This window comes from Hemicordylus capensis, chromosome 5, assembly GCF_027244095.1.
Source record: "Hemicordylus capensis ecotype Gifberg chromosome 5, rHemCap1.1.pri, whole genome shotgun sequence".
In the NCBI taxonomy this organism is placed as follows: Eukaryota; Metazoa; Chordata; class Lepidosauria; order Squamata; family Cordylidae; genus Hemicordylus; species Hemicordylus capensis.
Genome location: NC_069661.1, coordinates 169,441,057 through 169,585,235, shown reverse-complemented (window position 1 = coordinate 169,585,235; position 144,179 = coordinate 169,441,057). Strand labels below are relative to the sequence as shown.

Below are 144,179 nucleotides of genomic sequence, written 5' to 3'. Positions count from 1 at the left end.
TCTGCCCACTGATCACGGCAAAGTGTAGGTTCATGGAGCGTCATTTCAAAAGCCAGCTCATATTGTGCAGAAGTTAAGATGGGCACTTTAAATTGCAACTTCCATTCTTTTAGAGCATGAGTGAAAATGTAAAGCATCGTAAACGCCCAGAGACGTAAGTTTGGGCGGGGTATAAATTTGATAAACAAACAAACAAATAAATAAACTCTCATCTTAAACCTTCAGTTGTGTGTGTGTGTGTGTGTGTGTGTGTGTGTATTTGAGAGAGAGAGGAGGGGGAGAGCAAGAGCATATTGTAGATACTGTAGATACAAAGAGCTATAAAGTGACAATTTTACCACACTTTCTATCAGACATGTACAACAGAATGATGTGCTTCAACACCCTCCTTTCCATTTGTGAGAGCAATATAGATTATCAAGCTACCTTGGGGTGCCAGTTGGCTTTGACATGTGCATGGCATCTGAAAAGTGTAAGAAATGTAACCCACAAGACAACAGAAGTGACTCAGACATCTCTAAAGCCTGTGGGTGTATAGCAGGAGTATAAAATCCTGCCTAATTGGTGCATCCCCTGTCCCATAATGCCACCTCTTCCATATCTCTGCATAGATATATTCAGATTAATAGCCTGTTCTATCCAGAAAGCACTGGGTGGTGGTGCTGACATTTTGTGATGTGGAGTTGAATATGGGTATCATTTGGCCAAAGAAACCAGTGAGCCCTTGGCTTATCTGAGATTTAAGCCTAGAACTCCCAAAGTCTCATATCCAGAGAGAAAAAAGTTAACATACAGTTCTTCCAGTGATAACATTGCTGACCTCTAAGACCTTTCAAATACATATTTTCAGGGGAGTGTTTGAACCCCTTATTTTACCATATTTGAACCCCTTTTTAAAAAAAAATCCTTGTTTTATCTCTTTAAAAAAATTATTGTTTTCAGGAAAGAAACAATGCAATTCTGATGTGAATGTAAAGGAAACTTCTCCTTAAAGATTTAGAAAGGAACATTGGTCTTATCTGTGAAGGGTTCTTTTTCCCTGTAACTGGAGCTCATCAGTATGGGATCAATCACTGAGCATGTTCAAGACAGGCTGTAAATTATTCAGCTGTAGTTCCTCTCACTAGAGGGAGCCATCCCCAGTTTTGGGACTGAAGCGAAGAGTGGTGAAGCAAGTTGAGGCTCTGCTAAAAAATATCAACTAAACAACCAAAAGTCTCCAGAGAACAAGAAAAGGAAGGGGCCATAAAAAATGGAAGGTAAGAGACAGAAGAGGGAAAGGATACTATAACCCTGAAATCTGCCTCCTCCCAAAAATGACCTAGCGCTCTCAACTATATACAGCCTAGATCTCCCGAGAAGAAACATCCAGGAGGGCTTAATGAGTTCCAGTTACAGGGAAAAAGAACCCTTCACAGGTAAGACCAATGTTTCTTTTCCCCTATGCTGGACCTCATCAGTGTGGGATGTGCCCAAGCAGTAACCCTGAAGATCCAGGGAGGGGAGGATATTTCAGACCACCTGCTGCAAGAACCTATGGCCGAAGGCTGCCTGGGAAGATGCAGAGGAAGGGATCTTATAATGGTGGATAAAGGGAGTGGTAGAGCTCCACATCGCCGCCCTGCAAATCTCTGCCAGCAGAGCTTGGGTAGAAAATTCTGCAGAAGCCGCCATGCTACAGGTGGAGTGAGCCATAATCCCTGATGGAGGAGTCAAATTCTGATATTCATATGCAATTCTAATGCAAGCTCTAATCCAGGCCACTAAAGAAGATTTTGATATCTTCTGACGTAGATTATGCGCTGAAAAAAATACAAAAAGGGTGTCAGAATTTCTCATGTTCTTAGTGCGTCGGACATAGAAATGCAAGGCATGCTGGACATCCAGCTTGTACCAGAGCTTCTCTTTAGGATGAGAAGGAATGGGACAGAAGGATGGTAAGACGACCTCCTGGAAGTGATGGAAAACTGAATTTACTTTTGGCAAGAAGGTAGGATCCAGGCATAGAATAGCCTCATCAGGCTGTAAGATACACAGTTCCTTCTGGACCCTAGCTCCGACACCCTACGAGCTGACTAGATAGGCACCCCAAAAAAGGGTTTTAGAAGATAAAATCCTCAAAGGAATGGAACTCAAGGGATCTCGAAGGAAACAAGATATCTGAGGGTGCCAAGATTGCGTCCCTGGATCGGAGATGTCCAAAACCAAAGCCAAAGCAGAGACCTGTCTTTTCAGTGTATACCATTTCAGACATAAATCCAGACTAGATCGGAGGAAAGCCAGGACCTCGGAGACCCTCACCAAGATGAGGTTAATGCCCTTCCTACGGGCCCATATGGAGAAAGCTATCCAGGTGGCTTGATAGATGCCTTGAGTAGCTGGACGTCGGGAGGCCAGGATGGTGTCCAAAACCTGGCTGGAATAACCCTCATTACTCAAATTGTGGTGCTCAATCTCCACACGCAGAGTTGGAGCCAGCTGGCATCCAGATGGACAATGGGCCCTTGAGATAGACGGTCCGGGTGAAGAGGTAGATACTAAGGTGGTGAGACCGAGAAGTTGATCAGGTCTGTGAACCACGCCCCTCGTGGTGAACCACACCCTTCATGGCCAGTGAGGAGCGATGAGAATGATCTCCGCTCTTTCTAGGTGCAGTTTTCTGACTACCTTTGGAAGAATCGGTGTCGGGGGGGAATGCAAAAAGCACCCCCAAGAGCCATGTTGCTGTGAGGGCATCTGTGGCTTCCGCCTGTTGGGATAGGAACCTTAACACGAACCTTGGCACTTGAGCATTGAGGAGAGACATGAACAGGTCTACTAGTGATGTGCCCAGATGCTTGGAAATCATGCTGAAACACCTGGGGATGTAACTTTCATTCCAAGGGGTTGACCGACCGACGACTTAGCCAATCCACTTGCGTGTTGTCCACTCTGCTTAGATGTTCTGCAGGTACGGAATGGAAATGTCCTTCGGCCCAGGCAAAGAGGAGGTTGGATTCCTTCATCAGGCCCTTGGAGTGCATGCTCCTTTGGTGATTGATGTGGGCTTTTGTGGTAGTATTGTCTTTCCAGATGAGGACATGTTTGTCCAGGTGGTTGATGTTCCACTTCTGTTCTGATGCCGACCAGAGACCCTGTGCTGGGTGACACTCGCAGACCGCTCCCCAGCCCATGAAGCTGGCATCCATGGTGATCAGAATCCTCTGTGATTTTGGAAATGGTAGGCCTTCATCTAGAGCTAGAGCCAGAGAGAGCCAAATTAGGAGGGAATTCTTGACCCGGCTGGAGAGTGGCACTGGAATGTGAGACACTGTCATAATGGCATCGTGGTATGGAAGCAGAAGCCATTGAAGGGACAGAAATGCCACCTGGCCCAGGGGGTACATTCCATGACTACGATAATCAAGCCCAGGATCTGGGCTAGCAACATCAGGTCCGCTGGCGTGGCATGAAGTAGAGGTGAGATGGTGGACATTATCTGAAGAGGTGAGATGGTGGACATGAGATGGTGCTGAAGAGATTGAGATGGGTAGAAGTGACTCTTGTCCCGATTCACAATGAATCCACGGTCTCTCAGACACTCCAGCGTGAGCTGAACATGTTCCTGGGCTATGGAGAAGGATGAGGCCCTGATGAGGAGATCATCTAAGTATGGATAAATACATACCCTCTGAAGGTGGAGGTGTGCTGTGAGAGCTGCCATGACCTTCATGAATACCTATGGGTCTGAAGCAAGGCCGAATGGGAGAGCCCCGTATTGGTAATGGTTGTTGTAGTAGCAGAAGCGGGGGAGTTTCCTGTGTTCCGGGAGGATAGGGATATGGAGATATGCTTCTGAAAGGTGCACTGATGCAAGAAGGTCGGGAAGAACCGCCTGCTTGATGGACCGAAGGGACTCCATCCGGAATTTCGGCTTCTTGATGAATCTGTTGAGGCATCTGTTTAGGTCCACCCTCCAGGATCCATCCTTTGGCACCTGGAAAAGTAGCGAGTAAATTCCTGAACATCTTTGTGTCCAAGGAGTGGGTTCAAGCTCTCGAGTCTGGAGAAGGTGTTGAATTGCCTCAGTCATCAGACAATGTTTTCCTATCTGCCAAGAGCATGGGGTAACATAGAAAAATGTGAGGGGAAAGAGAGGGGTCTAGAGAATAACCTTTGTTCACCATGTCCAATACCCATTGATCCTAGGTCGTGGACATCCAAGTGAGGGAGAACTGTTGAAGTCTGTCCCCATGGGCAAATAGTCTTTGTCATTTGTTGTATTGGGTAGCAGTGCTCCTGGCTCTATTGCTGTCATGGCTCAGACTTCTGACTCTTTTGAGTCAGAGCAGGAACGGGAGGATTTGCCTGCTAGTGAGGGCTCAGAGGCACAGCAACAGGAGTTGGCAGAGAGACCAGACTCTGGAGCTGAGGATTCACAACAGCTGCCAGACATGATTTCTGATGGGGAGGAGCCTGAGATTTCCCTGTCTTGAGAAGACGGCTCAAGAAGGAGGCTCAGTGGAGGTCATGCAGGTGCAGGAGATCACTAGAGAGGAAGCTGAAGTGCTGACTCAGAGAAGCCTGATTGGCTGCTGGTTCTCTTGAGACATATATATTTGGCAGTCTCTCAATTGCTCAGGTGCTGTTTGCAACTTTCTCTGGTTCGCAAACAATGTGCTATTGAATTCCAAAACTTTGTCCGAGTTCCAGTTTGCCTTGTTTATGCGTTCCTGCTTTGTTCTGTTAATTCCTTGCTTCTGCTGTCCTTCGCTATTTTCATTCCTTGCTCTGTGTTTTCCTTTCACTTATTACTCAGTTATTGTTAGAGGGGGGTACCTAGTTGGCAGTTATTGTTAGAGCGGGGTAACTAGTTCAGTTCAGGGGACTTAATTCATTTACTGTTTTTATTTGTGAGCCTTTTGTTTTTCACTCGTGCAGTTCCGCTGCTGCTTTCTGTTAACTCACCGGGGAATGCTGAAAGGGGTTGTAAATCCTGTTGGGTTAGCTGAGCTAACAGATTTACGACAATTGCCCTGTGGTCTAAAAGAGCCTCTGTCCTGTGGTGTCCACTGGTACCTGCCGGTGCCTCTAAATGTATTTTGTCTGGTGTCTCCAGAACGAAACGAAGGCTGGTTGTGAAATTGTCTTTGGTTGCGAAAGGAACTACCCGGGTTCTGAAAACATCTGCAGTAATCCTTCCTGGTGGTCAGCATCGCTTTCTTTTTATCCTTGGTGTCAACCAGAACTGGATCTAGAGAGGAGCCAAAGAGATTAGAGCCCGAGTTTGGTAAGGCTGTTAGCGCAACCTTAGATTTATTATAAACCTGCCATCCCTTAAGCCACAGCGATCTACATAACACTATCCCTGAGGCCAAGGCTCTCAAAGCCTGTTGTACACAATCAAGACTGGAGTCCACCATGAAGGCAGCAGCCTTAGCGAGCTTATTAATGCCCTGCCTCAATTTTTAGTTTCCCAGGGAAACCAAAGGTGCCAACTGCTTAGCCCATAAAATGGAGGCTCTAGCAAATATAGAATTAGCTGTGGCCACCCTGATCACTGTGGAAGAGGCCTTGTGGGCCTTTTTTTAGCAAGAGTTTGCACTTTTTGTCCTCAGTAGATCTTAGTTGTTCTTGACTCTCAATTTTCAGGAGAGTCCCAGACACCATCTGCACAATGGGTGGATCCACCATGGGGAGTGGCAAGCAAAGAGGTTACCTCAGGAGATAGGGTATAGTGTTTCCTAGGACAGAAGCCAATAGGCCTGCAGGATGCAGGGTTTTGCCATTCAGCCAGCATCACCTGCTTGAATAGAAATGGAAAAGGCACAGAAGTCGAAGGACCCGAAGAGGAAGGAAAAACATCCTGATTTAACTCTGAGGGAGGTACCACATCAGCTGGTGATACATCATTAATTGCCCACTTAGCTTTGGACAATAGTAAATCAAAGTCAAAGATGTAAAGAGATACACTGAAATGGGTCCCATGGGAGTGGTTTCCTCCTCTAAGAGCTCACCCTCTTCTTTATCTGAATTCTTATGCAATGGTATATGAGACTCTGGGTCTGACTCAGAAACAGACTTAGTGAGGGGAGGGGAATGGGAAGGAAGGGAGGGATTAGGTGATGGTTGGGGGGGCAGGAAGGAGCAGGCTGACTAGGTGGTAACACAGGGCCCATAGGAGCGGCTGGTTGGAGGGGGGGAACCCCTGGGTTCCCTAGGGAATTTGGAGGGCCTCAGCCCAGAATCCGAGTCTGATGAAGACATAGGCAGCTGCCTCTTGTGTCTCAGCCTAGGTGGCTGGGGAGCAAAATGCCTACGCTACAACAAGGGAACCGCCTCCCTCCTTGGATTAGAGTCTGGGAAAGACGGAGAGAAGCGTTTATTGGGTCTCTTAGGACAGCCAGAAGCCTCAGGAGGAGGTCGGGAGGGCTGAAGGGAGCTGGCTGATGGACTAGAGGCAAGCACTCCCTTGTAAAGAAGTCTTTTAACCACAAGGCCACATCAGGAGGAAAGGGCGGGGAATCAGCCCCATCAAAGAGGGAGAGACATTATCGGAAGGCCACCTGGCCTGAGTAGACTGACCAGTCTGTGTAACGCTATCCTGAGCAGCTTCTCCCTGCTCCTCCAAGCCCTCAGACTCTCCACCCCATGCTGGTCGGCTAGGTTGTTGTTGGTGACTGCGCAGACCAGCCGGAACCCCCTCAACCACAACCACCGGGGACATGCTAATGGACGCCATAGAATCACCCACCAGGTGCTGGTCATCCTTCCCCTTCTTCGTCCTTTGCTCCTTTGTGTGATGCTTAGAACGTTTACATACGGCTTGAATAAGCAGCTGTTCGCTAAGCTGCACAGACTCCGAAAGCTTCTTTGCCTTTTAAAGCTTGCTTGCATTCCCCTCCTTAAAGTGTTTGCTCCACTTAGAGACGACGGGAGCCACCACCGGAGCGGGAAAGGCTGTCCCAGAGCTGCCAATGTGGAAAGCACGGGCTGCATTGTTTCTTTAGGTTGTTCAGGGGCAATAGAAAGAGATCCTCCAAGCAGCTCTATAGCGTGGGCAATCTTCATAACAAAGCAAACATGCCCAGCAAAGCCCAGACCAAAAACAAACCAAACTCTAAAACCGAAAGTAAAAAACCAATCAGCCAAATTGAGTAACTGAAATACAGTTTTGAAGGTTGCAAGAGATTAAAAACAATGGTCTATAGGCAGATTCCTTTCCACCCTTTCACACTAGGCAAAAAGAGCAGGAAAGCAGAAGTTTTTAGAAGCTTAAAGCCAAATTCTAGCAGAGCCAAACTCTCAGCGTGCGAGCCTCAAGCAGACAGGACCTGAACTGGGGATGGCACCCTCTAGCGAGAGGAACTACAGCTGAATAATTTCCGGCCTGTCTCAAGCATGCTCAGTGATTGATCCCACACTGATGAGCTCCAGTACAGGGGGGGAAGGCCTTGCCATTCATATTCTCAACAGAATTGTGGTTTGTCTGAAGAAGAGTTTCAAAGAACTTTGTCTTTCATGTTCTTGCATTTCTTTTAGTTAACAGCATACATGTTTTTATTTACATAGATCTTTATATTGTTTTGAAAGCCCCGAGTGAATTCTCTGTTATGTAAGGCATGCATCTCTCTCAGTCAAATATAACAGCTTTTCATTGAAAGTTCAAATTTGCATTCCTCCTAGACAAAATGTGAAAATGATTCCAGACTTATTGACTCACTGAAGAAGAAATACAAAATTGATCAAAATTGTTTTTAAATCTAGACAGCTTCTCAGCACGACAGGTATTGCAAAATTGACAAACAAAGGTTTAAAAAAATTGTGTTGTAAGGATTAGTTTTTTCACTGGGTTGTCATTATAAGGTTCTCGCTACAGCAATTTTTCATGTTGTGATGGAATCAGCTCAAAGAAGGATAATTGCTATCAGCTGTAGAGATCATCATGAAATACAAAGTTATGCAGACATACTTTTGATAAGCTTGCTCAGAGCAGAATCAGGCCTTTATCTGCACAAAGTCCCAATGGAATATGACACATTAATATTTGTCAGCATAAACCTATTTGCCATGGAGTTCACAGCAAAGTCATAGCCGCAGCAAGCGAAAGTGGTATAGCTGTCCAAGAGGTGAATCTTTATGTCTCTTTACAACAGATTAGTACTGTGAGTGACTCCAAAATTGAAACGAAAAGCACTCCTTCTCTGATCTTGTCCTCCCCCCATTCCCTTAAAAAAATAATGCTCAGCTTTTGTATGATGCTTTCCAGTATTGATCTTATGTATTATCTCATTATCATCCTTACAAAAATCCTGAAAGGTTGTCTCCTCACCCAGGGTGTTCATGGCAGATTTTAATAAGGGACTTCCTGATTTCTAGATCAGTCTTTTGATGTATCAAGATGTAGCCATAGGCTTAAGTTTACTAATGAGTAGCAGCCATACAAGGCTGTGATTTAGACTGGAACCACAGCACAGTGCAGAGGTAGGGGGTATTTAACCTTTTACCTCCATGTAATTTCCAGCTGAAAAAAATGCCCCTTTACCACTATTATATAACCCCCCAAGTGACATTCTAGCAAATGACATGATCAGAGTTTAAAAGCCATTTTAGAAGGGTGATTTTTCGCCCCTCTGAAGACATTCAGTACCCCCAACTTCTGTGCTGTGGTCTCAATCTGAACTGCAGCAGCCCTACGCAGCTGCTATACATGAATAAACTTAAACCTGTAGCTGTATGCTATTTCCCATTTAATAATGCCACGTGTAGCTTGATCCTCAGCCACTATGATACATCATGCTACACCAGCTCTCTTTACTAAAAAATACATTGTCAGCTGCTCAGCGTTGCAAGAGCTGTTCTAAGCTTATTGAGAAGATGGGAAATAATAAATACTACCTTCTGTTTCCATCTACCAGAGCATATCTTCCTCCTGTGTAGCTGAGGTCAAGAAGAGTCAAAGGCAGGGCTGGGGAAGTCAAGATGCCCTGTAGCCAGCAAAACCAGGTCTCCCCTAGTTGCTCAGTCTAGAGAGCAACCTTACGTAGAGACTTTTCTGTCTGATCAGAGTTTCTCACCTGATCCATTCTGGCATATTAGTGCAAAGAGACTTCTTTTGCTGGTATGGTTGGTCTTAATGTTCTCTCCTTTGGTTCAGGCAGTACTGAACTGCTGCCTGACATCCCACATTTCAAAACTGGTCTTGAGACCATCACTTTGAAGCTTCTCACAGTACAAACTGATTACCAGGTACAGCAGGAATTGGGGTGCAGTGCCAGTCAACCACACTGGCTGCTCAAAAATCTATCCATAGTTCTGGTTCATATTATTAGTTGATTGCTGGAACTTCTGCTTCATGACAGCTGCATGTCCGCTTCATGCCAGCTGCATATCAGGCTGACCAAAGAGACTGCCTTGGTTGGCCTAATGGATAATCTCCAATTAGGAATTGACAGAAGGAGTATAACACTGTTGATCCTTTTGGATCTCTCAGTGGCTTTCGATACCCTCAACCTTGGTATCCTTCTGGACCCTTAGGGGGTGTGGGTGTAGGAGGCACTGTTTTACAGTGGTTCCACTCATACCTCTCAGGCAGATTTCAGAGGGTTGGAGACTGCTGTTATACAAAGCGAGAGCTTTTATATGGTGGTCCTCATGGTTCCATTTTGTCTCCAATGCTCTTTAATATCTACATGAAACCACTGGGAGAGATCATCAGGGGTTTTGGTGCCGAGTGGTAGCAGTTACCTGATGACACACAGATCTATTTCTCTATGTCAGCTTCATCAGGTAATGGCATAACTTCCCTAAATGCCTGCCTGGAGGTGGTAATGGGCTGGATTAGGGTTAACAAACTGAAGATGAATCCAAACAAGATGGAGGTGCTCACTGTAGTGAGCCTCAATTCAGGAGATGGGCTAGATCTACCAGTTCTAGATGGGGTTACACTCCCCCAGAAGGAACAGGTTCACAGTTTGGGAATACTTCTGGAGCCAACTGTCCCTCTGATATCTCAGGTGGAGGCAGTGACCAGGAGTGCTTTTTATCAGCTTCGACTGATATGCCAGCTGCACCCTTTCCTGGATGAGCATGATCTTAAGACAGTGGTGCACATGCTGGTCACCTCCAGGATTAACTACTGCAATGCCCTTGTGGGGCTGCCTTTGTATGGAAACTGCAATTGGTGCAGAATGCTGCCATCAGGTTGGTCTCTGGGTTGTCCTGAAGAAACCATATCACTCAACTTTTGAAAGAACTACACTGGCTGCCAATAGGTTTCCGGGCAAAATACAAAGTGCTGGTTATCACCTATAAAGCCCTTAACAGCTTGGGCTCAAGGTATTTAAGATAATGCCTTCTTTGTTATGAACCCTGCCACCTATTAAGATTATCAGGGGAGGTTTGTCTGAGGGTGCCATGGGCTCATTTATTGGCTCAAAGGCGAGCTCAAAGGCAAGCCTTCTCTGTAGTTGCCCTGGGGCTGTGGAACACACACCCTTCTAAGATTAGAGCTGCTCCATCCATTAATCAGAACAGTGTCTGGGAACATAGAAGACTGTAAGCTTCAATAATAGTTATTTTTTCCCCCTCCTCCAGGGCCACTTGAAAGAGGCAGTGCATTTGGCTCTACTATATGCGTGTGACTCGAACCAGTCCAGTTCAATGGTTCACTCACATACTGAATCGGAGGTGGTTCAGTCTTCAATTGGACCGGGTCAAACAGATTTGGCAGTCTGAGGGGGCTATGCTTGTAAAGGGGAATCCCGCTCACCACTCCCCTCCCACGGCACCGAACTGGTTTGGACCTCATCTGAACTTGTTTGGTGCCAAACCAGTGCTTGAACCTCGGTTCGTGCACACCCTTACCATGTGAACATGACAGAAATACTTCACTACTGAAGTTACTGAAGTAGGCAAATGAATGCAGTTTGAGAAGACAGAGGCAAATGCACCACTTGTTTGCATTTTGCATATTGTCCTGTTTTCTCTGGCTTCCTCAATTTCAGCAGTAACCTTGGGGTTCTCAAGCTGGACTAATATGTTTTCTTCAGGCCTTTCATTTCTCCAGATCCTTGAATGGAGATTCAGTCTACCTGAGCACTTGTTCATTTGCACTTTTTTATTTATTAAAGAAGAAATAATTCTCCCTTAACTATAGGAAACAACTCGGAAACCATTGAAAGCAATGCTGGCAGCCTCACGGAGCCCTTTTAGCATGGTGAAAAGTTTCTAAAGTAAATTGACGGTCACTTGCTACATGATAAACTGCAATCTGGATGCACATGAATGAAGTAACCTCAGAATTGCATCACTGTGGGCTGACTGTATTTAATGCATAACAAAGAAAGAAGAAACAGGAAATAGCCAGCTGGGTTGAATGAGTGAAAACATTTTTTATTTTCAACTGAGCAGAGGAGTAAGAAATTCTGTCACAAAGTTAAAATGGGTGACTTCATTCACAAAGTGCTTTAGTATATCTAGAAGTGTGCCACTTTTAGTTAAATAGTTCACATACCTCCATTTTGTCTGGTGAAGAAAACAAAAACTAAGTTTGTCTACAAACATAGCGACAGATAGCTATAGCATCTATTAAACTGCTGAATGACAATGGTGGAAATCCTTACATAGCAGTTGTCTTGTATAGGTCAAAATCCTTTGAAAAAGGTACAATCAAAAATGAAACTTGGTTTCAGAACCAATTCACATGGCACGTAAAAAAGGTTGTAATCAACTGACAAGGTTTTCTTTTGTTAGCAAGCTTCCATGGTCAAGTGGCAATAAGAAAACACTGCCCATAGTAGCTAATCTGCAAGAGCCCATTTTGTTAAACTGACCATTGCTGAGCAATCTTGGTAACTTAATCAGTCCTTATAGCATTTGAGATAATTAGTTATTTATGTTAATTAACATCTATGTCAGGTTGAACAGCAGATAAATGTATTTGGTTTTGGTGATTATTAAAAAGCTGTTCTCTTTACGATGCCCAGAGGGAGCTCTTCGGCATCAGATTAAAAGTGAAAAGCTCTTGTTTTGTCGTGCCAATACACACATTTTAACAAGGACGTTTTGGCATTACATACCTGAGGTTCAGACACAAATCACACATATAGAACCAGGAAGGCTCCATATGCTTTGAAAGAAATGGACTAGCTTTGTCCTCACCACTGAAGTTAATTTCTAACCTTTATTAATATCAACTCTCCCCTAAAGCAGCTTCTCCAGACTCACTGCAGAGGTGGGGAGACAAGCTTAGCAGTTCCCTCATTGCTCTTTGCAGCCTTTGTGAACAGTTCTTTAGACCAGGCCTGCTCAACTTTGGCTAGGGTTGCCATAATCCAGCTTTCCAAATCTGGGCACCATATTATATGAATTGGCTTGAAAGTAATTTTTGAGCAGAATAGTGACTGCACATTTTGCTCCATAACTCTGCTTCTACAAGGGCTAGAGCTTAGCTTTAAAAAAAGAAAAGAAATCTGAAATCTGGGTGAAACTGGGTGGGCTAAGCAATCTGGGTGAGATGCTTAAAATCCTGGAGAAACCCAGAATTTCAGGGGGCATGGCAACTCTAACTTTGTCCCTCCTGCAGATGTTGGCCTACAGTTCCCGTTATTCCTGGCTATTGGCCACTATGGCTGGGGACTATGAGAGCTGAAGTCCAAAAACAGCTGGGGTGGAGCCAAGTTGAACAGGCCTGATCTAGTCAGTGGCATCTGAATGCCTCTGTGGGCCTGAGGCAGGGTGCCAAATGCCACTGCCCTTACAGGTACCCTCCTTCCCATCCCCCCCTCCTTAAAAGCAGGGAGCAGGAGAACATCTTGCCACCTCATTGCTGCCCCAATAATCCACTGCCTGAAGTGACTGCCTCACCTCACCTCACCTCACTTCATGAAAGGGTGACCCCTGTCTCTAGGCTTAAGCAAACTGTTATGCATCCAACGAACACTTTTGTGGCCAGCTTTGGAAACCATGGTTTTGAAACCAGCTTGGGCAAGTTGGTATAGCCACCCATCAGTAGATAAGACAAAGATGGCAGTGAGGCAAACCTTTGACATTATTACCTCCACTTACTGCGGCTTCAGCAGCTAAGACTAGATCCCTCATCCCCTCAGAGAGACCATGAGAATCCAGGGCCCTGTGAGGAGGAGAAGTCAGCCAGTGAGGCAAGTTGTCGCCATCAACATTTACCTTGACCTGCTGCAGCTACTATATCAGCTGGGCTGAGTGCCTCCCTTTTGTAGCAGACCATTTAAAACTACTTAAGGACAAACTATTCATGTCTAATAAGTGTGGGAGAGAAGGGAATTCCTGGTGAAGATTTTTTTGTTCACTCAGGTCTTTTAAATTTTGATCTGATTTTAACTGATTGTTTTAAAAATGTCTTTTAAATTGTTTTGTATTGTATTTTGTGCCCCACCCCTTTTTTTGGTCTGTTATGATTTAATTAATGATTTATGATTTAGCTACTTTCTCTTTTAATATGTAATTAACCTTATATTTTATGCTGGTCCATGACCGTAATAAAGAATGAATCATTGATTTAATTTTGTGTGTGTGTTTGTTTCACGTTTTAATGCTGTGTTCTAAGCTGCCCAGAGAACAATTTGTTATGGGGTGGCTAACAAATAAAGTTGTTTAATTTATTATTATTATTATTATTATTATTATTATTATTAATAATAATAAAAATATTTATACCCTGCCCCTCCAGTGCAATACTGCTCGGGGCGACTTACAACAATAACATAGACACAGATACAAGTAATAAAATTATATTTTAAATAATAATAATAATTAGTATTATTATTATGAATGTTATTATCTCTTAGGTGGGTATTTATGGTCTCAAAACAAAAAGGGAGGCGAACCCATATAGAAAACATTTGTGAGGTGTTGTGAGGTGGCCTTATTTTGGGATAAGGAGAATAAAAAGAACAATAAATCATAAGCAACAGATAGAATTCATTCTTTTTAGTTTGTCCTTTGTTTCTAATATATTATTAAAATTATGACACTTTTGGGACAGAGATGGATACCAGTTCCTGTCAGTTTCCTTGAACCCAAAGAGTAGAGCAGGATATAAATATAACAATCTTTTTGTTAGTGTTGTGCGCCAAAGTCATTTTTGCACTCTGTGTATGTTCATCAAGCATACACTAGAGTTAAGAGGACTTTAGCAGCACTGCCACCTAGTGGCTCACTTGTTCTTTGTACAGGAATCACAGATCAGACTGGCAGAAAGGCGAAACAAAACTAGAACCAGGACTTTATTTTTAAAAATTAAGCTTTATTGAATGGAATACAAGGTAAATTATACTTTAAGCAATCTTAGTATGCTAAATCATACCTGGCAATAATAATAATAATAATAATAATAATAATAATAATAAGAAGAAGAAGAAGAAGAAGAAGAAGAAGAAGAAGAAGAAGTCAAGAACTGAGCAGAAAAATGGAGAAATAAGCCACTGCATGGTCAATATTTGCACAATATAAGTGGAAAATCAGACATCACCAAGACCTGGCAATGGCTTAAGAATGGCAACTTGAAGAAAGAAACAGAGGGTTTAATACTGGCTGCATAAGAACAGGCACTAAGAACAAATGCAATAAGAGCCAAAGTCGAAAAATCCACCACAAACAGCAAGTGCCGCCTTTGTAAAGAAGCAGATGAAACAGTGGACCACCTGATCAGCTGTTGTAAGAAGATCGCACAGACTGACTACAAACAAAGGCATGACAAGGTAGCAGGGATGATACACTGGAACATCTGCAAAAAATACAAGCTACCTGTAGCCAAGAATTGGTGGGACCATAAAATTGAAAAAGTTGAAGAAAATGAAGATGTCAAAATATTATGGGACTTCCGACTACAAACAGACAAACATCTGTCACACAATACACCAGATACAACTGTAGTCGAGAAGAAAGAAAAACAAGTCTAAATAATCGACATAGCAATAGCAGGGGATAGCAGAATAGAAGAAAAAGAAATAGAAAAAATCACCAAATACAAAGATCTACAAATTGAAATTGAAAGGCTGTGGCAGAAAAAGACCCAAATAATCCCAGTGGTAATTGGCGCCCTGGGTGCAGTTCCAAAAGACCTTGAAGAGCACCTCAACACCATAGGGGCCACAGAAATCACCATCAGCCAGTTACAAAAAGCAGCTTTACTGGGAACAGCCTATATTCTGCGACGATATCTATAACAACTGACAATAAAATTCTGGCATCCCAGGTCCTTGGGAAGGACTCGATGTCTGGATAAAACAAACCAGTCAATAACGCCTGTCTGACTGTGTAAACAAGAAATAATAATAATAATAATAATTCGATTTCTATACCGCCCTTCCAAAAATGGCTCAGGGCGGTTTACAAAGAGAGATAACAAACAAATAAGATGGCTCCCTGTCCCCAAAGGGCTCACATTCTAAAAATAAACATAAGACACACACCAGCAACAGTAACTGGAAGTGACTATGTGTTGAATGCATGTTCAATCAATATTACAACTGGCAACAAGCTAAAACATTCTTAATATTCCAGGAGGGAAGGGGGGGTCGGGGGGGGGGAGGAAGGAACAGCATTGCTGGGAAGGTGAGGTAAAAGGAAATGATTCATGCAAGCTGAATCACCGGAGAGAGAGAGGGAGAAAAGTTCAGATGGAGATGAGGAAAACCAAGTAGGCAGTTGAAGGCATGTTTACCAGTCTTTGGTGTAATGTCAGGTGTGTGGCTGAGGCTTGTGAGTGCTGGGAGTGGACTTGAAGGTGGTTGGCATGTCTCAGAGACATAGCTTGCAGCTCCGGAGTAAAGATGGAGATGTCAGCTATGCCCCAACACTCTCACTCACTCACTCACTCTCTCTCTCTCTCTCTCTGCAGAAAGAGTTGCTGAAAGTGTTGGTGGACTCCTGCTCAGGGCCATCCCAAGTGGGGTGCGGGGCTGGGGGCGAATCAGCATGTGCGGGGCCTCCTCAACATTTCATATCATTATAGAATCATACTGATTGATGACATACAGTGTAAATAGTGTGAGTGAGGTTTTTGGACATGTCCAACCAGCTTGGACATATAATGCATTTCTAAAGAAATAAAAATAAAGAGCACAGCACATGCTTCACAGTTCTCAGACCTTCTGGGTTGCAAATCAACTTAAGCTTAGTGCATTTATAAATAAAGAAATAAATAAGTAAATATTATAGATTGTTTGTTCCAGAAGTTTTTGTAATTCTCTGCCATGATGGATAGATTTTGAAACAAACCACTTATAGGACTTTTGCGATGAGTTTTTTAAAAACAACGACAACCCAACAACTTGTCCAGTCCACTTCAATTTAAATATTCATATTCCTCCCACCCTGCCCTACATCTCTGCTCAATACCAAAGCCCTATGCCAAGTCATTCCAGGACAGGTGATCTAAAGGCTGTGGCAGAAAAAGAAGCGTTTTACTCTTTTTTTTTAAATGAAGGCAGATTCTTCTATATGGGGGTGGAATGATGGTCTAAAGCAAGGGCTTCAGTTCCAGACATTTTTGTAATTTTCTGCCATGAAGCAAGCCACTTATAGGATGTTTTGGTTGGTTTTTTTTTTAAATTTTATGGGGGGGGGAATTAAAAACCAACTATTTGTCTAATTCACTTCAATTTAAAGATACATATTCCTCCCACCCTGCCCTACATCTCTGCTCAATACCAAAGCCCTGTGGCAAGCCAATCCCTAAATATTCAAGCAGTGGGAAATAACCAAAAAATGGAAATCACATTATACCTCCTTTACTAAGGCTGGGCTGGGCAGAGGTTCTGCAGAGAACTCCAGTGCTGGACACTCCATGCCTGCCTGCTGCCTGCCTGCTTGCTTCCTTCCTGAGCTTTAGGCTTCAGGGAGGCCTGCATGGAGGCCTCCCTGGAACCCCTGCCCAAATGCCAAACAGCTGAGAAGTGGGATAGGCAGAACTCTAGCAGTTTCCCTGGGAGCCTTTCAAGCTGCACACAGACACAAAAGATTGACTGTGGGGAAAGATCAGTGGCTGGCACTGGGGGAGAGAGGAAGCCAGGCTGCACTGGTATGCAAAGAGTGGGGCCTGTGCCAATGTGGGGCTTGGGGCAATTGCCCTGGTCGCCCCATCCTAAGGACGGCCCTGCTCTTGCTTATGCGTGGTTGAAGGTTGAGCAAGGAAAACTGCTGAATTGAAGCCTGAAATCCCCCTTCTCTTATAGTCATTTGACCCTCTGATATGGATATGGGGTTTCTTGAGCCAAAGTAACATCTGGCCTGAGTCACCATACATGTTAATGTCTCAAGTCATAAACATGGATCTTCATGACAATACAAACTATTATTCTAAAGGAAGGCTCACAGATTATACGCATGGGTTTCATGTGAAAAACCCTTTATCAGGAGGCAACTGTTTTCTGGGATATTAACAACATGCCTAAAGAATGCTGTGTTGTGTGAATCACAGCTTTTACAGGCTTTGGGGTGACTTCTAATCAGAGGAGGTGTAAAATACTGGGGTGGAGGAATGGGAAGGATGAAGAGGGCAATGGCGGGTGGATTCCAGGAGACAACAAGTCTAAGACTAGCTAGCCTATGGTGTTATAAATAAAATATAACAAAGGATATCCCAATAATATATGTGAAGCAAACAGGATTTGGTCTGTCAATACAAGTCATTGATAGGCATACATCAAAAGGAGCATACGGGCAATATACTATTACATCAACATGATACATTTCCTTTAGGGAAGCCAGCAATAAAACTACAGTTCTAATAAAGGCACCTTTGGTTGTTACTTTCTCTAAGTTTGGCAGTTCACTGAGAGTTCAGCACATCTTTGCCCTGAATTCTCTGACTGGGTGAGCTGAAATGGCTGCAATGGATGCAGGCCTATTTTCTAGCTTGGCCAGTTTTGGACCTGACCCACAGGCCACCATGCATAACATTAGCTGTGCTGAAAATGATCTTTTAGAAAAATGAAAATAGAAATTCATTTCTCTCAACAAAAATTAATAGAATTGGACATAAGAAAGTCCAGTGGTACTACAGTATCTGCAATGAAAATTGAACCTGGTGGATTACCATGGCATCCTTAAACAATTTTTTCTGTAGTGCAAGTGCCATGATTGTTTTCAGAGTTTCAGATGCCTTCAAAATGAAGATGGAGATAAACAACATAAAAGGTTAGGGAGGCAACTGGGTCTTTCCACTGTTTATATCTCCTTAGGGAGGCTAGTGTCTTATTTTTCAAGCCATGCCACTAGACAAAAGGCTTAAGGAACAAAAAGAAGAGCTGGGTAAATGACATTTCTTTAGTCATTACAATCTCTCTACTTTTCTCTCTCCCCATCTATGCTTTGGCTCTAACGAGGGGAAAGAGAAAGAGAGAAAATGTAGTATTGCTTTGATGGTTTTGGACTTGCAAAACAAAATCTTAATTGTGAGACATCAAAAATTGCTAGTTTAGTCTGAATGCATTTGGAGGAATTGTTTCTGCCATTCATACATGATGATTGCCTAACTTACCTCACAGGGTTGTTGTGAAAAGAACCTTAAGTATGTAGTACACCACTCTGGGCTCCTTGGAGTGGGATATAAATGTAGTAGTAATAATAATAATAATTATTATTATTATAGAACCAGTCACACCCCATGGTCTGCACATACGTATGACTGCTGCAGGCTACCACAACCATGCAGAGACTAAGCAGAGAAGGTTCGTGCCATTTCCTTCGTGTGGGGGCCATCAGTCCTTGTATGTTTCAAGGCTAGTGATGTCAGTGCAGATGCAAAGGTGGCTTGATTTTTTTTTCCCTACCCCAAAATGGTTTAAAAACAAACAAACAAAAAAACCCAAACATAGAGAATGCCTTCATGTACATGAAGTCTGCAGAAGGCTCTGTGCATGACCAGGCTAGGATATTCTTAGCGAAGGCAAAGTGTAAAACAAAACAAACCCTTCCCCTTTGTTCTTAATCACAGTATAGCAGCCTGCTAACTGGAAAAAGAGGCATCTTTTAAAAGTTGCAATTCTCTTTTATTTAGTTGCAATTCCCTTTTATTTAGTACCAAGAGAAAAACTGCCCTTTTCCAACCCCGCACAGTGTCCCTCCCCAGTGGCTGGTGCTGTGGGGTGGGGGAGGGAGGCAGGGAGGGAGGGGAGATCTCACCTTCACATTCCTCTGGATATGTAAAGCACTGTGATAACTGATCACTGAAAAGCAGAATATAAATATTCTTAACAACCATTTCCCCTTGTAACTGGGTGAAGCATATATTGCTTACAAGTGAGAATCTGTGAACATTTCACAGATGAAGGGTGTGGATGGAGCTGGGGTAGGTGGGTGGAATTGGCCTTAGAGGACATGCATTCTCCAAGGTAGTTTCCATAATCCCAATTTTTCAAAATGTGAAGGGACACTTCCCATTTGTGAAAAACATCCTATGGGAAGAGACTAGAGTGGTTAAAGGAGCCCAGTTCCCTCACTCTTTTCATCCAGTTGTAGCCAGCTGCTGAGGACCGCCTTTGGACATAACACCAAACCAGATGCAAACATGCCAGAGGTTTAATTTTGTGGTTGTCCAAATGTGTGAAACTGTGATTTTGTTACCTAACCTTGGGTTGGTTTTCGATCCCAAACTGAATTTGAATCCTCAGTTTGTAGTGAGTTTCACTGCTGAAACCTCAGGCTTTAAGGCGACAACGTGAATTCGTCTGAATTCTGCCACCACCCAAACCTGGGTTTTGTACGCAAGCTCGTACCACTATCATTGAAAGGTCATTTCAGAGCAGCCCAGAAATTCATCAGCTCTAGGGCAGACACATTTCTTGCTGGCCAGCTTTCAGAGCTGACACCCACACCCAGCCATCGCCTTTCTCCTCCTGCTACTGCTTGGCAACAGATATGCCACGTCCTCCCCGCCCCCCCCGCCAGTTCCCACATTTAAAGGGAAAGAAAAACATTGGCAGATACCTACTGAGTATTTTGGAACTTGGGTGTTCCCTGGCAGGAAAGGAATGTGAGACCGAGACAGTGACAGCGGGAGGGGTTCTCCAGAGATCCATCACTGTGTTGCTGTATGAAAAAAGACATGGAGCCCTCGTAGCACAAAATCATTGAGTATTTTACCCAGCACTGACATCTTTATTGCCTCCAGACTCCCTGTCCTCCCCTCAGTAGAATGTGTTCACTCACACTGGTGTATTTCAATGCGGGTTGCTCTCCTCCCCACCAATGTTCCTCCCGCTTTCTATGGTGCTTGTGCTATGCACTATGTGACTCCAGTCCGCTAGACTCAACAAATGTGCCACCTGGCCATTGTACCACTGCACCAAGGTGATAATGTGTGATGTCGCCATGATCCAGGGGATCAGTATGATGTGCCAATACACCCTGAGACAACACACATCTTTGACGGCTGGGCCATTGATATTTTGGGGAGCACATAGAGTGGCCACAGCAAGGATGTTTTCTGTGGATTTTATTTGGGGGAGCAGGTTTGAATAAATGCAAGTCACTGCCTGCCCCTTCTATGCAGGAGCTGCTCCTTCAGATGCTGTGAGGATTGGAGTCAGTCCACCAAGGGGTGGTTGGGAGGAGGGGATGGTCAAGTGGTGAGGGGGGTGATCTGTTTGTTCAGCAGTGTCCTTCAAGGAGCCATTGCTTTACATTACCCTTTCTGTGGCCATAAGGTTACATATTAGAACCTAAAATTGTGGATAGGATGGGGTAAGGATGGAGGGGCAAGCCCAGAACCAGGCCTTGATTCCAGAAAAGAGCAAATGTGTGCTTCCCATGTGGCTCCTCACATGGCTTCTTGATTTCCCTACTCAGCTTGCATGGCCAAGCTTGTCCCCGCAGAAGATCCCCCATGAACCTTTGAGCACTGTCCACACTGAGTGTCTTTGGTACTATCTCCTGCCCTGCAGCTGCTTGTTCAAACAATGCCCATATTCCACAGGCCCAGCACAGTTGATAATTTTAAAAGAACTTGAGGACTAGTCTCCACACCACACCTGCTGTGTATGTATACAAGAGGTTGCTTACCATACCCCTCCCACGCAGTGTTGGCCAAGTGTGAACTTGACAGACACCACCATCCATTCCCACTCATGAGAAGAGAACAAGCTTATGACCTATGCCCTGCTCCTCAAACCCACTGCTTTGGAACCTGCATGCAGAACCATGCAGAACCACCATCTTTCAACCTCACCATCCACAAGTGTCACTGCCACCAGTACTGCCACCAAGAGCAGCCAGACTGGAGATGGGGGCAAGAAGGTCCGGGCCAAGCAGTGAACAGATGCAGAAACAGGGATGTCCATGGACCTCTGAACATCCGAAAGTATGCACTCACAACTGCAGAATCAGTTCAAGAATGAGTCAACATTCAGTTGGTATCCCAGCAGATAGCATCTCAATTTTACCTGACCTTTAACTGCCTGCCATGTGCGTGGGCAACTGGGGATGGGGGAAAAGTGTACACAAGCTGCCAAGTGATGCCCCTACTGTAATGGCATTTAAATGCAGAGATGCCCCGAGTCCTTTGAGGGAAAGACCCCTACTTGGTATGGAGAAGAGGTCACCTGCTTTGTGGAGTGTCTCAAGAGAAAAGGGCTTGGAAGGGGTGGCTTAGGAACCACATGAGGAATGCCCCATTACTAGGGACCATGGACAACCAATGTCCTTGGGCTGATGCCCAGGGCACAACTCATCAGATATTGCAAACCACATAAGAATTGCCCCTTTGTCTTTAATCCTGGGTGCACACAAACACAGATAACTCCCCCTGGGCAAAGTTGGAGGTCAAATGGCCTCACCATTCTCAGCCTTTCTGGGCAGGTAGCAGTTGTAAGATGCATCGGCACCCACAAAGTTACATCACAACAGACCCAGGCTTGTGGAGCAGCTGAGCAGACATACCATGGCAAACACACCATCTGTCATAATGGGGCACTGCTCCTTCTTGTGCCTGGCAAGCCAAAGAGCAAATGCCTCCTTGCCCCAACTTCCTGGGTTCCTGGGCCACCTCCCCCAGGACCCCATAGGTGATCAAAAGTGTCCATCACCACCCGGGGGAGTCAAGTATTTTGCTTCTGTGTCACCATGTACTTTGACAGTTCTTGCAAGGGCAGTGCTCAGATTGGGGCAAGGAAAGGGTTAATATGAATTCGTGCTGCAAAAAGCGGGGACGTGGTACTGAAAAGGCATGATTGTGCTAGGCATTCCCCCTTTACGTCATTCCCAATGGCTGAAGACTTACTAGTTTGCCGATGCCTTAGACACAGCGTCGTGATACAAGCAGAGCAGAGTTTGCTGGGATGTAGTCTGGGAGGCCAAGAAAATGTAGGGGTCACTCTAGCCAGAAGCCAGGGACTATGAAACCACAGTTAGACAGTTTTCTGTGGGACAATTCCTGGTTTCAAGGATTAACCGAAGGTTCATCTAACACTGTCTTTCACACTATGTCTGGAGGCAACCACTGTGTGCCTGCCTCCTGCCAGGGTTTCCTAGCCAGAGAGTATTCATGTAGGGATGTGCGAACCAGTTCAATATCAAACGGGTTTGGTTCGATGGCTTGATGTCAAGCCAAACACCCCCTAATTGGGGGGATTGGCTTGATGTCGAACCAACCCCACCAACTTGTTTGGGGGGTTCAAAGATTTTGGGGGGCTGGGCCACGCAGGGGCCCATTGCGCATGTGCTGTGGCCTCCAAAATGGCCACCATGATGGGGAAAGGCACAGAAAGAGCTGAAGACCACCTGAACTGGTTGCTAAGGCATAATGGAGGCCAGCGGGGGGACGGGGAACTTCCAGGGACACCCCCCACCATGGCCTCTGAGAAGCTCTCTGGAGAGGTTAAGTAAAAAAATTAAATTTAAAAAAATTCAGAACCCCGCCCTCAAGCTAAACCAAACCAGGAGGGGGTTTGCAGGGGCAAAACCGAACTGGTCCAGTTTGGTTCAGACTGGAATCGAACCAGGCCAGCCAGTTTTGTGCATACCTCTAAATTCATTTACAGGTCTTTCTGCCTCCTCCTTGGCTTTAAAGGCTTGAGAGGAAGAGGGGATCCGGTTTTGCAAATGTAGGGGGTCTCTACCATTCATAGAGATCTACTCCTATCATGCCGTCACTGCTTTTCATGCTCCATACTCATCCACACAGAGCATACCTACTTTACTAATATTGGGAGTGATTGCTGAAGCAGGTGAAACCCTTATGAAATGTTTATGGGAAGACAAGAGATTGATGAGTGAGATGTGTGCAAGCAATATGAAAGGGAATAAATTTCCCTTCCATTCTTATAAGATATAAGCATTGCCACGCTGGGGCAGACCAATAATGCATCTAGCTCAGCTTTCTCTTTTTGACAGTGGCCAACTAAATGCTCTGGGAATTGCTGAAAAATCCATAAATAGGACAAGATGGGCATTGTATGTTCCCAGCATCAAAATGACAGGTAGAACATCGTTGTTATGCTTTCCATGTAGCAGATTCATTGTATTCTGTCTGAAGGTGACAATAATTTCTGCCTTGAGGTAAAGACTACAAAGAGGAAATCAGGCATCAACAATGCACCTCCTGCTGAATCTGCTGGGACTGACGTCTCCCACACCAGCCGTGCAGCAGCCCTGAAACACCTGGGAATGATTGTCATTCCCCCCTGTACAGAATATATTTTATATTTTAAATCTACATCCAGCCATAGCCATTTGTTATGTTGTTATCATGCAGCTGCTGGAAGAGCCTGTGTACACAAAGCACTGTGGCAGCTAATGCTAGATGGCAAACAACATATAAGCCTCCCCTGTGGGAAGTGTGGCATTTGAGGGACAAATGACATGTTATATTAAATGCAATGCTTTGAACTTAATTTTTTTTTAACCCATAAATAGCAGCTGTGATGGAGTACAGGTGAAACTCATAAAATTAGAATATCGTGCAAAAGTTCATTAATTTCAGTAATGCAAATTAAAAGGTGAAACTGATATATGAGACAGACGCATTACATGCAAAGTGAGATAAGTCAAGCCTTAATTTGTTATAATTGTGATGATCATGGCGTACAGCTCATGAAAACCCCAAATCCACAATCTCAGAAAATTAGAATATTACATGGAACCAAGAAGACAAGGATTGTAGAATAGAACAATATCGGACCTCTGAAAAGTATAAGCATGCATATGTATTCAGTACTTGGTTTGGGCCCCTTTTGCAGCAATTACTGCCTCAATGCGGCGTGGCATGGATGCTATCAGCCTGTGGCACTGATGAGGTGTTATGGAAGACCAGGATGCTTCATTAGCGGCAATGCAGCTCTTCCGCATTGTTTGGTCTCATGTCTCTCATCCTTCTCTTGGCAATGCCCCATAGATTCTCTATGGGGTCAGGTCAGGCAAGTTTGCTGGCCAATCAAGCACAGTACACTGTATACTTTTCAGAGGTCCAATATTGTTCTATTCTACAATCCTTGTCTTATTGGTTCCATGTAATATTCTAATTTTCTGGGATTGTGGATTTGTGGTTTTCATGAGCTGTATGCCATGATCATCACAATTATAACAAATTAAGGCTTGACTTATCTCACTTTGCATGTAATGCGTCTGTCTCATATATCAGTTTCACCTTTTAATTTGCATTACTGAAATTAATGGACTTTTGCACGATATTCTAATTTTCCGAGTTTCACCTGTAGATCAATACTGAGACTGAACATGAGTCAGCATTGTGACACAGCTACAAAAATGGCAGATGTGATTTGAGGCTGCATTAATAGAATAATCATTTCCAGGTCATGAGAAGTAGCTCCACTTTATTTTGCACTAGTCAGACCTCGTCTGGAGTATTATGTCCAGTTTGGAGTGCCACACCTTAAGAAGAATGTAGACAAACTGGAAATGGATTCAGAGAAGGTATCACACTCCAAGAGGGGAGGAGGTGTGTTCCTGGCCCCTTTTGACTCCAAAATCCGGGGGTGAGAACAGCCAAGGTCAGCCTCAGAGTAAGCCAGGGGAGGAGGTTACTTCATCATCCTAGTCCTCCTCCACGCTTGCTATCGCCAGCCAGTTGCCTTTCGAGGGGAACTCCAGTTCCCATGCTCAAGACTGCCTTGGCTTTAAATGCCCCAGTACAGAGCTGACAGAGCTTAATGCCTAGTCCAAGCTCCTCCCCCTCTCTGTCTCATTTCCTGCTTATCCCAACATGGTGGCTACTGGAGCTGTTCCTTGCAGCTCTCTCTGCCTTGCCTGCTCAACCCCACCAGGACCCAACAGCCTGGAACCATCTTATCCCCACTCCCTTCGGGGAAGACAGAAGCCCCCAAAGAGGGGTGCCATGCTTCCTGCATGCCCTGCCATACTTCAGAGAGCAGCGGAGGCAACAAGGTAACACAGCATCCTGGAAGGAGGGTAATGAAGATAGTGGGGCTGGAAAACCAGCCCTGTGAAGAAAGGTTGAGGGACCTGGAGATTAGCCTAGAGATGAGATGAGATGAGATGAGCTGGGACATGATAGCACCCTTCAACCAAAGTCCTCTTCAACCAATATAGAAGATGACAAAAACTTGTTCTCTGCTGCCCCAGATGGCAGGACTACTAAATCTAATGGGTTTAAGTTACAAGCGGGTAGATTTCAGCTTAATATTTGGAGAAACTTCTTAACACTAAGAACAGATTGATTGAGCCTATTAGTGGATGGGAGTGGGCCCTCATTCACTGGGATCTTCAAGCAGAGGCTGGACAACCATCTGTTGGGGATGCTCTAGCTTCATTTTCCTTCTATTGAGCAGCAGGCTGGAACAGATGACCTACAAGGCTCCCTACAACTCTGAGTTTCTGTGTTTCTATGACTGCAGCATGTGAAGAATGAATATTCAACAGTTTCCTCTCATCGTGCAGTTCTGATGGAAATGCCCTCTCTAAAAGCTAGTATTTGCTTCAGGAAGGCATGAAAGCCAAGGGCAGCTTCAGGGGACTATAAGGGGGAAGAGTTACATCCTGATCCTGATTACTCCCCAGCTGCTACTCCAAGTTTGTTCAAAAAACCCCAAATGCAGAGCCAATCTACATGTTTAACATAACACAATTTGGCTTTGAGATAGAAAAGGTGCTTGACAACTGCTGAAAGGAAGGCCAGAGTGGCTGCAAGAGGGAGAGAAGGGGGTGGCAAAATTGGTCTCAGTAAGAAAGTCAAAGCAGAGGAAATTGAAAGAGACAGAGACTATGCCTGTGTATTGTTGCTGCTGATAGATATTTAATCCAGAGAAAGATTCAGGACAGGAGCTGAAGCCTAACTGGGAGGAAAATATAAATCCCTACCCTGAACCAGAGTCATCTCAGATTGGAGATCTGTGTGGATGGCTGATCCTCCACACATTAAGGCAAGCTGCGGCTGGTATTAGACCACAGCCAGAGGATTCCATGCCTACAGTTATAGGAAAGTTTATGTGTGAATTGCAGGAGGGCTGCATGTTATGTGCAACAACCAAGTATATAAAGCATCTGGCACTGTGGCAATGTATACAACTGCAGGCCAACTTCAGCTGGAGGAAGCCTCTATAGACATCAATAAGGTTATCTTCCTTCCTATGCTGAACTGCCCATTCATGGGTTTTGTACATGAAGGAGGGGAAAGATCATGCTGTTAATTTTATTATTTGCTTATGGTGGTGACGAATGTTTCAGTGAGATTTTCTATTTCTATATTTTTGGGTTTCAAGTCTTAATAGGTCTCCATTGTTCATTCACTATTGTGTTTTAATTAGATGACTACTATGAAAGAGACTTTTCTATATCAATAATATGACTTTAATTTTGGAAGAGGTTTTTCTACGTATTAACTAAATTTCAGATGAGGCAGCTGAAAAATGAAGAGTTTCTAGAAAAAATAGATTATTATGTAATTCAATGTGGAGATATAATACTAATTAAACTTTTAAGCAAATTAGCTAAAATTAACTCTGGAGATTAGAAATTAATCATATTGAAATGGCTATGGCCATCACCATAAGACTTTCCAACCACCTGAGGCCAAATACAGCATACTGTTGTTAGATTTCAACAGAAATCTAATTTGTTAACCCATTCTCCGCTGGAGAGCACATCGGGTCAAGCCTTGGGTAGTCATGAATTTGACATAAATTTGGAAATGTTTTCAGTACATGTTCCATGTTCCAAACATTTTCAATACATGTTCTAAATAACATGTCCCAGGCATGATCCAGCCAAAATCTGGCTCTTCTGGGTTCCAGGGATTTCAAAGGAAGAGAATTCTTAATGTTCTAAGTAAATTCAATGATATTTAAAAGTACTTAACTTTGTATCATGCTCTGTGTTACTTAAGTATATAGAAATGCAATATGAATAGACATACAAACCTGCCCTATATTGCCTGATGAGGACATTATCTGACTCAGTAATGTTTACTTTGACTGACAACAGCCCTCTAATTTGCATATGAGCCTTACCCTACCCTACTGGGTACAGCCACAGAGCTGGGCACCTAGAGAAGCAGTGGGGAAATCCCCACAATGTGCTGCAGTCCTTGTGCCGTGCATTGTGGGATTTCTGGAGGCCATACTGCGTTTCCCCACCTCCAGATGGCCATACTGCTCAAAGCAGTGCAGCTTGTGTGGGCATGTGAGCAGTGATTGGCCAGATCACCGGAGGGGAAGGTAGGTGCAATCCTGCTTTCCCCCCCCAGCCCTCCCTGGCCCAGGTAACCAGGTCATGTGAACAACCTTATTATCTACTATATTCAAAATGAAGAGCCTGTTCTTACAACCAGAGATTCCTGGATAGGAGAGGGTTAACTCAGAAATCTGTTGTCTTCTGAGGTACTGGGAGTCCTCTCGACCCAACAGTTTTGAACCTAAGTACCCTATATCCACTACACAGATTAATAGTGAGGTAGGATAAAAACGGAGCCCATCCCACCTGTTGTTTTGGTTGTCTGTGCAGTCACGCTATTTTAAACTGTTCCCAGGCAGCCAGAGGCCATGTTTATCATAGTGTCCTGTGGCTTGCAGGGCCAGGCAGAGTGGACCTGCTGCAGTACTGAGGACTGCCTCTCTGCTGCTCATGCAATGCATTGTGAGATAATTGGAGGACCCAGCTCCTCAGTATCAGCAGTGCAGCCCACCATTGCAGAGTTTGTGTGGGTGTGCAAGCTACAGAGCCAAAAGGAGGCTCTGGTTGAGAACAGATTCAGTGGCTTCTAACTGGAAGTGCACTGAATATTTTCAAGATGTGAAAACTAGCAGAAACTGGCAGTTTTAGTGGGATAGAGGTTGTTCCTGAAAAACACTTAGATTGTGCAAATATTTTTTATCCTGTCTGATACCATTGTATTGCCTGCTTGCTTTCACTTCAGCACCATTCATTTTTCCTGACTGATTTTTCTTGATTCTTCCTGAATTTTTCACACAGGTGATCCTATCTAATGGCAAGACATCACAACATTGCATAGCTAATCAGGTTCAGTTATGTGATTACATCACTGAAGGTAAGTGAGGGAAATTACAAGTGAGGGCAAGTGAAGTAAATATAGATGAATAATCAATCACTTTTGGAAGGAATGATGAAAAATTACTGAAAAGAGGAGGCTTTGTTGGGCACTGCCAAAAAATATTTATGAAAATCTCTGGATTTTGTTTCAGTTCACCTCAACTTCTAGCATTTGTAGTCACAACAGAATGCATTGATTTAGTGTTATTTAGAAAATATAGTTAATAATGTCAATGATAACTCTGACTCATATGGAACCAAAAGGCAGTTCCATGGCTTTTACCCCTTTTAAGCCTGAAGTGGCTTATTAGGAAAAGTTCCATTCTCAGATAAATGTGCAATCTCTTTGATTCAGAATACTTCCACAGCATGCCACTAGAGTTCAAATTATCTTTGGAGTTGTTCTAGTTCTTTGTACTACCCATAACGGGTAAATAGGATAACATTCCAATTTCCACATATTTCAGGGTTAAGGAGGACAAAAATAAATTCAGTGAGTGTCATCAGGCCCTCAGAAGATTTGAAAAGCTTCCAAATATAATTGAACATTTAAAATATTTTGACAGCCGTGTTCTTTCCGAATTCACACTAAGAGAAAATCTGTCTGCTGTTCCTCTAATAAAAGCAATGGTACAAAAAACATAAGACAAAGACAGATGTGTTTGTAGGCAAAAGGCGAACAAACACACAGTGCTAAAAGTTTTGACCTATAAGCTGATGACGCTGATGACACTGATGTCAGCACCTTGGAAGTATGGGGTTGCAGCCTTACTCTGGAGCAAGCACTCCTGTACCAGACTGTGGATGCTATCTAAAATGTTAAGAACAGTGTCCCCTGTAACCGAGATTCCTAGATATTGTTGACAACGACTCCTATAGTAGTTGCAATGACCCTTGACTGGGGATTATGGGAGTCAATAACATCTGTGAATTCCTGTTTCTGGGAACACTGTTTAGGCAAGTAGCCAATTCCTCCAATACCACTTTCACCAATACTTCTCACATTTTAAGTGCTATTGATAATGCTGACTTCAGTGTATGTGTAACTATGTAGCTGTGTAAGTCAGTCCACTCTCCCTAATTGTAGTTACTGTAGTTTACTGTAGTTAAGCTGGTATCTGATGCAAGTAAAATAGAGTACATCTGTGCAGCTGAAACCAGTGGATAACGGTGCAGAGGCGCAGTGTGCAAAGCACCCCCCCCGACACACACAGTGCTTAGTAATTCCGAGTCCCGCTGTGCATGCGAGGGGGCTTTTTTTTGCTGATTCCCCCCTCCCCATGGAAGCACAACCCTCAGGGACCTATTTTCAGGTTGTACAGAGCACTTCCAGGGAAGCGGGATTGTAAAAATAGCCGCCGCCACCTCACACACAGCAGGACTCTGGATTACTAAATACTGAGGAGGTACTTTGCATGCTGACTCTCTGCAACATAACTGGGGATGACAATGTAAGTAGCCCCTCTCACCCCATTCCCATTCACTTGCTATGAAAAGATATTGCTGATGTAAAACTGCAATGGCTGTTTTATCTCATGGAGACACTTGAGACCCTGGTGCATGGGGCATCAGTGGGATTCCCTCACTTGTACTTCTTCCCTCATGCCTCTTCTTGCCTCTCAGATTTCTCCACTCAGTGGCTTCCCTAAATGCTGACACTGTAACATGAGAGGCTACCTCTGTCCCAGCACAGAGGGCAGGGAAGGGCTACAGGGCAAGCCAGGGAGACAATGTGCTTGCTTTGGTCAGCTGTTGCTGTGCAGAGGAACATAGGCTCAAGCTGTTCAACAGCAACAAGGATGAATGGACTCAGTAACGGGCAACGCGAGGGAATGTATCTTTGTAAAAGCAGTAATTTGCTGTAAATTATATGAGACAGAGATTTTATAAGACAATGTACTGGTGCGAGCTTAGGTAAATATTAGGCCTGTACATGTTCAGAAAATTCGGATTTGGATTGGACCTGAGCTGACTTTGATAATTTTGGATTCAGATTCTGAATCCAAAAGGCTCTGGGAATGTTGTATATCAGCTCAGATTCAGAATTCAAACAACTTCTGACTTAAATTAGGATTTCCCCTCATAATGATCAGTGGAGAAATCAAACAAAATCACCAGCAATCACCAGTTGGTCCTAGACCCTTGCATGTGGGGAAGGAGGTCATGGCCACTACAGTGAATTTAAAGAGAATTGGTCAATTACTTGATTTTTGCTGAATTTTTCATTTTTTGTTTTTAAAAAAGAGCTAAAAATGGTGAAATCTGGTTTGTTTCAAGCCATAATTTTACAAAAACTTCTGAAACTGAAGTTTAGACCATCATTCCAGCAGCATGTGAAGGAATCTGCCCTTTGCCTTCACCAAAAGGAGTAACAGCATGCCCCCTTTGCCCCCTTTTATATTCCTGGAATAGATGAGCATACAGTTATGAAATCTGGCACACATGAAGCCCACATTGGCAGGACTCTATGTGTATTTTTTCCCCCAAAGCTATGGGTCACTCCTCTGATTTTTGGTGGATTTATTGTGGGGATGGAATGGCTAAAAATGGCAAAATCTGGCTTGTTTCCAGACAGGACTTTACAAAAAGTTCTGGCTCTGAAGCCCCTCCTTGGACTATCATTCATTCAACTACCATGTGGAGAAAATGGACATTCCTTTGATTTTATATTATTTTTTTTCTCCATTACAGGAACAGGCAGACCTCTTATAAGGGAATAAAAGTACTTGACACCTTTTAATCCCTTAATGGCTAAAAGGGAAAGTGAGATATTCTTTCTAACCACAAAAACAGAAACATTCAAAGTACATTCACCTTTACTGACTGTGTGCTTCTGCAACGGGGAAGACAAAAATTAATATAAAATCAAAGGAACATCCTTTCCCCTCCACATGGTGGTTGAATGATGGTATTAGGGAGGGCTTCAGATCCAGAACGTTTTGTAAAGTTCTGGCTTGAAACAAACCAGTTTTAGCCCTTATTCCTATTTTAAGTTTCCCCAACCCCCCCCCCCAAATCAGAGGATTTATCTGTAGCCTTGGGGGGGCGGGATAATAGAGAGTGCTGCCAATGTGCACTTCATTTATGCCAGATTTCATAACTATATGCCCCTCCATTCAGGATATATAAAAGGAGGGTAAAAGCAGCATGCTGTTACTCCTTTCATGAAATCAAAGGGCAGATTCCTCCACATGCTGGTGGGATGAGGGTCCAAGGAGGGTCTTCAGTTTCAGAAGTTTTTGTAATGTTCTGGCATGAAACAAGCCATATTTCACCATTTTATGTCAATTTTTTTTTTTTACAAAAAATTCAAAAATTCACTAAAAGGCAGGGAATTGACCAATTTCTCTTCAAATCCACTATTAGGGGCCCTGACCAATTTCCTCACATGTGTGACAAGTTTCAAGGTTATAGGACCAACCAGTAATCTAAAAAAACAAACAAACCCCAATTCACCTCTCTGGGGGGAAATGGTGCAATTTTGTAAATTCTGAAATTTTGAAGAATTTCAGAAATTAATTTTGATATTTCAGAATTAATTCCAATTTTACCAATCCATTAAAAAAGGACTTGGATTTTACTGAGTTTTACCAATTTGGGACAATTTTGAATAAAATCTGAATTTTTACATCCCAATTTGCACAGGCCTAGTAAATATACACTTCATCCTTATAAAACAAAGCAAGATCAAATCTTGGATAACAACAGTAAGACATTTATTTGAGAGAGTATCAGTGCTGAGCCACTGGATCCAGAGCCAGGCTTTGTAGACTTTCCTGTTTATTGGGCCCAATAGCTGATCAGTGTGGTAACACTGGCCCAGGACCTGGAAATCATTATTGCCCGGAAAGGTACAGCAGTCTGGCTCACCATAGAGGGCACCCATGCAGAGGCCAAAGGTTCCCAGTTCTAATCCCAGGAGCTTTTGACAGAGACAAACTTAATCTGCTTTTGACTTCCCACTTTGTAAATATGGTCTCAACTTCAGTAATGGGAAGTTTGCAATTATTCACATTTCAATTGCTGGACTACTAGAAAATACGGAGAGTTCTAAAAGTGACAAATGAATGATTGCAAGTAGCCATGTTGATCTATTAGGGGGGAAATCCAAAAGTAGCAGAAGGGCAATACCTTTATTAAGATCAACTAAAATGTCACAAAATAATCAACTAATTCAGAGGAATTAGAAAGTTCCTTCATTATGAGAATTGAGGCCTCGAGCTGCCTCCGTGGAATAGTAGTGTATTAAAAAGCCTCTTTCTGAAGGAGAATACGATGAACATCTTCTAAAACAAAAGAAGACCCACCATGTCTATACATAATAAAGAATCGTATATCATCTGCAGAGTGTTGCTTATCCATATAATGAGCCACAAGAGGAGCCTCTACAACCTTATGAAGAACTAGTAGACATTAGGCCTGTTACATTAACGGGCACTAGAAGAGTTGTGTAGGAACGTTTGCAGGTTTAACGGGTACTACGTGCGCACGCAGCCAGACTTTAACCCCCCTCCCTCCCCAAAAGCAAGCGGATCAGGGACCCACAGTGCCTCCTCCCACCACCCGGTTCCCCCTCTCACCCACTCACAGGGCGCCTAGGTGGAGGGAAGATGCTCCTACTTTTTTTCCTTCTTCTTCCTTTTTTTCTTTTTTGCACCTCTGCTAGTTGTTTGGCCCCACCAGCCACTTGGAAGCCAATCACGCAGGGCGCGTGTCTATTTGCTGCCACAAAGGCTAATTAGATCCAATCACCACTGTCTCCTGGCTCTGACCGAGAAAGCCTCTCCCCCCACTCCCTCAACCCCTGGGGCGGCTCCACCAGTAGGTAGGCAGGCAAGCAGGCGGGCTGAACTCCAGGCCCGGCCACAGGGTGCAGCCTCTAGCCGAGGCCCTCCCGAGGCGAGCAGGGGGGTCACGGGGAGAGGGCTGGCCTCCTGCCTCCCTGCCTGGGCACGCATCTTCTGGATGGAGGATTTCCCGCTGTGCTGCAGGCCCATGAGCAGGATGCAGGGCTGCTTGGAGGAGTCGCCGCCCCCGGAGCCCAGCCCGACGCCGATGCCTCTGCTCCCGCCTCCGGGGGCCCTGCTCCCGCCACCTCCCCCTCCATCCAGTTCAGCCCTGCGGTGGAGGTGGCGCTGGCGGGGGTCCTCCTCATCCTCGGTGTCCTCGTCTTCGTCTTCTCTGTCCTCTGCCATCATCGTCACCCACCCCCACACACGGGCCACCGCCGCCGCTGCTCTCCATCCGTGCATAGTTTCCGTTGCAGCATCCGCGCACACCACGCATGAGCAGAACACCTGCCAGAGACACGGACGCAGGTACCTTAGGGTTTTATTATATAGGATAGAAGCGGGAGCAGTGTTCTGCAATACGGACCTTGGCACTCCTATCTGATTTTCCAATATACCAAAGGTTGCAAGGGCACTGAATAACATAAATTATAGCCTTGGAGCTGCAATTGGTGAAAAACCGAAGCGGGAACGGTTTGTTGGTAAAGGGATGGTATACAACCTTAGCAGGCACAGCTAATGTACACACAGAACAGTGGCCACAAGGAAAAAAGCCAACCGGCTCAGAGTCATGCTTGTTCATAGATAAGAGATCAGTTCTAATTAACATGTCCCAAATACTCGAAGTCTTCCGATAAGCAACCAAGGGTGGAACCTCACACCCTGGTAACTCTGCCAAAATGTGCCAGTGCTTATTAATAATGTTCTTAATTTTATATGCCAATGGATTGTATTGTAATGACCAAATAAGGCGACATGTTGTTCAGGCTCCAAACACCCCTGTTAACAACAAGCCTTGGAAGGGAGGAGAAATGTTCCATGAACTGTCCAAGGACAACCAGGGCCCTTCACTCATAATCTCAAGGCCTCTCATGACCCCACGACTAACAGAGATCTGGTTGGCAGGAACTAGAGACAGGGCCTTGGCTTTGGTACACCCTCCCAAAGAGCTTTGCCATGCTCCCTCCCTCAGCGTTTTTTAAAAAACAATTTAAAACATATCTTTTAAAATAAGCTTTTAAATGTTTCATCCACTGTTTATATCTGGTAGGTTCCTTAGTTTTTATAGTTCTCAGTTTTTAGCTTTTTAGATGACTTTTAATTTGAAACAAAACAAGTTGTTCTAGTAAGAACTAATCAGCCTATTTTCCTTTTACTGTCTCTACATCTGGACTAAATTTGGTGCAAATCGAGGTCCACAAATTAGATCTCTTGTGCCTCAAATGTTCATGTGTCCACCATCTTGGATTGGGGTGGATGTCATCTTTACAAACTGCACCATTAAGGTGTCCCTGTGTGTCACTCACTACAACTGTACCTAATTTGGTTCAAATCAGTTAGACAGTCCACAAGTTAGCCCACTTGGACCTCAAAAGTTTACATGTCCACCATCTTGAATCAGGGTGGATGACATCATCACAGACTATGCCATTGAGGTGTCCCTCTATGTCACTCACTGTAACTGAACCCAATTTGGTTCAAATGAGTTAGACAGTCCACAAATTAGCCCGCTTGCACCTCAGCTGTTCACCCGGCCACCATCTTGAATTGGAGCGGATGACATCATCACACACCATGCCATTTGGGCACCCCTATGTGTCCCTACAGCTGTAGCAAATCAGTTAGGCAGTTCACAAGTTAGCCCACTTGAGCCTCAAAAGTTTATGCATCCGCCTTCTTGGATTAGGGTGCATGACATCATCACAAACTACGCCGTTGAGGTGTCCCTATGTGTCCCTACAACTGGACCCGATTTGGTTCATATTGGTTCAGGCGTTGGAAAGTTGATAGGGACACACACACACACACACACACACACACACACACACACACACACAGAATGCCCGGTGATCTTATAAACCTACAGGAAAGTAGTCTATAAACCCATAGTTTTAATTGTGGTTTTAGCTTGGTCTTTTAACTTGTTTTAACTTGATTTGTTTAACAATATTAGTTTTATTTTACATTATATCTATTTTATTAATGTTGGAGCCACCTCAAGCAGTAGTGTAATATTTGAAATAAATAAATAGAGTTAGCCAGAATGCATTCTTAAATTTAAGGTAGTTTTGCAGCACCTTTAAAGGGCCTAGAAACATTTACACATACTTTATTTCTGTATAATATTTTAGGAATTACTTATGCTTCTGCAGTTTGAAGGCTACCTGCATGCGTGCAATGAATTAAAGCATTGCTTGTAATGTGCCCAAAATATATTGTCAGTTTCAGTGAAACTTCTCAAGTACTCCTTATAATCTAAGCTTCTGGTGCTCCTCTCCTCCACATTTGAGAATTTAGCTTTGAGTCCATGCAAAGTTAATTAACCTTCGTAAAACAAGTGTCACTCACACATATGTTTTGTGGGGATGTGATTTGCATAACTATTTCATTTGGTGCTTATCAAATGAGAAGTTATATATTTTCAAGTTTTCATTCATCTAGTAAATATTCTTTCATGTGCTGAAGAGGCTCTGCTCACAGTACTTGATGTGAGCACCAAATAGGTTAGTGCATGATAGTTTCAATCATGAACATGAAGTGGAGGGGGGGCGGGATCATGCCTGCATAGATCCACTCTTTCTATATATACCTGGGTAAATTTGACCTTTGCAATAAATCTATTACCTGTCTGTAAAGACGTTTTCTATAAAACAGAGAAACTTGTTGATATATTGATATAAATTAGATGGCAAATTCTTCTCTCCCCCAGGAAATGACCATTATACCAAATATTTTTCTAAGTGCTGCCTAGTCTGACTTACTAAGATGCCATTTGAGATCCTGGCTGGCTGTGAGCAGAAGAGATTATAACTTTTTTAATCAAGAAAAAGAAGTACTTGCAAGCACAAAGCACAAATTGATTTTTGAACCTCCAAAATGATACACAGCAGGAAAAGAACAAACTGATTTTTTTCCTCCAAAAAATTCTACCATGTGAAGGATTTTATTATTATTACTACTATTACTATTACCTTTCTCACTTTTCTTTTTGGCAAGGAGACATTCAATTTGCGAAAAGGTGCAATAGGATGAATACTGGGACAGATCTATGACACCAACAGCTAACACCAGCCCATATTTTCTGAGGGTTTCCAGGCAAGCTATTTCACCTTGCTTGATTGTATTGTAGCATTAGTATTCAGCCCACACTGGAAGCAAGCAGAAAGGGCAATGTTAGAGTTTCCATTGTGCTTGTTTGTGAATTGAAGCATAAGCTGACATTCTGTAGTAGAGCAAGAAAATGCAAGCAACATAGTTCATAAACCAGCTTTTCGATGGGTCTACCACTTCAGATTGTTGTCCTAAGGATGCCTTCCTGCTCAATAGAACTCCCTGCTTTCATTTTGCATTCCCAAGATATGACTTAGCTACTGCCTCTATTCTCCTCCAAGCAACAATAATCTAGATTGGTTTCCAGGCTCCTTGAAGGCTCCCAAAAAAGGACAGGTATGTATGTAATGCCTCCTGAGGCATTACTAGATGGGGTAGGCAACCTTGGCTCTCCAGCTGTGGTTGAACTACAGCTCTCATCACCCTCAGCAATTGTGACTGTGGATGATGTGAGTTGGAGTTCAGCAACAGCCAGTTGCTTTCCCCTGATCTAGAATATTTATTTATTTATTATTAAAACTTTTATACCGCCCTTCCAAAAGGCTCAGGGTGGTTTACATTAAAACGTGTCATTAAAATATGTCAGTGGATGGTGCTCAAGTATTGTATGGAGGTAATTCATAGGTTACTATGGCTCTGCTTGAATATCTCAACGAATGATCTGCATATGGCCACCAGATAAAGTGTGCCATCAAGTCAATTCCAACTCCTGGTTTCCACAGAGCCCTGTGGTTTTCTTTTGGTAGAATACAGGAGGGGTTTTCCATTGCTTCCCCCTGTGCAATATGAGATTATGCCTTTCAGCATCTTCCTATATCGCTCCTGCCTGATATACTACCAGCAGGGATTTGAACCGGCAACCTTCTGTTTGTTAGTCAAGCATTTCCCCGCTGTGCCATTAGGTGGCTGCCATATGGCCACTAGGCAGTAGTATTACTATTATTGTTTAGATGACAAGTGGTGGCTTAGCATGGTGCCTGGAGGTGCTGCCTTGGCAAGGTGCCTACGCCTGACTATGGGGAGTTGCAACAGGAAGAGGAGAGAGCAACCTGCTCCCACCTGGCTTTCTTCTTCCTCTTACACCTGGTTGCATCTGTCCATTGCTTGACTGAACCAATTTATCCACCTGATTGTTGTTTTCACAGACTTCCAAATTGTCTGGAGGCAGAAGAGTGGTGGCCATGACAACTACATCGAGTAGGTTGCTGAGTAGGAGGTTAGAGAAGGGCAACATGTCCTTGGGCAAGGTAGCAATGGTGGAAGTAACAGCAGGATCAGTACCACCATCCCCACCAGCAGCACAGCAAACCACCAGCAAAGCTTTGCCTCAGCGGGCGGAGTGCTGGGGGGGGAGGGTCTGAGGCCAGCCTGACATCACTGGGGAGAGGCAGAGGCTTCCTTCCTGCTTCTCCGGCAAGGTTCAGAGGGTGTGACTTTAAGATGGATGATACCCAGTCTCTTTCGTTCACTCTCTCTTAAAGAGACTCACTACTGAATCTTGCTATTTAGTTTGGAGAAAGGACAGGTCATGTTAAGCTTTGTGTGTGGCCTATGCAGTTCTATTTATATATATTTTTAGTTCTAGAAATATTGGAAATATTAAGTTATAGTTCTATGAAATATTTTTTTTCAACCAAACATTTATAGTATTTAAAGCTCAATCTGATATCAGCAGTACCAGTTGTTAGGGCTGTGCAATATCAGATTAGGAATTTCAGAAAGGGCCCAATATTGGCCATTTGGGGTGGCGGGTGGGGAGATAATCTGAATCCAAGATAAGGAGGTCTATTTTGGATGGGAATTTTCCAGTTCCTTATGGGGAATTCTGAAGCATTCCAGGGATCCAAATGGCAACAGGGGCAATTCCAGATGGGGCTTTTAACAAACAACCAATATTTATATACTGCTTTTCAACAAAAATTTCCAATGCGGTTTTAGCTGGTTACTCCTCCAGAATGGAGGGTGTGAGTTCACATATTGGACAGATTTACCCCAAAGTCCCTGTGAGCTATTGGGGAGCACTTCACACTTGACTCATGTTTTTCATTGAGTGTTAGAGCATAGCCTGATTTATGTCCCGGGTAAAAAAAAGTCTACTCTTTGCTTCAGTTTGGGGTGGGGTGGGGGGCAAATTTGAACTTGCAGTAAAGCCTTGCAGTAAACCCACAGTAAAGCCTGCTGTCTGGAAATGCTCCAGGAGTCTGCACCCCACCATCAGAGCGGGGGTTGGGGGAGATATTTTACCATCTATCTGCCCACCCTCCTGCCTCTCTGCCTGCCCCTGTATTTATTCCTTAATTTTTAAAAGTTTTAAGCTGGTTATTTTACTTACAATTTAAAATAATTCTCAGATGTTATATTACTTTCCCTGAGATTCTTGGATGTTACACCACTTTTCCTCTGTGATTCTCTGGTGTAAAATTTCTGGGTTGTTTTTAAATCCTAATTTAAAAACAATGGATGGCCAGATTTCCTTGATTAAATAGAAGAGTCTAGCTAGACTTATCTACTTGTGGGGCAACTTTCAGAGCTCCCTGTCTAAATTTCATTTTTTCCAGTGATTTTTTAAACTTTCCCCATAGATTTCTATGGGGAATTTTATCAATAAAAATGATTCCAAATCTGATTCTGAAATTCTGAAGGTTCCAAAGGACATGGAAAGGATATCTGTGGTTCTGGATCAGATTGTATTGGATCTGATCCAAAATTTGTGACTGTGCACAGCCCTATCAGTTGTACCGAGAGAAGGATAGATTGACCAGTTAACTAAATAACTTCCATCTCCTCACTTCTCCAGTTAGTGCCTTTTGCTTTTGTCATTTCAGACTCTATTGAATGAGTTCCACATTCTTTCAATTCATGCTTAATACCACAATATTCAAAGGGGTGGAGTCCACTGACCCAGACCACGATTTTCTGTTAGCTCCTCCTCACTCCTGATTGGTCTTCCTTGGATCATCATGGCAGCAACAGAGCAAGGCTACATGGCAAAAACTTATCTCCTGCTCCTGTTCTCCTGACTGTGATGTCCTCTTTCTGTGGCCTGATAAATGAACATATCAGAACCAAGCCCCAGAAATTGATGATATGACTTTAATTTGGAACACAAAGTTGGATTCAATATATTTACAATTGTTATGGGGGATTCAATTTACTATTACATATTTTGTGGGTTAAAGTATTTATAGAGGATTTCTCTAGAACCTTGGCTGCTATGAATACACTGAGAAGGGGTGTTTTGCTAATGATGAATCATAAATGAAAAATAGTCGGATATAGTTACTCTTTAGAAAATTTGTTGCTATAATAAGAGAATGCTTTTTTCTGTTCTTTCTATTATAAGGACATTGTTGTGCAATTAAGTGTTCAGAAGAGTACCGCAGATGGTATCTTATGCACCCAATGTGTTCAGAAATAGGGATGTACAATTATTTCCATGGAGTTTTATACAATTCCCAACTATGAAGCTGGACATCCACAGAAACTCTGCAGAGAATCTTGGAAAACTGCAGAGTTTCTGAACATCTGTGAATGTGTGTATATGTCCTGCCACCCTACCCCCCAAAAGGTGTTTCTTCTCTCCCTGCTTGCTCCTGTAGCAGTCTGCACACCTCTGGCTGCAGGAGTTTGGTGCTAATTGTGCTCGTCTCTGCACAAAGCCTGCAAAAAGCAGCCAACTGACAAGGTTTCCACCCACCAGTTAGTGGGAGAGGCCTTTGAACTGTTGAAATTTACAGCATGTTTAAATACCTTCTTGGTTTCACCTTACAGTGAAAGAACTCTGACTTTGCTGCAGAGAGGAAGTTTTCATTTTCACCTTGCTTTTTGCAACCTTTGGCATGCAATTCTGAGGGCTTAAGCAAGATGTGCCTTATCTAGTCCCCAGGACAAAGGTGAAACTGACAGGTTTGAGTCAAGAAGAGTACCTTCACTGTAGTGGTAAAAGTGACAGGAGGTTTCAAACTCTTTGTCATTTCTAGTCCTACAATAAAAGGACTTCTCAGGACTTTCTGCAGGCCCCCTGCTAACTGAACAAAAGAGCAACTGGCCTTATACATACCCTACCCAGCACAGCATCCCTCCAGTGGCTGTTGCTGGTTTCTATCTTATGTTTCTTTTCTAGATTGTGAGCCCTTTGGGGACAGGGAGCCATTTTATTTTATTTTATTTTATTTTATTTTATTTTATAGATAGATAGATAGATAGATAGATAGATAGATAGATAGATAGATAGATAGATAGATAGATAGATGGGAGACCTATCTATCTATGTAAACAGCTTCGTGAACTTTCATTGAAAAGTGGTACATAAATATCTGTCGTATTTGTAAGTAGTCAGTTTCATGGCTCTTTGCAGCCTTCATACAAAAATCTTTGCAAGATGTTGCACATAATTGCATCTATATTTTCTTCTTCTGAGCAGCAAGTGAAAGAGTGCACAACCATTCACTTTCTCCCTTAAGATAAATTAAACCAGATTGAATCAGATATGAGAGAGCTCTGGAATGTTTATCCACATAACCAGAACTATAATATCCACACTGGAAAATCAAACTAGGCACCTATACAAGCATGTATATACACTCTTCTGTATATACACTCTTCTGCTAATGTATTTGTGCCATAGCACCTCTGATTTTTCCCCCCTATAAAGGACATTTAAAATTTTCTTGAAATGATTTTGGCCATGTTTCTGCCCTAAGAGAACTATAAAACCTTAAGCAAAATCTACCTGTATCAAAAATAAGGAATTTAGAATGTTGAGAATTGTTAGCTTGGGAGTAAATATAGGAATCTTTATCTTTTCCCATTGGCAGCCTTTTTTTCCTGGCAGCAGAAACAGAAATCCTTCTACAGTCCTCTGTGGGAAAATGGCATCAACAAGGCATTGCTTGCCATTCATTGGTGGCCTTCCCGCACAGTGATTTGTAAGCCACTCCTGCTTCTACCGCCATCGAGTGACAAGTGCTCATAGAAATGTGGGGCCTTCTCCCTATTAAGTTGTAATTGGTGGTAAGTTGGGATGTCTCCAATTTGACTATAGCCACAATCACAGCCATGTTGGAGGAGGCAGAGCCATCAAGCCAGGGTCAAATAGAGAGTGCTACTTCTTATGGCAGAGATGAGACAAACCATCTAATCTAGGAAGCAGTCTGGGGAGGTCCCACAAGAATTCAGCCTGGAAAATACAACTGTGCTCATCTCAGTGCTATTTTAGGCGGGGGCCAATGATGAGAGAGACTTGGCAGCCTGATAGTTCTGGAATTTAGGGAAGAAGGGAACCATGGGAAGTGATCAATAAAGTGAGGAAGAGGAGAGAAAGGGTGGCATTAGAACCCCCTTCCCCCCAATTATGAGGCCACGGAGAGAGGGAATATAGCCTAGGCCAGGTATGGGGAGGGGTTGGAGAGAAGGACAAGAATTTACTGTCCTCTATCCTATCTCACCTGCCACCCTGGTAGGTGTTACAATGGACAACAATAATGGTTAAACACGTGTGGTGACTAAGGGCTAGCTTGCATGTTACATTTTCCTCAGATATCAGATTACTCCTGGGGGTGATTAGTGAGCTACCCCAGGAAGGATGAATCTATGGCACAACAGATCTGGTTTCAAAATGCACAGCTTCACCATGGAACATGATGCACAGACAATGCTTTGGCAAATGGGGATAATCTCTAAATGTTAGCATGCAAGTTAGACCGGTCTTGGTCCAGTGCTAATCCAGAGTTTCTAACACTGTGGGATGGGATAGAAAATATAGGACATACAATAGTCAATGATTTAGTAGTCAAACCCATTCTCTTGCGCCTGGAACTATAACATATTAACATTGGCCTCAAGACACTTTTCTGACCTACCTTCAGGCAATCTAATGTACCCAGGAATACCCAAGGCATGGCTGTAATCCAGCTAAAATTCCTTATGAGTCTACTGAAAGCAGTATGACTTCAATCATCATGATTAACTCATTGTGTTGATTTCAACAAGACTTAGTCATAACTTACTTGAACTGCATGGAGTCATTAAGTTTAAATGTCCAAAGAAGGCTAAAACCCATTAGTGAAAAGTGTCTTTCTCTGTATCACCAGGCCGATTAGTTGGGACTTTTAAAAACTAGGCCGGTTAGTGATAACAGTGCAATAACGATGCCTTAATGAAAATGATAGGGTTGCGAGCTTCTTTCATTTCTGACATCAAGCAAAATTCTTGATGAATTCTAGCCATCTGGGTAGCATGTCTATACAAAACCAAAGAACAAAATAATCTTTTAAAATCACTAACTTTCTTAATAAAGATTTCCTGTTAGATATATACTAGAAGCAATTATTCCTCACTTTGTCTAACTTTTTTTTACATTTCTATTATTTAAAGCAAATCCCTCTCTTCCTGAAAAAGTACTCCTATTGAATACAAAACTACAGCTATTGTTCCACTCTAAATAAAGTCTTTGTGAATCAGCAGAATTATCTAAATATAGGCTTATTACTCAATTATCTTCTGAATTAAGCTAGGGAACATTTTTTTTAATTACCTGTCATTTTTTGTAGCACCATAGTGTGACATTATGGGAAAGTACTGGACAATTTTTCTAGAAGTATCACTCAAAATGACCTTTATCTTAATAAAGTACCCTAAAGTTAATTGAGCCTTTTAATAAGGAGCTCCTAGTATGCCTGATAAAAATTTACAAATTATATAATTTGCTAGTTTAAATAGTAGAGTAAAAGTTTGGGGCCTCAGTTCTACAATTATCTATGGACAGACCCTTCCCTTTTTCAATTTTGTAGTTTTTTGTACAAATTCAAAGTCAGCACTGAGGTCATACCCTTTTGATGAGGTAGAGAACACTGATGTATGAGGAGAGTTCTTCAGTGTGCTTCAGCTGCAAAGGTCTGAGGTATTTGCAGAAAATTGAACTTCTCAAATATGAGATACTAAGACCTTTATGAAATAAATATGGCTTTGATTAATAACACCATTCAAATTAACTGATGCTTTATGACCTCTAGCCACATAAGGCAAATGCTGTTGGCTAATATCATTCTCATCTTTTCTGTAATAGCTCCCATGAACTTCCAGGGATCAAACTATTATCTGTGTTGTATCAACTAATCAGCTACCTTGTCTAATTTAAATTAATGAATGACTTCTTAGCTTTTAAGGAAGCTTTCATAGCAGAACCAGATAGCTGAAGACTATGATTTGGCTGGTTGGTCCAAGTAAATCTTGGAAATACAACTCACTGTTGCCTCTCCCCCTTTCTTCTCTGCCCCATGGTCCACCGACTCCTAAAGCTCCCTTGCTTCCTGCCAGCACTTTAACTTCCTTGCTGCCATAACTTTAAAGCTCTTCCTACTTCTTGGCCCTGGGTGGCATCAGTACCCATGATCAGAAGTACCTTTCATGAATGGAAGGAAAGGTGTGCTCATGGCAATGGTCCTTTCATGAGCAGAAGGGATCTTTTATGAACTCTCCTTCCGTGAGGAAAAGGAGCTTCCAGTGATGGTCTGCCCCAGCACCAAAGGTTTGGATGCTATGTGACAATTTTCACCTGATATTCTTTCTTTCTGAGCCTTTATTTCATCTGCATTGTGCCTCCTGAAAACCTTGTTGCCTCACATCCCTACCTCTCATCCTGCTTCCCATTATCTTCCTCGTCCTACTCCCTATTATCTTCAGTGCTTCTCTTTCTACTTCCTGATCTCTTTCTGTTTTTTTGTTTTTTAAACTTTTATACCGCCCTTCCAAAAGGCTCAGGGCGGTTTACATTAAAACACCATTAAAATACGTTAATAATTAAAACAAGAATTATAAAGCATAAAACAACAATTAACAATTAAAAACATCTTAAAACAGCAATTAAATAATCAGAACAATTTAAAAACAAGTTTTAAAAAGCTGAGAAAGCCTGGTTGAAGAGATGTGTTTTTAGGTGTTTTTAAAAATTTGCCAGAAATTGCTGTTTGATTCCTCAAGGCTCCTGAACCCTTTGTGTTCCACTTTCTAGTCATCACCCTACATTGCATGTTATTTTACTATCCTCCTGATATCAGCATCCAGCCTCTTCTACCCCCATCCCAAGGCTAGAATGGGCAGCTGGAGATCTATAAGCACATTGACTGACTATAGTGCTCTGCATTAGGATTATCTGAAGGGTTTTGTGTGTGGGTGTGTGGTTGTTTGTTTGTTTTGCATATGTGGTGGGGGAGGTTGTTTGCTTTCTTTTCTTGGATTCTAGAGGAAAAATCTAAGATTGGATGTTTGCTTTCATCCTAAATAAGTAGCACAAATTAAATGCTGAACACATATAGGGTTAGACCAGCCTTTATCAGTTTTCAGACAACAGCCTAGCATAGCATCATTCACATGCAACAAATTAACCTGACCAGCTAGAAGGATATCTGATAAAAGCAACAACAGAAGCAGTGAAATTACTTATAGGGCAATTTCCATAAGCAAAGAAAGCCTTATCCCACAAATCTTGACAAAGCAGTCATAAGGCTGAACAGACAGTGACTTGAAACAAATGTAGGAAATACTCAGAATCAAACCTTCCAGTGTCAGGATGTTCATTATTTATTTATTTTGCAAGAACTGCTCTATTTTCCAAGGGCCAGAGATCTTTCTGCAATCCAAACACTTATTAGTGGTCAGGTTATATATTAGGCCTGCACAATATGTGACTCACTAACTCAAACGAAGCTCACCAGCCATTTATCAGCAGCCCACTGACTTGTGGCTCTTCTCTATCCATGCCTCCCCCAGACCTACCATGCTCTGATTTGTGGGGGAAGATTCCCCCTCCACTAGTTTTTCTCACTTCTAAAACTACACTGCAAACAAGGACAAGAAAGCACTAAATGAAAGCTATAGAGTAAACATAGTATATAATGTTGTGTTTATGTGTAATAAAATTGTGTTTAATTTTCCTTTTAAGCTTATTGAGTGTAACCACCTAACATGAATGACCTGCTTTTAAAAGGCCATTAAGGATCATTATCTTACACTAGCTAGAAGTTACATTTCAACCATGTGCCCTTTTAATGGAACGAAAACTGTGTTTAAGGACAGAGATCTGGTCTTAGAGCTTTGTGTTGGACAGGGTTCCTAAATGGCTATCTGGCAATGCATCCCTAATTGTTAGTGGCCAAAATCTGCTATCATTTGAAATAAAGGACTCAAATGAATAGGCACAGGAATGTAGGACATGCAATACACACACTTCTAAGTCTCCAACTAAGAGATGAATAGAGGATGCAGCCTAAGGTAAGAAAATGTATACCTAGAGATTGCTGAAGAGACAAAGGAGGGTGTTTTTTTTTTAAAGCCTACACATTAGAAATCAGAAAAAATATACTTTGAAATCAAAATGAACTCTGCCATACCTGATCCCTAGGTAATTCCAGTGGTATTTCCATAGTCACTCACTCTGCAGAGATCTTGCAGCCTTAGGGAATGGGAAAGCATCCATCTGTGAATGATCCACCTCAGGGACATATTTTGAGGTGCTACAGGACACTTCTGAGGGAAGGAGAGATTGTCAGATCCCCACAAGGGGCACTGCAGCGCTAAGGAAGCTCTCAGTAGCAGAAATGCTTCTTCCTTGCATGTGGAAGCACACTTAGGCTCAGGCCATGACTCATGTCAGCCACTGAGATTTTGTAAAGATTACTAAGTGCATATATTTTAGGCAGTCAGGGAAAGTGCTATATAAAAATACTGGTCTGGATTCAAAGAACCACATGACTACTTTCATGCACCCAGGGAGGGTTCGGAGTTGTAGGTCTCAAATAGCTCTCCCTGCGATAGGAAAACCTATTATGAAACTGGATATGGTATAGAGTTCTGTCATTCAAAAGTGAGGCTAAAAGGCCTGCTGGGCATGCTCAGGCACCTGAGGCAGTGAAGCCAGGCAGGGGCAGAGGGAGGCCAGCAATGGCCCGGGTCCAGCCCACCACGGCGGCCCCCTAGCCCCGCCCCCTACATCTGATGGGAGATGTGAAGCCACACCCCCTCCATCTGATGGCAGGCACAGGGAGCACAGTTTTGCTTGCAAATGGGGCCACATGGCCTCGTTTGCAGGCAAAATTTTTGACCAGCACCAGGTTCGCAGCGCGGCCATAGCTGCTCTCCCTACCTAAAAAGCAGGGAGAGTCGCTCCCAGCCATGCTGTGAATGCGGTGCTGGTTTAGCCTGCAAACAGGGCTGCGCAGCCCAGTTAGAGCAAGCAATCCCCAGTCAGCGCCGCTTTCGCAGCACGGCCAGGAGTGACTCTCCTTTTAGAAGACAGTGTCTTTTAGAAGACAGTGCTTCCTGGGGATTTTGCCTGCAAACTGGGCCACGCAGCCCCAGTTGCAAGCAAAGCTATGTCCCCTGCATCTGCCATCAGATGCAGGGGGTGTGGCTGGAGTCCCAGGCACAACCCCTGATTAGCTGCGGCCTGGGTTCTTTGAAACCATTTGCTCAATGGTGTCTCCGCCCCTTTGAAACTCCCTCCTTTTTTGCTGCCTGTTCCCTCATCCCCCCACTAGCTAATGGTGACAGAGTTGCCCTGACAACACTTGATTTTGAATGACAACAAGCCAACTAGAGGAAAGGAGATTGCAAACCATTCGGAAGGTAGTGGCAGGAAAATAAGCAGCAAGGGAGAAAAGCAAGTAAACATGTGGACATGTAGCTGTTTCAACCTTCAAACTGGTTTGAGCCGGTTCGCATTGAACTGGGTTCAATTTGGTTCAATCGCAGACCAGAGATTTTTCTCAAAGGCCAGTCTGGTTCGCAACTGAACTGGACGAACCTACCAGCTTTGAGGCAGACCAGTTCATTTTGAACTATTTGTACATACCCCTACTGGGCACATCTAAAGTATCTTTTTGGTCTCCAGCCACCAATGATAAATACTGCGTGCATTGGTTCTGATGCCCCATTTCTTCAAGGGGGAAAATAGTATTTTTGTTCAGGGATGGCTGATGGCTGTTAAAGATAAAGTTAAATACATCTGCAGCAGGGATTCTCAAACTCTAGCCATTGTGGCTGGGGGTGATGGAATTTGTAGCTGAACAGCATCTGGGGACCCAAGTTTGAAAACCTCTCATTGACAGAATAATGCTGATCATGGATATTAAAAGCAACATATAAAAGATGAATGCTAAGAAAGGGCTAATCCTTTTCATACTAAACCCAATGGCAGAACAGCACAGCTTCAATAGAAATGGATCTAAGCTTTTGAGGAGTTAATCCAGCAAAGCATGCAAGCTTATTTTTCATTTCAGCAGCACCATCAATGTGTACAGTGCTTGCCTTTAAGCATAGTAATCCTTCTGCAGTGAAGTTTGAATCTACTGAAGTCATCATGATATTTTATTTTCAGCTGCAGTGTTTACAAATGGTGGAAATGTATAAAATGTGCATCAGTGCTTATTTGATAGGTAGGGAGATGGTGGAGATGGAAACCTGAGTGTAAAATATGAATTATTTTGTATATGCTGAAAGCCAGAGAAAATGGATCATCAGAGAATGTCTTGGAGTGCAGCAATAATTGAATATAACAATACAACTATCCCCTTTTGTGCTAAGATTATCTTTTAGAAACAGCACTTAAGCTTTTCAACCCACTTTAAAATCCTTCTGGAAGACAAACACTATATTTACCCATTCATGGATTCTTATTATTCTTTATAAATAAATTACTTGTATATAATATTGTGCTATACTAGAAACAGGTTTACTGGAATGGATTAAACTGTAACCATAATTTTAAAACTTAATTCTGGTAGAATTAAGACACATTTGTGAACAGACAATATGATACATAGTATTGTTAAATCAAAAGAAGAGGATTTAATCCATTTTTTCGTTCAGAATACACTTCCAGGAAGCAAGTTCCATTTATTTTGTTGGCCCTTCATTCTTGTGTAATGTGTTTTGGACTGAGAAAGCAATCCCACTGAACTTCTTGACGGAAGCTACCTATAATTCATGATCCTTCCAGACAAGGTCCTCTTTTGCTCTCCTGTTACTCCACTGAGAGAGGCTAAAGTGGGATCTGGTCTGGCAGGTACTTGGCTGACTAGTTCTTTGGAAAGAAGCTTCTCTCTCTCCATACATTTGATGCCCAAGGCAAATGCAGTTTGCTATATCCAAGTGCCAAGACTGCTTGCCAATGCACTAAGGAAATACATTGTAGTGGAAGGGGCAGTCAAAAACAGATTGCAACCTTGAATTTTAATCTGGCTCTTCATCTGCTTCCAGGGTAACAAAGAGATGTGCTGACCCAAAGCACAGAGCAAGGCACTCTCTCCATGAAGATTATCTAGACTGAATGTATGTGACTGGAAAATAAATAAATAAATAATAAATAAATAAATTTAAATTAATTAAATGCATTTTAATGCATTTGACTGGAAAATAAATAATAAATAAATGTATTTATTTCCATTTGACTGGTAAATAAATAACAAATAAATAATAATTAAAAAATGGAACATGTTTCTCTTTTGTGTTATGAAGAGACAAGACTGGCTATTGAAAACACTCCTGGTCATCTTCGTGAATATACAATATTAGCTTTACATGTGAAGACAGGGGTAATGTTATAGCCCTGGCTGAATGCTCACTCATGTATGAGACTACATTGCCCAATACTGTGAATTCTCTTCACTCACACCTGTACTAAGGATGAATTCCATGACCTGTATGAACTATGGACACTGGCATATAATGTCTTATTTTGTCTCTATGAGCCAGGAGGGACACAGGTAAACAGCCAGAAGCCTTTTTTGCCCCCTGAGCCATGGATATCCCATTCTGCATCCCATCCCATCCCATCCCATCTAGGGATGTGCGATTCGGTTCAGCGGTTCGGATTTTCCGAACCGGTTCAGATGTCCCATAGGCCTGTATAGGCCTTCAAATTAAGTTTAAAGCGTGTCCTCCATTTTGTGGCTCCTTCCTGAAACTTTTGCTCTGGCATCCATTTTGTGAGGCTATTTTTCAGGCATTGCATTGGCTGCACTATTGATCCTTTGATTGGCCAGAATGAGTCCTTTGCTCTCGTAGGCTTCTTGGCTGTTGCACTGTTGAGAGCTGGCACCCTGTTGGCCGAGGGGGGGGGAGTGCAAAGGTGGTGGCTCCCAAAGGAGGGACTTTCAAACTTACTATATAAACCAAGCCTCTTGCCTAGAAAATTATCTTTGGCTGCAGTTGTGGGATCATCATCTGAGACCCTTGCTTGCTCCTTTGCTGCTGGGGTCTGTGAGTCCCTGACTGTGTCCTATAGTGTGTCTCTGTGTCTCTCTCTCTGTGTATGTGTGTGTGTTGTTGTGCCACCTTCTTTTGTCCATCTGCCCTGTGTCTGTCTGTCTCTTCTCTTTACTTACTTTACTTTTTTCTTAACTTTTCCCAAATTTCCCTGTGTTTTTCTTCTGTTGTCTGTCCTCCTTTCCTCATCCTCCCCCGCTCACCCTTTTTTCCTCTCTCATCCAGGAATATTACCAGGAATCACTTACATATTTTCAAAGCTATCTTTGCAAGGATAAGGCTAGAAACACAGAAGGAAGGAAGAGAGGAAGAAAATAATTCTCAGACCATTGTATTGGGCACCCAATACCAAGTGTAGTGCCCTGCAGAAAATTGCAGAATACTTAGAGACTCTAGCCCTATGCAGGTGTTATTGAGCACAGTAGTGCTAATGGTTAGGGCTCTGAAAGTGAGGAGGACATTCCACCTCACTGTCACTCACCCTCTCCTGCTGGGTGCTCATGATTACGACACCATTTGTGTGAATGGGGAAGCACCATAACTGGGATGGCTGGCACTTATGTGAGTGGCAGCATCAGGGAATCCAGGCTGCCAATCACAGAAGTGCCAGCTATCATGGTTATGGTGCTTCCCCCTTCACACAAATGGTGCCATAAGTGGGAGTGCCCAGCAAGAGGAGGTGAGTGACAGCGGTGGGGTGAGATTCTCCCCAACCCCAACTTTCGCAGCTGTAACCGTGCACACCACTATATAGGACTCTAGTCTTCCTCAATCTACTATAACTGTGATGGAATATATTAGTTGAGTATCACATTAAGATCAAAGCAATATGCATGCCAGTAATATCCATTTCAGCAATATCCACGTCACAATTTATGCATGCAAACAAACATGTCAATAACTTGGTTAAAAAAACCACCCAAATAAACCAGGATATTCACATTTTGCTTCTACTATACACTGTATATAATGTATATCTATCTAAAATTCTATCTTGCTTCTTTAAGTTTTGCTGGGTTCTTTATATTGGAGCTAGTTGAATCTCAGATACTATAGCACTTGGTCAGCACTGCATAGTGCAACATGGTGTTGGGAAGAGAGCCGGTCTCGTGGTTGCAAGCATGACTTGTCCCCTTATCTAAGCAGGGTCTGCTCTGGTTACATATGAATGGGAGACTAGAAGTGTGAGCACTGGAAGAGATTCCCCTCGGGGTGGAGCCGCTCTGCAAAGAGCATCTAGGTTCCAAGTCCCCTCCCTGGCCGCATCTCCAAGATAGGGCTGAGAGAGACTCCTGCCTGCAACCCTGGAGAAGCCGCTGCCAGTCTGTGTAGACAATACTGAGCTAGATGGACCATGGGTCTGACTTGGTATATGGCAGCTCCCTATGTCCCTATGTGTGCATAATGCATAATGGTGTGCTCTTCCTTGGAGGGAGAGCGAGATATAAATGTAATAATAATAATAATAATAATAATAATAATAATAATAATAGGAACAGCCTATATTCTGCGACAATATCTATAACAATTGACAATAAAATTCAGCCATCCCAGGTCCTTGGGAAGGACTCGATGTCTGGATAAAAGCAAACCAGTCAATAACACCTGTCTGACTGTGTAAACAAGAAATAATAATAATAATAATAATAAACTACAAACAGACAAAGATCTGCCACACAATACACCAGATATAACTGTAGTCGAGAAGAAAGAAAAACAAGTCTAAATAATCAACAAAGCAATACCAGGGGATAGCAGAATAGAAGAAAAAGAAATAGAAAAAATCACCAAATACAAAGATCTACAAATTGAAATTGAAAGGCTGTGGCAGAAAAAGACCAAAATAATCCCAGTGGTAATTGGCGCCCTGGGTGCAGTTCCAAAAGACCTTGAAGAGCACCTCAACACCATAGGGGTCACAGAAATCACCACCAGCCAATTACAAAAAGCAGCTTTACTGGGAACAGCCTATATTCTGCAACGATATCTATAACAATTGACAATAAAATTCTGGCATCCCAGGTCCTTGGGAAGGACTGGATGTCTGGATAAAACAAACCAGTCAATAACACCTGTCTGACTGTGTAAACAAGAAATAATAAACTCAATGTCGGGAACACCATACAAGCCATAAACACCTGGGCTATACCTGTTATCAGATACACTGCAGGAATAATAGACTGGACCCAGGCAGAGCTGGAGACGCTAGATCGTAAGATCAGGAAAATCATGACCATCAATCATGCTTTGCACCCCCACAGTGATGTCGATAGGCTATACCTCCCTCGCAGCTCAGGTGGAAGAGGAATGCTGCAAGTCCATCAAACAGTAGAGGAGGAGAAAAGAGGCCATGAAGAATATATCAAGGACAGTGAAGAAGATGCACTTCAAATGGTCAATAATGCGAAACTATTCAACACCAATGAAAGAAAGCAGGCCTACAAGAAAGAACAAGTCAAGAACCGAGCAGAAAAATGGAAAAATAAGCCACTGCATGGTCAATATTGGCACAATATAAGTGGAAAATCAGACATCACCAAGACCTGGCAATGGCTTTAAGAATGGCAACTTGAAGAAAGAAACAGAGGGTTTAATACTGGCTGCACAAGAACAGGCACTAAGAACAAATGCAATAAGAGCCAAAGTCGAAAAATCCACAACAAACAGCAAGTGCCACCTTTGTAAAGAAGCAGATGAAACCGTGGACCACCTAATCAGCTGTTGTAAAACGATCGCACAGACTGGCTACAAACAAAGGCATGACAAAGTAGCAGGGATGATACACTGGAACATCTGCAAAAAATACAAGCTACCTGTAGCCAAACATTGGTGGGACCATAAAATTGAAAAAGTTGAAGAGAATGAAGATGTAAAAATATTATGGGACTTCCAACTACAAACAGACAAACATCTGCCACACAATACACCAGATATAACTGTAGTCGAGAAGAAAGAAAAACAAGTCTAAATAATCGACATAGCAATACCAGGGGATAGCAGAATAGAAGAAAAAGAAATGGAAAAAAATCACCAAATACAAAGATCTACAAATTGAAATTGAAAGGCTGTGGCAGAAAAAGACCCAAATAATCCCAGTGGTAATTGGCACCCTGGGTGCAATTCCAAAAGACCTTGAAGAGCACCTCAACACCATAGGGGTCACAGAAATCACCACCAGCCAATTACAAAAAGCAGCTTATCCTATATAAGAACATCCTATATTCTGCGATGATATCTATAACAACAACAACATTGACAATAAAATTCAGCCATCCTAGGTCCTTGGGAAGGACTGGATGTCTGGATAAAACAAATGAGTCAATAACACCTGTCTGACTGTGTAAACAAATAATAATAATAATAATAATTAATAATAATCACAAACAGCTTCCATCTTGCTAGGAAAGCAACATTAATTGCACATATAGGGTTGGCAGTTTAAATATATTATAGATTCTGCAAAAATTTGCTACATAGATAATCCAATTTATTTTTTCTATAGTGGTACACTGAGGAATTTCAAATGGTCCCTATATTTACATGATGAGTTCTTTTGCTTTAATTATTCATTGGCAAACCATTCCAGTGCAGTGTTGTGGTTAGAATGTCAGACTATGACTATGGAGACCTGAGTTCAAAATCCCAATTCAGCCACGGAATTCACTGGGGGACTCAGGGCCAGTCACTTAATTCTCAGCTTAACCTACCTCACAGGCTTGATGTGAGGATAAACATAACCATCTATACCACTGTGAGCTCCTTGGAGAAAGAGCATGATAGAAATAAATACAATAAATAATCCCCCTAATACAGGTGAAACTCAGAAGCAAGTACAAGCTTTATTTCGGTCAATGACCAGAACAAACACAAGCAAAAAGGAAAAAGAATAAAACATCATAAAATAGTAGTACGCAACTTACATGCAACGTAGCAAAACTTGGCCACAGAGTTAGTACTCATACTATCAAATTTAGTCAGTAATAAATCAAGATAAAAGTCATCTGAGCGGCCAGGAAAAGACTTCAACAAGGGTGAGATAAAATCTAAACGGGCATCCCTGTAGAGGTCACAGTAAAGAATAAAATGTGCAGTTGACTCAATAGCACCTGAGCCACAAGGGCAGAGGCGCAAAACATAAGGAATCCCCTTGAACCTTCCCTTAAGCACAGATGTTGGAAGAACATTAAGACGTGCAAGGGTCAAGGCACACCTAAATTTAGGAAAAGTTATGTTACTTAGGTAATCAGCAGGCTTAAGATTGTAGAGCTGGTTACCTATAAACAAACCTCTAGGTATTTTGGAGGCTTCAACCTGTAAGTCAGTATCAATTATTCGCTGTTTAATAACCTTCGTAGCTGTAATAGAGCCCATCCTAACAAGTTCTTCAAGTGGGATCCCATAAAGTTGAGATTTTATTTTAAGCGACCGTTTCCATCTTGAATCAAAGGAGTCGGTCATAATAAGAGGGACTAATCCCACTTGTGAGAACTTCAATTTTAACCAGAATAGGAAAATACATGTAATATTCTAATTTTCTGAGATTGTGGATTTGGGGTTTTCATGAGCTGTACACCATGATCATCACAATTATAACAAATTAAGGCTTGACTTATCTCGCTTTGCATGTAATGCGTCTGTCTCATATATCAGTTTCACCTTTTAATTTGCATTACTGAAATTAATGGACTTTTGCACGATATTCTAATTTTCCGAGTTTCACCTGTATACTGTTCTGTGCTCTTCAGTTCTCTGAGCAGTGAGAAGTCCTGTGCTAATGCCATCTCAGTTTAGTTTCCTTTGCAGTGAACACCCTGGTTGAATTGGGACCAGCACAGAGGGCCCAAATGCTTCAGCCTGTATCTGGGATTGTCATTTGGCAAGAAACTGGAGTGTGAACCTTGGCTCTGCTGAGCCAAAGTAACTGAATTGAATTGTTTATTCTATATTCGAGGTGTGACAAGAGGGAAAAAGACTCACCCCCTCCCTGCTCTGAAACTTGTTTATGCATTGTGCTAATTATAAGACCCAGCTTGAAATGTGCAAATGTTGAAAATAATCATATTTAGAAAGTCTTAGGAAGCAAGACATAGATATCAGTACCTACATATTTTAGGGGTACATTATGTATACACACAATTAATTGCTGAAACTCTTTGCATGTTATCTTTTAACACTATTCTTGGGACCAAAAGGTGCCAAGTCTGCTTCAGGCTGACCACAAACCTGTCAAGCTGGGCAGAGACAAGAATGTTTTGAGAACATCAAAAAGGGATACAGCTCCATCTGATTCAGTAAACAAGTGCCGGATACGACCCATCCCCAAAATGGCAGACTCCTTCACCAAATATGGTAAGAGTGTTCCGGGGAGGAATCTAAGTTGCTGATATCAGACTGGAGACACAGAGAGAAATGATATGACTGTTTCTGATATGAGATATGGATAACAGGCCTGGGAAAAGGAATAAAGAGGCCACACACACACACACACACACACACACACACACACACACGGACAGGGGGGAAGAGACAAAGTAGGGGGTCTCTCCACTCAACCCACCCACCAGCACCTGGTAAGAGAGAACCAGGGAAGGCATGCTCCCACTCCATGGGAGGAGTAGCATGTAGCCCCTATTCTGTGAAGGCAACTTGTTCTTACAAATTGCTGAAGTTGCTCCGGTCTCTAAGATCAGAGGGACTTCCATTCCTGCATATCTGATTACTCTACCAAGCCACCTGGACAGGTGGAAGCCTCTCTGCGCACTCAAGATCTCCATTCCTGAGTCTCACAGTCGACATTGGCCTGCAGGATCTGGTAAATATATTTGCAGACATTGTCTTCAGCCCAGCATCTTCTAAACTAACATCCCTGCCCAACTCCCCCCGTTGTCCTATGGATCTCTTTCTCTCCCGCTTCTGCTTCCCAGAAAAGTCTCTGTCTCTTCCTTAGCCTGTGCCTGTCAGCTTTCAGTGAGTCAGCTTACTCACTTCAGCCTACTCTCCCCTATCGCACCTCCCCTTTCTCTGTTCTCATCTCATCTCATTCACTCTGGACTGTCAGCCTGAGGCCAGAATGGGCACTTCCTCCCTTCTCTGCTCTTTCCTCTTCACCCATTTCCCCCTTCCTTTGCCTCACGCCTGGATTTTTACTCTCTTTTTTCTTTCTCTCTGCTTAAAATCAAAACTGTAAATGTTGTGTCTTAGCTAAAGAACAGAGAGTTCATTGCTAGTGAGAGAAAATGATTTAACTGCTATTCATTGCCAGTGAGAGAAAATGATTGTAACTGTTATTGAAAACACTACACTACGATGGAGAAGAAAACCAATTGATTGATTTTGTTTGCATGCTTAATGGCTTAGATGTAACCATTTGCCTTAATAAAAGTTATGAAACTACAGTTGTGTATGATGTTCTCGTCTCATCTCATTCACTCTGGACTGTCGGCCTGAGGCCAGAATTGGCACTTCCTCCCTTCTCTGCTCTTTCCTCTTCACCCATTTCCCCCTTCCTTTGCCTCACACCTGGATTTTTGCTCTCTTTTTTCTTTCTCTCTGCTTAAAATCAAAACTGTAAATTTTGTGTCTTAGCTAAAGAACAGAGAGTTCATTGCTAGTGAGAGCAAATGATTTAACTGCTATTCATTGCCAGTGAGAGAAAATGATTGTAACTGTTATTGAAAACACTACACTACGATGGGGAAGAAAACCAATTGATTGATTTTGTTTGCATGCTTAATGGCTTAGATGTAACCATTTGCCTTAATAAAAGTTATGAAACTACAGTTGTGTGTGACGTCTCTTCCCCTCCTCACTCCTGATTCTATTCATGTCTATTCAGATGTATCCCACAGAGTTCTTCTTTATCTTTCAGTAAAAGGGATTTTAAAAAATATATCCAAAAACTAAAATCAACTTCTGCATCTGGAATCTAAGTGTATAAATGTAGGTTGCAGCACCCTTAGGCTGCAGTTCCATTTATCCCTACCCGGGACTAAGTCTTATTGCTTTGTCCCAGGTAGGGATGCATAGGACTGCAGCCTAAGGGTGCTGCAACTTACATTTATGCACTTGGATTCCAGATACAGAAGTTGATATTAGTGTGTGTGTGGGAGTGGGGTAAGCATATGGGCGCTTTTACTGAAGGATCCAGGACTTCATAACTACAGCATGTTTCAGATAAGACTGAAACTAGCTTTCCTATTAGAATACATGAATTGTCACAGTGTAACCTCAGTTTCTCTTATTATGCTATGGTACACATGCGACTGTAAACATTTGAATTAGTCTTAGTTGACTTGTAGTGGTATAATAAAAAGAGAACTTGCAAAAAGGAGCAAAAGAAAGCAAAGTGTCTTCTTCAAAGAACAATTAATAGATATAAATTCAAAAACTGTAGTACATTTCTGAAACAAGCAATTTAAGCTGCTGTCTCCTGATGTCACATTAATGTTGCATTTTCAGTGCAATTAGATTTCAAAATGCTGTACATGCTGGTTACTTACATGAGGCAGCTACTAAATGAGGTATCTCTCTGAGCAGAATGCTAAATATATGTTATGAGTATTCTGAGGAAATGCCCTCAGTTCTGAGGATATATTTTCAGCAGGACAAATACATGGCTAAGCAAAGCAGATGCATGGCTAAATAGCTGAGGATTTACCAAGAATATATACTGATCTTTAAATCCAGAGCATCATGCACTGTGATGATGTGTAAACTGTATGTGGCACGTGTAAACTGGCATTTGCCAAAATAAAATGTGTCACATGTCAAATCCTTCAAAAAACTAAGCATAAGCCCAGATCCACATCCAAATAAATTCCAATTAAAGGATCCCAGCTACATTAAAAGCCATTAAAAGCACACAAGAATGGGGTGGGTTTTTCCTAGATCCTAAATGATAACAATTAGGGGTGAAATGAGCAGTTGAAGAAAAGGTAGCTCAGTTAAGATAACACCCTGCTCAAATGCTAGTAAGCAGAACTGAAGCAGGCACACCCCACCCCATGAAGCAGGCACACCCCACCCCACCCCACAGCCTGATTCTGTTTGCAACCCTGTTCAAAGGATCCCCTTCCCAAGGCAAAACCCCTTACCCTGGGGATACAAGATGAGACAAGAAGTGGAAGCAGGGTCACTCAAAGATGTATCTGCACCAGAGCTAATGGGATTTCATGTCAAGTCCAGAATGCATGGTGGGAAATGATAGTCCATGTGTCATTTCCATCCAAAGAGGGCCACCCACTTGATTGAAAATGAGCATTTTCCACTAGAGATGTGCAAACTGATTTGAGCTCAAATCGATTCAAGTTCGAAATGGGTCATTTTGAGTGTTTCAAGCTCGAAACAAAACACCCTTAAAATAAAGGGCCTGTTTCGAGCTCAAAATGAAACAGTGCCATTTTGACTCTAAATATTTCAAGTGTTTGAGTGTCATTTTGAGGCCCATTTTTCCAGGGAGAGCTGGTCTACCAATTGGGTAGACCAGTCCTCTCAAGGTGGGCCAATGCGCTAAGTCTGGGTCAGAAGGCTGGTCTATATCCACCTCATGTGGTGGGTAGATCAGACTTCCACCCCAGACTTAGAGCATTGGCCCACCTTGGAGGACAGGTCTACCTACTGACTAGGGATGTGCACAAAACCGGTTCATCCGGTTCGGTTCAGATCCGAACCGGGTCCGAACCAGGAGGGGGTGGTTCGGTTTTCGTTTTGTCCGAACCACCCCCTGGTTCGGTTTGGATCCGAACCGGTTCGGATCTGAACCAAACTGGTTTGGATCTCAAAAAGTAGCTAGGATGGTAGCTGGCACCCAGGGGTACCTGTCACCCAAACCCCAAAGCAATCGGACACTCGTACGATTTTTTATGAATTTTTGAAAATTATTTTTATTTTTTTCTCATAGGATATAATGGGACTCGAACCAGGACATTATCCCTTATTATGAAGCACCCATGGGTGCCAACAAGCATACAAACCCTGAAGCAATCAGACACCCCTTTGATTTTTTATGAATATTTGAAATATTTTTAATTATTTTTCTCATAGAGTATAATGGGACCCAAACCAGTCCATATCCCCTATTGTGGAGCACCTAGGGGCACAAAAGCAGGGTGGGTGGTAGACAGACAGGGGTGCCTAACACCCAAAAAATTCCAAGGCAATTTGACACTCCTCTGATTATTGGTGAATTGTTAAAGTATTTTTGGATTCCTCATAGAGGATAATGAGGATTGCAGCAAATGTATAGCTTCACGTCGGGGGGAAAGGGGTGTCGTAGAGTGGAGTGTGGTGGGTGGTAGTTCCTAGGGTGGGCAAGGAAGCTACCTGAATTATTTGAAAGGAATTGGGGGAAAGGGTGATTTTTGGTTAATTGTTGAAGTTTACGCGTCTTTAAGGTTTTTCCTCATAATGGAGCTTTCAGCAGCCCCATAAGTGCACTTGGGGGGTGCTGGGGTGGCCCAGAGCGAGTGGTGGTGTAGTGCACATAGGGTGCCAACTACCCCCATGGGTTTCTAACCCATGGGGTACGGGGTTCTCTTGTTTCTAAGGTATTGAGTGTGGATTCTATGATAGCATATTAGAGTGGATTCATGGTGTCTCATTGAAAATCTCATATGCTATCATAGAATCGACACTCAATACCTCAGAAACAAGAGAACCCCGTACCCCATGGGTTAGAAACCCATGGGGGTGGTTGGCACCCTATGTGCACTACACCACCACTCGCTCAGGGCCACCCCAGCACCCCCCAAGTGCACTTATGGGGCTGCTGAAAGCTCCATTATAACTTATTATGAGGAAAACCCTTAAAGACGCGTAAACTTCAACAATTAACCAAAAATCAGCCCTGCCCAAATCCTTTGAAAAAATTCAGGTAGCTTCCCTGCCCCTACCCGGCACTACCACCAACCCCACACCGCTCTAGGCCACCCCTTTCCCCCTGACGTGAAGCTATACATTTGCTGACACCTCCATGCTTCTTTATGGAGAAAAAGACGCGTAAACTTTAAAAATCACTTAAAAATCACCCCTTTGCCCAATTCCTTTCAAATAATTCTGATAGCTTCCTTGCCCACCCTAGGAACTATCACCCACCACACTCCACTCTACGACACCCCTTTCCCCCCGACGTGAAGCTATACATTTGCTGCAATCCTCATTATTCTCAATGAGGAATTCAAAAATACTTTAACAATTCACCAATAATCAGAGGAGTGTCAAATTGCCTTGGAATTTTTTGGGTGTTAGGCACCCCTGTCTGTCTACCACCCACCCCGCTTTTGTGCCCATAGGTGCTCCACAATAGGGGATATGGGCTGGTTTGGGTCCCATTATAGTCTATGAGAAAAATAATTAAAAATATTTCAAATATTCATAAAAAATCATAGGGGTGTCTGATTGCTTCAGGGTTTGGATGGTTGTTGGCACCCATGGGTGCTCTACAATAAGGGATAATGGCCTGGTTTGAGACCCATTATATCCTATGAGAAAAAATAAAAATAATTTTCAAAAATTCATAAAAAATCGTACGAGTGTCCGATTGCTTTGGGGTTTGGGTGACAGGTACCCCTGGGTGCCAGCTACCATCCTACCGATTTTCATGTGTCCAAACCAGTCCAAACTGGTCCAAACCAGTTCGAACAAACCACCCGAGTTCGAATCCGAACCGAACCGGGGGTGGTTCGGTTCGGATCCGAACTGCTGAGCCAAAACCGGTTTGGATCCGAACCGGTTCAGATCTGAACTGAACTGCACATCCCTGCTACTGACCCCAATTGGTAGACTAGCTCTCCCATGGAAAACAGGCCTCAAAATGGTGTTCAAAACACTTGACACTCCATAGATTTGCAACTATCTGTTCTCATTAGGGATCCTGCGACTTAAAATCTCAGGTCCCAAGGAAATATAGACTCTAAAGACATCTATGGGAATAAGAACATAAGAAGAGCCCTGCTGGATAAGGCCCAAGGCCCATCTAGTCCAGCATCCTCTTTTCCACAGTGGCCCACCAGATGCTTCTGAGAAGCCCACAGGCAAGAGGTGAGGGCATGTCCTCTCTCCTGCAGCATCTTTCCTACAACTGGTATTTAGAGGCTCTTGCCTCTGAGGCTGGAGGTGGCCTATAGCTGTCAGACTAGTAGCCATGGTGCCTCTTCCTCCCATTACCCAAGGTAAAGTGTTTTTTTCCTTGGGAAAGGGGGGAAGTGGAGAGAGATGATGGAGAGAGATGAACATTTTCCAGTGTTCAATCAAACACCTGAAAAGTCTCACAAGGTATTTGAATGTTTGATTGAAGCACCCAAGCACTTTCAGCCCTGGACACTATAATCTCTAAAAATAATAACACTGGGCAAACATCTTTGGGGAGAGAAATCCCATAATTTGGGTGATAGAGTCCAAAAGGATCAGGATTGGTTGGATCCAGTCTCAGCACAGGCAAAGAATAAGAGGCTAGAGGCAGAACAGGTCATTGTAAACAGACTGGTAGATAGGTTCTGAATTAGGCAGGGGAAAGCAAGGCATTGTTACTAGGGATGTGCGAAACGTTTCGGATACAAAACGTTTTCTACCCAAAACAGCCAGTTTTGGGTGTTTTGTAGACAAAACAAAACACCCGTTTTCCAGATCCAAAAGTTTTGTATACAAAACAAAACATCCCTGTTTCGGCTACAAAACGTTTTGTTGTTTCGGACCTCCATTTTGTGGTGATCTCTGAGTGAGTCTCCATTTTGTGTTTGACATCTATTTGAATTTCCCACCCTTCCAGCCTTCTGATCGGTGACCTAAATCATGGGCTGACCTGCTGACAATTCCCTCCTTGTTCCGCATTGGCTCTTTTGCTTCTTCCCACTCTTTACTGACCCCACATTGGCCAGGGGAAGGGTTGCTAACCCATGGGGTGCTGGGTTCTGCTGTTTCTGTGGTGTTCTGAGTGTAGATTCTCTGGTAGCATATGAGAGTGGATTCTTGTTTTTCACTGAAAATCTCAAATGCTACCAGAGAATCTACAATGAACACCACAGAAACAAAAAAAACCCCAGTACCCCACAGGCTTGTGGGTATGGGGGTGGTTGGCACCCTATGTGCACTACACAACCCCTCGCTCTGGGCAACCCCAGTGCCCCCCAAGTGGAATTATGGGGCTGCTGAAACCTCCATTATTCCCTGTGGGAGAAATCTTAAAGACACGTAAACTTCAACAAACCACAAAAGATCAGCCCTTTGCCCAATTCCTTTGAAATAATTCTGGAAGTTTCCTTGCCCTCATTGGGCACTACCACCCACCACACTCTGCTCTGGGTCATCCCTTTCCCCTTGATTTGAAGCGATACATTTGCTGGAATCCCCATTATTCCCTATGGGAAAATTCTTAAAGATGTGTAAACTTTAAAAAGTTCACCAAAAAAATCAGCCCTTTGCCTAATTCCTTTGAAATTTGGGTGGTAGCTTCCACCCATTGGACACTACCACCACCCACTCTTTTTACCCTGGGACCCTTTTTAAAAATCCAAATCGATTCGGATTTGGAAAATTTGGCTACAAAACAAAACAGGGCTGACTCAGATTCAGAAAATTTGGGTACAAAACAAAAAGGGGATGTTTCGATTCGGATACAAATCGAAACAAGAAAATTCCAAAATGCACACCCCTAATTGTTACTACTCCGTCAGATAAGTTATTCAGACTGTAAATTGCAGCCTGGGGCGGCAGTTATCTAGAGTAGGGATATAGACAAATCAACTTTTAAGATTTGATTGGAACTGGCTGATTTGATTCAAATTTGCCTGAAACAGGCCAATTCAATTCAAATTCAAATCAATTCAATCTATTTTGATGCTTTTTTTTAACCAATCAGGGCACCTGAGACTGAGGAGGAGCAGGAGGAAGACATTCCACCTCTTGTTCCTGTACCTTCTCAGCCCTGGACCAAGAGTGGTGGTGGTGGTGGTGGTGGTGGTGGTGGCCCCCAGAAGGAATCAAAAGCCCAAGCACTACCACCACAAAGCAGGGCTGGACCAGCTCCAAAGACAGCACAATATGGGACCGCTTTGGGTTCCGCCATGGTAAACCAGCCCATGCTGTCTGCATCCACTGCAGGGCACAGGTCAGCAGGGGGAAGGATCCTAAGTCCTTCTTGTCTTTTGAAGTCGCTGCAGCACCTGCAATTGTATCACCTGAGGCCCCTGCTCCTGCTGGCAGCAATAGGCCTGGTGCGCCCTTGGCTCGTAGCAGCAAGGCAACTGCTCCTGCTTCCAAGCAGGGGCCATTGCCTGTGCAGTGGGTGGGCAAGCAATCTGGGCTTGGCCTACGTGAACACTTGATCTCTCAGGATGTTCTAACCCAGTGGAACTCCACCTTTCTCTTGCTCCGGCTGCCTGCAGGAGCAAGAGCTGGCAGTCATCCATGCCCTGGCAATGAGGCGTGGCTTGAAAGTATATGACTTGTACAACCAATTCTAGGCACTCATTTTCAAGGTTGTCTTGGCACTCAGGGTTGTCTTGTGGCACAGCACACAAATGGCTTGTGTGCTGAGACAGCAATGCTGAGCCAGGCTTTGCCTGCTGCTCTTCTTGTCGAGAAGACAATGGGCGAGCTGCAGTCCATGCTGACCACTGAGGAAGCAATCGCCTTGGCAGGCTGGCTGCGGACTGTCGTGATGGATCGGCTCAGCACACTGTTGGGTTCTTTGGCAGCACATGTTTTGTCTTTTACAAGGACATTTGCATCCTGGTCAATTGTGTCCTGGTCAATTGTGTCTTGGTCAATTGTGTCCTGGTCAGTTGTGTCCTGGTCATTGGTGTCCCTGGACGTTTGTGTCTGTTGGTTGTTGTTGGGTTGTTGTTTTTTTGCATCCTGGACATTTGCATCCCTAAGCCAACTATAAGCAAACCCCATGTTATATATGTTAAGTCTCTTATCCCATCTAATCAATTAGCGTAATTGTAGGCACATGAGGGGTGCCTCGTTTGTAACTGAGCTACTTATAAACAAATCCCCACATGTGTTTGGTATGATTAGAAAACAAAGGTTGGGGGCTGTCTTGACCAACCAACTTCATTCTCTTTGTGAGTTCAGCTCTTTGTGAGTTCAGCCAAGCAAGAGGTAGAAGTGAGCACAGGATTGCAGCGACCTTTTCCATTGAATCTTGTAATGTTCATGATTCGACAATGAATGACATACCTAGATGTAACAATAATTTGGAGGGGTGGCATAATGCTCCAATCACTTGTAAACACCCCTCTGTTTGGAAATTAATTGATGCATTGAAGAAAGAGGAAGCTATGGCCACAATGAAGAAAATTGACTACCAAAGGGATTATTTTCCAACCAACAAATAAGAATCTCAACAAGCGCCTTCAATCATTATTTGCACGTTACAATCCGGAGGACAAAATAAGTTGCTTACAAGGAGTTGCCCACAACATGCATACTTTTTGAGGACTTATAAATTAATTTCAGTGCATGCTACAATCTCTTTTTTAATTAATAAAATTGTTTTTATGAAATCTAATATGGAAATTTTAGTTACACTGTAGATTAGGGACACAAATGTCTGGGACGCAAAAATAAACCCGGACGCAAATGTCCAGAGATGCCAATGACCGGGACGCAATTGATCGGGATGCAATTGACCAGGACACAGCTGTCCTGTCACCGTTTTGTCCTGCCTATGTGACCCAAGCATGCAGGGCAAATTGGTCACCCTTGGCTACCTGCCCAGGTGGAGGGACCTCCTTGTTGAACAGGTTAGGTGAGCCCAGGAGAGAAGGCTGGGGCACAGTCAGGAGGTCGGTGCTGGAGTGCCTACTGCTAGTGCACAATCCACCCCTATCAGCAGCATCGCCACTGCTTCCTGGTCCAGCAGCACGGTGTTCCTAGCAGCACTAAGGGAGCGTTAGTTCTGCCTCAGCATTCCATCTGGTGGTTCACAGATGGTGCCTTGCCAGGGAGACAGAAGGAACCCATGAGACCTGCAGCAGTGTTAAGCAGTGTGTTCTGCAGTACCTACAAGAGCTGCTGGCAGGCCAGGAGATGGATCCATTCCAGTTTTGGGCAATGCATCACCAAGTCTGGCTGAACTTGCCAATAGTTGCTGGACAGTTCCTCTCATGCCCACCAAGCAGTTTCCAGAGCGAGAAGGTGTTCCCCATGGCTGGGGATGTGGTGACACCCCATCGCTCATGCTTGGATGCTGACTTGGCAGAGCAGCTGCTCTTTCTGAATGTCAACCTCCCGTTGCTGGGCTATCCTGAGTTGGCCATGGAAGGAAAGTGACTCATGGTCACCCCCCCCCCCCATCCACTGCAGCATCACTGGCAGCTTGCCCCACTTTGTCCGATCCCAAAACCAGATGTGTCACAGTCTGCCCATTAGTGCAGCTGACATACAGACACATACACACTCCACCAACTGTCGTAACTCTGTCAGGCTAGCCAGACGGAGCATAAAACAGGCAGAGGCAGAAGCATAACAGCAAAGTCTTACAGGAAGAAATTCTCCAAGCCAGGTTCAGTCTGAATCAAATCCAATCAATCCAACAAAGTCCAAATCGAAGTCCAGGGGCAAGGTCAACACAGTCCAGGGTCCAAACACGGTCAAGGCAATACATGAACACAGCTGATTAGCTCAGAGAAAATTGACATTGCTATCAGCAGAGTAGCTGTGGTGCAGTCATCTTAAATAGGCTGACCCCCAGTGCTGTTAATCAAGAGTTCCTGAGTCAGCAGCTTTGCCTGCTCTATGCATGCGTTTCCTTAACTCTTGCTGTCTCTTGGACCAACGCCTCTCCACAGCTGAGACTGGTCGCGCCTCCTCCACAAGAGCTGCTTCACCCAAATTTAACTCATTTTCAACTCTCCATGTGTCGGACCCACTCTCCTTTGCAACCTCTGGTCCTTGCCCTCCCTCCTCTGCTGTAACCTCCGTCCTCTCCTCCAGCTCCTCCTTGGAGTCTTCCACCATGCCCATGACATTACCATGGCCAATGATGAGATGATAGACTGGTGCCCTGACCCATTTGTCAGGCTATCAGCTGGGGCCCAGCACCAATTTGTGGCCATGGAGTTATCCAGACAAAGGCAGGCAGGCAGGCAGCAGTGTCACGAGGTGGGATATACATATGCTGGAGAAGAACAGAAGAAAGAAGAGTTCATCTCATGGTAGGAATCAGCTTTTTGTTTCTTCATGTCAAACCATTGGTCCATATAAGTACTGTCCAGAGTACTCTGTCCTGTCTCTCTGTGGCAGGCAGTATGGAGGGAAGGAAGGAAGGTAGATTTGATTTTGTAGTTTTTTTGTCAGCACCACTGAGTATAATATGGTGTGCTATTGCTGCTATTATTATCTCATTTTGCTGGATCTCAGATTGACAAAGGCAGAACTTGGATGCCTCCCTTCCTTGAGTTGTAGTTTGTTTTCTTTGTGAGATAGTGTTGTGGCAAGAAATGGACACTGGCAGCTCTCTTAGTGTGTGTGTGTGTGTGTGTGTGTGTGTGTGTGTGTGTGTGTGTGTGTGTGTTTCTTGGTGATTGCTGTTATGAACTACATGTCTGGCCTTGAGACTAACTTGTGCTTCACTCACTGCTCTGGTCTGCTTTGCAATCTGCATTGCAAGGTGTACTCAGTCAAAATGTGGCTGAAGTTGCTCTGGTTGAGTGTATGGCTATGCTTGCTGCTATGGGTGCTATTGTGGCAGCTATTGCAATTCTAGGAAGTTACATAAAGGAGACATAATTGTATGTGAGAGAGCAACTTGTGCCAATGATGTTACTGCAATGCAGGCATTGTGGCTGGCAGTGGATTCTGGGTCAGAGATTCTTTTTTGGGCCTTTGAATGTGTGTTCTCTGTCAGGTGGTGGGGGGCAGATCCCCTTTTACAGTGTGCTTCTGCAGTGTTTTTCAATACAGGGTTGCAAAGTAATGGGCAAGTGGGCAAGTAGGATCCTATGGGGATTTGGGGAAAAGGTTCGACATTTGTTTAAAATCAGCTGCTTGCCCATTCCTTTTGCTAGCTGGGTAGTAGGTAGCACCCATCACACTGTACCACCCAACCCACTTTGGTGTCACTAGGACTTACCTATGGGGAACAATGAGGTGTTCCAAGTTCCCCATTGTTCCCTATGGCTGGAATATTGTCTGGTCATTGATTGTATTTTTAAATAAACTAAACCATGACTGAAACACTCTAAATGTTTTGAGTTTGTTTTGTCAAAACAACGGGCTTTGCTGCTGTATCAATGAAATGTTCTGAGTATTTTGCATTTCATTTCAAGCTCAAAATAAAACGCAAAATCCGTTTCATGCTCACCCTACACTATGATATGTATACATATATGAGATCTTGATTAATATGACTTTCTAAACCAGCTGGATTCCTTTATTACCATGGCTAATACTACACTACATTTTCTCTGGTTCATCTCTTTGTATTTCCATTCTGTGTGATTTAACACACTTGATTGCTCATGAGCTGATTCAGAGTTTCGTCATCTTGCATTAAAAGTGCTGATGGAAATGGTAGCTCATGTTTAGAAACAACATTATTTTAAAATGTTCTGTTTCCATTAGATACAAATAATTGCAAAATGGAATCACAGTGAATACATTACAATTATGTATTCACATTATTATCCCTGAAAATTTCCAACTTTTCCTTCTGGCATGTTCCTTGTACATATATGAGATATATGACAAGCAAAATATCCAACAAATTTGGGTTTGGTTTGGTTTGGTGTTTTTTTTTTTTTTTTTTAAAAAGCTAAGATAGAGATGCAATAATAAAAATATACTTATAGAACTTTTGGCAGTCATGCAGCTCCTGAAGGCATTGGAAGATGTATTCCCTAGCACAGAAATCATATGCAAAAATATGTTTTAAAATAAATCCTATAAAGAAAATGTGGTTAATTACTATAATCTCCATCTGCTGTGGGAGATGTCTTGCTCTTGTGCCTTCTATAGCAGTCCAAATTAGTGAAATCACAGGTGGAGCTTTTCTTTTCACTTTCTTTCATTCCAGAAATCATCATGTTCAATATTGGGGCTGTTTTTTTAATCATTTCATTTCATTTCATTTTATACCACCCCATCCAAAGGCTCTGGGTGGTACACAACAACAACAGAAGAAGAAGAAGAAAACCCAACCCATACAATAATGTAAAACAAACAATGCAAGGTGGTGGTGGGGAGCTGTTTAATGGTTTTAAACAACTGAAAACATTTAAAAACAGTTTAAAAACCCTGGAAAGTCAGACCAAACAAATAAGGTTTTAGGGCTCTCTTGAAGGTCAACAATGATTACAAACTGCAAATTTCTGTCAGGAGTGCATTCCACAGCCCAGGATCAGCTACAAAGAAGGCCCAGTTCCGAGTCACCACCAGACATACTGATGGTAACTGGAGATGGACCTCCTCAGATAACCTTAAAGTGCAGAGAGGATCAAACAGAAGAAGGTGCCCTCTACAGTAACCTGGACCTAAGCTGTTCAGGGCTTTAAAGGTGATAACCAGTGCTTTGTAATTTTCCCAGAAACATATCAGCAGCCAAGGCAACTTTTTAAGGACAGGCATAATATGGTCTCTCTGAGTTACCCCGGAGACCAATCTGGCTCTATATTTTGGACTAACTGAAGTTTCTAAACTATGTACAAAGGCAATCCTACATAGAGTGCATTGCAATTGTCAAGCCTGGAGGTTACCAGCTGATGCACCAATGTTCTGAGATCATTATCTTCAAGGAATGGATGCAGCTGTTGAATCAGCCGAAGCTGATAGAAGGCATTCCTCACCATAGCCTCCTCCTGAGGTATAGGGATGTGCACGGAACCAGGCCAGTTCTGTCCGGCACCCCCTCAAACCCACCACCCCCTGGGTTCAGTTCGGTCTGTTTTAAAATAATCTTTATTTTATTTTTTACCTTACTCCCCAGCTTTCTATATGCCCCCTTCCGGCCAGTTAGGCCTGCTCAGTTCGGCCATTCTTCAGCCAGTTTTCGGCCTTCTCCCCTTGGCGCAGTGGCCATTTTGGAGGTCATGCACCTGCGTGATTGGCCTCTGCATGGCCCAGGCCATGCAGAGGCCAATCATGCAGGCACACTGCCTCCAAAATGGCTGCCACGCTGAGGGGAGAAGGTAAAAAACCAGCCAAAGCACTGGCTGGGGGGCATATAGATCAAGAGCTTCCTCAAAGGAATGTATATTCCTGAAATGGGCCTCCTTGTTGTCTTGGGGCAGACTACTGATTGAATTACTAGGTTCATTCACGTTGGTTACCCAAATGCAAAGTAGGACAGAACTCCAGTGCTTTTAATAGTTGTAGAGAAGGATTTTGGAAGATACAGCTTATTATTCGAGCTAATTTTCAATTCTTCACATCCAACTATTAAAGGCAGAGAGTGGCCCTGTTTTCTTTTGCATTTGGTTACCCTAAGGATTGTGGAGAGATCCCTCTGGCCTTGTGGAGTCTACTGTGGCAGAAACAGACAGAACTGTCACTGAGAGAACAAATTTCATTCTGAGAGTTCAGTAGTGGTGAATGAATCTCTTTTTAAATTTCTATTCCATCGGCTCCCTTCTCTCTGACAAGAAAGGTAATAGCCTGACATATGTGCAACCAGCTTGGTACTGCTAAAATAAGGGTGGGGGAAAGCATGTAGCAGGCCACAATCCTTTAATGATATATTTATTAGATTTATATACCACTTTCCCAAATAAATTATCAAAGCAGTGTACAACTCAACATAACAAAAGCACAATTACAATACAATTAAATATGAACCAACAAGCCAATTTGCATAGGTTGCATAGAAAGCTTCCTTATACTGAGTCAGACCATTGGTCCATCTAGTTCAATGTTATCTATACCAATTGGAAGTAGGCCTCCAGGATTTCAAATAGATATTTCCTATTCCTACCTCAAGATGTGAGGAATTGAACCTGGGTCCTCCTGTATGCAGCCGATCTAATGGCACAGCGGGGAAATGACTTGATTGGCAAGCCAGGGGTTGCCGGTTCGAATCCCTGCTAGTATGTTTCCCAGACTATGGGAAACACCTATATTGGGCAGCAGCGATATAGGAAGATGCTGAAAGGCATCATCTCACACTGCACAGGAGGAGGCAATGGTAAACCCCTCCTGTATTCTACCGAAGAGAACCATAGGCTCAGTGGTCGCCAGGAGTCGACACCAACTCAACAGCACACTTTACCTTTACCTTCTGTATGCAAAGCAGATGCTCTTCCACTGAACTATAGTCCATCTTCCAAATATTAGATTCATTCATGTATGTCTAATAATTCAGATATTCATTACTCATTACTCCTTCCTACAGGAATCATTACTCTCTCCTTCCTACAATTCAGGCACTCCTTCTTATTGCTTAAAATATTCCAGAATAAATCCCAATTATTTATTCCACTCATTATGTACTTGTCATTATGGATGAGGCCAAGTGGAAATGACGGTAATGCCATCATTCCAAGCATTTTGGTCTCGGAGGTCTTAATTCCTTTCAGTGCTGGCAGAAGCAGCCATCAATTTACATTGATGCATTGTATGGAGAGAGGCATGACTGCCACTGATCCTAGCCTGATATACTAGCTCAAGTATTTACTGTAAAAGATTACATCACTACAAGAGATAATAATTCCAAATGCTTAATGAAAAAATCAATATTTTGCTGAAACAACCTGAACAAGCAGAATATACTATTCCTACAACTGAAGAGAGAGCCTGATTTGGAGTCGAGTCGATGTTTGGCGCTCCCCCCCACCCCCCCTTTCTTTCTTAAAGAGAGATTTAGCTGGCCAATTTCCTTAATGGCATCAAGATATAAAACGTCTCCCAATGCCGCTAATAACGTATGTTGAGGTAATGGCCGTCGCTCCATTAATTGGCCACGACCAAGAAAGACAAGAGAACCTCCCTCTGCCGATTGCAAGCCCTGAATTTATCTCTTCCAATGTAAAGAAAATCTACAGCTCACCGTGGGTAAATAATGAAGACTCCACATTACAGTAAGTGCACTGCACAATTGTCAGATGTACCCAGGAGGACATCCTGTTGTGCAGGGATATGATTGCCTAATTAGCAGTAGGAATGTGCACAGACCGGTTCGGAGGCCATTCTAAAGGCCTCCAGACCGGTCCGGTCACTGGGTGGTTTTGGTTCGGGTGGGGAGTTTGGGGGCTTCCATTAAGGGCGGGGGGGGGCTTTACTTACCCCTCCCGCGCTTTCCACACACTGCCGCCGTAATTATTGAAGAAATTGCTCCTCCGATGGCTGTTCCTATTTTAAAAAATGGCTGCCCCCTTGAAGCCCTGGCCCCCTGCTGCTGCCTTGAAGCCCCCTCCCACCCCCTTAAATCTCGCCCCGGGCCCTTAAATCATGCCCCGATAACATTAAGAGGCGGGCGGCGGGGAGATGTCCTCCCGCCCCCTTCCCTGCTAGGCTGCAAAAGACTTTAGGAAGGCTTCTGCGCGCGCACGCGCAGAAGCCTTCCTAAAGTCTTTTGCAGCCTAGCAGGGAAGGGGGCGGGAGGACATCTCCCTGCCGCCCGTTTCCCTGCCGGTCTGCAAAAGTACTTTTACTTTTGCAAAGAACTTTGCAAAGAACTGTTTCTTCTTTGCAAAGTTCTTTGCGAAAGTAAAAGTACTTTTGCAGACCGGCAGGGAAACGGGCGGCAGGGAGATGTCCTCCCGCTCCCTTCCCTGCTAGGCTGCAAAAGTACTTTTACTTTTGCAAAGAACTTTGCAAAGAAGAAACAGTTCTTTGCAAAGTTCTTTGCAAAAGTAAAAGTACTTTTGCAGACCGGCAGGGAAACGGGCTGCAGGGAGATGTCCTCCCGCCCCCTTCCCTGCTAGGCTGCAAAAGACTTTAGGAAGGCTTCTGCGCGTGCGCGCGCAGAAGCCTTCCTAAAGTCTTTTGCAGCCTAGCAGGGAAGGGGGCGGGAGGACATCTCCCCGCCGCCCGCCTCTTAATGTTATCGGGGCATGATTTAAGGGCCCGGGGCGAGATTTAAGGGGGTGGGAGGGGGCTTCAAGGCAGCAGCAGGGGGCCAGGGCTTCAAGGGGGCAGCCATTTTTTAAAATAGGAACAGCCATCGGAGGAGCAATTTCTTCAATAATTACGGCGGCAGTGTGTGGAAAGCGCGGGAGGGGTAAGTAAAGCCCCCCCCCGCCCTTAATGGAACCCCCCACCCCAGTGCCGGACCGCAGCTCCGCGGTTCCGTGCACACCCCTAATTAGCAGGGCATTCTGTTTTGTTTACATAATAAACAACTTCTGCTTTTTCTGTGGGGTCTTATTTTTAGATTTTATGTTAATAGGAATGCTTAAAAAAAAAGTAAAATCCCAACAAATATATTTGGTTCATTTACGAAGCAATCAAGCCAAGACAGCGAAGCATTACAAATCAATGTATGAAGCTGCCTTATATGGAGCCAGACCATAGATTTTGGTCCATCTTGCTTTCCAGACTGGCAGCCAGTTAGTCAGAAAAACAAAGGTCTTTCCTAGCTCTGCTACCAAAGATACTTTTAACTAGGGACATAAAGGCCTGTATTATACCTTGGCCCCAATACTTGCAAGCAAAGGCATTCTTACCCCTGGACTTCGGGGCCAAAGTCCAGGGCCTCCACAACCCCTGAGGGGCCCCAAATCCTCTTTAGTGTGGCCCCCGGGTGGTGTGGTCACCCAGCGGAGCATGATGAAGCTTAATTTGCAGGGGAGTGGGGCCTCCAAAGGCCTCTAGTCCAGGCTCCAAAATTACCTAGGTGCACCTCTGCATGCAAGCATATGCTCTACCTTTGAGCTATGGCCCCTCCACATATGTGTAGACCCCACCCTGCTGATTCAAAAGGTGAAAGCACCATTAGAAAGTCTATCAAAAAGAGCCATTCGTTCACAGTCTTTATGATGGCATAATGCCTGGCAATAGCATTTTATTAATGCTCTAGTCATGCCACATGTGGTTCTGGAGGCCCTATTAGCATCCCTTTATGCTGCAGGCTTTGAGAGAGGCCAGGGGAAAAGGGGAAAGATAAAGGAGATGAAATGTTGATATTCTCAGTGCTGGGCAGGAAAAAAAATTGCCTCTGGAACTTTAGATGAAGTTTGCTAGGCCAGGGCTCTTTAACCATAACAAAAATATTCAAAACAATTTTGGGCTTGGGAAGGCAGGTTACCGATTGCAACAGGATGTTGGTTTTTCTCTTTTTAAAACTGAAAAACACTGTCATCTCTATGGATAGCAACAGGTGCTTCTCTTTCTCAGTGGCTACTGACCAAAATTTTCTTTTCTGCAATGGACCAAGGGAGTGTCATTCCCTGGTGCTATCCAAGAAAGAAAATGTGGCCAGCCCCAATAGCAATAGCAATAGCACTTACATTTATATACCGCTCTATAGCTGGAAGCTCTCTAAGCGGATTACAATGATTTTAGCATATTGCCCCCCAACATTCTGGGTACTCATTTTACCGACCTCGGAAGGATGGAAGGCTGAGTCAACCTTGAGCCCCTGGTCAGGATCGAACTTGTAACCTTCTGGTTACAGGGTGGCAGTTTTACCACTGCGCCACCGGGGCACCAATAGAACTTGGTCACACTTGAAATGTTGTTACCACTGCCATCCTCCCAGAAAGCAACATGTTTCCATGGCACAAGACAGAAAAAATGCCAACCCATCACCACCAGTAGCCACTCCACCAACCCCAAACTGTTGCATCCCTTTTGTAATCCTCCCAACAAATGTGATTAGTGTTCTTCTCCACTTTTGCAGAAGAGAACGTTTAATAGAAGAGGTTCAACTCAGTACTAATTATTGTTCATAAATTTATTGCTGTTGTGGTACTTCTATCATCTTGTTTGTCCTCACATGGACTCTGCAGAGGATGGCACAATTGCTTCCATTTGACAGCTGCATTAAGCCTGCCCAGAAGCCTTGGTACACTCGTGAGATATAGGTCCATGACTGAAGAAAGGCCCTAATGCAGTGTTTCAACCTGGGTTCCTCCAGAGGTTGCTGAACTACAGCTTCCTGAGCTGAGCTCAGACAGTGTCAAGATAATCAGTTCTGGGTTCTCTAAGTTGATATTGCATCCCACCATTTGATACCTGTAGCTGTCATAGATGTTATACTCCTGGAAACCTTTGCTATCTTTCTACATATCTCATCTCTTTTAGAATCTTGCTGAATTCTTGGCTCCTGCTTCATCCTCTGGCACTGAATTCCAATCAGCTAATTTTCTCCTGTGTTGGTTTGGACCCATTCCAGCAGGTTCATTCATCATGTGCTTAACTTTAACCATGTCTTAAGTTAATTTACATGGATGCCCCCAGAGCTTTGTTAAATAGAAGCCTTTAATTGGTTTCCTTAATGGTAGAACACATCCTCATCAATAGGTGTGTGTGTGTGTGTGTGTGTGTGTGTGTGTGTGTTTTAAAGAGGGATGCTGTGTCTCAGTTCTTCACTGAAAGCAGCTCATGCTCACAGATTTATAGGCCCAATGTCAGGTTCTATCTGGGCTGAGGCTCTGCCTGTCACTGCCCTTGTGGCAGCCTGTTGTACTGCAGCAGCTTTTTAAGCCTCCAGGTCCTGGACAACCTCCAGGATCTTTTTGATGGAACAAACTATGACTCCCTTTACTACTGGAAAGTACATTCTGTTGGAAGCAAGACTTCTCTCAGGTTCAAAGTCTCTTAAGTTCTGGTGCATTGTGTCTGTTCCTTCTGGATTAGCTACTCAGCTTCTCTTACCTTTGACTCCATTCCTAACCTTCTGCTTTCACTCAACTGTTGGCTTCTGGTTTGTTTGCCTAGCTTGACCCTGAACTCCGTTTCCTGGTTGCTTACTCCCTGGCTATATATCTATTCAACTTGACCATTGGCTTCACTCCTGACCGACAACTGAATGCATGATTCTGGTTGGCCCGTCCATTTCCTGACCCTTGGTTTTAATTCTCTCTCTCTCATCTTTTCTCCTGACCCCCAATTCCTGATTGCTTGCTGGACTCTCCCAGTCCTGATCTCAGATCCTGGACTTTGAGGAACCTGTCCACAGCTTTGTCATTAAATCCCATCTCTTAATCTCAGATGGGCTGTGCTTATTTAATGGCAATAAAAATACTCTCAGCATAGACTCAGAACCACTGCATTATTAGAACTGTCCAAATACCATTGGTTCCAATTTGCTTTTAGATCAGACTTTTTGGATTCTTTTTAATGTACTTTGGCTGATGACCATCTGGTTGGTTAATCAAGAGTCCAATTTCATCTATTCCCAAGAGGCTTGCCAGAAATCTATTGGCTATGAAGGTGCACTGATTGGTACACACATCATTGGTACACACCCATGTATTTATTATTTGTTTAGTTTAAACGTACATGAGCCTGTCTTTCCAAGATAGGAGTAAAACAATATAATATATAAAGTCACAAGGAAAGGTAGAATCAGAATGGCAAGTTTTAAAAAGCATTTTTAAAATGCCTTCATGGCACATCTAAAAACAGAGACGCTAAGGATTCAGTGAATATTCCTGACAAAGCAATCTCACAATTGTGGTACTATTATGGAAACCGGTCCCAGGTACCACCAAATAAATTTGCTTTTAAGGTGGGCCAGACAGCAAGACTTGAGAGGCTGATCACAAGGGCCAGGTAAACTCATATGTACATGATACTTAAGGGAACCAATCCAGGCCATGTAAGACTAAGGATCAATATCAGCACTTAATATGGGCCCAGAAACAAACTGCCAGCCAATGCAGATGATACAAAATCGACACCTCATATTGTCTGTCCCCTACAAGTATCCCCACAGCTTCATTTTGCACCAGTAGAAGTTTTTCAACCATCTGGCTGTGATCACTGCGTGAGTAACTGAGGCCAGAGCCTCCAAGGTCTAGACACCTCTGTGTTTATTACAGCTGCATGAACTGAGCTCTTTCCTCTTTCTAAATATGTGCAGGACCATAATGGCATGGAACTGCTCTTCTGGCATGGAGCTAACCCTCCCTTGTTCTCCAAGACAGGAACATAGAAACATCGGAATCTGTCTTTTACTGAGTCAGACCATTTGTCCATCTAGCTCAGTATAGTCTATTATTATTTTATTATTATTTTTTACATTTATATCCCGCTCTTCCTCCAAGGAGCCCAAAGCAGTGTACTACATACTTGAGTTTCTCTTTCACAACAACCCTGTGAAGTAGGTTAGGCTGAAGAGAAGTGACTGGCCCAGAGTCACCCAGCTAGTTTTATGGCTGAACGGGGATTTGAACTCGGGTCTCCCCGGTCCTAGTCCAGCACTCTAACCACTACACCACGCTGGCTCTCTGTCTACACTGACTGGCAGCGGCTCTCAAAGATTTCAGGCCGAAGTCTTTCCCAGCCCTACTTGGAGATGCCAGGGATTGAACCCTGTAGCTTCTGTGTGGGACAGCTGGACCACAAGAGAGCTGGTCTTGCGGTAGCAAGCATGATTTGTCCCCTTAGCTAATCAGGCTCCGCCCGGATTGCATATGAAAGGGAGACTAGAAGTGTGAGCACTGTAAGATATCCCCCTCAGGGGATGGAGCCACTCTGGGAAGAGCAGAAGGTTTCAAGTTCCCTCCCTGGCTTCCCCAAGATAGGGCTGAGAGAGATTCCTGCCTGCAACATTGGAGATGCCGCTGCCAGTCTGTGAAGACAATACTGAGCTAGATAGACCAATGGTCTGACTCAGTATATGGCAGCTTCCTATGTTCCTGTGTTCCTATGTGTGCAAGCAGATGCTCTACCACTGAGCTACAGCCCCAGCCCAAGATGACTGAATGAAGGTGTTGGTAAGGGCATGTTAAGCCCTTGTTAATCAAGCTGTATCTAGCAGGAGGAGTCTAAAACCTGATATAAAACAACAATATCATTGGTATGCATCAAGGTCCCAAGGCATTGGGATAGCCTAGTGTAACCAGAGGGAATGGAGAAAGCAATCCTGAGAGCCATTTTTGGAAGGGTGGTATAGAAATTGAATGAATAAATAAATAATCTGGATCCAACCCACTGTGGAATTCAGGGATCCTGCCTCTTTCAAGCTCCACGGCAGGTTCCACCCAGCTAGAACTCCAAAACTGCTGTTGATATTCAAACTATTCTGGGTCTGACCCTATGCCCAGATAGTCTTATTCTTTTAGAATAAGTTCTAAATTTGTCAACTTATAACTGACAGAATCATCAATTATGAGAGTATTGGCAGAACAGTCCTTTGCTTTCCTGATAGATGCAGCACGTTATTCCCAAATCATTTAAGAAAAAATGAAATCACTTAGACTATCTTCCTACCAATGCTAGACTTCCTTGAAAATAACAAGGAACTGGGCTTTCAGTGAGCAATGTACAATTAGAGTTACTCTTGAAATATTTAAGTATAATATGGCCTTGTATCGTATCACTTATGAATTAGTCCTGAACTGTCACACATTGCACTTGAGCTTGCCAGAAACGTGATAGGAATTTCTGAGCAAACTCTGCCTGTTTGCATTACATTTCTGGTCTCCAGGGAATCATTCTGAATACAGAGTGTCGTTTCTTCATTCCAGTGTAGAAAATGATCCAGACTAGAAAATGTAGCTGTGAGTGAAAAGCCATGGTAATCTAACAGGCCTTAAGCGGGAAGCTAATCACTGCAATCATTTGGGAAGAGAGATGGTAGAAGGCAGGGTAGGTGCGTTGTGTTACATATCTGTAGCTACCCTTGCTTCCAGTCACAAAGAGAAACTGAGTCGAATACTATAGCTTGCTACTTGCACACATCACAAACTGGACTGTGAAGCCAACTGCAGGTCAGGCTGTTGTGAAGTGCAAAATAGTTTTAAGCGGAAGGAAATATAGTACGTGGTTGGTGAACTTATGCTAGAATTCTTACCATTTTCATAATTAAAGTAAGTTTAATTGTGCCTGTGTGGTCTGAAGAGCTACCACGACAAAGTAGAGCCAAACTTTGGTGGGATCTGCTACATTGGTGCATATTGAGATGCAGCTTATTTTACTCTTTAGTTACACAGTGAAGTGGTAAGGCCCTCCTGGATTGCAGAGGGCATACCTTAACTTCTTGAAACCAATCATGTTTTGGTTGCAAGAAAATGACCTATGCATGTAATATATAAAGAAGTGGGCCATTTTCCCCCTTCCCAAATAATCAGTTGTTGTCATGCCAAAGAGCAGCTGCCTCCAAATGCAGCTCCATATTTTTGTCAGAGTTGTAAACAAAAGCATGGGACATCTGCCAATCAGAGGCCAATGGGTTGTGATGTATGCTGCTGTTGTGGGGCATGGGAGAGGAAAAGTAATGTTGAATCATTGCTTTGGCGGCTGCTATGACACATGCATTCCCAAGGTGCACTTCCGGAACATGGATTCAAAAGGAGAAAGAATCCAAAGTCCAGCATTAACGGAGAGCTTTCGACTGAGTTTTCATTTATTTATAGTAATAAATCAAGCTCGTTTTCTATTCCCAAATTAAATTTTCAGTTCCCATATTGAACTATTCTTACTATTTTTTTATGTTGATGATTATTTTAAATGTTTTTTTATTGTTGTAATATTGTATATTAAAAACGAAAGCTTGAAAGCTATTTTTATTTCTTATACTCTGCCTCAGCCACATGCAGAGAAGGATAAAATGTTTTAAGTAAATACAAACAAACAAAGAGTGAATAGCTTTTCCTTAGGTTATTTCTTTAGTAGAAAGGAATGTAACTACTTAGTAATGTAAATGGCTTGTTTTCTTTTCAGAGCAAAGGTTAGCATTTTGAATGAAAGGTTATAAGACACAGTTCATATAGGCCATGTGAGAAGCATTTTCCTGTATTGGAGAAATTTTGGCTTAGATCCAGAGTTGCAAAAGCAGACTATTGCTCAAGCTGAAGAGCCTTTTCACCCCCTGCTCACCACTGTGCCCCCAAAAGTCACTCCTAAGAGTCATGGAACTGTCCTGAATGGCACAGGGATGTGGCATTGGAGGCTGTAATGGGGAGGAGGGGTGAAAAGGACCCATTGCATGGGCGATATTCCATTAGCATAAGTCTTAGCATTTCTTAAATTTCTGACTATAAAAATATGTTTTGAAAAGTGTTATGATAAGAATGTAAATAAAAAAGTGTTATGATAAGAAACATTAAAAGAAATATTACACATTCAGAAAAGTGGAATTGACTTGTCAGCACAAATGTTCTTCGGTGTGAGGCTATGTTTAACCTCTCCCCTTGATCAGATGGTGTTGAATTTAGACGATTAGACTGATTCACATGTGGAAACGACTTCCTCATGTGTGATCCCATTTCCACGCTTCTTCAGGAATGTGTTTGAAAGATGCACATGACATGGTTCCTTTCCACATATCTGGTCAGGATGTCACCACTGGCTCCATATCCTGCCTTTTACTGAGTCAGACCATTGGTCTATCTCGCTCAGTATTGTCTAGACCAGGGATTCTCAATGTTGGGTCCCCAGATGTTTTTAGACTTCCACAATCCCCAACCAAAGGCCACTGGGAATGGGGATTATGGGAGTTGAAGTCCAAAAACATCTGGGGACCCAGCGTTGAGAATCCCTGGTCTAGACAGTCTGGCAGCAGGTTCTCCAAGGTTGCAGGCAGGAGTTTCTCTCAGCCCTATCTTGGAGATGCCAGGGAGGGAACCTGGAACCTTCCTGTGCTCCATAAAGCTAAATTTTAATTCAGTGGTTCTTGAACTATGATCTTTGGACCACCAGTGGTTGCTGGACTGAATCCAGGTGGTCTATGAGACTGGTTGGCACTGAAGCAAAACATTGCTTGCTTCTCTCCTCCTCCTGCTGAGCAGCTGTGCAATAACACCACAGCCAGGTTTTAAAAAACAAACAAACCCTGAGGTGTAATGTTACCATCCAGGCCTGGTTTATATACTAAATATGCTCATTAGCTAGCATATAAAATTAGGCCTGTCTCATAGTGTCACCAAGTGAGCAAGTTCTTTTATATAGTGACCATGTAGGATCTGGGCGCAAGGAGGAAAGGAGATCAAACCAATCCTAAAAGGGTTCAATGGGCTTTACTGAGTATAAAAGAATAACAACATCAATTCTAGCTGAGCAGAAAGCAGAACACTCTATCAATATTACTAACAGTATTTAAACAGAACATCCTAGCCAGCACCAATGTTCAACCCGTGTTCCTGACTAACATACGTGTGTGTATTAAATCTTCCTAAAGCCTAATATAATTCAGATATAGACAGAAAAAGGGGGGGTAAGGAAGACTGAAGACTGGCATGGTTTGTGGGGGGGGGGATCAGGAATTAGTAGAGGGATGAGGGGAAGGGAGCAGAAGAAGGGGAAGGGAGGAAGGGATTCAGGGCTTGTAAGGGCAGCATATTACCAGGATCAGAGAGACTTGAGAGCGGTGGATCTCTTCAGCTGAAGGAGCAAGGCCTTTGGTTGGAGACAGGAGCTTTTGCAGTTGCTCAGATCACGGCTGAGAGTCAGAGCACCATGGCTGGGGAAGTCTTGACTTCTCACTGCGCAGTAGAGGTCACAGACAGCTCCTGTACATGGACAGAGTTCCTGCTTGTTGCCCCACGGCTTAGCAGAAAACTGTGGGATTGCTTGTGAGCAGCTCTTGCATGTAGGCAAAAGATTGCTAACTCTCTGTCCAGTAGCCTCATTCTTTATAGTTGTATTTTCCTTTGATCTCTCATAGAGTCTATTCAAATCTCATCTTTTCCTGGGTCCCCAAAAAGGGTGACAATGCTGTTACCTTCTGGATAATGTCTTTTAATTATTCAGGATATTGGCCAGTCCAGAGAGATCTGAATCTCATCTTCTGTAAACTGTGCGCTTAGGAAAGGAGGGGGAACATTGCCCAAAGCAAATCTGCATCTCTGAGCTACAAATGGCATCTTCCCCGATTTGCCAGTCTGACCCCAAAAAGGTGTTAAAGTGTTAGTGAGGTAAGAATTATAGTCTATAGGTGTTTTCTTTGTATGCATCTACCTATGTTGAATTTCTATAGAGAGCAATTGAGTTAGTCGTTGACAAGGATTAACACTGACTTCTTGCAACAGGAGAGGGGATATCAGCCTCTGGCCTCTTCCTCAGACATTATCTGGTAGTGAGTCACATATTAGCATTTGATTAACTCAGGCCTAGTCTTTGTGCTTCCTTGAGTATCCATTTCACAATACAATGCTGGATCGCCTCTTCCCTCACAGGTCAGTTGAGATCTAGTATGTCAATTCACCCTGAGTCCAGGCATTGATTGAACTCTTAATATAAAATGAAATCAGACATAGGCCTGAATTCCACATACTTCTGAGTTGGTACCTTTAAGTCTAAGGTTGGGGTACATACATGTGCCTGTAACAGTAAGGCCACTCTTCTATCTTCTGCTTACTCACTGACTCATCCATCAGGTCTGTTGTATTGACAAACACTGACTCCTCCACTCACCTCTCATCCCTCCTTGTCCAGCTCCCTACTTAGTGGATGAGGCCAATTTCTGCACACTCAAGAGTGTCTGGGAGGGATAGAATAGTTTCCAAGCTGAGAAGATGCTTTACTGTGTCACCACCAACTCTGGCACCTGCAGTAGGAGAGGAAGAAGGGAGGTGGGGAGAGATTTAATTTGAAGCACATATCCTTAGAGTTGAGGCAGCCAATGTTTTCTCTCTCCACCCAATACATTTGTCCCCAAGAGGTTGTGACTGAAGAGGGCTAAGGCCAAATGGTCTCCCCCATTATTCTAGTGTTTCCCGCCTAGAGAGAGTGTGTTAATCTCTTTCTCTCCCTCCCCCTTTACTTGGGAAGAGATTAGCATCCGACAGAGCTGCTTTGTGCAGGTTGGGTGGCTGACACACAGAATGAGGCATGAGAGTTGTGTTGCCTTAGCCATTGGGGCTTGATAAATAGTGTGGCTCTCCCACAGAGTTGGGACTCTGCCCTCCTCTTCCAAAGTGCCATGACGGAAGATGTGTGAGAGACTAGAAAAGGCAAAGTGTGCCATCAAGTTGATTTCGACTCCTGGCGCCCACAGAGCCCTGTGGTTTTCTTTTGGTAGAATACAGGAGGGGTTTACCATTGCCTTCTCCCATGCAGCATGAGACGATGCCTTTCAGCATCTTCCTATATCACTGCTGCCCAATATAGTACCAGCGGGGATTCAAACCGGCAGCCTTCTGCTTGTTAGTCAAGCATTTCCCCACTGCGCCACTTAAGGTGGTGAGAGACTAGAAAAGGCAGTTATTTCACAGAGGTGTTTTCATTCACTTCCATGTTGCCTTGTTTCTTCCCTTCCTGTCCATCTCAATTGAAGTTCTCTGTTTTTTTTTGCTGGAATCTTGCAGTTAACCAGGCAGAGTACTCTCTGCAACTTAAGCTTCACCAGTTTTTAAATCCCTCATACAGAAAGGAGGCAGAATGTACGAATGGGCTACCGAACTTTGAGTATTCAAGATACTTCACATACATTATTTTGTAATCCTTGCAATAACCTTGTAAGGTAGGTCAACATTTTTCTCCTATGAAGAGGTCCACAGAGAACATTTTTCAAATGGTCCACAAAAAAGAAAAGAAAAAAGTTTGAGAACCCCCATTCTAGTCTAATGTGAATGAAATACATCAAATGTGTTGCATATACTGTGCTCAGCTTTAAAAGCAGAATGTTTCTTTTAAAAAATAAGGTTGCTTCAACACTTACTGCAAAACAGCAAACATACAGCTATCCAAACTCCTTAAGGGGATTTACATTACATCTTTTAGGAGCAGCTTGCATATGTTTTTCATCAGATCTGTTTGCCTTGAGAACTCTAACAAATATATACTCCTGGAATATGGAAGGAAGAAATGCAGTTCACTCTCTACTGAATGATGCTTTCTTAGAATGATGAGTTGAGCTCAGTGTAAATGGATAAGATCAACCTTGAGGGTCATTCCACCAATTTTGTGCTGTGATGCCTGAGAAATATGTTAAAGACATTATTAACAGACAGTTTAGTGGGCAGGTTTGGCCATGCAGTGATGACAGACATGGTAAAAGAGAGCTGTATGGAGTGCCTGGTGGGATAATTTAACTTTCTATAGCAAGAAAGAGGGACAATAATAAGCTCATACACAAGGGTTTCTGAAAGCTTGGATTTAGTTGCCCTTATTTCTTTTCTTCTCTTGTTCCATCTTCAGAGCAGGCATTGTAAGTATCCAAAATGCATCTTTGCTTATAGCTCACAAAGAGAAAACACACAATAGATAATGGATCTATTTTGCACTGCCTAACAATATTAGTCCTGGTTGCAAACTTTAACTCAGAAAAGGTTAATGATAATATTTTGTCCCCAGTGGCATTCAAGATACAGCTCATGGACTGATGTTGTACAGAATTTCTGCGATAATCGCTTTTTGAGATGAAAAACCTTTTCTTGAGTTCAAATTTGTCAATGAATGTCAGTGCTCCCAAGCAATGGGGAGAACTCTCCCCAGTCTGGCTCAGAACTGGACTTGGAAAGAAATGAATGATGTCTACATAACTGGCTTAAATGATAGAAGCTCATTGAGGTCGTGCACACAACCAAAATCACGGCGGGGAGGGCAGGTGGTGGGGGAAGGCAAGGATGGATCTACCTTCCCACCCAGATGAGTGATGTATTCCTCCTGGGTACACCACCATGCACCCACACAATCTGTACTGCTCTGTGTAGCATGGATCTCTGGAGGCAGGGCTTGTTTTCCCAGCCTCCAGGAATCCCACAATGCACCACGTGATGAGTGCAGTGCATTAGGGGATTCCCCTGGGAGTCGGTTGCTCTAGGTGCCTGACTGTGTGAGCTCAGTCTGTGTGTAGCCCAAGCATATACACCACCCTTAACCCTGGCTAAATGCCAGGGCAAAATGTTGGGTTAGGTGGGGCAGCAGCCCCGGGATCAGCCTCAATCCTGGTGCTCCACACTAACCCAGGCTGCCCTAGCTGGGTTAGGATGCTCATGAGGATAGCCTCAATACTTATTACTAAATCAATCCATGTCTTCTGTCCAAATTTCTTTACAGGAAAATACAGTGATGTCCATTGTCTCCTTTTAATTTCTTTAAAGGAAAAAAGAAAACAAATGAAGTAGGAATTTTTAAATTACAGCTCACAGAATGCTGGGGGTTTTTGTTTTTGTTTTTAACAGTTCCTCACTTTACTAACTGGGCCTAACCCCTGCTAACTGGGCAAAGACGCACCTTTTTAACGTGGTGATTCTCTTTATTTAGCAGGGGGAGAGTAACTGGCCCCATCCACCCCCAGCACAGTACTTCCAGTGACTGTTGCTGGTGCCTCTCTTATGTTTCTTTTTAGATTGTGAGCCCTTTGGGGATGGGGTTCCATCTTATTTATTTATTATTTCTCTATTTCCTCACTCTGAGGGGCCGGTGGGGAGAGTGGTGAAAAGAGGCCCCATCTCCCCTCACACTACGCCCCTGCTCCGAACTGTAATGTTCAAGGGACACAATTGATTTGGGGGCACAAAGAGTTGTCTGCCCATTCTTATTCACCCATCTGCAGTAGTTATGTGAAGAGCTACTGGTATATTGAAGAGAACGATCTCAAAACAGTGGTGCATCAGCTGGTGACCTCCAGGCTCCACTATTGTGGAGCTCTATGTGGGGCTGCCTTTGTACGTAGTTCGGAAATTTCAATTAGTTCAAAATGCAGCAGCCAGACTGGTCTCTGGGGTACCCTGGAGAGAGCATATTATGCCTGTTTTAAAACAGTAGCACTGGCTGCCAATATGTGTCCGGGTGAAAATACAAAGTGCTAGTTATTACCTTCAAAGCCCTAAACGGCTTGGATCCAGGCTACCTTAGAGAGCGCCTTCAACTGTATGTTCCCCATCGCATGCTGAGGTCATCTGGAGAGGCCCATCTCCAGTTACCACCAGTACATTTGGTGGCGACTCAGAACCGGGCCTTTTCTGCAGCTGCTCCTGGCCTATGGAATGCACTCTGTCGGCCTTTAAGAGAGCCCTAAAAACTTACTTGTTTGGCCTGGCCTTCCAAGGTTTTTAAATTTTTTTAGAAGTATTTTAATTGGTTTTAAATGGTTTTGAATTGTTTTTAAATGTTTTTTATATTGTTTTGAGCACTGTGTTTTAAAAGGTGTGTGTTTTTGTGTCTTTTTAAACTTGATGTACACTGCCCAGAGACTTTGGATGGGGCAGTTTACAAGTGTAGTAAACAAACAACAACAAACATATGTATAACCCAGTACATATTATATATTAGCATGCCGGTGGGAGAGGATCTCAGTGCCATGCTAAAGGTATATCTATGCTCGTGCCAACAACATATGACTCCATACATGCTGCTTGCAGTTTGTAGCAAGCATGAGCAGCAGCTGGCATGCTGTTGGGGGTCGTGAGTCCATACGTATAGCATTGTAATTTGTGTTTTTCCGACTTACTTGAATTGCAGGAATCATCATATCCGTGTTAGAAAATGCAACAGTAGAGTTTGCTGCAGTGACAGATGGGCCACACCCAGCTGTGCTTTAAATGTTAAACAAAGACCTTAGGAGGGCCAACTGAGATCTCACCTGCTGAGATAATGCAAATGCTTGCTTAGACATTGCTGCTGGAATCCTAAAAAGTGAAATTACATGATTAGCCTACAAAATAGGAAAAGGGAGAAAAAAGAGTCCTCCCTCGATTCACTGAAATGCTTTCAAATGGACGTTACTGCTATGATGGCATCTGTTATTTGTTACTTTTTTGTCCTGCCCTTCCTCTAGAAAGGAAGGATAAGCCTAGAGCAAAATTGCTTTAACATGCCAGGAACTAAGCTCCGGACTTTATATATGCAAATTATGTGCTATGCCACTGAGTGATGGCCCCTTCCCATACACTTGCAGGCTGTGTCCAAATTTTGGCTGACATTTTGCACCATGGTACATCAGCCTAGTAAATTGTATGCATATAATCTGTAAAAGCTACAAAAGTTTTGCAAATGACATTACATGAGATGTCCATTATTTACAGCATATTTAATGTAGCACTGTGCAGATTTGCATTTGTGTGACTTGCACAACTTGCAGGCATGCAGTGTTACTAGGCTGACATGCCTTTATGCAGCATGTCAGCTGATTATTTTACTACTTACTAGAAATGCCAATAAAAGATTCAATCCAGGACCTTTTGAATATCATAAGGCCCTCCCCAGCTGTAACATGTGAAACTGGCCTAAGATACTGTTATGTATATGTGTCCCCCATCAGTACCAGCAATGGATTTTGCTGTCAGTCTCAAAACTACTGCTGCTACAGCTCTTCAACCAAAGTTCTCAAAGTGGTTTACATAGAAAAATAATAATACATATTTATTTATTTGATTTATTTATTTATTTATATACTGCCTGACTCCAGAGGCTCCAGGTGGTTCACAAAAACAAAGACAAACAAGACCAGCTAATAAAAGAATTAAAAAATCAAACACATTCAGAAATTACAGTTAAAAAATCAAAACAGTAATTAAAAATTTAAAACTCATAAATTACTAAAAGGCTGGGTTTAAAAAAAAAAAGTGTCGTAAGGGCTCTTTTGAAGGCTGGTAAAGATGTTAAACCACAAATGTCTATAGGGAGTACATTCCACAGCCTAGGAGCGACCACAGAGAAGGCCTACAGAGATGGTCCCCTGTCCCCACAGGGCTCACAGTCTTAAAAGAAACATAAGGCAGATACCAGAAACAGCCACTGGAGGGATGCTGTGCTGGGGTTGGATAAGGCCAGTTTCTCTCCCCCTGCTAAATAAATAAGTAAGTAAGTAAGTAAGTAAATAAGTAAATAATTTATAATTATAATAAAAAATAAAAAATAATATAAGGGAATCACCACTTTTAAAAGGTGTCTCTTTGCTCACTAAGCAGGGTTAAAAACTATTCTCGAAAAAAAAGCTTCAACATATCAAATTTCATTTTAAACTAGTATCGTTTCAAGATAGAATTGAACAATTGGTTTTTGATGGATTGAACTGGAACAGAGCCTGATTTGACTTTATTATTTTGGAATTTATTTTAAAAAAATTATACTCTGTCATTCACTAAAAGTTCCAAGGCAGTTTACAAAAATAAGAAAAGAATTAAAAACTTGGACTTATTCCAAGGGATTGGAAATTAGCTAGTTGTAAAGAACTAATGGTGCAGCAGGGAAATGACTTGATTATCAAGCCAGAGGCTGCCAGTTCGAATCCCCGCTGGTATGTTTCCCAGACTATGAGAAACACCTATATCGGGCAGTAGCGATATAGGAAGATGCTGAAAGGCATAATCTCACACTGCGCGGGAGGAGGCAATGGTAACCCCCTCCTGTATTCTACTAAAGACAACCACAAGGCTCTGTGGTCTCTAGGAGTCGAAGCCGACTTGACGGCACGCTTTACATTTTAAAGAGCTATGGTTATTGCATGCTCTAATTGTAGCTAAGTACCTTATACTGTAGAAATGGAAAGCAAAGGGCACTCCTGAGATTGAACAGTAGATTTATGATTTACTGTGAAGGGCTCTTGACAAATTCCAGGAAATTTGGAATCCGTTCTTGGAACTGCATGCATTGTGAAAGATCCTTCTGTAGAGATTAGAGGTTGAGGTTAGGGATGTGCATGGAACAGGATGCACATCTATGTTCCATTCCAAGCTCGGAAAGGAATGCAGATGCCTGGAATGTTCCGCTGGAACAATTGATCAAACTGGTTGTTCCAATGGAATGAGTTCGAGATGTTTCGAGTGTCCTGAGCACCATTTTGGAGGCCTGTTTTTTCCTTGCTGACTGGTTTGGCACTGGCTTGTTATATATTGTTTGTTTACCTAAAAGGGGTTTTGAGAAATGGGATGGGTATTTATATGTTACATAAAGCTGAGAGAGAGAAATGTACTATGCTGAAAGATGTAATTTTTTAATCAGTTATGTTTTCATATCTTAATGTACGTTTGTTAAAATTATTCATCCTGTCTGAAAAAAAATTAAAACACACAGTATCTAAGAGAACAAACAACATATGACAGTACAGTGCATTAAACAATCAAGATAATAGGGACCTCACCAGGGCAGTAGACACAATCGCTCCTAAGCATCCCTTCCAATCTGCTTTAAGAGTGGCCCCTTGGAATACAGAGGAGTTGCGGGGTCTGAAACAGCAAGGAAGGCAACTGGAGCACATGTGGAGCACATTTTGTTGCTTTGAGCACTGTGTTTTAAATGTTGTGTGTTTTTATGTCTTTAAACTTTTTGTACACCACCCAGAGCCTTTGGATGGGGCAGCTTATAAATGAAATAAATAAGAGAATAAAACAATCCAAAGCACAGGCGTACCATCCATTCGGCAAGGGGAGACAGTTGTCTCCTGTCCCGCTGCCTCAGCCCCCCCCCCCCCGGAGGCAAGTCACATGACTCCCCAGCGCCTGGGGACTCCAGCCCCCCCTCCCCAGAGCAAAACAGTTTCACTTTGCAAACTCCTGCCATTTGAGCCAAGTTCCCCCAAGGCCCCTTGGAGTTCCCCCAAGTTCCCCCAAGGCCCCAAGGCTTCCTGCTTGTTTGTTTTGGAGAGCGAGGCACTACACAAGGCACACCACACGAACTCCTTCTCCCCCCTCCCTGAGATTATCTACTGATTCATGAGTGGTACACCCATGTTCTTTCCTTCCGCATCAGCAGCAAAGTATGTTAAATATATTCCGGTGCTTGGTGGGGGAGGGGAGGAGGACAGTAGGGAGGAGATGAAAACAGGGAGGTGGGGGTTTTAATTCTCAAGTTGCATGTTCACATCACTAGATCACTTAAGCCAGAATACTTGCCCTTGAAACCAGCTTGATTTCTATTGCCTTGAGGTGATTTAAGAGGATTGAGGATCGCACAATCTTAAGCCAGTAAACTGTCTCCATTTTGGTGCTTAAACTTATTTGCTTTAACGGGGGGGGGGGGGAATCAGGGGGTGTGTTGGTATTTTCAGTGCCTCTTTAATTCTGGATTCCATCCCTTCCACCTAGTAAATGGCCAGAGAGTATTTCTCCCCAAATGCCACTGGCATTTTGGTAAACCAAGGAGGGATTCCCACCGATTTCCAAAAAGAGACAATTTCCATGTTAGACTTGGTAATCAAGGCGATGAACTGAGAGCCTTTGGAAATGGCCCAAGGAAGGGAGGAGGCGGGGATTCGAACTGCAGTTGAAGCTGCACAGAAGGTGGGTTAATGAGACTGACAAAGCGTGCAGGAATCAGAGCTGGCTGGACTTAGGTCATTCGAGTTACACAGAGAGGGGGCTTCTCCAAACCATGAAACAATCCCTTTCCCAGCATAGCATCAGGTATGCAAACTTGTTGTGCGTTCTCAGTCGGTGAAGACTCTTGGCACACTGTGCTAATGGGATTAGAGACATGTGAAATAATGCAAGGGTCAACTTGTCTCCTTTGTGCAGGTACCAGCAGAGCTGTCTGCAAAGCCCACCCCAGAGGTGAAAAAGTGAAGGCAGGCCAGGTTAGGAGTGCCGAGGCTGGGGAGAGGGAGAGGCCGGTGCCACTCGCAGAGCCAGTGCTGAAGAGCAGAGACCCAAATAGTCTCACGCCGGCCCAGCTGGCTGTTAATTCAGCGTCCACCTGGGAAGCATAGTCGGGGCAGGGTAGGGGAGAGAAAAGGGACGTGTCGTCTCAGGGCAAAAGAAGGCCAGACCTCCGAAGGAGAAGAAGGCAGAACTGTGGGGCAGTGGGATGTTGGGTGACCACTGATGAGCCTTTGGCAGAAGACTCAGAGTATTGTATTGTCGGGTTTTTCCACTGGGACATTTGGATAGCAGCTGTTGCTCCATCTGTGTGCATACAATTACACAGAAGTTGCCTTCAATTGTAAAGAGTAATTGTAAGAGTGATCAAACAGTGGGGAGGGGGCAGTTGAGAGTAGGTGGCTGACACTGAGCAATAAAGGCCAAGATTACATTAAATTAATCTTGGCCTGTCAGAACTTCAAAAGTTAAATTTTAATTAAATTCATTTTAATTAATTTCACTCTGATTTTAATTAATTAATTTAATTAATTAATTGATATTAAGTGTTACTTTAATAGTCAGCTCCCTAAAAACTGACCTCAGCCCCCACAAGCCAAGTCGCAGTTGATTTCAGCCCACCAGGGCATTTGAGTTGTGCACCCCTGGTGTGTGTGTGTATCTATATCTATATCTATATCTATATCTATATCTATATCTATATCTATATCTATATCTATATCTATATCTATATCTATATCTATATCTATATCTATCAGTGAAGGGCCCATTTTAGAATCTCGTCTCTGGTCCCACTCCAACCTTGGTATGCCCCTGGCAAAGTCACACTGACTAAGAATAATCAGGGAAAGGCTTGCCAAAACAGGTAAGTTTTTTAATATGTTGGAGGGTTAGGAAGGAAGAGGCTAGTCAAACCTCCTGTGGGAAGGAATTCCACAACATGGCGAGCATCACAGAGAAAGCCCTTTCCCTCATGATGAGCACTGAGATGGCACTGAGATGGTGTGGCACATGCAGGAGGCCGCCCTGTGAGTTCTTTTCGGCTCGGCAGATTAATGTGGGAGAAGACAGTCCTTCAGGTACTTTGGACCAAGCTGTTTACAGCTTTAAAAGGTCATCACCACCACCTTGAATCATGCCTAGAAACAAAATAGTAACAATGTGAACCCAAACGGGAACCAAATAAGCATAAATAAAGGAAACACGCTGTATAATTGAGCTTGCAACTGTATGATACAGCTCATTCTGGAAACAGCCGTCAGAGTTGAAGTGCTCTATACTAGGAGCATTTTCAGACAGCAGGCTTTGCCATGGATTTACTGCAAGTTCAAATCCCCCTCCCCAAAAGGGTGCAAAGAGTGGATTTCCCCCCCCCACCCTAGACATAAATTGGGCTACACACTAACGGGCAATGAAAAACCCAAATCATGAGTGAAGTGCTCTCCGATGGTCCACAAGGACTTCAGGGTAAATCTGGCCGACATGTGAGCACACACCCGCCATTCTGGAGAATAATTTAATTTATCACTTCTCCTTTAATTAGGTAGAATCAATACAGTAAAGCTGTTTGAAGCTTCAGAGGCCTATTCAGACCCAAAGCAAATAGGCCCAATTTGGCTCAACTGGACCTAGTTGGCCTGAAGCAAAGCACTGTTCAGTTTGGGTCTACTTGGAACTGAAGTGAGGCTGAGTCAAATCATTTCAGGGCTGAAGAGGCCTCCAACGCTTTGCACAGTCCAGTCCACCCCCACCCCTGGGAAGGTCTTTGCAATCTTCTTTGCTCCAGTGGTGAGAGAGCAGTGGCTGCTGAAGGCAGCTTCTGTTTCAAAAGGACTTTTCCCCTCTGCAGTGCTAGGAACAGTGAGAGTGTTCCTGGGAATCATAGCATTATCAAGGACTGCACTTGGCTGCCACTGCTCCTTTGCTCCTGGGAGTGAATAATAAGATTAAAGAAAGGCTCCACCCAGCAATTACATGGGTCAGGGGAGCCTCCGGGTGGCTGATCCTTCAGCCCCAAATTGAAGTCATCTTGAGATCTGAGCCCCAATTAAATAGAAATGGTCCCCTGAAAAAGTAACAAAGTACCCTTGTTGCGGGAAAAAGTCCTCTGGAACCTTGCCATCCTGTTTGGTTCAGCCACTTGCATTAATCCTTCTATCACATGGATAGAGAATGGGGCATCTTGCCAGAACCAAAGAGGATTATACAGAGTTCCCACAATTATACTCGTTGCCTGACTGAATGAAGTCAAATGCAGCAAGGATGTGTGCTCAAAATAAGCTTTTTATTTCTTGATCGAGAAAGGCATGAGTACACTCAGAGAGAATCTGGCTGGTACTACACATTGAAGCTGTGCAGTTTGCCAGTTTATATAGGTTTCAGCAAACAAGCATATCAGTAAAGCAATTAATACATGTCATTGGTAATTAAGCATACACATTCCAGAGGTGCTATTTAGAGCCTGGGAAGATGGGTTACTACTTGGCCTTTCTGATAACCTTACTCCCTATCAGTATCCGGTGCCAGGGAGGTCTATTTTTGCTTGAGTGAGGGATTTGGCTAATGGACTAGTTGCATACCTATGTTATCTATCTCCTGACAGGTTCTGGCATTTATTATTTCTGGCCTCCTATCTCACATTCTTGAGAAGGGCCCTACATTTCTGGTTTGAACACTCTTCCTGACTCAAACAATTTTCTTGTTTCATGCCTAGTGGCTCTATATTCTGTTAGGGACATGAACCAAACTAGCTTTTACACACTTATTTGATACACTTTTATAAGCTTGGATTAAACAATTCCATATCACCCTCAAAGTAACAAAGTGACTTCCAAATGAAATATGAAATAGATTCTTACAGAACTGTGAAGTAAAATTTGATCTATAAACTGCTCTGTCACACAAAAAAGCCCCCCAACCAAAATTCTTTGTTACTTAATGTATATAGTCCACAGTGTGGACTATATGATAGAAGTAATAGAAAGTAGGGCTGTTCACGGACCAGTTTTGGCAGTTTGGTCTGAATTCAGTTCAAATTTGGACCGAACTGCAGGTCCCCAAACCAGTTAGATTGAACCCATTGGCTAGGCCAGGGTTTCTTAACCTTGGGCCCCCAGATGTTGATGGACTACAACTCCCATCATCCCCAGCCATAATGGACATGGCTAGGGATGATGGGAATTGTAGTCCATCAACATCTGGGGGCCCAAGGTTAAGAAAACCTGGGCTAGGCCAGTCGGGTTGACACACTGGCTCAAAGCAGTTTGAAATGGTACACATTTGATCTGCTCAAACCAGCTCAGTTTCTGGTTGGACCAGTATGTGCATACCCCTAATAGAAAGTGTCACGCACAAAAATATAGCATCTGCTATAGGGAAAAATCCAGTTAAAGCAATCTATCTAGGGAAGTCATGAGGAACATCCATATACAACACTAGGTTTCTTTGCACTTCAATTTTAAATATTGATGACTATCAGCTGAATGTGTGAATGGACTCTACTGAAAACCATGATGCTGTAGGGGAAGAATGGCAGTTCAGTCCCCAAATAGCAGAGCAAAACCCGTTTGGTGAGAAAGCAGCAAAGCAAGAGGTCCTGAGACAGTTCTTTAGTACTAAAGAAGTATAAGGTTTATTTGAAGGAGGTTCCAAACAAATGTGAAAAAGCCTGCAGCTTATTTCAGCTGTAGCTCATGGCTGATGAGAGAGACCAAAACAAACAGCCATCTCTGGAGAGACAAAATGGAGACTCACACTGAAAGAACAAAGAGGGGAGGAATCAAGCACTTTTATCCTTGACCCTAACCCTCCCAGTGGTCACTATGAGACTTTGCAGCTGAGAGCTGATGCTGCCAGGGGGCTAGCTCCAACAGATGCTTTAGGGCACTGTGCTTAATTGTACAGCCCGTGGGCCAAAGGTGGCCTGCACAGACCCCAGTGGCAGCCCCTGGCTTGCCTCTCCCCTTCTGCCTGCTCCTACCACCTTTAATCCCCTCAACCACTACAAGTACTCATTCTCACTGCTTTCATCCTCCTCCTCCTCCTCCTGTCCACCCCATGCTTGGAGAAGCCAGTGAGGCCTCTGGCAGGGGTGGCAAGGGAAGCACACCATTCATTTAAAAACTGCCACTCTTCACCGCCTTGGGGACCCAAGAGCCTCTGGGAACCGGTGGCAGCTCACCAGGCATTCTGTGGGGAGGCTGCCCCACCCACAGTGCTTAGCTAGCCTCCATACATGTGCGGGGACCATCTGAGTGGTCATTACAACTGTGCTGACTATTCAGATGGCCTCTACACATGTGCAGAAGCTAGCTGAGTGCTAAAGGTGGGGCAGCCTCCCTTTGGAATGCTGGGGGAGCTACCACTGTCAGTTCCCAGAGGTTTTCAGGTGCCCAAGGTGGCAAAGAGGCACCCAAGGCACCTTTCCCAAGGTGGATTCCTTTAAAAAGGAATCATGCACTGCCTTCAGCACCCCACCTGGAGCCGGCCTCACCAGAATGAGTCCTCTCAGAGGCCACAGCCTTCGCTCCAAAAATAGTGAAGATCACTGCTTTAGGTGATATTAGGCAACACGTACGTTCTGTGAGCTCTAAACTGGATGGCCTATGCCCTTATGAAAGTCCTCACTGGATGTTACAGTCTACTTGAATGCAGACTCAGGAGAACTTGTTGCACCCTCTTAGGTACATACATATACATGTTGTTTCTAATTTATTTCAGCACTGAAGTGGGTCCTCTGAAACAAATATAAGGTATAAGATCATAACTTCCTGTTAGGAGATGGCATGCCAGAAAGGTTGTTTTTCTAAATCAGATGTAAAATATGTCTGCCCAGCAGAGAGTATCCTTCTGCCTTCAGGTTGAAAATATTTCATATTGTTCCTTACAAATGCAATAAGACTAACAAGCTGTTCGGAAAAATAAAATCTTTACCTCGTTTTCTGCATCTTTGCTTCCTTTGCACTAGGAGAAAAATGAGTCCAAGTTATCGCTTGATGTTAAATTAAGAACAATCTTTTAAATCCTCATTTTTCTTAAGCCTACAAAGATTACAGGTTTATACAGCATTTCCTGCAAGCAGATGCAAGGAAATGACAAAGATGTACACAAATGAGAAGTCAAGCATTCTTTCCCCTCCAACCTTAACAGGAGAAAATTCATACTGGCAGTCCTCTTGCTGTCCTGTCCTCAAAGCACTACGGTAATGAAGAAAAGTGTATCTTAAACAAATTGCTTAAAAATATATTCACGGAAGATCTCAACACTGAAAATGCCAATCGTTTTTGCAATCCATTTAGTAAACCAGTTGTGCCAGGTAAAAACAGACTTTCTGCCAAACATTGTGCAGAAGGCACTGCTTCTGCTATACTGAATGCAGCATGAAGCAAAGAGGGCATATCCAGGCTTGAGTAGGGCTGGGTTTCCTATTACTGGACTATGAGGATAGTTTTGAAGGACTGCACCACAAGCCTTTCTTTCATCTGACCACTGGAGACCCTCTGATCTTTGACCCCTGCGAGCAGTTGTCTTTTCTCCCCCTCCTCCTGTTTTCAGGAGTATGCCCCTTTAAAACAAGTCTCTTACCTAAGCAAGAAATATTTGCTCCCTTGCTTTGCTACATGCCTGCTTTTTTGAGTCTCAGATTAGCTCAGACGAGGAACTGAGTTATTTCAGATTTGTGGGGAAGTAACTTGATTCATTTCTGAGTCTGAGCTGATCCTGTAGAAGCTCATTCATCTCCGGGCACAGCATAGGTAAGTATGGTGGTGTCACCTTCCACAGAAGCTCGTATCCTGCCTGCATTGCTATCCTTTCAGTGCCGGGAAGTTTTTCACACAGGGCTTTTAAAGTCCTTTAGCTCGCATCTCCTCCAGAATGGAGGGTGTGCGTTCACATACTGGGCAGATTTACCCCAAAGTCCCTGTGAATTATCGGGGAGCACTTCACACAAATGTGGGTTTTTCACTGTGTGTTCGAGTGCAGCCCAATTTCTATCCGGGGTTAAAAAAAATCCACTTTTTGCATAAGGTTTTTGAGATAACTTTGAGTTTGCAGTAAATTCTCGTAGAAAACTTGTAAAGCCTGCTGTGTGGTGAACTCCCAGGTGAAGAGTTTTTTTAATAGGGATTTAAAGTTTAGTTTTAAACTACCTATTTTTTTCCTTGCTGTTTAACTATTTGTATATTTGTATTTTTAAATTGTAATTTTATTCTTTTGTTGTATTTTCCTCACTTAATAATCAGCTGTGGAAATGTGTTTGAAGGATGGTACAAAAACCTTTTAAATAAAATTAAATACATACATAAATAATGGAACTGCCTGTTGATGTTCTCTGCTCCTAAATGTAGTTGGGTTTTCAGGGTGGGCGGGACCTCTTCCCTGAATGCATAGAAATGGACAAGAACATATGATTCAACCCCTTTCCCACAACATTTGATTTTTAAAAACTCTTTATTCTAACCTTTCCTTTTTCTATAAACACAGCATTTTAACATTTCATTCAGAAACTATAATTATCTAAGCCTAATATCTAGAGCACCTTCCTTATTATTATTTTATTTTATTATTTTATTATATATTTATTTATTTAACATATTTTTATACCACCCAAAACGTACGTCTCTGGGCAGTTTACAACAAGATAAAAACAAAAGTAAAACACATTAATTAAAAACAAGAAATTTAAAAACAAGAAATGTAAAACACAACAATTTAGAATTTTAAAACAATATTCTAAAAACAACATTAAAACAATCAAAACAATATCAGTTAAAAGCCTGGGTGAACAGAAGCATCTTTAAAGATTTTTTAAAAGTTGTCAGAGATGGGGAGGCTCTTATTTTGGCAGGGAGCGCCTTCCAAAGCCTCGGGGCAGCAACAGAGAAGGCCTGTCCCTGAGCAGCCACCAGACAAGCCGGTGGCAAATGCAGACGGACCTCTCCTGATTATCTCAGTGGGAGGTGGGGTTCATGACAAAGACATTCTCTTAAATACCCAAGGCCCAAGCTGTTTAGGGCTTTATAGGTTATGACCAATACCTTGTATTTTGCCCAGAAACATATCGGCAGCCAGTGTAACTCCTTCAGTATGGGAGTAATATGGTTTCTCCTAGATGACTCAGAGACCAGCCTGGCTGCCGCATTCTGGACCAACTGTAGTTTCCGGACTACATACAAGGGCAGTCCCATATAGAGCACATTGCAGTAATCCAGTCTGGAGGTTACCAGCAAATGTACCACTGTTTTGAGGTCGTCTGTCTCAAGAAACGGACACAGCTGGCATATCAGCTGACGCACATCCTTATGAAGTAAGGATACAACGTTTTCAGCATTTTAAAAAGGCGACTAAGGGGAGATATAACAGAGGGGTGTAAAATTAGGATGCTGTGGAGGGAGGATAGAGAGAATTTTTTTCTGCCTTTCTCACAGCATTAGCACTAGGCGTCATCCCATGAATCTGACTGCTGGGAAATTTAGGATTGATAAAAGGAAGTACTTTTTCACACTGTGCATAATTAATCTAAGAAATTCACGGCCATGTGATATGGTGATGACCACCAGCTTGGACGGCTTTAAGAAGCTAGACAAATTCACAGAGGACAGTGAACCAGTGGCTACTAGTCTTGATGGCTATAGGCTTCCTCCAAATTCAGAGGAAGGATGCCCCAGAATACCAGTTGTAGGGGAGCAACTGCAGGAGTGGGGACATGCCTTCATCTCCTGCTTATGGGATTCCCAGAGGCATTTGTGGGCCACTGTGACAAACAGGATGCTGGACTAGATAGGCCTTGGACCTGATCCAGGAAAGCTCTTATTCTTATATTAAACATCTTTTTACATTTTTTTAGAAAGGTCTTGATTTCCCCACAAAATGCAGCATTGCATCATTTATAGGCTGTTCTCAGGAATAATGTACTAAAAGTCTTTCCCTTTCTCCCCACAGAAATCTTTTCAAGATTTCTTAACAATACCTCACTTTTGTTCATTAGGGGAAACAGCTGTAAAAGGCTGATTTACAGTTAATTTCTTTTGAGTTTAGTTGTATTGCCCAGAGGAGAGCATAGTTTCACTTTCCTGCAGAAAGTTGGTGTGTCTGAATCACATTTTTCATCTAATATGGGTTATGTCTCGTGACTAAACTTGATACACACAAATTATTAAAAGATCAAGGTTTGTAAATTGATCACACATATCCCAGAGGTTTTTGCCAAAATAACAAAATCCTGATCACATTATTAATTAGCCAAGTATATTTGATTAAATTACTTCCTCTCTTTTTTCCTCATGAGCAATACATTCTCTGAAGCATTTTCAACTTGGAAAAATAAGATCAATTTCCATCAGTGGAGGGGTATACACACACTGAGTGCTGTATATAAAATAATATTATAAATTCACTGTAGACCAACTACTTTATTCACAAGTGCCACTCTTTAGATCAGCTTCCAAAGATATTTGCAGGGCAGGAGTTGTAGCTCAGTAGGAGAGCATATGCTTTATGTTTAGAAGGTGACAGTTCCAATTCCTGGTATCTCTAGGTAATACATCCCATATAGCAGGTCAGGAAATGACCCATACCTGAGATCTTGGAGAGAACTTTTAAAGCAAGGTGATAGTGTGTGTTGTTGTGACTGTTTTGCTGCAAAGGACCTTGGATGATACAGATTATCTAGATTCTTTTCAATCTGGATTCCATCCTGTGTTTGGGACTGAAAATGCCATGGTCGCCCTGACAGATTACCTACACCAGGAACTAGACAAGGGGAGTGCTTCCCGGTGGTTCCCCATAATTCTATGTGATATTCATTACCTTTGACTATGATATCCTTCTGGATAGCTGTTCCAGTATGGAGTTTGGTTCTGGTCCTTCCTTGAGAGGATAGCCTACAAGGTAGTGCTAGGGGACTTCTGACTGACCACTGGAACCACTGGGAGAGGTCTTCAAGAGGTTTGGGTAATCAATATGCAGATAACACTCAGCTCTCTCTCATGTTGTCATCTGAATCTAGGAGGTAGTGATGGACTGGATGAGGGCCAGTAAACTGAGATTGAATCTAGACTAGATGGAAATAGCAGGAGTCATGTCACAGCTTAATTAGTCATGTCGCAGCTTAATTACTGCAATGCACACTATGTGGGGGTGCCCTTGAAAGATATTTAGACACTTCCGCTGGTACAAAATGGAATGACTATGGTTCTGTCCAGAGCCACTCAGTGGGAGCATGTCGCACCCATTTTGAAAAAGCTTCTCTAGCTGCTGGTTTGTTTCCACATTCAATTCAAAGGGCAAGTTATCACCTTTAAGACACTTAATGCTTTGTGGCATGAACACATACGAATACGATGAGTATTTATATACCGCTTTTCAACCAAAGTTCTCAAAGCAGTTTGCATACAGAAATTAATTAATTGATTAATTAATTAAATGGCTGCCTGACCCCAAAGGGCTCACAGTCTAAGAAACATAAGAAAGACACCAACAGCCCCTGGAGGAATGCTGTGCTGAGGTTGGATAGGACCAGTTGCAGTAACCTACATGAAGGACTGACTGCTTCCAAATGGTTTTCTCCACCTGACAAGTTTCCTGGAGGGAACTCCGCTCTGTGTGCTGAGAGAGGCTCAATTGGGTTGTGCTGTTGTGTTGAGGAGACAGGGCCTCCTCAGTTACTGCCCCCCCCCAGCTTAGGAATGTTCTCCTGGTGGGTGGCCATTCCCTGGCTTCCTATGCTGTCTTTAAGAAGCAAATAAAGACCTTACTGTTTGTCCAGGCCTTTGCTCCTTAGGCAGTGCTGGTTTTTCTGTAATCTTGCTGCTTTGCCTCTACATTTTATTGTTTGTATAGTTGGCTTTATGGATTATACTGTTATCTTTTAACCTTGTAAACCATCTTGGGATACATTTAGGAAAGATGATATAGAAATCTAACTATAAATAAAACAAACAAATAAACTTGCTGATATTGTCAAACTTTGTAATTGCCTGGTTTAGGTAACCAGATAAGAAACAAATTAGTCTAGCCTACAATACTCTTACATCATGAACTGAGCACCATTTCCTCCAGCAGATCTTCTCGAGCTTGGACCCAGTTTGAAGCCTACTCTGGGAAGAGGAGAAGCAGACCTGAGAGGGTAGAAAACCTTTCTAAAAAAACAATTTCTTTTCTTCTTTAAAAAACAACAACAACAAAAACAAAAAAACTGGAGGAGTGGGAGATTTTGAGGGGCTGGTATCTCTGTAGTGGAGAAGGCCCAGTGTGTGTTTCTGTGTCCGTGTTTGTTTTTTGCCAGAACTTGTTTGTTGTCAGGGCTTGTTTTGGTGGCTGTGTGGCTTTCAGTTTTAGTTTCCCTTTTGCCTGGAGAGGTGCAGTGGGAGGAGCCAGCTAGGTGAGGTAAGTCACATTTGGTGTGAGGGGCCACATTCCTGTTGAGCCTGGTTTCCTCAATTTGAAACCTATTCTTTACATAAGATCAGGCAGCCAGGGTAGTTAGCAAACAGGAAATATAAAAACGGCATCATAGGAGGTTTTTGTGGAGTTTAGCAGCAAAGTATGCAGGAGAGCTTGAAGGGATCCTCCTTGATCACATGGAGCCCAGTGGGAAGAAAAGGAAAATACTACTGCCTCTCATATTCTCAGGAAAGATAGTTTGAACTGTTGAGTATCTGACAACTTCAGCTAAGACCTGACTTTCAAATAAACAATCTCCAAATACTCTAAACAGCCAACAAAACCAATCATGAAGGCAGAAAGCCATCAGGGGAGGGGGCATTTCCTAGTGTATTGCACGAAGTGTTGCATTGCATGTATGACTATCTGCTCAATGGGCAGAACTGGTGGGTGTGTGCTCATTGCAATGAGCTCCTGGCTCTCATGGGGACATGTTTGTTCCCTCAAAGCCAAGGTTCAGATCTGGAGAAGATTAGAGAGTCAGAGGTACATGGACAAAACCTTCAGGGATGTGATAGAGGCATCCTACTCCCAGGCTACTGGCTCCTTCATTGTCATGGATAATGAGGGTCTCAGGGAAATAGGACATCATTGCGAGGAAGAGGGAAATGTCCTCTTAGAAGGGACTCCTTCTGTGGACGATGAGCCATATCTTCTCACACAGAGGATACTCCTCTGGAAGGTGGGGGCCACCTAGTAGTGGGTGATTTGATCATTAAGGATATAGAGAGATGGGTCTGTGACTCATGGGTTCCATTTTTTCACTGTGCTCCTTGACTTTCATTACTAGAGCTTGCAGATCATCCACATTCTCAGCTATCAGAGTGCTGTCATCAGCATAACGCAGGTTATTGATGTTTCTTCCTCCAACTTTAAAGCCATGCTCATCTTCTTCCAATCCAATTTCTCTCAGTATATGTTCAGCATATAAATTGAATAAATAAGGAAAAAGCATACAGCCTTGTCTTACTCCGTGGCCAATCTGGAACCAGTCTGTTTCACCATGTTTTGTCTGGACTGTGGCTTCCTGTCCTGTGTATAGGTTTCTCATGAGAACAATGAGACGTTCTGAGATGCCCATTTTCCTAAGGATATTCCACAAGTTGACATAGTTGATACGATCAAAGGATTTTCTGCAGTCAATAAAGCACATATTGACTGCTTTCTGGTATTCTTTGGCTTTCTCAATTATCCAGCATGCATCAGCAATAATGTCTCTTGTTGCTTGGCCTTTTCTGAAACCAGCTTGAACATCCGGCGTTTCCCTTTCCATGTAGGGCTCTAATCTGCATTGGATGATCCTGAACATGATTTTGCTAGCGTGTGAAATTAAGGATATTGTGTGATGGTTTGTGCCATCTGTTAAGTCTCCTTTCTTTGTTATGGGTATGTAGACTGACCTCTTGCAATCTGTTGGTCACTGTGTCATTCTCCAAATTTGCTGGCATAGTTTGGTTAGAGCCTTGACTGATTCTTCTTCTGTTGCCTGCCATATTTCTATGGCTATTCCATCAATTCCTGCAGCCTTCCGACTTGGTAATGATTGGAGTGATGATCTAATTTCACCTTCCCATACTAGAGGTCCTTGCAAGTAGGGAATAACTGCTAGAGTATCTTGGTAGGGATGTGCAAACTGGCTTGACGTCGAACATGTTTGACATCAAACGGGTTCAGTTTGACTGTTCGTGGTTGATCCAAACCACCCCCATTCAACCTGACCCCGGACTGAATCCTCCCAGGGGTTTGCGAGTTTTTGTTTTTGTTTTAAATTTACCCCCTCCAAGGGGAGTTGTCTAAGGTGGGGGAGGGGTCAGCAGAGGTTCCCCCTCCCCGCCGCCAGCCTCCCTTAGTCCATAAATCAGCCATTTGGCCATTCTTTGGCTGGTATTTGGCCTTTCCCCCTGGCACGGCAGCCATTTTGGAGGCAATCATGCATGGTGTGGAGAAAGTAGACAGAGAAAAATTCTTCTCCCTCTCACATAACAGTAGAACTAGGGGTCTTCCCATCAAATTGATTGCCAAGAAATTTAGGACCAGGAAACAGAGGTACTTTTCCACACAACACATAATCAACTTGTGGAATTATCTGCCACAAGATGTGGTGATAGCCAACAACCTGGAAGGCTTTAAGAGGGGTTTGGATAGCACCATGGAGGAGAGCTCTATCAACAGCTACTAGTCGGAGGGCTATAGGCCACCTCCAACCTCAAAGGCAGGATGCCTGAGTACCAGTTGCAAGGGAGTAACAGCAGGAGAGAAAGCATGCCCTCAACTCCTGCCTGTAGGCTTCCAACTGCATCTGGTGGGCCACTGTGTGAAACAGGATGCTGGACTAGATGGGCCTTTGGCCTGATCCAGCAGGGCTGTTCTTATGACTTTGGCTTCTCTCCTCTTCTTGGCAATTTCCACTGCCTCTGACATCCATTTTGTTTTCTTTTGTTTTTTGGTCTTTGGCAGTCTTTTTTCACATTTGGCCTTAACAACTTCTTTGATTTCATTCCACAGTTCCTCTGGTTCCCTATCAATGAGGATCAAAACTTCAAAGCAGTTCCTGATGTTCTCCTTGAAACTGGTGGGTACATTCTCAAGATCATATCATGGAAACTGGATAGCTTTGTTTTCCCTCTTTAGCTTGACTCGGAACTTGCATATGAGCAGTTCGTAATCTCTTCCACAATTGGCCCCCAGCCACGTCTTTGCTCTTCCACCTCCCTGCACTAATAATGTAATTAATTTGATTTCTTTGTACTCCCTGGTGATGTCCATGTGTATAGATGCCGCCTTGGTTGTTGGAAGAATTTGTTAACAATGAAGAGATACATTAATGCCCTTATGCAAATCTATGGTGAAGCCATATTTAGAGTACTGTGTACAGTCCTGGTCACCATGCCTCAAAAAGGACATTATAGAACTGGAGAAGAGGGCAACCAAGATGATCAGGGGCACCTTCCTTATGTGGTAAGGCTACAACACCTGGGGCTTTTTAGTTTAGTGTCTAGTTAAGTTTAGACCACTGCAAGGTGGCAAGATAAAGGTCCATAAAATTACACATGGTGTGGAGAGAAATAAATGTCTCTCCCTTTCTCATAACACTAGAATGAGGGGTTATCCCATGAAACTGATTGCCAAGAAATTTAGGACCAACAAAGGAAATGCATTAATTAATTAATTAATTAACTAAAAATATACTGCCTGACTCCAAAAGCTTTCACACAATGCATAATTAACCTATGGAATTCTCTGCCACAAAATGTGGTGACAGCCACCAGCCTGGATGACTTTAAGAAGGGCTTAGATCAATTCATGGAGGACAGGTCTATCAATGGCTGCAGGCCACCTCCAAGATGATACCAGTGGCAGAGGAGCAATAGCTGGAGAGAGGGTATGCCCTCAGCTCTTGTCTGAGGCCTTCCTGGGCATCTGGTGGCCCACTGTGTGAAACAGGAAGCTTGGACCTGATCTAGCAGGGCTGTTCTTATGTTCTTACATACACACATGACACCAGCAATAGCCACTAGGGAGGAACACTGTGCTGGGTGAAAAGGGGCATACGGCTGCAAAAGCCTCTGTATAATGGGCTTCATAGCCACAAAGCAATATATTAACAGGCATGTACATGTGCTTTTCTGACTTTAGGTTTATGCATGCACACATCATAGGCAGTGATAACTTGCCCGTCTGTCTGTCTATATATCTATCTAGCTGTCTGACTCTGCAATCCATACTTGTTTTTTACTTATCTAAAAGCATGGCTTCGCTAAATAAGGTATACCAAACCTCACTAAATAGTGTTCAGGAAATTCAGGTTAGGCAATGATGTGACCATCTCTACCCCTAAGCATTTCAGTCTTTGAATGTAATCCTCTAATGATTTACTCTAGAACAATTCAATTGATGCTTGTGTGATGAAGCAGTTTGAGGACTGCAAACCATCTGCAGCACAACTTCCTAAGGACATGAAGCCAGTTAAGAATACTGACAAACTATATGGCACAAATTAGACAGTCAGGTCCCCATATTTCCCTTGAACAAGCATCGTTTCCCCAAACTTGGAGAAACAATAGCTTCTTTTCAACAGTTTATAGCTCATGATGTCCTTTAGTTGAAGAAATACATTTCATTGCCATCGAGGGGAAATGACTAAAGGCAGAAAGAGCTCTGTCTGGATTCAAGTTCTTCTTTTAATACCATCAAGACAACCTGTTCATTATTTTCCCTCTGGGCTTATAGAAGTTCATTCTGCCAACAAACTGTCAGAGCTGGTTAGTCTTTAGAGCACTATTTGCATCTGATTTTTATTTAACATCGAGGAAGTGAAATACTGTGAATAGAACTTTAGAGAAACTTCCGTGCACATATTTCTGAGTCATGGGAGTCAAGACCCAACTCATGGTAGCTACTGGAATTGCAACCTCATGGGCTTAATGCCATGTGCCAAGCTGTTTGTGTGAAGTGAAGTTCCCATACAATCTGTGCATTTAACACTCAGTTGCAAATTGCTGAAGACATGCTTAAAAAATTATATTGTTAGTTGTGTTCAACCTGAAAGGCAGCACTGGAATGATTTATAAAACAAATTGTGACTCCCATCTGTTACATGGGGATGAGAATTGTGCTACTGATGCTAGCTTGGGACTGTAGGGAAAGAATGCATAACAGAGCAAAAACAGGTGGGTGAGAAAGCAGCAAAGCAAAGGGTCTTGAGACAGTTCTTTCGTATTGAAGAACTATAAGGATTTATTTAAAGAAAAGGTTACAAACAAATGTGAAAAAGCCTGCAGCTTAATTTCAGCTGTAGCTCATGGCAGATGAGAGAGACCAAAACAAACAGCCATCTCTGAAGAGACAGAATGGAGACTAACACTGGAAGAACAAAGAGGGGAGGAGTCCAGTACTTTTATCCATGACCCTAAAACCCCCCAGTGATCACTATGAGACATTGCAGCTGAGAGCTGATGCTGCCAGGGTCCTTGCTCCAACAGGCACTAGTGTGAGTCTTTCAACAAATCTATTCACATGTATCCTGAGGAGCCCCTTATCAGTAAAAGTCTAAAAGCCAAGATCCCAGTCAGCATGTGGCAAGCACAATTAACCGGTTATAGGCAACACCAGAAATAAGATTGTCTTTTCACAAGAGGAATGGTGCAGATGGTCAAGTACCTAATGCTGTTGCTATGACCTAGCAAGGCAGGACTGAATAGGGCAACGAAGTGCAATCAAGTGAAAAGCAGTGGGCAGCAGAGCAGGTAAGCAGAATATACAGGTAGGCAGTTTCTGCAAGTGAGCAAACAGGATGGAGAGAGGCAAGGCAGGGTGGAATGACCCAGCACTAAGCAGTAGCCTTATTGCTTCCCTAGGCCACCTATTGCTTTACATTTGGCACTAATTAGAGTGAAGAACAGCAGTAGCTCCTGGAATTCATTGAGGAAGAAATTAGAGGTAATTGGTTTTTTCTGATTACCGGACTCTGACTTAGAAGGTCAAGCCTGTTGGCTTGAAAGTCCTGCAGTTTCTCTTCTAATCAGTTGTCCTGGTGGGAGTAAGTTGCTGGAGTCTGATTCTCAGGATTTCTGCTTTGAGCCCGGTGGTGCTTGACAGATTGATGGGAAGAAGTAGGAAAATATGGCGTTGCCATAGCATAATGTTAGGTTACAATCTGTACTGCTACCAATCTGGTCATTTTCAAGAGCTTTTTTATAAATATGAAAAGGGGACTCTTTCTCTCTCTTACACACACACAGGCAGACATAGAGATCTTTTGTTCATAACATTGGCTTGCATGAGTTGGATATTTCCAGTCAGAAAAGAGTCAGCCTGATTAACCAGCTCAGGAGGTTCATTCCCAGGCAGAGTGCACTTCTTTTATAGCTAGAGGGAAATTGTGATTATGCAGTTGTCCAGCAAGCTGTTAGATAATCCAGAGACAGCTGTCGTCTTGTTCTCAAGGAATGCTGTATTTGCTTAATATTCCCATCATAGGTTCAAGCTGGTGAATAAAAGTGCAAGAAACTGATAATGCATAAAGCTCCAACAATAACTTTTGTCCCATCTGGAGTTTATCTAGGGCTACTCTCACCTAATGGTGCAGCAGGGAAATGACTTGATTATCAAGCCAGACGTTGCCGGTTCAAATCTCTGCTGGTATGTTTCCCAGACTATGGGAAACACTTATACCGGGCAGCAGCAATATAGGAGGATGCTGAAAGGCATCATCTCATACTGCACGGGAGATGGTAATGGTAAACCCCTCCTGTATTAGAATACAACCACAGGGCTCTGTGGGCGCCAGGAGTCGACATTGACTCAACGTCTCACTTTATCTTTCCTTTACTCTCTGGTTTCCCAGAAAGTATCCTTAAAACTGAATTCAAGAGAAACTCATAGGGACAGTATACTGTTTATACTTTTGGGGAAGTGGTTTCTTCTTTTTCAAGGAATGACTTGAGAAGCTACAAGAAACTGGAAAACAGGTTTCACTGAGATGACTGGTTTTGGGTTTTTTTAATTAAAAGCATATGTGGACTTCGGGCCACAAGAGGAAGAGAACAGCACTTCCATGTTTCTAAAAATACATTGCCAGTACAAGCCCTGTTAGAGGGATGGGAGGCAATGGGGAATTGTATTGATGCAATCTCAGCAATCCCCATTATCTAAAGCAATGGCATTAAAAATGTGTTCTGTGAGTCATGTAGAGAATACCATTGCTTGCCAGTAAACAAGCTAAAACCCTACATAATTACAGGTGAGAGGTTTCCTGCCTTGCATATAAAAAGCTATTGTGAAATGACAGATTAGAATACATTATATATTGTATTTAAATAATCTCCATTAAATGAAGAATCCCTGTTAAAAAATTACTACTGTCTCCTCACCACCACATGTAGGTTACCAAGATAAATGAGTTTGTTTTTGTTTTATAAATTGCAATCTTTTAAGCATATCTCTTTTTCCATTCAACCTAAGAATATTAGGGCCTGCCTTATCCTGAGCAAGAGCAATTCACCATCAAGCAATGTACTGCCATTCTTTTTTTTTAAGTTCATTATTTAAAGTATTTTGATCCCACCTTTTCACCATGTATCCCTAAGGCGAGGAGTGTGTCCATTTGTGATGGGCATTTTTAGTTTAAGGAGAGCCAACATGGTGTAGTAGTTAGAGTGTTGGACTAGGACCGGGAAGACCTGAGCTCAAATTCCCATATAGCCATGAAGCTCTGACTCTGGGCCAGTCATGTATCTCTCAGCCTAACCTACCTCACAGGGTTGTTGTGAGGATAAACAATCATGTACATAGCTCTGGGCCCCTTGGAGGAAGAGCGGGATATCAATGTGAAAATAAATAAATAAAATAAATTGGGATTAGCTGAATCTTTCTGAGCTTTCTCAGGGACTGTTCAGAAAAAATGAATACTATATGTTCTCCAAGAGTTCACTTCCAGTGTATAAGGTTTGTACATGCAAGATGATGATGATGATGATTTTTACATTTATATCCCGGTCTTCCTTCAAGGAGCCCAGAGCGGTGAAATACATACTTGAGTTTCTCTTTCACAACAACCCTGTGATGTAGGTTAGGCTGAGAGAGAAGTGACTGGCCCAGAGTCACCCAGCAAGTATCATGGCTGAATGGGGATTTGAACTCGGGTCTCCCTGGTCCTTTAGTAGACAGCAACTAAAACATTTGCAAAAACAAAAGCAGAATGGACCCAAATAGGAGAGTTACTCACGAAACCAGGGTTCTTCACTGTAAGGCCCTGGGAGTCAGTGGTGGCCCTCATCAACCCTAAGTGCGGCTCCTGGACTAATTTTTTATTAGGTCCTTGTGAAGCTTCAGCCAAAGCTGAATATTCTGCATAATCCTCTAGCACCATGCAACGGCAACCATTCCCACTGTGCATTGCTGCACTTTGCCCAGCACTGGTGGGACTCCTTTAAGGGAAACGGAGCCCACGAGCCCCTGCACCATCTTGGAAGGCATGTACAGAGTACTAGAAATTGTAACCCTTTGCAGTGATTTTCTCTTTGGTCATAGGTAACCTTTGGCACTCCAGCTGTTGTTGAACTACAACTCCCATTTATACCATTTATTGGAGCTGGGGATGGTGGATACTGTAGTTCAGCAACCGCTAGAGTGCCAAAGATTGCCTGCCTCTTTCCTAAAGCCCTTACATGTAACAGAGTGCTCTCTCTCTCTGTCTGTCTGTCTTAAAAGTCTGTCCCAGCACTGCAAAAAAGTGCACTACGCTGCAGAGGTCATTACAGTGGGAAATGGCTTCAACATTGAAGGGTTTGGGGTTTGGTTTTTTTGTCAAAGTGGCCCCTGCTTGAAAATAGTGGCAATCACTGCATTAAACAAAAGGTTTCATGGTGGGATGGTTTGTTCACATAGTTCACAGCAATCCATGAGAGTCTCATAGTGAGTGAATAAGGGATTAACGTTAATGAACTCCATCACGTTCTCTTAGAAGGAAGCTGGAGCTGGGAGCCTGATCTGCTGGCCACTAGACACATGTGTATAAGGGACTACATGTAATGGTCATAAGACATACGATGCGAGAAAACAGCTAGATATATAGACAGAGACACAAGGTAGCACTGTCTATGATGTGTGAATGTGCTAACGAAGTGAGAAATGCACACATATATGCCAGTCAATACATAACTTTGTAGCTATAAAACCCATGGTACAGAGGCTTTTGCAGCCTTATGGCTATATAACCTATGATATAGAATACCTGGGAACAAATATTTATGTGTGAAAGCTTCCAGGGCCAGTATTGAAAGCCTGCAACTTAACAGAATGATGATCACACAAGGATTTCATTTCAGACACGCAAAAACAAACGGTGAAAGGTAAAAATCCTGTGTCCAGCAGATGGAGATATGTGTGTGCTGTGATCTTGATGGATTGGATTCCCATGCACATTGTCAACAGTTTTTATACTCTTTTCGTGAGGAGGGGAAGAGATAGGGAGAGGTTGGGGCGGGTTTGGAACCATTTCTGACTTTGTTTCCTCCCAAAGACAATAGTGGTGTTGCGCTGATCATCTGTTCAAAAGATACATGTGCACAATTGAGCTGTACAAGTGGAGCATGGTGACTGACATCCACTGCAGGTCCAGCAGTGTGAGTTCCAGACTACTGCTGCACTGTTACTTGAGTGGGGGAAGGAGTGGTTTTCACCCATCCCCCCATTCCTGTGGACCCACTGTGCATCACCAAAATGTGTCCCTGAAGTTTGTGTGCCCCTCAGGGACATATATTCATGATGCACAGTACATTTCAGAGGGAAGGGGAGATAAGTGAAAATCACCCTTTCCCTCGCACGCAACTTGTGTGATGGTGCGTGCAGCTGTACTCTGGAACTCAGCTTTGCTTCACCTGCGCAGTGCTAGTCTGGATATTATCCGGGGGGGGGGGGCACTGTACGTGAGGATCTCTGGATCAGACAGACACAGAGCTTTTCACTGATGTTAAGTTTCCAAAAGAATTGAACTTCAAATTCATTTAAAGTCAACTTCAAGTTACGCAGAAATTTCCTAGAATCATAAACAGATATGCAACTACCCTAGTAAATCACTGAATCCCTTAGCAACCCTAAATCCCATCTTTGTCAAAGACATTTATTTGAATTTATTTTGTTGAGTCTCGGGTGAGCTGTTCGGAGAAACCTGTCAAAAATTTATATATTGAAACGTCCAAGGGGCTATAGAGAACATCTGAAAACCCTGCAGTTTACCTTGAACTGTTATTAAGGCAATATAAAATGGTCATCAAAATCAAAACAATTTATACTCCATCGTATGACATTGGTGATTATTTCAGTGTTGCAAAAAGAGGGAAAGTAGGGCAGACCAATACCTTTTCATACATGGTTTTAAATGTAAATGTGAAGCCTTTCTGTCAAAGTCAGTCAGCAAAATGCAATTTAAATTCAGACAGGAAAATGGAAGACATGCGGTTCAGAGACCCTATTGAAACTATAAATATCGAAGTCCAATAAAATATATAAATATTTTCAAGGAAGTTTCACTAAGGAGGAGTTTCTCTACAGGAGGTCTCTTCAGGAGGCCTGTTTCATAGTGATGTAAAGATCCAGTTGAATACTTATTTAAAGGGAATGGAAATGGATTCCTACAAAAATCCCATGTAAACTGGACTTCACCAATTCATACAGAACTCTGTTCTGACCACAGTCCTGGGAAATAACTTTGAATTCATGCCACAGATGGCTAAGAAAGGAGAGAACATATGGCTAAATGTCATGTTATTCTTGTTACTCCGTCACTGCACAAATCAATGAGACACAATTATTTTTCGTCTTACACAAGGAATCAATAACCTTACATGGTATGAAATATGAGTTATTCAATACAATGTTTTCCCACCAATCCTCAAACACAACACCACCCCAAAAAAAACCCCAACCCAGGGACCAATTCATTCATTACTGGAGCATGTGTTTAACATTTTCTTTGACTATATCAGATAGCACTTCAGTAAGACCTGAAAAGATCAACCAAATGAAATGATTCCTTCCTATACCAGTGTTGCTGGCCCTAATTCTAATGTGCAAAATGACTTCATCATTCTCCTGACCCACATGTTTATAGATATTATTTAGTAGCAACTTATCTATCCACAAGGAAGAAGCAGCAACCATGTTAATCTGTCATCTGTGAATTGGCCTTTAATGCAATATCAGATTTGGTCAACTTTTTTTAACATATGTAGAATTTGAGGACAGAATGTAAATAGAAAAATGTAATGAAATTGAAACCGTTTCCCCTGATATCATATAGCTCAATACAGAAACTCAGAAGAAAGCTTCATCCTGTGAAGCTAAACAATCATGAGGCATATGAGGGGAGATAGCTTTCCTTATATGCAGAAAGCGTAAACTCTGTGGCCACATTCACATGTAATGGGGGACATGTAACATAACTTACTGTTACGTCCAAACCCAGCTAACTCCAGTTCCATCCATAGCACAATCTGAGGTCCATCCATAGCACAATCTGAGGTCATGTTGATAAGACTCCAATTTGAGCCCTTGGTTTATAGTGAGGGTCCAGGCCTCCTTTTCACCCGAATGCAGCACTGGAGGCTGCATTAGGCTGGACTAGAGTTGAGGGAAGCAGCTCATCCTTCTCTCTCCCGATTGGCTGTGCGGGCTGTCCTTGAAGCAAGAAAGATTCCTACACAGCCAGCTGCCCTGCCTCTATGCAGTCTTGCTGACTGGAGAGAGGACACTTTCCTATATTCCGGATGCAGATGCGAGAGAAGGGTGAGGGGTGTGTGGCATGGAACCACAAGTCCATTGGGCCCGTAGCTTCACGTTGCATGCAAATTTGGCCGGTGTCTCTTTTTTTCCTTCAAAAAAATAATAATCCCAAATTGCTCATTGAATCCACAGACACAAAATAATCATCATTAAAAGGCTGGGATATACTAATAGTGGTCAGATTCACATAACATGCCAAAAGTTGGACTGCCAGTCTGAACTTTGGCAACATGCTCAACTTCCAGGGGGACAGTATGCCATCATTTGTCATGTCATCTGAACCTGCCAATGTTGGCAAATTCTGCTCTACTAACAGTTACAGATCTGACATCTGTAACTGACTTCAAATCTTGGGTTGTTGTTTTTGTTTTTTGTTTTTAAGCCAGGTCTGAAACTGTAAGCAGGCAGAATATGCTGGCATTGTCGGGTTCGGGTGACACAACCAATTCTGGTATATTGCCACTACCCCACGAGGCTGGACTGCCAAACTTTGAGAATTGGCAGTTTGGCTCTTGATGTACCATGTGAAACCTGCCCAGTATTAATTCTACAAAAGGTGCTAATGTAGCCTAGAATAGAAAACTCTTGATGCTGTTAACAGACCTGCTCTGACCTGATGTCAAAGAATGAGTTTCATATGTGGCCAGCTTGCCCATTAAGATCAGCTGGTGGACATGAGCATTTTTGTCTACTTTATGATGTCATAAGAACATAAGAACAGCCTTGCTGGATCAGGCCCAAGGCCTATCTAGTCCAGCATCCTGTTTCAAACAGTGGCCCACCAGATGCCTCTGGGAAGCCCACAAGCAAGAGGTGAGGGCATGCCCTCTATCCTGCTGTTGCTCCTCTGCCACTGGTATTTATCAGCATCTTGCTTCTGAGGCTGGAGGTAGCCTATAGCCACTAGATTAGTAGCCAGATAGATCTGTCCTCCATGAATTTTCTAAGCCCTTTTTAAAGCCACCCAAACTAGTGGCCATCACCACATCTCATGGCATAGAATTCCACAGATGAATTATGCCTATATGAAAACGTACTTTCTCTTGTTGGCCCTAAATTTCCTGAACTTCAGTTTCATGGGATGACCCCTGGTTCCAGAGTTGTGAGAGAGGGAGAAAAATTTCTCTCTGTCCACTATCTCTACACCATGCATAATTTTATACACCTCTATCATGTCTCCCCTTAGTTGTCTTTTCTTCAAACTAAAGAGCTCCATTTGCTGTAGTCTTGCTTCAATAAGAACGTTAATGGAAACCATTCAAAAGCACCCAGAGAGGTAGGCCAGGTACAAAATTCAGAGGCTTAGGAAGAAATTTTATGAGGATATGAAGGAAACTCTACCATTTTGAAATTGGTTTTGTTCTATTCATCATGGCAGAGTGGTATTAAAAATCCCCCCTTGGGGCAGAGGGGAGTTATTTTGCCTAGATATTTGAGTTAATCCTACTTTAGCCCCTAAAGGGTATTTTTTTAGTTCAGCACTAGGAAGCAAGGTTGGCTCCAGAGGTGGGGGCAAGCATCCCCTCAGAAATGTAGTTTGCCCCCCCCACACACACTTTTTGTTTTAGAAATCTAACATGCGTGATACAGTTTGCCCACCCACAAATGCATTTTGACACTTCTGTGCCCTCCTTCAATTTTTCTTTATGGTGCTAAAGAGCTATTTCTCAGAAAGTTCAAAAGGTCATCCTGGAACACAGGGCTTTTAGTTTGCATCTCCCCCAGAATGGAGGGTTTGTGCTACATATCTGCCAGATTTATTCCGAAGTCCCTGGGATCCAGTGGGGGAGCGAGGACGGTGGCAGCCACTGTCTGTTCCGCCAGTGGCAGCCCTCACCACCCAAGCCACACCCTGATTTCATCTGTGTCTGATATCAGGCACAGGAGTCATGGCCATGTTAGCAAATGGGGTGGCACTCCCCATTTGCAAGTAAACTTCAGCTGGCGCTGCATTTGCAGCATGGACAGGAGAGTCTCTCTCTGCCATGTTCCCGGCTAGGCTAGGAGCCCGAGGCTCCATTTTTGAAAGGATTCAGCCAGTGCTGGGCTCCCAACCTGGCTGGGAATGTGCATCTTTGCCTTTGCAAAGATGCACCCCTGCTAAGTGGGCAAAGAAGCACCTTTTACCATGGTGATTCTCTTTATTTAGCAGGGGGAGAGTAACTGGCCCTATCCACCCCCAGCAAAGTACTTCCAGTGACTGTTGCTGGTGTGTGTCTTATGTTTCTTTTTAGAATGTGAGCCCTTTGGGGACAGGAAGCCATCTTATTTTTTATTTCTCTTTGTAAACCGCCCTGAGCCATTTTTGGAAGGGCGGTATAGAAATTGAATTATTATTATTATTATTATTATTATTATTATTATTATTATTATTATTATTATTTGCAAGCAGGGAGAGGTGCTACCAGCTAGGGATGTGAGAACCGGTTCGGATCCGAACTGGGGGCGGTTCGGCGGTTCAGATCCGAACCGAACCACCCCCAGTTCAGTTCGGATTCGAACCGAACCGGGGGTGGTTCTATTCGGACTGGTTTGGACACCCAAAAATTGGTAGGATGGCAGCAGGCCCCCAGGGGTACCTGTCACCCAAACCCCAAAGCAATCGGACACTTGTACGATTTTTTAATGAATTTTTGAAAATTATTTTTATTTTTTCTCATAGGATATAATGGGACTCGAACCAGGCCATTATTCCTTATTGTGGAGCACCCATGGGTGCCAACAACCATGCAAACCCTGAAGCAATCAGACACCCCTATGATTTTTTTTATGAATATTTGAAATATTTTAAATTATTTTTCTCATAGAGTATAATGGGACATGAACCAGTCCATATCCCCTATTGTGGAGCACCTAGGGGCACAAAAGCAGGGAGGGTGGTAGACATACAGGGGTGGCTACCACCCAAAAAATCCCAAGGCAATTGGACACTCCTCTGATTATTGGTGAATTGTTAAAGTATTTTTGAATTCCTCATAGAGAATAATTAGGATTGCAGCGAATGTATAGCTTCACGTCGGGGGGAAAGGGGTGTTGTAGAGTGCAGTGTGGTGGGTGGTAGTTCCTAAGTTGGGCAAGGAAGCTACCTGAATTATTTGAAAGGAATTGGGCAAAGGGGTGATTTTTAAGTGATTTTTGAAGTTTATGCGTCTTTAAGGTTTTTCTCCATAAAGAAGCATGGAGGTGTCAGCAAATGTATAGCTTCACGTCGGGGGCAAAGGGGTGGCCTAGAGCAGTGTGGGGTTGGTGGTAGTGCCAGGTAGGGGCAAGGAAGCTACCTGAATTTTTTCAAAGGATTTGGGCAGAGGGCTGATTTTTGGTTAATTGTTGAAGTTTACGCGTCTTTAAGGTTTTTCCTCATAATAAGTTATAATGGAGCTTTCAGCAGCCCCATAAGTGCACTTAGGGGGTGCTGGGGTGGCCCAGAGCGAGTGGTGGTGTAGTGCACATAGGGTGCCAACCACCCCCATGGGTTTCTAACCCATGGGGTACGGGGTTCTCTTGTTTCTGAGGTATTGAGTGTGGATTCTGTGATAGCATATTAGAGTGGATTCATGATGTCTCATTGAAAATCTCATTTGCTATCATAGAATCCACACTCAATACCTCAGAAACAACAGAACCCTGTACCCCATGGGTTAGAAACCCATGGGGGTGGTTGGCACCCTATGTCCACCCACCCCGCTTTTGTGCCCCTAGGTGCTCCACAATAGGGGATATGGACTGGTTCGGGTCCCATTATATTCTAAGAGAAAAATAATTTAAAATATTTCAAATATTCATAAAAAATCATAGGGGTGTCTGATTGCTTCAGGATTTGCATGGTTGTTGGCACCCATGGGTGCTCTACAATAAGGAATAATGGCCTGGTTCGAGTCCCATTATATCCTATGAGAAAAAAATATAAATGATTTTCAAAAATTCATAAAAAAAATCGTACGAGTGTCTGATTGCTTTCGGGTTTGGGTGACAGGTACCCCTGGGTGCCAGCTACCATCCTACCAATTTTTGGGTGTCTGAACTGATCCGAACCGGTCTGAACCGGTCTGAACCTGTCCGGATCTGAACCGAACCATGGGGTGGTTCGAACAAAACCAAAACTGAACCACCCCCTCCTGGTTCGGACCCAGTTCGGATCTGAACCAAACTGGGCGAACCAGTTTTATGCACATCCCTACTACCAGCCACGCTGCAAATGTGGCACCTGCCGAAGTTTACTTGCAAACTGGGAGCATGGCCCCATTTGCTAATGGGGCCACACTTCCTGCCTCTGATGTCAGACACAGGTGATGTGGCTGGGGCACCAGGTGTGGAGCCTGACCATAGCAGCCCGGGTTCTTTGAACCCTCCCATGCAATGGTGGCTCTGCCCCTACTGTGAGCTATCAGAGAGCACTTCACACATGATTTGGGTTTTTTGTTGTGTGTTAGAGTATAGCCCTATTTATATTTGGGATTTTAAAAAATCCACTTTTTGCATGCGTTTATTTGGACCACTTCAAACTCGCAGTAAACTTGTAGTAAAGCCTGATGTCTGAAAATGCTCGTGGAACCCTTAAATTTAAGAAAACAGTTAAGGAGAAGCTTAAGTTGCTGCCCTGTTGATCAGTCAAAGGCTTGGAGTGTGAGTCAGAACAGCTTATTTAGGCCAGAATGCAATAGTGGGAAGATAGACAGAAAAAGAACTAGTCTTAGAGAAGAACAGAGGCATTCTTACCCCTAGACCTTGGGGCCCCAGTCCATGGCCTCCAAGGTCCAGGGGGCCTCCAAGGGTCTGGGGGGGGGCAAGCAGGCCTCCCCCCACCTCATGGCAGTGGTGGTGGTGAGTGAAGTGGCTGCTGGACCTGACTGTGGCCTAGCAACCCACGAGGCACTCCAGGGTGCCTGCGTTCTGTGCAGGCATGTTGAAGCACCTTGCAGTTTTCAAGGGCCATTGGGCCTGACAGGCAAGCCCAGTGGCCACTCCACCCGCCACTGCCATTGGGTGAGGGGAGGCCTGCTCAGCGCACATACCCCTGCCCCCCAGCTGCACACATTGGCAGGTTTGAAATTAAGGTAAATTTTGGCGGTTTGACGCAGTGGGGCAGTGATGGGATAGAATGGGATGGTGGCAGGAGCCCCCCCCCCCAAAATGCATGGGGGCCTCATGGCAGGGAGGCCTCACAGTGGGTGTGGGGTGGTGGCAGGAGGGCCCCCAAATGCAGGGGGGCCTCACAGTGGGGTGGCTCACAGTGGGGGTGGTCTGGGCACCAAAATTACCTAGGTGTGCCATTGGAAAAGTAACTGCTAAATAAAGGCAAGTAACCAAGTCTTAAAGGGGGAAAAGGAGCATATATGTGTTGGAAGAACTTGGCTGAAGTAGAATATCAATAAATCTAGGCTTAGTTGGGTGCAGTGTTCTCTCTAATTTTCATCTGTGCACAGAATGAGTTTTGTTCTGGGCAACAATGTCAAGGCAGTTTGCGTACACGTGCATTTAAAATGGGGCCTTCTTGATTCAAACTGAGCAGGATTGAAAATTAACTGAGAGGACATTATGTAACACTTTTATTTTGCCTTAGCAGAGTAAATGGTCTTCTAGCCCTCGGCTGTTGGCATGACTGACTGACATGATCATGACAATAGGAATAAATATGGTAACACTGGTAGCGCTACCTCTGGTTTTCTGCAGCAACACCACTTCTTCTAGGTCTATAGCAGCTTCTGTGCCACAAATTCTAATGAGACATTAGAACTGTGCATCATGGCAGTCGGTTATAGTGAGAACTTGAGAAGCCAACATCATGACCATGCTGACCACTCAAATGGCTGCTGTGTATGCAAAGAGGCCAGCTGAGCAGCAGGGTCTAGACAACTTCCCCACAACCACCATGCTTCCCAGAGGCTGCTGTGTGCCCAGAGTGACGAGGTTAGTGCTTTGCTAAAGCATCACTTTCCACCATCACTGTCGCCCAGAGCGCCCAGTGCTCTCTGTCCACTACTGTGCCAACTAGCAATGCTCCCTTGGTACCCAGCCATTGACTGCCTAGCCTTCCAAATCATGGGGAGAAACTGTCTCCAGATCCAGAACCTGCCTCTGCAGTCAAATGCTGAATCTGATTACAGCAGCAAGCACAGCCCTGGAGTGCATCAGCACCAGGAGGAATTGCAAGCCAGTATACTGTCCCCCTTATATCTGGGCACACTTTACCCAGGTACAGAACATCTGTATAGGGCTTCTTAAGTGAAGTAAAAGAGCTGTAGTTGTGGGCACTGATTATGGACCTCATTAGGGTAGTGATTATGGACCTCACCTGACTTCCCTCTCCCAATTTAAGTTCCTTGTTATACTAGACCTCTTTTCCTATATATAAAAACAACTATTTGTTCTGACATGCAATCTCTTCTTTAACATCTGAGTCAGAAGCCCTGCTGAGGCGGCCACCACATGAGGTGGCTGATGAGTGGACATAGGGGGTCTTTTCCATAATGACAGCCAGATGTGGAACATTCTCCCCAGAAACACTCAGCAGGTGCTTGCTTCAGGTGCCAGGTGAAGACCACTGTATTTTTTCATGCTTTTATTGAATATTTATCCCCAGTTGTCTTACCAGTGGCGACCAGTGAGGTCGGTGCTGCAGGGGGTGGCGAGAGGCACCTTTAAAAGTCATTACCAGCAATACTGCTGGCACCTGGAAGACACAGGAAGCAGCACCCCGCTGCATCCTGTGAGGTGGATGCTCCTCCTACAGCACTCGCCTGGCCTCTCCACACACGTGGTGGCCATTTGCGTGGCAAGCAACACCTTGCAGACCACACAAATGGCCACTGCGCATGCACAGAGACCAGGTGAGTGCCGTAGGTGGAGCCTCCACCGTGTGGGATGCCATGTGGAGTGCCACTGCTCCCCATGTCTTCCAAGTGCTGGCGGTATCGCCAGAAACAACTTTTAAAATTAGCTTTCACTGCCACTCCACCTGCCCTCACGGACGCCACTGCATCTTACTGCTGTTATTGCTGCTTCTACTGATGGGTGCAGTGCTTTATTTGACTTTGAATATTTTATTGTTTGAATGTTGATTATTGTGTTTTTGTAAAGAACAAAATGTTAGCTACCTTGAACATGTCTGTGGAAAGGCAGAATAGAAATCATTTAAATAGCAACACATAAAATAGAATATATGAAAGTTCAAGTAGTCTCTTGCCAAAGATATTATTTTCCATGCAGCAGAAGAACATTTGATTAAAAACTGAGTAACGGTTTATTTAAACAAAACGTGGATAGAAGTAAATCAGCAACACCTTGTGTTCCATTTCTTATCACTTTTTGCAAATTAAGGGAAGAAAAAAATATGATCAAACGGCTTTTTTGTTTTTTCCATTAATGCAACTCCCTGAAAATTATCTAAGGCTTTGACCTGCAGCCACAAAGCCAAATTGAAGAAGTAAGATTATCCTCTGCACTACCAGTGACACCCAATGAACGTAATCACATATCAGGTAATGGGGCATGTTCTAGGGCTTCCCAGTGAGTTCTCAGGTTTTCTGGATCAAGTTCACTGAACTGATTAATTTACCATTAGTGATGTAAATAGTCATTATATTTCTAAAGCTGTTCATTGTGTTCTGAACTACCATGTAACTTGAACAGTACATTTGTTAAAACATCTGATTTTAAAAAAAAGAAATCCGTAATTTCAGAGAAAATAGTCTTCTCAGAGAATGCCGTCAGTGGCAGAGAGCCTTACGTCTGGATTGCTTCACCGGAAACAACACAGTTCAGGGAGATTCCAGACGGTGGAGCTTGGTGACAGTTGCTTTTCAAAATGGGAGCTATTATATATTATATTACAACTTGTTAAATTCTTACTTTCTGATGAAAATGTTTTAAATTTTAACTCCGTAGCCAAATTTTGTTATATTGGTTTTAAGGTGTATAATGAGAACCTATAGTGTTTTCTATAAATTGTTCTGCTGTTTGCATGCATGGATTGTTTGGTCTAGGACCGTAAATAAAACTTGACTTGACTATGGAGTCCCTCAGGGCTCCATTCTGTCTCCAATGCTTTTTAACATCTACATGAAACTTCTGGGTGAGGTCATCAGGAAATTTGGTGCAGGGTGTTATCAGTATGCTGATGACAACCAAATCTATTTATCATCATCATCATCATCATCATCATCATCATCATCATCATCATCATCAGGAAATGGCATTCACTCCCAAAATGCCTGCCTACAGGCAGTAATGTTGGATGAGGGAAACAAATTGAAGCTGAATCCAAGCAAGACAGAAGTGCTTATTGTGGGGGATCAGAATGAGCTAAATCTTCCTGTGCTCGGTGGGTTTACACTCGACCAGAAGCGAGTACACAGGTACACAGCCTGGGAGTGCTCTTGGATCCAGCCCTCTCCCTGCTATCTCAAGTGGAGGCTATGGCCAAGACTGCTTTCCATCAGCTTCAGCTGATTCAACAGCTGTGTCCATTCCTTGAAGAGAATGATCTCAAAAACAGTGGTGGATCAGCTGATAAGCTCCAAGTTGGACTATTGCAATGCGCTCTCTGTGGGGCTGCCTTTGTATGTAGCTTGGAAACTTCAGTTAGTCCAAAATGCGGCAGGCTGGTCTCTGGGATAACCTGGAGAGACCATATTATGCCTGCTCTCAGACAGGCTGCCAATATGCTTCCAGGCAAAATACAAAATGATGGTTATTACCTTTAAAGCCCTGAATGGCTTAGGTCCAGGTTACTTTAGAGACAGAACTTTCTTTTGTATGATCCCCATCGCATGCTGAGATCTTCCAGAGAGTTCCGTCTCCAGTTACCACTGCACATCTTGTGGTGACTCAGAAACAAGCTTACTCTGCAATTGCTCCTGGTCTGTGTAATGCATTCCTGGCAGATACCCCCTTTCCCCCTGAGGTGCTAATTTGGGGCACAAAGAGGCATTAAAAAGGGGGGTCCATAATCTGCCTCTAAACTAATGAAATCCTGGAAGTATAATAACATCATGTTCTGAATGTTTGAATTGGGTTAGAAATATTGAATGGGGCAATAATTCCTATGTGCCTGTGCAGATTCAGAGTTCTACTGAATCCAATGTAAAGTGATGGTTTCATCCTTTATAATGCCCTAAATAGATGGGGCCCAGGATATCTTAAGGCCCATGTCTTCTGAGATGTGCTTACCTGCATAGTCAGTTTACTATCTGGGGCTCTGCTCCACGTTCCTCTGCCATCTGACATAGGGCAGGTAGACATGAGGGTCAGGGCCTTTTCAGTCATGGTGCAACAGCTATGAAATGCTTTCTAGTCTTAGCTGCTTCCATAACTGCTTACCTTCTGGGGCGGTGGAAATTTAGTAGTTTTAAATGGTGCTGGTGGTAAAAGTACTAGCTGACTGCTTACTGCCCCATATGTTTTTTGTTTTTGCTTTTTAATGATTTTATCACATTTTATCTTTTGTTGTTGTGATGTTAAATTGCTTTTATTATTATTGTTAGACCACTTGGGAGGGTCTGTCCAAGAAAAAATTGAGATAAGAGTAATTAGAATGAATGAATGAATGAACACCAATTATTATGCTGTGAGAGTGATACACATGAGAAACAGGCCCTACTCATGTTATGTTCAACACATGTACAAACTGCGTACAGTATACACCCATACAGATTTGTATGTTCATACAATTACTCACATGTTATCTTCAACACTCATACAGAAATACACTACCTACACAGGATTTGTAGGTAGTGTACCTACAAATGGAACCTGCATTTCAGGGGCCTGTACCTGTATTTGTGAATGCATGTGTATTCAAACCAAAAAATGTACATGTAGACAGACATTCGTACATACGTACAGCATAATGTCTGGAAAAGGCTAGAGATAATAGCCCTATTCAGACACTATGCTGTATGTGTATGCTGGTGTCTGTACCCATGTACATGTTTTTGTGTGAATGATTAATGTACTTGTGATGATCATTTATAAAGTGAACCTGGGGACTGGTCCCCCCGCCCCCAAATGCAGGCTACAGATAGGAAGTATGCTATGGTATGTGCATTGAACTTAATCTGTGAATACTTGTAGGTGCATACAGATCTATACATGCATACACTTTACACAAATTGTGCATATGTTGATCATAACTTGTGAATAGGGTAAATAGGCATCCACAATATGCAGAATCAATGTAACAATAAAAAGCAAAGAGGACAGCACCTTTATATCACATGGGGAAAAACCCAAAAGGTAACATCCCAAAGGTGCTAAAAAGTATGTAATACACAAGATCCTTAACAATCCAGTGGATTTCCCACCTCACAGGGCTCTTCAGAAAATTCTAACAATGTTTCATGGAGACCTAATTTTCTGAAGATTGGGAGAAAAGGAGAGAATTAGTTCTCCCTTTACTGAATTCCCTGTGAGGAAGAGGTCTAGGACGCTCAGAAAGTGTTGGATTTTCAAAGACATTTTGTATTAAAATATTAAATATGTTCCTGCCATTATTCTCTTTCAATACTGTGTTAGACGGGTAAGCAGCATTAACCTTATCACCTACAGTGGCGATTTCTTTGCAGGCATCTGAAAGAGGAACATAAGAAGCTGCCATATACGGAGTCAGACCATTGGTCTATCTAGCTCAGTTTTGTCTTCATAGACTGGCAGCAGCTTCTCCAAGGTTGCAGGCAGGCATCTCTCTCAGCCCTATCTTGGAGAAGCCAGAGAGGGACCTTGAAACCTCCTGCTCTTCCCAGAGTGGTTTCATCCCGAGGGGAATATTTTACAGTGCTCACACTTCTAGTCTGCCATTCATGTGCAACCAGGGCAGACCCTGTTTAGTTAAGGGGCCGAGTCATGCTTGCTACCACAAGACCAGCTCTCCTGAGCATTGAGGAGGCCCTCAAGTCACCATGTAGAGGTGATTCCCTTCCCACTAAGAAAGAGCACGAGCTGTTGACATTTGTTTTGTCTTCTTTTTTGGCATTTAAATGTTCCTAGGTGTGTTTTTTTACCTTAACACTATACTCAGTAGGAATGGGTTTTTATTGCCATTGAATAGAGTTCAATTGGACACATTTTGGGGAGACAGGACATTTCATTTCTCTTATCAAAATTGGTAATTAAAATAACCTGAAACATTCTCTGACTTCAGGTTTCAGGTCAGAGAGTGTTGAAACACACTCAGAAAGGTCTTTTCCACTGAACTCTTCTTTTAGTTGGGCTTATGGAAAGATACATAGATTCAGGGAGTTGAATGAAAGAGAAGCTATTTTAAAAATCAGATTAGAACCAGTATTTCTATAGAAATATATTCATTTTTGCAGCAGATTAAAAGATCTGGGTAGAAGATTAAACATATTTTTGATAAGTTGACACTGGGCCTCTAAAGTAATGTGCACAAGTCTAGGGAGTAGACACCAGTCCTTTCCATCAGTCTTAAAAATGCTTTTCTTTAACCATTATACATTTACATTATGATGTATTTTAACAGTGCTGGTAATGCTGCAAAAATCACAGTTTTCTATTTCGCAACCAGACTTGCAATTTTCTGCCATTATGCACTGGTTCAATTAGATCCTTACTGCATGTAATGACTCTGTGCAGCAAAGAAGCACCAGGGAAACTAAGCGTTGATTCTATATCTTTCAGATTTGCTTCTCAATTTACTGATTTGTTGAGCAGCATATTGTTTTGAGCACTTAACTTTTTGGAATTAGACTTGGCAAGTAAGGGACTGCCGATCTTGCAGGAAAAGCAATCAGACATATTTTAATGTTTCATTAATGGAACGGCTCAATTGCTTTTTAAAAAGGAGTATATGAAATATATCCTGGTGGGATGTAGCTCACACTATCTGTGCTTAAGAGTGTGATCCACAATACAGTGATGAAGCAATAAAGCTGATTAAGATGTTCTGATTTTGAAAATCATTTGTTTGTTTTAGAACTTATTTCTGTGTTTCTAGTAGGAATAGATAAAGGTATGTGAAACTATGCAGGGAAAATCCATATCAAAACTCATTTAGCTTCCACTGAAATTTCTTGAAAGTTTCCCCCTAAGGCAGAACTTCCAATTTACCTTCAAATTATGTTTTAGGCAAACTTTAGTTGTGAGTCTAATTGGAAGTCAAATAACCTCTTCAGGTTTTTCAGCTATATGAATGGGGCAAGCACCTAGGAATGCTTATGGGGTAAGTTGTGCACCTTTGGGTTGTAGGAAATGAGTAACAGAAACGTGATTGATTAGTGAAAATTAATATCTTTTCTAGCCAAGAATAAGGTGTAGAGGTGTGTATGTGTGTGTGTGTGCGCGTGTACATGCATGTGTGCAGCTGAATTAATGTGTATAAATAGAAACCATATCTTACCTTTTTAAAAACAAAATCGTGGTGAGTCTTGTAGAGGGAAGGCACTAACAAGATGTCAGTGACAGAAAAGCCAAGATGGGTTCTGCTGCTTCGAGGAGCAGCTGTCATGCACACTATAAATGGGTTATTTTTAGGTGAAGCAATCTAAGTTGTGATCCCAAGATTTTTGTTATGATCTCCAAGTTTATTGTTTGATGAATCCCACAGTATGTTTCCTGTCTATATATACCTAAACAATTTTAAAGGCAGCTATGCTTTAAGAAGACTGGTTTATGTGGATATTACATGTAGGCTAGGAAGGTTTGTTTTTCTGGCAGCAAAAAACCATTCACACTTCTTGGGAATGCACTCTGTGTGTATATGTGAACAAGATAATAAATGAGATTAAGGCAATGTTTGTGCCTTTGTGAAGATAAAAGTGACAATGTTGGTGGGAAGTGAATGACTATTCTACCACATACTATTGTGAGGTAGTCCCCTGATTACTATGAATGGGTCTATCATTATGGTTTGTAAAAATGTTGCCTGACTGAAGACAAGTTTTTGTCAAAAAGAAAAAACCTCAATAGGCTGGTTCAGATTATAGTTGGCCCTTTCCACCCTAGAATTTCGGACTTGCATGAGAATGTCCTGCTCCCCAACCCAGCTCCCCTTCCTGGTACACCTCATGTCAGAGGGAGTTCATTCAAACCACTCCTCACAAACAGTCAATGAAGCGGGTCTCACGATCAGTGAGACCTGCCTTGAGAGGGTTAGCGGGGAGAGTGGGCTTAGCCTGCTCTCCCCGGACATGAGCAGGCTAAGTCAATTCGTGAATGCCGGCTCCATCATGGAGCCGGCGGGGGCTGTGGGGATCGGGGGCCACGCGGCCCCCGGAAGTTCAAAGATGCACCACGTGAGTGCGCTGGGCATGCTGGAGAGACCCCCGAGCCAGGGAGGCTGCTTTTAGCCTCCCGGCGGGGTCTCCTCATGTGTTGCAGCGGTGCGGAGCTGCACCACGGGAACACACGGTCATAGAGCCCAGGTTAGCGGAGCACTCGCTCTGCTAACCTGGGCTTAGGGAAGGGCTCCATAAGCAGGTTACCCGCTTGAGAGCAACCAGGCTCGCCTGCGAGCCCGGTGGTTCTCACAGTCTCCAGAAAGCAGACTAGGCTCCCTTAGCCCGCTTTTTGGCAATCGTGAGAATCACCTCAGTACGTAGTTAAACGCTACATTAATATAGTATTCAGACTGCATGTAAGGCGGCAATTCAGATGAACCATCTCACCATGTGATTAGGAGAAGAGAAAAAGTATAGAGGGGCAGGATGTTCTTGTGCACACCCCAAATTGTGGAGTAGGAAGAGCTGGCCTGGACAGACATATTGTCTGAATTGACCTAAAATTCCACTAATGGCTGCAGCTTTTTCATAGATGGATAATTCTGTTGGAGATGCAGCTTCTGATGGCATCAACTCTTAGCACCAGCAATGCTATTGACCACTAGGGGCACTGGGGTAGAGATAGTGAGCAAGGAATACCCTCTCTCTGACTATGCTTTCTCTACTCAACTTCTCATTTGTTACACTAATAGTCTCAGGTTTCATTCTCTCACCTGGACAGGGAGACTTCCTTCTCCCCCCTCTCCTCTTCCTGTATGTAGCAAGCAGCAAGGCATGTAGGCCTTAATCTATCTCCCAGGTGGATTTTCTAAATAAACTACTTTATTTAGAACTTTAACTCCATATCTCCAGACAATATTACCTGTGCACTTCTGCTGCAACTGGAGTAGATAAAGAAATCTCTCCTCCAAGCTCTCTAACAAATTCAACTTCAGGATATGCTTTCTTCTACATGATCCCCACCACACATTAAGGTCATCGCGAGAGGAACTGTCACTGGATGCCGCCATCTCGTTTGGCAGTGACTTGCAAGCGGGCCTTCTCTGTAGTCGCCCCTGGGCTCTGGAATGCGCTCCCTATGTTCATGAGTCAACATCTTTACCCGCCTTTAAAAGAGCCATCAAGGTACGTCTTTTTTGCCTGGCTTTTAGTAATCTGTGAATGCTTTTAATTGTTTTAAATCATTTTAATGGTATTTTTTAATTTTGCTTTTATTGTATTTACTTTTGTGAACCAACTAGAGCCTTCGAAGTCAGGTGATATGTAAATTAAAATAACAACAACATGTCTCTATGCATGAAAGTGACGTTTTTAGTTTGAGAGGGAGTATTCTGAACATTTCTAGGTGGAAATTGGGGTATAGCCTTGGATGATATATGAATAAGCTGCTGGACTGATCCAGGTTGCAGCTCCTGGAATTGCCATTGAACATGGTTATGGCGCCATCCCTTCAGACTTAGGTACATAGGAAGCTGCCATATACTGAGTCAGACCATTGGTCTATCAAGCTCAGTATTGTCTTCACAGACTGACAGCAGCTTCTCCAAGGTTGCAGGCAAGAATCTCTCTCAGCCCTATCTTGGAGAAGCCAGAGAGGGAACTTCAAACCTCCTGCTCTTCCCAGAGCGGCTCTATCCCCTAAGGGGAATATCTTACAGTGCTCACACTTCTAGTCTCCCTTTCATATGCAACCAGGGTAGACCCTGCTTAGCTAAGGGGACAAGTCATGCTTGCTACCACAAGATTAGCTTTCCTCTCAAATGGCATGAGGGATGTGATGGGGCAAGACTTCTACCCCACTTCCACAATTTGAAAGCGTGAATGGGGCTGTCCTCTGTAATGTCTGAAGAGGGCTATGGTATCTGCCTGCAAATATACTGTACATGAACAAGGCCAATGCTTGACCATGACTACCGAGGTAGAGGAGAATCAGTTGATATAAGAGGTGCAGGTAGACTAAGTCTAAGGGGATCCAGGAATGGCTTTTTTTTTTTAAACCACACACACACACACACACACACACACATCCCTGCTTTGTGAAGGACAAGGAAGAGAGAAGCATGGGGGACAGAGGTGTGGTGGCTATTCTTGGCACAATATGTCTCAAGACCAGTTCTAGTCTAACTACGAAGGCTGATGCAAGACAAGACAGAGATCAAATGAGGCAAATAGTGGGGGAAGCTGAGAGGCTTAGAAAGAGACCTGAGTTGTGAAGCAGCAGCAGACAGTGAACAAGCCTGATCAGGAAACAAAGGTCAGAAAACATTGCCCTGCCCACTCCTGCTATTAGAGTAAAGAAGATTCTGGGCTGGTTCAGATAATATTTCCCTGACTCATGCAATTGAAAGGGTACATGCCCATTATGACATCTTTCATGGGCATCCTCATGCTCTCCTGGCCTGTCACTTTATCATATGGGGGTTGTTTGTCTGAGCAGCTGCTCTAAACATTATCCAAATATTATGTGTAGATCTGCCTTTCAGATGTACAGCCTCCCCCTAAAAGGATGTGTCAGAAAGGCTTCCAGACATCACAACAGACACACACCCAGCATGTCCTCCTTTTAATCTCATGGGCTGGAGAAGTAGCATCCAGATTGTTCCAATATGCTAGTCTGGTTGATCTCCCATGTCCCCACATGATCTTCCTTTGGCTAGAGTTGTTTAGTGGTTAAGCTCAATCCCCTCCTGGCAGTTTCCAAGTTCAGAACCTATTCCACATGTTCAGGTCCTAACAGGGAGCAACATGATGATGGGAAAAGGAAGCAAAGGCAATGAGTCTTTGTAAAATCAAGGGATTGAAAAATACTTAAGGGAGGTAATGAAATCCAATTTGGCAGAGCTGAACAGAATTTTAAATAGATTTTTCAATCTTGTTTTTCACTTACATTCCCTGATAAACCTATTGGGATATATAGGATGTGGCTGCCCACAAATGTAACCATTTTTGTTTGTTTGTTTAATTGACAGCAGCCAGAATTGTTCCAGCTAAATAGTGGGAAACTACAAGGTCAGCACCATGCATTCAACTGTAATTTGGGCCGTGGAAGCAGAATAAGATAGGAATGGGCTGATTTCTGGTTTTGCGGAAATCAAGCAGTAGATAGAGCATGTTAATGCTCTCTTACCTAAAGCAAAACATGTATATACATATAATGGTCTTATTTTTACTCCAAAGATCATTGCATGAGGTCCTCATTCCTTACACTTCGTTACAATTTACCCATTCCCCCCTCACCTTCCTTTATTGTGTTGATATCAAGGTTTCAAGTCCCGTGAGAACCTGTTATCTCATTCTTTGTAAAGAACTGTGTACATGGATGGCACTAACAACATCCTCATCAGCATCTTTCATCTCTTCTCTGCCAGGTGTTTTGGAAAGGCTGTTGTAGGTCTGGTTGTCATGTTCTTTTAAAAGTCAGGAGGAGCAGGATATAAAATGCAAAAAAATGGTGGGGGGGGGGAGTCAGGAGGAGCAGGATCTAGCTCTTCCAGAGCCATATGTGCTCCTTTTTCATGATCATGAGAACTTGGGAAAGATTCTCTTGAACTCACCAACCCAAGCTCCTCCTTCCAACATCATTGTTGGCGGGTCCTCATGACACACTCCGCAGGAGTGCTCATGACTCAGGAATCTCCAATTTTCCTCTCTCTTCCATCATGGCGATCATGAGAACCGGCCCACAATGAAACAATAATGCAGACTCAATGAAGTGGTTGTGATGGGGATGGAAGGAAACAGTGCACTGGTGTTTTGTGCCTGCACAGATGCATTTACACGTGCTTCTCCTAATGCTTCTGCATTAGAGTCAAGCTGCATAAATCCTTCACTCAAGAGGTTTAACTTTTAGAGCACTGGGATTTCCACCCACCCACCCAGGGACAGTAACCAAAAATAGGGACTGTCCCTCATGATTAGGAACAGTTGGAGAATATGTGGCGGGGTTCAGAAATGATATCCCCACCTACAATCTGAAGTGGTTATCATTCACTCTGCCACCTCAGGATTTTACCACCTCATTTTTCTGCATGTGTAGAGACCAGGCCTCATTTCTGACTGGATAGAAATTAAAAGGTAAGCAAATGGGGTGAAAATACAGAGGTTGAAATCTCCCTGGATATACTTTTAAAGAAATATGTATCTATCTTTATGGTTCTTATCTGATATGTGTGGTCAGGCAATTATTTCTCCAAAGTGAAAATCAAAGAGAATGACTGGATTTCTCCCGCGGAATTTTCTCAGACAGTTTATCCACACTCCTGGGCAATTTAAGTAAATGTGGAATAATGAATTGGGGACACAAAACCAGGAGTAAATCTGATTTGGTCATGTTACCCCACTGAACTCTGAGATTGCTGTCCAGGATTGCTGGTCCTTTTGCTGGTCCTTTTGCCTGCTCACATATTCTTGTCTAGGCTAATTTCTCAAGCCTCACAAGTGCAACAGTAACCATAGCAGTCAGTGCTTACCTTAGCACAGTGGTCCCCAACCAGGAATACACGAACAAGTAGTTTGAAGGCCTCTAAGAGCTTCTCAGAGCCCCCGCCGCCTGCCCAATTAACTGACTAGTTCATTTGCGTGGGTGCAACTTCATTGCCTCCTGATCAGGTGACTTGGCCATTACAGTCACTGGCTAGATGCAGATTGTATACTGTGGACTCATGTGTAATGCTATTGTAGGTAGTGGAACAAGTTTACTTGTCCTATTAATTTAAATGGGCGTATTCATGAGTAATTTCCCCTGCTAACTTGGCAAAGAGGCACCTTTTAACGTGTGATTCTCTTTATTTAGCAGGGGGAGAGTAACTGGCCCTATTCACCCCCAGCACAGTACCTCCAGTGACTGTTGCTGGTGTCTATCTTGTGTTTCTGTTTAGATTGTGAGCCATTTGGGGACAGGGATCCATCTTATTGATGTATTATTTCTCTGTGTAAACTGCCCTCAGCCATTTTTGGAAGGGCGGTATAGAAATCAAATAAATAATAATAATAACACTACCTTGGCGTGGTTGTGGGGCTTGCGTGCTCTGAGGAAGGTGAGAGCTATGCCAGAGGTCCAACCATACTGGATAGGTCTCACCAGAGGAGCCAGACAAAGAGTGCCTCTCCCATCAACAATATGGTGAGACATAACTTTAATAAATCTATACCGGATCGGTCGTCGCCCGGGTCAACAAGGACCGCGCAAGGTGCTGGAGTCCCTGGACATCTCGTGGCAAGTGGGCAACAGGACTCAAGATCTTCAGTTGAGCAACCAGGGCTGAAGACAACAAAGTTACTGGAAGAAACGTCGCTTAACCGAAAAAAATATACGAAAAATGCCAACAAGGAAATAATGATCTGCTATTACAAGTCTAGTCCAACTAGAAGAGGTTATTTAAAAAGAATGTACCAAATTTGGAAAGAGAAGCATCCAGATACAGAAATAACAGAACAAAGGCTAGCAGACCAGAGAAGATTCATAATAAGAAATAAAGTATTCACAGGAGTTGAGCTGGAAGAACTGCAAAGAGCAACACAGGCTCAAGATATGGAAGAAGAATTACCACCAACTGAAGCAGTTGCTCAGGCGCAGGTGGAGGAGGAGGTGTTGGAAATAGAGGATACCATTGTTGCTGAACTGTTCCAAAATCAAAACCAGGCAACCTCCCCTTTGCCTTCACCTCAAAAACCCAAATGCCATTTAACAGAAAAGCAACAAGAACTAAAGCAAAAAATAACGGAGCACATGAACCAAACAACCACCAGGGTTATCTAAAACATCAAGTAAAATCAACCATCTGCTGTACATGGATGATCTGAAGTTGTATGGGAAGTCCCAGTCAGAAATCGAATCACTGCTAAACACTGTCCGTATATTCAGTAGCGATATAGCAATGGAGTTTGGACTAGACAAGTGGGCTGCATTAATAATGAACAGAGGAAAAATAACAAAAACAGAATGAATACAACTGCCCAATGGAAGCAAGATCAAGAACCTGGAAGAGAAAGAACATTACAAATACTTGGGCATTCTCCAGGATGATAACATCGCACACACTGAAGTTAAAAGAAAAATTGGAAGTGAATACATCAGGAGAGTTAGAAAAACCATAAAGTCCAAACTCAATGGCGGGAACACCATACAAGCCATAAACACCTGGGCTATACCTGTTATCAGATACACTGCAGGGATAATAGACTGGACCCAGGCAGAGCTAGAGACGCTATATCGTAAGACCAGGAAAATCATGACCATCAATCATGCTCTGCACCCCCGCAGTGATGTAGATAGGCTATACCTCCCTCGCAGCTCAGGTGGAAGAGGAATGCTGCAAGTCCATCAAACAGTAGAGGAGGAGAAAAGAGGCCTTGAAGAATATATAAAGGACAGTGAAGAAGATGCACTTCAAATGGTCAATAATGAGAAACTATTCAACACCAATGAAACAAAGCAGGCCTACAAGAAAGAACAAGTCAAGAACTGAGCCAAAAAATGGAAAAAGAAGCCACTGCATGGTCAATATTTGCACAATATAAGTGGAAATTCAGACATCACCAAGACCTGGCAATGGCTTAAGAATGGCAACTTGAAGAAAGAAATAGAGGGTTTAATACTGGCTGCACAAGAACAGGCACTAAGAACAAATGCGATCAGAGCAAAAGTCGAAAAATCGACCACAAACAGCAAGTGCTGCCTTTGTAAAGAAGCAGATGAAACCGTGGACCACCTAATCAGCTGTTGTAAAAAGATTGCACAGACTGACTACAAACAAAGGCATGACAAAGTAGCAGGGATGATACACTGGAACATCTGCAAAAAATACAAGCTACCTGTAGCCAAACATTGGTGGGACCATAAAATTGAAAAAGTTGAAGAAAATGAAGATGTAAAAATATTATGGCTCTTCGGACTACAAACAGACAAACATCTGCCACACAATACACCAGATATAACTGTAGTCGAGAAGAAAGAAAAACAAGTCAAAATAATCAACATAGCAATACCAGGGGATAGCAGAATAGAAGAAAAAGAAATAGGAAAAAAATCACCAAATACAAAGATCTACAAATTGAAATTGAAAGGCTGTGGCAGAAAAAGACCAAAATAATCCCAGTGGTAATTGGCGCCCTGGGTGCAGTTCCAAATGACCTTGAAGAGCACCTCAACACCATAGGAGCCACAGAAATCACCATCAGCCAATTACAAAAAGCAGCTTTACTGGGAACAGCCTATATTCTGCAACGATATCTATAACAACAGCAACAACATTGACAATAAAATTCTGGCATCCCAGGTCCTTGGGAAGGACTCGATGTCTGGATAAAACAAACCAGTCAATAACACCTGTCTGACTGTGTAAACAAGAAATAAAATAATAATAATACCTTTTTTAAAAGAAAAAAATAAATAAAGTATTCACAGAAGTTGAGCTGGAAGAACTGCAAAGAGCAATACAGGCTCAAGATATGGAAGAAGAATTACCACCAAATGAAGAAGTTGCTCAGGCGCAGGTGGAGGAGGAGGTGTTAGAAATAGAAGATGCCACTGTTGCTGAACTGTTCCAAAATCAAAACCCGGCAACCTCCCCTTTGCCTTCACCTCTAAAACCTGAATGCCATTTAACAGAAAAGCAACAAGAACTAAAGCAAAAAATAACGGAGCACATGAACCAAACAACCACCAGGGTTTGACTTCCAGCTCCAAAAACAGTTGCCAAAAAACAACTTGCTCAGGCATTAAAAGATGTCAATGCTGCACTTGCAGAAATAACAACCAATAATTTGCAAGAAACAAACCAACTAATGTACAGTGCAGCAACAATAACAACACAAGAGCTCGGATATAAGATCAGTGGACCTGTAAAAAAAGAAAGTAGTACATCACCTAAATGGAAGTTTAGATTAGAAAATAAAATTGCCAGACTTAGATCAGATGCTAGTAAATTGAAAGATATGAAAGACAAAAAGCTGAAGAATGAAAACACCAAACAGTATCTGATCCAAAAATACCACCTAGATTCAAGGAAAATTAGAGAAGTCCTGGAAATAATAAAGCAGCAAATAACAGCAGTGTCAAAAAAGATTAGCATACGAAGCCAGAATTACACAACACAGGCAGAATCTCCAATACCAATCGAATCAGAGACGTTTCTACCAAAGCATAGAAGGAGAAACTACAAGAAACATAGAAACACCAAATGAAGAAGAAACAGTGCAATTCTGGGGGAAATTATGGGACAATCCAATAGATTATAATAAAAAAGCAGGCTGGGTGAAAGAGGTCGTAAAATGTAACCAACAAATGCAAGATCTAATAATAACACCAGAATTAATAATAGCAATAGCAATAGCAATAGCACTTACATTTATATACCGCTCTATAGCCGGAGCTCTCTAAGCGGTTTACAATGATTTAGCATATTGCCCCCAACATTCTGGGTACTCATTTTACCGACCTCGGAAGGATGGAAGGCTGAGTCAACCTTGAGCCCCTGGTCAGGATCGAACTTGTAACCTTCTGGTTACAGGGTGGCAGTTTTACCACTGCGCCACCAGGGGCTCATAAGTAAAAGAGCAAAGAAAATTAAAAATTGGACTGTGCCAGGCGACGATGAACTTCATGACTTTTGGCTTAAACACCTAACAAGCCTTCATAAACAACTATCAAAACAGTTCAATCACATTTTGCAAAGAGGTGACATTGAACAATGGCTAACAACTGGGAAAACTCATCTCATCATGAAAGACCCAGCAAAAAGTGCAGTTCCAAGTAATTATAGACCGATAACCTGCCTGCCAACCATGTTCAAATTATTAACTGGAATAACAGCAGATGAAGTAATGCAACACTTATTAACTAACAAACAGCTTCCAGTTGAACAGAAAGGAAATTGCCCGAACACCAGAGGCACAAAAGACCAGCTGCTGATTGACAAAATGATTTTAGAAAACTGCAAGAGAAGAAAAACAAATCTAAGTGTTGCATGGATTGACTACAAGAAAGCCTTCGACTCGTTGCCTTACACATGGATATTAAAATGTTTAGAAACAACTGGTGTCAGCAAAAACATTCAGATATTGATTTTTAAAAAAGCAATGAGCATGTGGAGCACACAGTTAACAATCAAGGGTGAGACACTTGGACAGGTTAGCATTAGAAGAGGTATTTTCCAAGGGGACTCACTATCCCCTCTGTTGTTTGTAATCGCCATGACTCCACTTTCCCAAATACTAAACAAAACAGGCCTCGGATACCAAATATCTAAAACATCAAGTAAAGTCAACCATCTGCTGTACATGGATGATCTGAAGTTGTGTGGGAAGTCCCAGTCAGTAATCGAATCACTGCTAAACACTGTCTGTATATTCAGTAGCGATATAGCAATGGAGTTTGGGCTAGACAAGTGTGCTGCATTAATAATGAAAAGAGGAAAAATAAGAAAAAAAGAAGGAATAGAACTGCCCAATGGAAACAACATCAAGAACCTGGAAGAGAAAGAACATTACAAATACTTGGGCATTCTCCAGGTTGATAACATTGCACACACATTGTTGTTGAAAAATCAACAACAAACACCAAGTGCCGCCTTTGTAAAGAAGAAGATGAAACAGTGGACCACCTAATCAGCTCAGCTGTTGTAAAAAGATCACACAGACTGACTACAAACAAAGGCATGACAAGGTAGCAGGGATGATACACTGGAACATCTGCAAAAAATACAAGCTACCTTTAGCCAAAAATTGGTGGGACCATAAATTTGAAAAAGTTGTAGAAAATGAAGATGCAAAAATATTATGGGACTTCCGACTACAAACAGACAAACATCTGCCACACAATACACCAGATATCACTGTAGTCGAGAAGAAAGAAAAACAAGTGAAAATAATCAACATAGCAATACCAGGGGATAGCAGAATAGAAGAAAAAGAAATAGAAAAAAATCACCAAATACAAAGATCTACAAATTGAAATTGAAAGGCTGTGGCAGAAAAAGACCAAAATAATCCCAGTGGTAATTGGCACCCTGGGTGCAGTTCCAAATGACCTTGAAGAGCACCTCAACACCATAGGAGCCACAGAAATCACCACCAGCCAATTACAAAAAGCAGCTTTACTGGGAACAGCCTATATTCTGCAACGATATCTATAACAATTGACAATAAAATTCTGGCATCCCAGGTCCTTGGGAAGGACTCGATGTCTGGATAAAACAAACCAGTCAATAACACCAGTCTGACTGTGTAAATACATAAATAATATTTAGTTTAGTCTGGATGTAAGCCAGTGACTGTAATCATCTAAGGCCATTCACACAACCACATGGGGTTGGGCTGGTAAGAAGGCAGGATCTTACCTGGGGAGATACCTTCTCCCCAGACAATTGGAAACTTTTGCGGGCTTCACCACTCACGCGCCCATGCGACTGGTGTGGTGGTAGATTCCCAAAGTGGGATTGGGCGGAGAAAGTCCTCCCATATCCCACAGTGCATCATGTGAGCAGCGGAGAGGCAGCCAGTGGCAATGCAGCATCACTCCTCTCCCTGCCACAGTTTCCAGCAGATTCTATGGCCACCACTCCCAGCAGCTGTTTTAAGAGCCACAGTGCTCCTGATGAACATAAAGTGAGGTCGGACGGGCTCCTTTTTGCTCCTACCTCACTTTGTACCCAGGTAGCTGATCTGAGCTACCCAGGTCTGGAGCAGCTGGGTCAGGCTGCTTTCTGGTGGCCCAGAAAATATGAGTTGCTTTGGTTAACTCTTTCCTACCCAAGCAGATCATTTCATGAGAATGGACTCTCTGTTTCGTTTAAATTTGTGTGCATGTGTGTTTGTATATATACACACACTAAAAATCTCTTTGGGATACCTGAGTTGAAGATTTCAGGCTGAAATGATGCACTTGTTTAAAAAAAAGTTGAAACCCTGTACCCTAGCACATAATGAGAAAAGCAGAGATGACATAAAACATTCTTTGATGGTGACTTTAACCTAGTTTCAAGCCCCAATTCCTGAGGCTGCCTTTATTTATAAAAGAAAAATTTAGACACATTTCCAAACACAGGTCCTTAAGGTGACATAACAATCTTCTAAAAAGTTATGTGCAACCATAAAAACATAGCTAAAACCCAGCAGGTGAGCAAAAAACACAGTCAATATGGTATTGAATGATGCTGAATATTTGCAACACTAATAATGTATTCACCATCAGAAGCCAGAAATTTAGAAAAATGCTTAAGTTGGATGTCATTGCAATGCATATTTCTATTTATACTACTTTTTTTTCTGAGTGTAACTATTGGGAAAACAATACCTTTTAGTCTGGTGGTTCAAAATGCCTCAGTGATGGGATTTCGCTTTTAAGAGTGGTCTTTCATATCACTTTGCTGGGCTTCTAGTTATTGCAGGCTTTCATGTAGCTTATTATTTATTAAATATTTGTTCTGGCTTTGTTTCTTCAAGTATTGCTAGCTGCAAATGCATACAATAAAAACGGTTGCTTCTGCACAGTTTTCACATTTCGTTCCAAACTTCTCTGTGCAAAATGTGAGGGATGGCCAAGAACAATCTCATCCCAACTCAAATATGGCATATATATTCAGCAGTACCAAACCCTTGAGAGGCTTAGATTAACTGGAAAACAGCACACCTCAGTCTAACCCAGTTCAGGCTTGGACCTGTGATTATTTGGAGAAGCATTGCAATATCAGACATCCAATAGTTGCTTGCTTGAGATAGCTACTGCCATTTTTAAAAGAGCAAAATTCCATTTTGGGAGTCAGCAAAGCCAGTATGTCTTATCTGAGATTTGTATTTCCTTTTCTGTCACCTAGGCAACCAAATCCTAGGCCTCCCCCTTTCTGACACCTAGATAATGACTGTCCATTCACCTTTAGTCACCCTTAAATATTCACAATTCCTGGTCAGGATTGCCTAAGGTAGAAATCTGTATGTTAGATATTTTCCTTGCAATCATTCATTTGAATTAGCTTGAATTCAGATCTTGTAAAGTGGATTTCCTTTACTGGCTTTTCAAAAGCTCCAGGGGCAGCCTAAGTTATTTGGACTGCTAAAGGCAAAAATGGTGGTTGGGGGGGGGGGGAGCAGGGGGGAGGTAACCTCAGCACTCCTCTGCCCTCTGAAGCATTTTAAAGGGAGAATGAGATTTGACGGGGAAAGTCTGCATGTGGCCAAGGCGGCCAAGGCAATGAGAATAATCTATGAGCAAGCAGCCTCTTCTCCAAAGTAAAGTCATACAACTAGATAGGGGAAAGGAGGTTTACTTTGATTGCAAGAACATTTGCTTAGTTTGGAAAATCTTTTCTTTCAAGTTTTGAATTACAAGTTATCTGAATCTGAATCTTCTGAATCTCCTACCTCGTAATTAAATGCTCTTTTGTTTTACATGTTAACTGATAACCAGGTATTTGGGTTTCATGGGAGTAAATGAGTCATCACCAAATGCCTAGAAAATGAAAAGGAAAGTATTATGGTCTAAAATATTTATAAGTGGTGGCAGTCATTTATTACTATTTTTGTGAATTTGAATAGAGAATCATCTGAGGATGCAGGATTAGGAAAGCCCTCAGCTTGATTCTGGGTCTCCCACATATAGCTGGCAGTAGGGATAGATGAATCTCTCTGTTTCCATTCTGTCTGAACCTTACACTTTTCTTTTTATTTCCTTTGATTCTGCTCTCCTTCATTAACAATCCCTAGATTGTTTTTCTGTCGCTGAAAAAAATTTTCATACACTTTCTATCAAAATAGTTGGTGCAATAACACGTTGCAAAGAACACATTTACATACAGTTTTCCCCTGTGGATTTCCCCTCAAATGTATAGAATCCATATATCTGTGGACATTCATGCTATGTGAAGCTTCAGGGGCCTATTTGAATTTGGCCTGCTTCAACACACTTTGACACACTTCCGCCCAATGTGAAGTGCCATCTGGTAGGGGCTGAAGAGGGAAAGTAAAGCAAACCAGGTTGAATCCTTCTACCTCGTTGCTTCTGGGAGGAAAGTTACCTTTTTTTCCTCAGAAGCCCCCTCACAATGACACTATGACCCAATACACATGTCATAGTGTCTTTTGAACCTTCTGAATGCGTACAGTGTATGCACATACAGTTGTGTACACCCGTAAAATTATTCATACATTATGTTCAACATACATACAGCAGAACACTTCCTGTCAGTAACCTGCATATAGGAGGCCTGTACCCTGATTCACTTTTGAAATGAAGTATGTGTAGTCGTACACACAAAAACATATACATATGTATGCAAGTACAACATAACGTCTGAACAGGGCTAGATTGTCATGACATTCATTACTAATATGCAATATTTAGGGTGAGTTCAGACATAATGGCATTACCTGAGGTTGCTGCCACCCTAGGAGTGTGTGTTCTGTCCCCATGCCCACATGAGCCTCTCCTGCTGTTGTGGGTTCTGATATGCCAAGATTGGTTATGTCGTCTGAACCCACCCATCTTGTCATACCCAGCCCTATTTCCCTCAGGAAACCCAATATCTGTCACTGAGATTTGAAGTACATAGCAACATAGGAAGCTGCCATATACTGAGTCAAACCATTGGTCTATCTTGCTCAGTATTGCCTTCACAGACTGGCAGCAGCTTCTCCAAGGTTGCAGGCATACAGTAAACATTTTGGGGATTGAATATGGGATTAAGGAAAAAGTCTGGGGGGGAAATTGGACAGATTGGGAAGAAAAAGTAATGCTTAAAATCACCATGTGGAAAAAATGGAGCCTTGCCATGTACCAGAAAGCGGTTTACATCCGGACTTACCTGATACCCCCAGTGCATAACCTGGCGGTAGTCTATCCTCCCCCGCTTGATCTCCTTTGGAGAGCTGAAAGCCAGATTTTCCATCTAGTATGGCACACAGCGTCCTTCTTTTTGGCCCGTGTGGTAGCATTTAAGGAGGTTGAGCGGGGAGGCCTAGCCCTACCTGCCCTGCAACCCTATTTTGTAACTGAATTCTTGTCCTACAATTTTGGAAACTGGATTTTCGTGAATGTCCATAATATGTCCAACCTCCTGCAAAAAACCTGGGTCTCGCTTTTCGCTCTGCGTTGGCGCAAGTCAGCATGGGGCATAGCATGGGGCATAGCATGGGGGAAAGGATCTTTCAATGGTAATATCACACAAGTATTAAAAAGAGAACACCCAGACTACTTGAGAGATTTGTTATTCACACTTTAAAAACGGAAGGTTGAATCGGATCTATTTAAAGGATCCTCCTCAGTTAAGCAGCTAAGGAAAACAATTTATGGAGAGATTCTAGAAGTGGGTTTCTTAAAACCTGATTTAGAACGTAAACGCTACAAACAACGCACTTCACAGTACTTGTTGCAACCCGATCACCCTATTGCTCTCTTTAAGGAAAAAAAAGTCCCTTTCCATTTATGGGAAACAAGGTGGCGTTTATACCACCAAGTACTACCGCTTAACGCGGCTAAGCCATGGCTCCCAGAGAACAGGCAAGAGTGTCCTAAAATCACCTGCAAACAGAAAGCTAGTGAGCTAGGCAAAACATTCAGGGAAACCTATTCACATTTCTTAAAAGAGTGTGTGGTAGCCAAAAGAGTGTGGCAGGGAGTAAGCAAGTTGTTAGAGTGGCCTGATTTGGAAAAACAGACTTGGGAAGAACTAACCTCGGGTTTGAGCGATAGAACCTCCTTTCGAGGTCCCAGAAAGGACCTCGAAACGGAAAGAAACGGGACGGGATGGGTGCCCTCATACTAGGGAATTGGAATTGGAATGTTCCCCTTCTCGTAATCAGGTTAGTAAACCTGTATGTCATTTATGCAATGCTCCTGCATAGGAATAGGGAGGGAAGACGCGACCAAGAGGTTCACGCAGATGAGACAGTAAATCTCTTCTGGAAAAGTTTGTATGGTTATGTGCAAAAAGACAAGAGTATCTCTTCTAAACAGCAATGGGACAAATTATGGAAATGGACGTTGGACGTAACCCCCCCCCCCTCCGATTACCTGATGTGCCTTGGAATTCCCCATCCCCGAGTTACAGTACTGCCTGCATATACTTCATAACCTTGTGGGTTTCCAAATCCTTGTGTGTAAATCTTTGTAGATATATGATGTACAAACAACCACTTTGTATATAATTGTGCTTTGGCAACATACTATATGCTTTGGTAGTTTGTTGGTTCAATAAAAAAATCTTGTCCTATAAAAAATAAAAAAATCTTGTCCTATCTTGGAGAAGCCAGGGAGGGAACTTGAAATCTTTTGCTCTTCCCAAAGCGGCTCTGTCCACTGAGGGGAATATCCTACAGTGCTCACAATTCTAGCCTCTACAACAAAAGTAGAGACTCACATGGGGATGGTGGGAAGTGTGTGCTTCAGAGGCAGTGGCAACCTCAGGTGCCGCCCACTGTTACTTCTGAATCCACCCTTAGAAATAAGGGATGAAAGCATTCTTCATTCTCATTGTAAAGTAAGTTCTATGTATTATATCTATATCTATAAAGAGATAGAGAGGAGATGTGATAGGATCCCAAAATGTGCACAATGAGATAGCGTTATATGCAAATTGAATTCTAATTCTAATTGAATTTTTTTTTCTTTTTTAGAAAAGAGAGGCATGGATTGTGTAGACAGGAGGGAGCTGTTGGATTTTGCTTGCCGGAGATTGTCAGCTGGGTGAACAATATTCTAGTAAAATACCCCTGTTTTTTCTTTCAACATGCCTAGCAGTAGGAGCACACATATTTTAAAGCAACAACAAGTAAAGGTGACCTTAAGCTTGTTAGCCACCTAAAAATGGATAAAGGAACCTTACCCTGTGAATTGTTCCTGCTGTTTTAGCTTCTATGCATCTACAGAGTACTGAAGCAACCATTACCAATAACTTACCTTTACAGTTACTTGTACTTACAATTTTCTATCTTTTGGCATCCCACACAAGCTCTGAAAAATAAGGAGTGCTCGTCCAAAGCAAACATTTACAATAAATCCCAGACATTTCAGTTATCATTGCTGGATGGCGAGAGCCCAATGATAAGCATTTCCTTTTCCCAACTGTGAAAGTACTAATTTATGACGGCATCAGCTTGGCATTAAAGAAAGGAGATGGAGGTATGGAAGGAACAGAATGTTTGTAGATAGTATTGAAACTGCAAGACATTGAAAATAGAAAATCACTTTCTTTTGTGAACTGGATAATAACACACTCAGTATAGTTAATATCTTGCTCACAAACAGCATTCAAGTTCAGTCCAAAAAAAAAGGAAAGAAAAATAGATTTGTTCAGTTCTTAAGACTATATCAACCATGAGAAATAACGATTAGACTCAAGGTACAGAGTGTAAACTGTGAAGAAAATATAAGGGGGAAAGCCTACAAATATAAAATATAGTCTAATCTTAGAGCAGCCCCACTGGTAGCGATCTTGATTGACCATTTATACTTAAATAGCACAAACAGCAATAGAATGGCATCCTAAGCGTGATGGATGTCATCAAGAATCCTAAAAGGCACTTGGTGTTTGTTTGTTCATTTATTACATTTATATCCCGCTCTTCCTCCAAGGAGCCCAGAGCGGTGTACTACATACTTCTGAAAATCACATCATCTTAAAAAATCTTATGTAAAAGTATATGGCAGAATGGAGCTTTTTAGTGATGGGGAAAGAGCTGGTGCAACACTGGATCCATTCCTCTCCATTCTATGGATTGTTCTAGTAGGAACATCATCAGATCAAAGGATCAGGCCGCCAGAAAGAAAATGAATGCAAATATGTCCCAGTGCCACATTAAGGGATCTTACACCCTTGTGCTGCGTTGTGCTATTTGGGGATCCTAGCTCCATGCCAGTGCACCAGTGTGGTCCTTAGCTACCCATGTGCACAGTTGTGCCAGATACTTCTTTGGGCCATGGGTACCAAGGCAAGGTACTCTCATTGATGGACATATGAGGGATTTTAAGTAATAAGTGCCTTGTAGGGATTTTTGATGACATCATTGCTCATAACTGTTCCACTACCGACTTTTAGCAAATACAATTTGGAGATGTTTGAAGTATTATAAAAATGTCAACAGCAAAACTTGTTTGGGCAGAGATAAAAGTAGGAGAGGAGAAAAATGAGAGTACATACCGCAAGCAACAAGAGCAACATCATACAATTTCCTATTCTCTTTTTTTAAAAAACAACATCAACCAAGTATTGATTGTGTCCAACCTTCAACTCTTTTTTCTTCCCAGGGCATTTGCCTTGCCTTATTGTGTTCAAAACATCCTCATCTAAGGAGAGGAGCAAATATGGCCAGGCAAATTATCTCTTTGCTTTCTCTAATTTGTGCACTGATAGACTGGAAATTAACATGGCCTTTTGTTCACATACCAAAAGCAATGACTATTTGAAGGTGGTCGAAACATGTAATCATTTCACATTTATTGCCAAACTAGATGTGTTGTTCAATGTGTCCTACTTTAGTTGCAGGCTTTTTTTAAAAACTTAAAACAGCAGACATGTGAGAGCCCAGTCTGGATCAAGACCACCATATCAAGGTGTTTAACCCTTTCTTCTGTGCCATCTTCCTGCTGGAAATCTCTGCCAAGATGCTATGGGCCTTGAAAGTTATTCTTTGCAATGACTTCATCAGGAGCCCATAATAACTTTGAGAGAGACTTTTTTGCAGGGAAACTGCATGGAATTAAAGAGTTAAACATCATTTACCTATGCCAACAACAACACCAATTTATATACCGCTTTTCGACCAAAGTTTCCAAAGCTGTATACATGGAGAATTAAATAAATGAATGAATAAATAAATACGGTGGATCCCTGTCCCCAAAGGGCTCACAATCTAAAAAAGAAGCATAAGATAAACACCAGCAATAGTCACTGGAGGGATACTGTGCTGGGGGTGGATAGGGCCAGTTATTCTCCCCCTGCTAAATAAAGAGAATCACCACAATAAAAGATGCCTATGCCCAGTTAGCAGCCCAGTTAGCAATTCTTCCTGTTCTTCATTCCTCCTCTCAGTTTAGGGTGTAGACACAAAATCCACCCGGACACTCCAAATCCAGAAGTCCTGGCAGAATCTAACAGGAGAGGAACTCAAAAAGATGTCAGCATAATGAAACAATAACTGACCAGAACTGCAGAAGTCCTCATTACCAGTGCTGGCCTGATAATGAGACAAAGTGAAGCAATGACTCTTGGCATAAAGGAAACAGAATTGCACCCCACTCTGACAAATGGCAGTAGTGGCTTGGGAGTAGAAGTAAATATTAGAGGGCAAATGAAACCTAACACTTTCCACCCTTCTGGTGTAGTGGGGAAGTAGCTTGCCTAGGGAGCAAGAGGTTGCTGGTTCGAATCCCCACTGGTATGTTTCCATCAGGCAGCAGTGATATTAGAAGATGCTGAAAGGCATCATCTCATACTGCGTGGGAGATGGCAATGGTAAACCCCTCCTGCATTCTACCAAAGACAACCACAGGGCTCTGTGGGCACCAGGAGTCGACACCGACTTGACAGCACAACTTTACCTTTTAATAAAAAGGTAAGACTGTAAATAAGAGAAGCAATAGATTCAGCTTCACCCTCTGTACATTCCTTCACCCCCTCCCCATTATTTCTCAAGACCTTTATACAGAGCCTGTGAGAAAAGGACTGTCAGGTTATGAAATTACCTTTTGAAATGTGCTTTACAATGAGCGGTTTGCCAGACTCAGTGTTAGGAGGTTATGGCCTTGCCAGTTTGGGGACTCACAAAACTGACACTGCTCTTTTTTTTAAAAAAGCACCTGAAGTGGCACCTGATATTGTGGGCAATGTATGACCTCTGGAAAAATGGATTCAGAGGTTCAACATGAAAGGCAATTAAAATGAATGCAGCAGTTCAGTCTAATCCCTTGTATACTTCTACACATCATAATAAAATCACCAGTGTGCATTGTTCTTTAGAAGTACAGCCCTAGAATGTCAGGGCCAAAAGCACAATTGCAGAGCTGGTCCAGAGAATCTTGAGCTGTATATCTGAGCACTCTGAGGCCAAGCCATAACATTAGTTTTACGCTTATAATGAACACAATCTTTTTAAAAAAACAACAACAAAGAAATTACAGTGAAGACTTATAGCCTTAGCTATGACCACAAGCATCAGTACCGAGTGCTTGCATTTAAAAAGTCATTCTAAGAGAGCGTATAGTAATATTATATTTATCTGTTACATTTCAGGTGTTCAAAATGCTTCAGGTACATTATCTCAGAAATCTTTACAACAGCTTTGTAAGATACACAAGTATTATTGTCTCCATAATGCAAATAGGGGACCACAGAACAGAAAGTCGCTTAAGTCCTCTCAACTCAATAGTTGAGCTATGGGTGACATGAGATTGAGCCAAAGGCTCATAGGTCATAGTTTTAGCCAATGATAGAATGAAACTTCTCCTCCCCCGCCTCTGAGTATTGTAGTACCATTTAGGCCACCTTTGGACACAGTGTGAAACCTTTGGTTGATGAGCCTGTGGTTAATCTGTGAACCCAGGAATTATCCCACAGACTATGGTCAAGCCATGGTCGAGCCACGGTCTCGCAGCCTCTGGCTTGTGGGCAAAGGGGCCCCTCCCTCTTCCTGATCCACCAAGGCTGCATCCCAGCAAGCTCCACAGTGCTCGCATCACCAGACTGCGAGTAAGGCATCAGGACATTGGTAGAGCAGAAACCATTGGCCACAATCTTTGAGGAGGCGTGCCCAGTTCAATTGTGCCTTTTCAGCATTGATCAGCCTCCCTCAGCAGGAAAAGGGCATTTAAACCTTGCTTTACACCACTTGCACCACTGTTCTTGCAA

At 43.0% G+C, this 144,179-nt stretch overlaps 2 long non-coding RNA genes across 3 annotated transcripts; one reads left to right on the top strand and one right to left on the bottom strand.

Moving 5' to 3' along the window:
* Nucleotides 1-33,081: 33,081 nt before the first annotated feature.
* LOC128325830 (uncharacterized) lies at nucleotides 33,082-71,318 on the bottom strand. 2 transcript variants are annotated; one of them, XR_008307659.1, is made up of 5 exons: nucleotides 71,082-71,318; nucleotides 45,992-46,127; nucleotides 43,432-43,547; nucleotides 36,464-36,640; nucleotides 33,082-33,779 (listed from the first exon to the last, which is right to left on the bottom strand). It is a non-coding gene; the product is annotated as an uncharacterized LOC128325830 (long non-coding RNA). The 2 variants fall into 2 exon arrangements; XR_008307658.1 differs by lacking the exon at nucleotides 43,432-43,547.
* A 553-nt stretch (nucleotides 71,319-71,871) lies between these two features.
* LOC128325831 (uncharacterized) lies at nucleotides 71,872-140,465 on the top strand. Its single transcript, XR_008307660.1, has 4 exons — nucleotides 71,872-72,018; nucleotides 102,335-102,401; nucleotides 125,319-125,469; nucleotides 139,951-140,465. It is a non-coding gene; the product is annotated as an uncharacterized LOC128325831 (long non-coding RNA).
* The last annotated feature ends 3,714 nt before the right edge of the window (nucleotides 140,466-144,179 follow it).